The following is a 140,600-nucleotide window of genomic DNA, read 5'->3' as shown; positions in this document are numbered from 1 at the left end:
AGTCACTCTGAAGACCACAAAGGTGTTTCTTCAAAATGCTACGATGGTGAGGATGGCTGTGTAAGTATTTATAAGGTGCTTTGGTACCTGCCACATCAGAGAAGCAGCTGAATTCTGGCTGAGCAGCACCAGGTTTTCTCTGTGTCCCCACTTACACTGAAAGAAGGCTGTAATCAGTGGTGCTTAGACTTTGATGCTGTGACTTTTGCAACTCTGCTCAACAACACCTAGGTTGAAAATTTGCACAAAGTTCAAACATTTATTCTTGTGCTAGGAAGATGGTAGAAAAAACCCTCACTATGACACAGATTTTCTATTTCCTGCTGTTCAGTTAATTTCTGAGTAAGTTTTTCTGTTTGCTTTTATGAAAGAGCCCTTTTTCCCTACCCCTAAATCCAAGTTTCACTGACACTACTGAAATCCTTCTGTGTAAGGATTTGGATCCTCCAAGTAAGGATTCAAGTAAGTTTGGATCCTCCAAGTAAGTTATGAATGAGATGAACCCTTTACTTCAGTGGCCGTGTGCTGCTCTGTCTGTGTGCGTGCAACTCCCGTTGGTGTCCGTGGGAGGTCCTCCAGCACACAGTTTATGGCTGTAAGTCAATTCCTCCCACTTAATGGCTCATAACTTTCCAAAACAATTGCCTTATAGGATGACAGGGCTTCTCAGCCCAGAGGTAAAATTTCTGAAAGAATCTGAAGACCATTTCCCCAGCTGCTTCTAATTATTTAACTATGACAATGTTGTCCTTGTTTTGTTTCAGGGCACGAAATAAGGAGTTCAAACATTTTTCCACCATGTGATAACTCAGGCACTCTTTCTGGAAAGACTCCAGATTTGGCACATGCTATATGTTGCCTTTATGGAGCGCTCTGTTTTAGAAAGGGCAAAAACCAGTTTGATTGTGAGGTATAGTTTTAAACAAGTGAGAACAGCTCGTGCTATGCTGCTCACTTCTAAACTTCACAAGATACACATGTGGCTTTCCTACACTGACAAATACATAAAACAAGGGTATATCCCATTCAAGCGAGTGTTGTAAAGGATGGTAGAGTTTGAAAAGTGACAGGCCCGAATGCTGAAGTCTATTCATGTGCTACGTCTAGCAGAGAGAGAGTAAGCTTTCCCAGAAATATGTTGGAGACTCCATCTCAAGCGTGAGTTTGAGGGTAGTTCAAGTGCCATGATGTTTTTGCAGTCACCGAAAATGGGCATCACTGGTGACAGCAGACATCTCCAATGGCTACCCCATCAATTGGTAATGAAAGAGATTTCCAGGAACTCAGTCTGCATACACCAGCAATAGCAAAAAGAGCAACCAATGAAGTGCATACGTGCTACAAGCAGTTACAGTGCAGCTTACTTCCTCGTGTCTGGAGCATCTCCTGACTTTGTAAAACATCAGGCATTTGGAACATAGAAGAAGGTTATCCTGGGCAACAGTTCAGATGGAGTTAAAGTGGGCAGATGCCACACCTGGGGTCCATGACCTTGCACAACAGCAAGTTACCGTGCATCAGCTGGCAAGTGACACACTGGTTCGTGTACCTGTTCTGCTGCAGGCTGACACCTACATCCCAGCTGAGACTGTAGAAGGAAAGTAGGCTTGAAAGGTCAATTCCAAAGATGAGTCTTGGTTTTGGGGTAAAGTTTATAACTTTGTAACTGACCCCGATTATTTGTTTTTTCCTTTAGTTAATTTTCACCTGATTAAATGTTGATTAAGTCCTAATTAGAAACTATCTTGGTTGCAGGTCTCGTGATGGACCCGTTAAAACAAGATAGGTCTCTCCAGGAAAGACTTTGCATATTTCTCATTTGGCTTTTGACCTAAAATTTAAGAAATCTTGTTTCAATTTTTAACTCAGCTCAACTTACATTTATTTACCCTGTTACCATTAGTTGTCACAACTCAGTATCTATCCTCTGTCTTCTTTTTCTGCACAGCCATTCCATTGTCTATCCAACATTGTTCAAGAGTGGAGGTTTTGCACAGGGAAAGAAAATGGGACTTTGCCTTTGTATTTGCTAGGTTGTGTTTTGCTTTAGTTTTCAGATCTTCCTGTTGAAAATTGAAGAGTATTTTAAAAGTGAATTTTGATGTTCTAAACTTTCTTTTGAAATTATATCTATGTAGCAAGATAATTACTGGGTGATCCATATGTCCAGCACACAGGGCTGCATAATGTTGAGTGCTTTTTTCTCATGAAGAGGTCCTTCTGAATCTATTTAAATAAAAAATAGTATCTCAGAAAAAACAGATTTTGTTCTTTGCTTGTCTCAAAGAGCCATGACAAGTGTTCCAGCTACACCACAGGCACGAGTCTCAAACATTTTGTGTTCATGTAGGTATAAGTCGTGGCACATATTTAATGGAAAGAATAATAAAAAGAACTGGCAGATGCATAGCTGAGTACTCCAAACTTTCTGTACAGAAATGGGGGGAGCTGCTGCAGCACTGAACGAGACCAAGAGCAACAGGTCTTCTGCTTGTGCACTGTGACCACTCAGTGGGCTAAACCAAATAAAGTGAGAGCAAGTGCATGTTGCCCAAACCTTGCTGGTTTGTAAAAGCTACAGTCCTTGTTGCTTAATTGGAGAGATATGGGTTTGATGGATGGACTATTTGATGGATATGGAATTTGCTGGATGGCTGGAATCCAGAGAGTTGCAGTCAATGGCTAAGTGTCCAAATGGAGATCAGTAACAAGTGCTGTCCCTCAGGGGTCCGTATTTGGGCCGATACTGTTCAATATCTTTATCAATGACATAGACACTGGGATCGAGTGCACCCTCAGCAAGTTTGCAGGTGACACCAAGCTGAGTGGTGTAGTTAATACACTTGAGGGAAGGGATGCCATCCAGAGGGACCCTGACATACTTGATGAGTGGGCCTATGTGAACCTCATTAAGTTCAACATGGCCAAGTGCAAGGTCCTGCAATCCCCAATATCAGTACAGACTAGGGAACACATGGATAGAGAGCCGCCCTGCAGAGAAGGATTTGAGAATACTGGTAGATGAAAACTTAGATATGAGACAGCAATGTGCGTTTGCAGCCTAGAAAGCCAACCGTATCCCAGGCTACATCAAAAGAAGTGTGGCCAGCAGGTCGAGGGAGGTGATTCTCCCCCTCTACTCCGCTCTGGTGAGACCTCACCTGGGGTACTGTGTCCAGCTCTGGGGTCCCCAGCACAAGACAAACATGAACCTGTTAGAGCAGGTCCACAGGAGGGTCACAGAAATGACCAGAGGGCTGGAGCACCTCTGCTGTGAAGAAAGGCTGAAAGAGTTGGAGTTGTTCAGCGTGGAGAAGAGAAGGCTCTGGGGAGACCTTATTGTGGCCTTTCAATACTTAAAGGAGGCTTATAAGACAGATAGAGAGAGACTATTCACCAGGGCCTGTAGTGACAGGACAAGGGACAACTGTTTTAAACTGAAAGAGGGGAGGTTTAGACTGGACATAAGGAAAACATTTTTTATGGTGAGGGTGGTGAGACACTGAAGAGGTTGCCCAGAGAAGTTGTGGATGTGCCCCCCTGGAAGTGTTCAAGGCCAGGTTGGATGGGGCTTTGAGCAGCCTGGTCTAGTGGAAGATGCCCCTGCACATGGCAGGGGGGTTGGAACTACATGATCTTTAAGGTCCCTTCCAACCCAAACCATTCTGTGATTCTGTGGTTCTGTGACTCTAACTGAGGGGTAGTACACAAAGTGGGAGCCACAACTAAACAACTGGCATATACTATGCTCTGCAAACATTTTTTTCTCCTATATTCGAGTGGTTTGGGTCTGTGGCTCCCAGGTTTTTTTAACATCGTGACTGGAACACCTTTTGGTATACTGAATTCATGATTTACTGCCACAGTGTACCATAGGATGCACATATCCTCACTAATATTTCCTCCAGCTAAGGTGCCAGGATTCCTAAACCACAAATGAAGACAGAACTCTAAATCATCATTTCTTTCAACACTTAGAGCTTTACTTATCTTAAAAAAAAAGTGTTTGGGGAAAATAGCTTTTTAAATGTATTGTTCAAAGAAAAGATTTCTTAATATGCCAAGATTAAACGGGGATTTTGTTCTGTGTAAGCTCTTTTCAGATCATTCTAAAGGTATTAGATTTTTCACAATTGTAGTAAGGAAAAAAATTAGTAGAAGTTGCATTAACTGCAAAGCTCCGACACTGAAAAAGGCATTGGAAGGAGCTTTGTGAGTCAGGGCTATTCAGACACAATTCCCTGTCTTTTATTCTAAGATCCATGTGACCAAATACTGTCTTTGTGGGTTTGACTGGAGAGGGGGTGGAAGAAGGAAGGATGAGGAATGAATTGGATAGCCTCACTCTAATCACTATTTTTTCTTGAGAGGACAAAATATAATCTAATTATTCCAAAATGGAATATGATGATGCTTCAATAATATCTTTATAGCAGGCACAACTGTTTTAAGGAATATATTTGGGAAGTGGGTCTGTCTTTCTGTGCGTTTTCCTTTGTCACTTATCTACATGTAGTTGCCAGCTGTACTGGAAGGGTCTTTATCGAAGTCCACACTGTAAGGAAATTATTCAAAGAACTAATGGAGATGGAAAAGCAGTGAATAAGAATTCAACCATATATAATTGTCTCTTCCATCCCCTCATCACATGAAGAATGAGTTACAGGCCATAAGCCACGGAAACCTTTATATGCAGAGCCAGTGCAAGCTTAAGGACCCACATTCATCCCTGCTCTAACAGGCAACGAAATCAATGGGAGACACTTTAGCTAATGGCTGGGGTGAATGTGTGCTGAGCTTTTTGCTGTCCTGTGCCTGTATTTCAAGTACCTTTTGTGGAGGCACTGGTGGTTACAGCATACCCTGCACTTAGTGCTGCTACCAGTTGATAGCAGGGTGTGGGGGACAATTTGGCACTCTGTTTCCACTTCAGCCATTCCCTCCAAGTCCTATAACTTTGATGCAAAGATCACCATGTTTCTAATAAACCAGAAATTCACTAACTAAATTACTGGCAAGGATAGACTGTGGAATCCGTCACTGTCGATTATCTTGGGATTTCATTAATTGAGAATTGAGCAAGGACTAATTAAAACTGTTATCTGCATTGTGATTAGTTGATTGAAAGATCTAAAAAAAAAAGGTAAGGATTTTGTCCTTGAATTTTACTCATTCAAAAGTAGTATCATGCTTTAGGGCATTCACAATCATTTTTATGGTTCTGAAATAAACTGGGGACTTACACGTCCTGCATGCTGCCTTTCCAGGCCTTGAAACACGATTCCCACAGTGAAACATAAAACTTATCGAACAGAGTACAAGTAATAGTTCTGAATAGTCAGAAGCATTGGTTATTCTCTGAGAAATCCCAGGTAGTGGTAATTTAATGAAAATGTTACCAAGAATATAGCTCCTTCCTTATTTTAAATTTCTACCTACAAAGCAATTAAGAGGGTAAAAAAGATTTGGGTTTTTCTTGAAATAATAAATTGTTCCAACATCTTGCATTTGTGTGACCCTACCTTACAAATCTCTTTTAAGGGGGGGGGCTTCATAAAACATCGTAGACTTTAAGCCTAAAGATTAACCATTAGAGGGCACTCTTTTCTGCTCTGAGGAACTCATCTTGCTTTTCTTGCCTATTTTGAGAACTTACCTAACAGCTAATAAAAACAACACCCCTGAAGAGGTATCACCGTTGATGATCCATAGCCATATTCTTGAGGTGCTTAGTGTCTTGGCTGAATTGCAGACTAATTTATATATGAATATAAACAATATAAATATTAAATATAAGTATGAAATATAAACATTAAATATGGAATTGAAATATGAATCTTCCTCCCAGAGTTTGAACTGTAGAGGGATGAGTGTCTTTGCTTGCCATAAACTGCACTTCCACGGTACAGCACTTTAGCTGAGAAGTGGCTATTTCAAGTTGCAAATGAGCGTTTTCCTACGCACAGACAGTGTGTAACATCGTGTACATTACATAAAGATTGAAAATTGTTGTAGGAAAGATTGCTAATTACTATGACACAGTGACTTACCTTTCTTGACCATAGGCATAAATTGTAGTCATTAATCCCTGTGACTAAAAGAGTGCAAGCAAATGTACAACGCTTTACCAGTAACTAATTTCTAAACTTCAAAGGCTGCAGTGCAAAGCAGAATTGTTAAATATTACGGATGCATATTGCAAAATGCTAAACTCCGTGAAAGGAGTTTGAAAAAGAAATATTCGTAAATTGTTGTTGCTTAAAAGGCATGCACGTTATGGTTAATAGAGCCCAGATGCTGACTGGTTTTGAAAATTTGAGCAAACTAAAACAAAATAGTGTTTTGGTGTCTGTCAGCCTGAAATGTGAGCTCTTTTAAAAGGATGTTTTTGCTGTATCAACCTAGCATTAAAGTACTTTACAAATTTTAGAACTGTCTCAAATGACATTTTTATAATTCGGCTTTGAAATGTAGCCATGGCTAAATATTCATAAGGAAAGTCTTGGACTTGCCCTGTGGTCTGGTGGGCAGTGCCAAATTAAAATCAGAATCCTGCATGGTTCACACTGAAAACGCGACCGCTGAAGAAGCATATCCTCAGGCAGTGCTGTTTTCAACTCCCTGGGAGATGGAAGAGGAGAAAAGAGGTAGAAGGTAGACAGCCTGACCTTGGATGCACCATCAGCAGGAGTCCAAACACTCCTCCAAAGGTGTAAAGAAAATGCCCAAGCCTTTCAGGTCATCTTATTTTATATTTCCCCTTGGGGATATTGCCGGATTCCTGTTGGACTAGCTCGCCTGTATGGGCTGCTGAACTCAAGCACCTTATCCTCTGTGAAGTTTTTGTTGTAAGAATTTCTTTTTTTTAGCCACAAAGAAATCAGTTCTCATCCTGGGCACCAAGCAACCTCTTCTGGTAGAGGAAATGGGAAAGAAGGAATGGGTATTATACTTAATGGGGGGAAAAATAAGGTAGTACTGAAACACAGGGAGAAGAGGCAGCTCTGTATGTGATAAAAAAGGGACCTGATGGGATGTTTGGTGGGAAAATTGCCACAGAAGTAATGGGAGTGCTAGTTTTTGCTGTGGTTTGACAGATGGTGGGGGGAACCCTGCAGACAGTAACCACAAAGACAAATGAGGTTTCATGGCCTGGAGAAAATTTCTGGACTAGAGACATGACTAGCAGTCCAAGGAAATCTGCTCGTAAGCTGCCTATGTCCTGTTGAAAAGGTGCAGTTCATACAGTATGGGAGTAAAAGTAAGAGAAAAAATACGTCTGCTTCTTATTGAACTTTAAGAAGGAATGGAGGATGTTGTACTCTTTTCATTGAAGGAGGAACACCGTGGTGAACCCATTGCACTCTTGGAACAGGATAAACCTCGTCAGGCATATCTATCACATTTATTATTGCTGACCTTGTTTTGGGGAAGAGTCGGATGAAGCATTTTTCTTTACAAATATAAACTGTATGACCTAGGCAAAGTGGCAAGGTGATGATGCCACAAGTCAGGGTGTCCTATTTTATCTGTGAAATGGTTGTAACAGGCATCATTGGTGAAGTCATCACTACCTCATGTCCCATTTCCTAAGCTACGGTGCTGCAAACTTTGCTGCTGGGGGCAAGAGAGGACTTGAGCTAGAGTTTCAGTATGAAACCTTGGCCCTTTTGAAGTCGGTGAGAGTTTTGCCATTGACTTCAGAGGGACCAGGATTTCACCACGCCATGCCCATTAATTCTTGTTGAGACATTTAGCAAGAGAGCTAATTATGATAGTGGTTTCTGTGATGTGGGCAGCCACAAATTCGTTTGCTGAGCAGTCATCTTCTCCTAACAGCTTTTGCTCATTAGGGACTTCGGTCCCAGTCCTACAAAAGATCCCATTGACTCCACTGGAACTCAGGGCACAGTTCAAAGATAGAGTGACTTTGGCAGTCACTGCTGTCCCTCATTCTCCTGTGTGCTGACACAACTGCTTGTGAGGCTGGGCCACCAACCGAACCAGGGAACTAACCCAAGTATTAAAAAAAAAAAACCCCTTTTGAAAGCTCTTGTATCATTGAGCCACCATCTAAGTCTGGAGGTAAAAGTAAGGCTGTGCAGGCTTCTCAGCAGTTGGAGCCTCAGGCTGGATTTGAGCTGGCAAACCGACCTTTCTCTTTCTAAGGTTAATGAAAATAACTGTATCCAACAAGGGGAGCTTCTTACTAAAATAAAAGAGACATTCTCTCTCCACTCCCATTTACTTTAAGCTCAAATAAAGGAACATAATAATCTCAGAGAAACCTTGCCTGTCGGAGGTTTTTCTGTGTGTGGTAATCTTGCCTTCTATTTTACTTCGTAAAAACCTCTGCCATGGAGTTAATTCTACATGTATGAATTAGAAGTAAAGCTGAGAAACAGTTGCTATATAGGCTTGGTCTTGAATCCTAAGTATTGATGGAAAAATGGGTTCAAAAAAGGCAGCCTGTCCTGGAATATGCTGGCTATGGGGAAAAGGGGCTAGGCTGAAGGGAGGTGAAACCAGTGATCATTAAATGGCTCAGAGGAAATCCCAGCAGGAAAGGAAAGGGCTGGAATTATGCACCAGTGCGAGAGGTGACAGCATATAATGTTCAAAAGCTAAAAATAAAACCAGCCAGCCCGGACAGCAGGGAAGACATCTTTAAGAGTAAGAGCAACCAGGCAGGGGATCAGGCTCCCAAGGGATAAAGTCAAGACACCAGACTCTTTCCAGCAAAACAGATAAGATGTGAGAGGGAACAGCACATAAAAGAAATGTGTTCTGTGATGCAAGGGTTCAGGCTTGAGGTTTTCCTCAGCTGTGCACTGTGCGATTAAGATATGAAGAATTCATTACAGATCTGCCATACTTCATAAGAGATTAATCGCAGATTGTGCAAGATTATGAGTGTACAGTATAAGGCAAATACACCCACAAACCTCTTTTTCTTCTCTGATTCCAATTAAACAGTGAAAATAAATATAACGGTGTGCTCCTTCTGCCGGCTCCTGCAAAATCTAGTGGTGACAACAAGGGTTAGATGCGGGTTATCTACTGCCTAGGTACATTTTTGCATAGGAAGCCCTTCCCCTCCACTATCCATGTGGCTCTCGCTCGAGTTTGCTAATCCTCCCAGCTGACAGCGCAGTAACGGAGGAGGCTACTTCATCCGGCTGAGAGTCAAGGACAACATTTTGTAATGTAGACCTGGCCTTGGGCAGGTATTGCTGTTGAGTTGCATTGTTTACACTTTCAAAATGTTTTTTGCAACCGTGAAGGTTGGAAATACACTTCTTTTCACAAAAAGCTCTGGGGTTTGGGTTTTTTTTTTTGTTTTGTTTTCCCCAGTAAAAGCTGAGAGTCTGATATTATCATATGACTCCAGGAGCCTGATGTTAAGAGTCAGTCAACAATGCCCGGGCCTTTAATCTGGCCCAGATGTTATCCTACTGTAATCACAAGAAAAGCTATGAAAATACATGTTCAACAGATATGAAATTAAAAGTTAAACATTTCCATAAGTTTCTAATAATCCTGAAAATACTACAGACTTCTGAATGCAAGGATCTCAAATTTTGCTGTAAGTTGTTCTGCCTCATATCACTATCCTACTAAACAGCTGCCATACTCTATGAGGGCAGGAGAATGTGATATAGACATTTAGACTTAATGTTCCTTGTAGAAATCCTGAAGTAGTTTTTCTAATCTAGGGGAAATGCAAGAAAGCTGAATTTCGTGTTGTTCATTAGGAATGAACAAAGTAGGTAAAAGGGAAGCTTTTTTTTAAGGGAGGCTGTATTACAAAATCGTAACTTTATAGCTTCTTCAGAAAGAAAAGGGTGTGTTTACATGGATGCAATGGGGGAAAAGAGTAAGTTATGTTTAAACACAGGGCATTAGCTGCTCTTTTTTTTTTTTATTTTTTAATTTGTAACTACTGCTCCAAGCAGCACAAACCCAGCTTACTACATTTAGTTCAGCAAGGGGGGGCAAAACCCCAAACCACCCCCAAAAGCACTGGGAAATAAATCACACACCATTACCTCAGCCAAGCAGCAAGTCCTACTGATAAGGAACACCCGCCAGCTCCGCTCTGGGAAAGATCAAGATTACTGCTCTTGAATCTCCGGACTGGGGCCATTAATTGTAACTTATTGCTTAATTTTTGTTTTCCCCCGAGCGATACTCTAATATTACAGCCCTTTCCCCCTAGTTCTGTTTCTAATTCAATCGGCGGGGCAGGACAGGCCGATAAATATTTAATCGCCGCCGTGACTCCGCGGCTGGCCCGAGCGCCGGGCCCCGGGGACGGGCCGAGTGGCCGCCGCCGCCCGGCCGCCTTCGCCTCGGAGGTGCCCGTGTGCCCCTCCCGGACGGACGGACGGACGGACAACGCTTAAGGCAGGAGGAAGGAACGTGCGGCCCCGAGGGGCCCCGCGCTGCCCGGCCGAGCCGGGGCCTCCTTCACCTGGCGGAGGAGCGGCCGCCGCCTTTGTGCCGCCGCCGCTGCTTCTGCTCTGTGGCAGAAAGTAGTTCCGTCCCGCCCGGCCCGCTGTTGCTCCGCGAACCGCATCGCAGGCGGCGGAGGGAGGGGCGGTGAAGAACAAAAAGTAGTCCCGCTGGAATGCGACAGCGGCGGCCGCCCCCCCCCCCCCCCCGCCGCTGCCTCCCCTCACCCTGCCCGCGGGCGGGCACCTCGGGGGGGCGCCGCGCCTCCGCCTGCCAGCGGCCCGACCCGGCCCCACCGGGGTGCGGACCCCGCCGGACTTTTGCCAGCCGCGGGGCGGCCCGGGCGCCTCTGTGAGACTTTGTGCGTGCGTGTGCGTGAGAGAGAGGCTGCGCGCGCGCGCCCGCCCGCCCGCGGCCGCCCCCGCCCCGCCGCCCGCCCGCTCCCTCCCTGACGGGAGAGGTGCCGGGGGGGGGGGGGGCGGGCGCTGCGCCGGGAGCCGTCCGGGCGCGGCGCGGGGAGGCGGAGGCGAGGCCGGGCCGGGGGAGGAGGAGGAGGAGGAGGAGGACTGTATCCCTGCGCCTGTGCGCGCCCGGCGGAGGCGGAGGCCGGGCGAGCGAGCGAGCGGAGGAGGAGGGGTGGATGGGGGAACGGCCGCGGCGGTTGCGGTGAGGCGGCGGCGGCCGGCATGGAGGGCAGCGCCCGCTCCCGCGGCGGCGCGGCGGGGCAAGTGGCCTGCTAGGGACCGGCGAGGGGGGGGGAAATCTCCGCGGCCGCTCTTCCCCGCCTTCCCCCGCCTTCCCCGCCACCTCCCCCGCCCGCCTGGAAGCATGAACTGGCAGCGGAGGTGCTGCTCCTCGCCGCCGCCTCCCCGCCGGTGAGAGCGAGGAGGGAAGGAAGATGGGGGCCGTCCTGCGCAGCCTACTTGCCTGCAGTTTTTGTTCCCTGATGAGAGGTGAGCGGAGCGGCGGCGGCGGCGGCGGGGGGCGGGGGGTGGGCAGGGGGAAAAGTTGCAGGGTTGGTGGCGAGGGGCCATGTTTGGGCGTGCGGGAGGGGAGAGGCCTGGCTGCCGGCGGGGCGCGGGGCCCGGCGCGGGGGCAGCGCTCTCGCCCAGCCGCCGCCGCGGCCTCCCCGGCTTCCCCAGCAACTTCCCCGCCGGCCCGCCCCGGCCCGGCGCCCCGAGCCGCGCCTGGGAGCAGCCCGCCCTGCCAGCCGCCGCGCCGGCCGCTTCGCTCGCCGCCCCATTGTTGTTTTCAAGTTTGTTTTTTTTAAAAAAAAAAACCCAAAACTACAAGCCCCCCCTTAACCCGGCATACCCCCCCCCGTCTCTCTCCGCACCCCGCGGCTGGCCGTGAGCAGCTCTCGGGGCAGGCGCTCGGCCACGCCAGTGTCAGGCTGATACCGCTGTTACTATCGCCGGGATCCCCTCGTTTCCCCCCCCCCCCCCTTCCGAAAATGGGGTTTTCTCCTACCGGGTGTAGGGGGGAGCGCGGAGCCTCACGTATTGAGCGTGTGTGTGGGGGGGGTGGGGGTTGGAAAGTGCCCGGGAACTGGTGTTTCGCTGAAAGCCTCCTCGCAGCGAAGTGCGGAGTTGGCGAGGAGAGGAATGAATGCTCCTCTCAGCTGTGCTGGCTCTGCGCTGGGACGTGAGAGAAGTTTGTGTTCCACTGGTGAACTGCCACGGGTGTTCATGCAGCTTTAAATCAGCAGTCGAGTGCCTTACGAGGGGGTGTCAAAGTAGCTGAGAATTTTTATTCCACTTCCCCTCTCCAACAAAATTTCTTCTCTTACAGAGTACAATTGGTGAGAAAACCGAGGATTTTTTTTTTTTTTTTTTTTTTAAAATGCTGTAAACTTAGCTACAGTAACTATTTCTCTGTGTTCAGTCTTTCCGGGACGAAATCACCTGTGATGTTTGTGTCCATCATTTTGCAGTTTACTTGTATTTTTTCATACTAGATGGGGGAAGAGGTTAATTGCTAACAGTTAATCAACCGCACTTTGATTTAGAAAATTCATCAACACTAGCATGTTCCGATGAAAGCTAGAGTAAAGGTGGTTTACACTGAAGTAATTGCTCGGTCTCCAGTTGCTCAGTACTTTGGAAAACAAAAATTTTCCGCTCCTCCATAACCCCCCCCCCCCCCTTTTTTTTTTCCTATGCATCTGTTTGCCATATTGTATCCTGTTTGCAAAGATACAAGTATAATTATTTAAATGGACTGTGTAACATTTCGTACTCCTATTGTGGCGGTTAAGCCCCAGTTTTCAAAAGTGAAGTTGGGTCTGGAGTATAGAAAGAAACTGTTTCCCGATTAGTTGATTTTATTAAGTAACAATCATACCCATTCTTGATAAACCATTTGTTTGGCTCTAACTTGCAGTTCAGCCTAGTTCAAATGATAGCACAGAAACCACTGACATATGTAACATCACATAATATTGTCACTGTAATTTCTTCAAATTAATCTCAAAATACTGACATGTTCTTTTTCAAATTTTTGTGTACTTGATGCTTAGCAAGACACTTTGAAGAAATATTCAGTTTATAAACTATCCAGACTATCATTTCTTTTCTCGTCTCTCGTCTATTGCCAAGGACATTTGTATCCGAACAGCATTTTTGTTTCTTCTGTGTTCATGGTCTCCTGCTGTTTGATCACCTACCTGAAGTCGTAATCTTCTGTTTGTGACACGATAGTAATTTTCCTACTGGCTAATTGTTGCCTTCGATAGAGATAAACAGCAGGAACAGCTGAACTCTGAAGAAGCAAAAATCAAATTTTAATGCATGCATCCTCCCTAATAAACAACATCTATGCAAGTAGAATTGGTTTGAATAAGATGTGTTGAGTTCAGAAGAGGTGTCAGCAGTTCCTTAATGAGGCAGAGGCAGTGCCAGCATGAGTATGAATAAGTTTATACATGAAAGTAGAGATGAAGTTATGAAGTTCGCTATTTGGTTTGTGAATTCAGTGCTGTGAAGGATGCCAAGCCAACAGTGCTGGAGACTGAAACTCAGAAAATGTAATAGTGCATATATTTGTGGACTGCAGCATCCTCTCTGCTTACAGAACTAGCCTCCCTGTTCTCGTTGACTTAAAAAAAGCAAATGGTCAGAGGTTTACAACAACTGAACTGTGATCGTTAGTCTGAGGAAACTACGGTAGACTCGTTTACCGATCTAGAAAGGAATAAAATTGGTAAGCTGGAAGTGCAGTGCCCTGTAAACTAATAAGGAGGTGCAGAAGTACCAGGCCGTTACTAGCCAGAAATAGATGTGCAGGGCAAGGCACCTGTCTTTCAAAGTCTTCCAAACAGTGCAATAAACCAGATCCTGCTGATGTTTTCAGGGCAGGTATATTTGGGTTTCTAAGAAGCAGGAGGTTACTGTCATGACAGCTTGCTGTAGAGGTTCTGTCGTTTGTGCTTGGGTTGGGTTTGGGTTTTGGTGGGTGGTTTTTTTTTTTAAATATTCTGGCTTGTGGAAGAAAGGATTCACTTTCCTGGAACCTCTTGACCCTTGTCACAGTCCGATCTCTGCTCTCCCCTCTCAGCCCCTGGTTTGATTTGGGGGATTGGGCTTCCTCTTCCCTGACAGTTAACAGTACTTCTTGAAGCTGCTCCCTGAGGGTATGTATGGAGGAGTGAGTTAGAGCTGCTTCATGGCAGCTTTGCTGTATTCTTCATGACAGCTGTGAAACCAATCAGGATCTTGTTAGATAATTGGCAGTTGCAAAGAGGCAATAGCAGTGGCATCACATCTGTCAGGGAGCTACAGATAAGTGAGAAACTGAGGTTTCAACTTTTTAATAAGTGATAGAGTTCTTCCTCCGCAAGTATTCATGGCTTAATTTTCTTCCAGAAATAACTCTCCAGTCAGCATGCAATTGCTCTTTTGTTTTGGTTTTAAACCCTGATCATGCAGACAGTGCCTAAAGCTCTTGTTTGAATAGGAATCTTATAAATGATGTTGGTGCAGACATACTGAACGTTGCAGACCTCTGTATTTAAGGTCAGTTAGTGAAGAAACGAAAATGCCTGTTTGGTAATGGGCATTTTAAAACTACTGCTTCCCTCTTACACCTTCAGAAGAGGGTTTGTTTTAACCTGTTGCAACTGTTTTAATATTGTTACTGTTTTAGTTGGTTTTATTCTGTTGTTACTTGCTTTTGATAAACAGATCATCTTTGCTTTTTTGTATCTTTTTTAGATAGACCTGTTTGCATGTAGTTTAGAAGAGCTTAACATTCAAGACTTGCTAAGCTGTGACTGGAGGTTTTTGCACACATTTTTCTACTAGAGGTCAGAGAAGGGGACAAGGAGTAGGCTTTTTACTACTGAAGCACTTGGGCTGGAGATGAAGTGTGGCGTTTCCAGCTGGAGCTATGTTTTTGCCTTCAGGCAAAGGGTCTCTAAACCTAGGACTGTACAATACTTAAGTTTTGACAACGAGACTTGGAAATATCTTTTTTTTTTTTTTTTTTAATCATCATGGTCTATTTCTTCACCCAAGCTTGAATCAACTGTATTCTAGTCATGTGTTTTCATTGTATGATTCCTCAGAAACTGGTGCGCCTTTGTCTGCCGTGATTTCCAATGCATTTTCCTCTTTCATCTCTCCATAGAACAATCTAAAATTAGCGTGATCTAAGGTGTTACAAAATCCACCATTACTTTAATAGTTTTTGCAATTGCATCTCTGTGATATAGTTCACTTATCGTCAGATTGCTTTAGCTTTTCTTTAAAACTGAAAAATGAGGACTTAGAAAGTCTGATGGAGTTTTTTGCTATGTCTTGGAGGTAAGGTGAAGTAGTGTTTTTGGTGAGGTGTATTGAAGATAGGGGGAAATTCTGGGTATAGGAGTGAAGCTGTGTATATGTGGTCAGAGGTGTATGCAGATGACGGGCTTCTGGTATCCTTTGGTGAGAGTTATATAGTCAGGTGAAAAGCTTTGTTCATGTTTCACACCAGTACTGGTTAGAGGGGCATTAACCATATTCATGTTTCCTTTTTCCCTAGTGAGTTGATTACATCTGCATTCCCTGAGTTCTAGGTAAGGAATTTGGCTACAAGGTGTAGAATGTGTAGAGGTTATTTTTGCAAGAAGACAGGTCAGGATCTGGAGCATAGGAACCTTTTAAACTCTCTGTCTTTGGGAGCTGGAGAAACCTGATTCCTTTGGACATCTGTAATCCACCTTTATGATGATGTCGCATCTCAAAAATGCCAGCTTCAAAAATATCTGCTGCAGTGCACGTAATATGGGATTTACTTTTTAGTTCAAATCAAGTAGAGCAAAGATGATACTTTTTTTTTTTTTCCTTCTGAGGGAGTGGGGTAGAAAACAGGGAGAAGCAGGTCTCAGTTTCTGATCTGTCACCATTCATCTCCTCTGGCAGCCAGTCTGCAGACTTAAACACTATATTCTTTGTCCCCAGCATATTTAACCTCATTAATTTCCTATGAAATGCTAAATACTTGGTTTGCTTTGCTGGTGGCTTCTTCAAAAGAGTCCGCTTCCTTGTACTATAGGGAGGGGTACATGTTATTGTTGAGTGGCACCAGAAATACGGTCGTTACTAAAGCTTTGTTGCATGCTCCTGCTTCTGGCTGAGCCAGTGGCTCTGCCGTGCCTGGGAGCATGCTCAGCCCCTCTCCCAGTTCTCCTGCTGGGGAGCCCTGATGCTTCAGCCAGCTCACCCGAGAGAGATTTGGTTACTAAACTACATGTGGCTGGTGAAATTCTTTCCTGCTGCCCACTTCTTTGATGGCACGTGAGGGCCGTTTGTATTTTGAAGGCAGTTGTTGCCAGCAAAGCAGAATTTACGTTGGTAAGGAATTTCTCACAGATGGACTTTTACCGGCGATATAAGTTGCTTAGAAAGACACGGGGGGAGGCAACTGCCTGGCAGACTTCAGGCATGGTCTGTTCACGTTCATATAAAGCAGTTGTCATTGTTTCCTTAGAAGTTGAGCCCTTGAACCGAAATGCTGTTGCTCACCAAGGGTGACTGTTGGTGTGTGGACATGAGGGTTTAGGATGAGCATGCAGTGAGTACTTCCACTTCTTCTGTGCCAAGCGCTTTGTAGTGATGGCTCTTCTAGAGGGTAATTGCTGTTCGGTGAAAGAAATACAGTCTCTAATAATAACCTTTATTTTTTCAACTTACACCTCACTCGTGTAGCTTCAGAGTATACCACTTGCAGAGTTACAGAATATGCAGCACTCTAAACAAAGAAGCTGTGTCATTCTTTTGTGGTAGTTGTCCAAGCCTTGGAAGGGGAAAGCATTGCACTTCTAATGGATCGTACATAAATGCTGGGTATTGACACCCTAAATATTACATAACTTCTTCCTATTTATATATTTGGCAGGCATAGAGACATAGAGAGCCTTCATTAAGCTCTTGAGATATTCTCGTAGTTAATAAATATTTATGGCAAGAGATTAACAGCGTGAACAGGCTTGATATTTGCTCCATGTGGACAGAACTTGGTCTGAACAGTGATGGTGTTTGCAAGTAGAAATGAGCTGCTTGTTGTTTCTCCTTTTCCTTATGTTCTCCTGTGAGACAGTTATGAAAATAGGGTGGGTTTTTTGTCTCCTGGTGATTATCTTGCTACAGACCTTTTTATTTCAATGTAAATGGCACAGTCCCCCACCAGTTTTGAAATGAAGTCAAACCTGCCAGTCCATAATAGAATGGGAATACTGTAATACCTTTTCCCATTTGATTTATAATAAGAACATACCATTCAAAGTGAAGGTTAAAAGAAGCTATGGTTTAGCTAGTAATGCTTTGTTTCCTTTGCAAAGTGTTATAAACTATTTGGAGAAAGAAGCATGTCAGTTTAAAAGATGGAATGCTTTCTGAGCTTCATTATTTATACAGAGAGAACAATAAGAAAATGTTTTTAATATAAACAGACATGGAAAATGGCAACATTCGTACAGATTTTTTTTGTATCTTGTTACAGGATCACATTACCTAAATAGAATTACTCCCTCGTGATATAATCAATGTGGCAGAAATGGGATTATAGTTTTAATTCTGTTTATGAGGGCCATGTGTGAGCTCTTGATGTCAGATTTGAAAAGTAATCATATTTGAGACAGAAAATCTTAATCAACTAGCTATATAATTTTGCTTAATCAAAAATCGTTTGTTTTCCTTCTCTATGATACTGAAATGTAATTTTCTCCTTTATATTTTTCCCTTTACTCCCCTCCCGCCCTATCTGCTCCCAGAGGAAAAACATAGTTCGTATGTTTTGGGTTTTTGTTTTGTTTTAAAAAAAATGCTTATGCCTCCAGAACTCCTCAATAATAAGCATTCTCTCCTGTCCATTGTCAAAGAGTTCAGTCTTCTGTGTTTGCTTGAATTCTGGAAGTTAAGAGTATGTGGAAGGTAACAGAAATGGCAGGCATTTCAGATGTTTTTCCTTTTGTTGTTCTGTCAAAGCAGTGAATAAAACTGTTGCTTGTACTCATAGTATTAGTGTTAATTAAAACGTTAGCACTTTGGAAATCCAAGAATCCTCTTGTCCACACGTGGATTAATAGAATAAGAATATTAAGAATAATAGAAGAGTAGGAATTTGTAAACCTTGTAGTGACTCTTACTGTGTCTATTTGGAAAATGCACTGGTGATCTAACAACTCAGAAACTTAACTGAGGCTCAACAGTTAGCCTTTACCCCATAGGTAATGGTAAAATTCATAAGTAAAATAATTCCAAGTTGGGTGGTTTTGTGTTTATGGTTTGTTTGTTTTTCTTTTGGATTACTAGAAATGAGTCATGCTCAGTACAAAAAAGACCAGATTGTTCACCTTTTTAACGGACCCTGCATGTGTGTTTGTTTTGGTTTGTTTTTTTTGCTTTTGGTTTGTTTTTTCTTTTCTACTACATCTAATGTAATCCTGTTGAAGATTTGACATTAATAGTGCTGGGATGTGAGTGTTTTTGAGAGTTAATAAGAATAAAATAAATCATGTAGGTCCAACCGTGTTTCCAAAAAAAATCAAATGTGCAATAACTTTCAAAATTCTTGAAGTTTGTGCACATCTTTCCTTAACCTTTAAAAACAGTCCCTAAGTGTTTATTTGAACTGGAATTGTTATTTACTATATTAGTCTGTAGTAAACTTAATAGTCTTAAGAATTTGACTCTTTAAAGTGTAATTTTGGTTTGAGTGTAATTTTCCTTTGGCTGTTGTTGAAAGTTGTTTTAAACTTGCACTGTGAGTATTTTCTTTCAGTTTTCTTAAAAAATTATTTTCTAGTTCAGTGTGAATCTTTCATATTTTTGCAAAATTGTCGATACTGTCTTATCTTGAAGGAAGTATTCTGCCTGCATGAGAAACAAAATCTGTGAAGTTGTTTTACTACTTGGAGGTATGGCTTATTTTATCCTTAATATTTGTTATGATGGATGAACTGACAAAGATGCTATTCACCAAGCTTGATTTGGAAAGTATGCCATAAAGGAATCACTGGATAGCTGATACGTTCTTTGTTGAAAAATTGCAGAGAAGTGGGGATGAAAATGTGATAAACCTTCGAGGCAGTACTGCCGCTCCCCCACCCCCTCCACCCCAAATCTGTTCCACTATGATGTTCCAGCTGAGGGCTGTCACTTACTTTTGTGGTGTAGTCATCAGTGCTGGCAAGTTTTTCTGTTTTACGGGTCATTCTGTCCTCCAGTTGGAGTCTTTTGTGCTAAATTCTATGTTCATTCTTTACAGCAACTTCCTGATGGTGCTTCAAAAATCTAAACAAACAAAAAAAACCCAACCACAAAATAGGTAAAAAACAAAACAACTTTTATTTATTCTGATGAGACAAACTGAAAGACTTAAGAAATATTTTTTAAGTACTAGGCATGCCAGCTCAGATAAATTGCTGAAAGTCATCTATCTAAGGGTAGCTTGGTGCCTCTGAACTTCTTGTCAATGCGGAAAAAGGTTTTGTTAGTTTGAAGGCAAACCAGTGTGCTGCTGCTCAGGGTGTGCATTTTTTTGGTCCATGTGGAACTATTAGCAATCTGGGTGAAACCCCTTGGCTGGGACTATTCGCTCATGGTGTCTGCCAGTATAACTAGGGTCCTCCAGCTATGGACGCAAGTGGTGATTGAGGGCAAACGTTCCCAGGCCGCTCTTGACTGGATGTGCACCCACAAACACGCATGCTATCCAGGCTGGAGCAGCTCATGAACTGTGATCTCTCCAGTGTAGCAACAAACTTTGGAGCATTCTCGTCTCAGCTTGCCAGGGTGTACAAGATGTATCTTGCAGCCTTTAGCCTTCCTAGGAGTTGGGAAATGGGCTGCCTCTGTCACAGCATCACAACATTGTGTCCTGGTGCTCTAATTCAGTGGAGGGACTTAAGCAATGCAGTCTTTCAACAGCTTCATGAGGGATATGGTAGAGGCTTTTGGTTTGTTTTCTTACTGTTAGAAGCTGTGTAGGAAATGATGGTGCCAGAAGGTGTGAAGGTTAGTGTTTTCTTTCAGTGTGACCAGGTTGTCTTATCTGTCATCATATGGCTTCAAGTCTGGATTGCAAAATATCATCCCTGTTCAGATGTGGGACTCTTAATTGCAGTATAGCAAAACAAGATTTCTTTTTCTGCATGAGCAAAGGTGCATGCTTGGGAGAACTGTCAGAAACATACCTTGCAGACAGGAGATGCTTTGCAGCGGTCTACATGCATACTAACTTTTTCATTAAGCAGATTGTGTCTATTTAAGCATGGGTGTTTCCAGTAGAACTAGGGAAGTATTGCCAATGTGCATGGAACTGGTATGACTTCATCTGTAGCGCTGTGTGTTACTCTGACAACTGTTTGAGAAACTGGGAGAGTGTTGAAGAAGGGTTAGGAGGACACCTGAGGAAATGGGGAGTGTAATGTTGAGGTTCTGCAGACATTAATATGGATTGTGGTGCTACTTGGTCACACATCCCTTTGAGCCTTCCTGCTTTCCTGAGTCTGCTTGCTGGCCCAGGAAAGTGTGCTGTGCTGCTGCCAGGTCACCTTTATTTTCTTGTCTTTTTGTGGCTCCCTCTTGTAAGCAGCAGGGTGATGGAAGAAGGTGGTAGTGCTATATGGCAATGCAGCTGCAAGCAGATGCCTGACCAGGGAGCATAGCTCTCTGATCATCCTAGGCTGCTGTCAGCAAGGTAGATTCAGCATATTAAGTTATAAAGATGTCAACTGCCAGTCAAAGTGGTGTGTTTTATCCCCATGAGAGTGCAATGGAAAGAACTTCCGAGTAGGAAAGTCAATGTTACAGAAAGATGAGCTGAGTCACCTCTCCCTTGCTAAGACGGGGGGGATCAGTGTGAGTATGCTACCTAACACTGAGAAGAGACGTGCTGTGATAATTTGGAAATCATCGGCTGCTGGTTCTATAGCTCTGTTGCAAACATGATAATTTGATGGGCAGTGTCTGCCATTCAGAAAGTTATTTGCCTGTGATGTGCTGGATTATTTGGTGTACTTCAGTCCTGTGTGCTTTTGCTATACTCTACCAGGTCTGTTGACTTTTTATGCCTGGACTTGGTATTTCTATCCTTCCCTGTACTAATTTTTTTTCCCTCCTTGTTCTCTTGTCTCCATCTGCCTAGCTCTTTAGTAAGAGAATTCTTTTCCTGTTATTCAGCAGGCTAAAGGATGACTTACTGCCTTTGTACCAGCTAGTCTTGCAGGATGTCTTGGTCTTCACAGCTCCTATCTGGCCAAAGGCCTGCAAAACTAACAGTAGAGGCTTGGCGCAGAATCCAAGTGTCGTTGTTGCTGCTTGGTGTCTTTGCTTTTGCACTGATGTTTTTACTCATCTTGTTCACTGGCAAGCCTGACTGTTCCTGTGACCTTTTTAGTTGCCATCTGAACAGCCCTTGGGTGGCTTTAGCATGCGGAATATGCTTTATGTTAGCTGAAAAGAGGAGAAAAGGTCCTCTGACAAGCTTGGGTTACCTCGTGATTGTTTACTAAAGTTCTGGTTGCCTGCTGTGTCCTGCAGGTATGTTTGTGAGAACAAGGAGGTTCAGAGAGAAGAGAGCTCTTCTGTTCACTGTGAAGGTGGAATGGGGGCTACTGGTATGCTGGTTCATTCGTTTGCATAAAAACAACTGTGTAGAATAAATCAGGAAAGGTGCTGTGATGGAGCACTTGGTGCAAAATCCTGGCCTGCTGCTTGCTGTGCTGAAACTTTTCTGTATTTCCTGGTGGTTTTTTTGTTTGATTGTTTGAAAATGTAAACCAGCTCTGTATAAGTTTATTGAGGCTGGGTCCCTGCTTTTTGGGAAAGTTTATTTTCATTTGCAACTTGCCTCTCTCTGATTTGATACAAGTCTCCCAGACTTTTACTCCCAATGCTACCTCAACTGTCCATGACAACACTAATTCACTACAAACGTGCCATTCATTTACATTTTTCCAAAGACTGACAAAGTCCAAGTTCTTACTGCAGCTCTACCTCTGCTCCCACGTGGTGGGCAGGAACGAAAACTCAAAACTGTTGACAAATCTTTTCCTTCTTGCTCCTCCAAACTGAGCAATGAAAAATACAGATATACATAATGTCTTGTAAGCATAAGCAGAGGTGAAGAAGTCTGAAACCTGGGGGGTAAAGGGAGAGTTCTCACAACTGACAGTACCATGACCCTTGTGTCTGTCAAGAAGAGTTTTTCTTATGTTGTGTTGGCTCTCTGTGGGACATCTTGCGAGTGGGGAAGATTGTATTACATACAAGGAGTTTTGTGTATAGAATGGTTTTGAGGAGGTTGCAATTAATGCTCTTTGCTGGTTATCTATGCCCATTTCATAGAATCATTTAGGTTGGAAAAGACCATTAAGATCATCGAGTCCAACTGTAACCTAGCATTGCCAAGTTCACCAGTAAACCACGTCCCTAAGCACCATGCCTACACATATTTTAAATACCTCCAGGGATGGTGATTCAACCACTTTCCTGGGCAGCCTGTTCCAATGCTTGACAACCCTTTCCATGAAGAAATTTTTCCTAGTATCCAATCTAAACCTCCCCTGGTGCAACTTGAGGCTGTTTTGTCTTGTCCTGTCGCTTGCTACTTGGGAGAAGAGACCAGCACCCACCTTGCTACAACCTCCTTTCAGGTAGTTGCAGAGAGCGCTAAGGTCTCCCCTCAGCCTCCTCTTCTCCAGACTAAACCACCCCAGTTCCCTCAGCTGCTCCTCATAAGGCCTGTAGTCCAGACCCTTCACCAGCTTTGTTGCCCTTCTCTGGACACACTCCAGCACCTCAATGTCCTTCTTGTAGTGAGGGGCCCAAAACTGGACACAGTATTCTAGGTGCGGCCTTACCAGTGCCAAGTACAGGGGGACAATCACTTCCCTAGTCCTGCTGGCCACATTATTCCTGATACAAGCCAGGATGCTATTGGTCTTCTCGACCACCTGGGCACACTGCTGGCTCATATTCATCCAGCTGTCGACCAACACCCCCAGGTCCTTTTCGGCCAGGCAGCTTTCCAGCCACTCTTCCCCAAGCCTGTAGCGTTGCATGGGGTTGTTGTGACCCAAGTGCAGGACCTGGGACTTGGCCTTGTTGAACCTCATACAGTTGGCCACGGCCCATCAATCCAGCCTGTCCACATCCCTTTGTAGAGCCTTCCTGCTCTCAAGTAGGTCAACCCTCCTGCCCAACTTGGTGTGGCCTACAAACTTACTGAGGGTGCATTTGATCCCCTCGTCCAGGTCACTGATAAAGATATTAAACAGAACTGGCCTCAATATCTGCTTTTCCTTCTCTGGTGGGTAGAATGTGGGTGCATGTTATTCTGTCAAGGTATCCGGCAAATCCTTCATGCTTACTGTGCCTCATCCAGGACAGTGTGTATTTGCTTGGCTCATCTCATCACTGCATGCTGTCTTTTCCAGTGCTCATGTTTGCCATCCTTGTGGCAGTGTGCTTGGCAGTACCAATTCACCTTTAGATGCTCAGTGTTCTTCAGCAAGACTTTTAGAAGATGGGGAGTTTTCCCAGCTCGATGACGTCTTCTTCGAATGTAACAATCCATGCGTTTCTTACCAGTGGACTCCCGCATGGGTATTTCTTTCCACAATGTGAGTGGTTGCCTGGTATCACTGGCTAGACCACAGTGGGATTCTGGGGCAGATTGCCACAACTTATGGTGGCCACCTCTAGTGTGGCAGATCCTGTTCCTAAATTGGAGGTTCATAAGCAACTGGTTCAACTAATTTGTTGAAGCTGATGCAGTCCTCCCATTCCCTACTGCGCTAGTACTTATGTCTATCTGATTTTGTTCTGAACTGGTTCTGGATGATGGCTGGCTAAAAACTCCTTTTTTGGCAGGTGGGGGGAGGGCACGGTAGCCTTCTGCTGGTTTAGCTCCCTGCATTGTCTCGCTGTGGTATGGGATGAGTGCTAGTGCCAACGCAAAAGAGAGGTTGGGAACCGATGGCTGAAAGTGGAGCCGGGGAGAAAGCATGTGGCTACAGTCGCATCTTGAGCAGATCTAGCAGGCTGCCAGTGAAAGGGGGGAGAGCTGCTCCCCCTTCCAACTCCCTGCTGCTTGCCTTATGTTAGTTTTGGAGTTTGCTGGACCACTTCTTTAGTTGATTCAATTCGCTAACCCAGTCAAACCCTTCACTGACGTAATGATTTGAATCAGCTTGGGAAGGGGCCCTTAATTGAGGGGGTAGAACAGCATTGCTGGGGGTTGGGAATGAGAAAAAAGAGTCTGGGGAAAATGAGACGATGCTAATTGCTTTAACCAGGCTAAATTCCACGTCAGTGAAAGAGAATGAGCATGTTGAAGGTAACACTGACCTCGCGGCACACAGAGGTCTCATGGATCATTGAAAGTGGAAAGGGAGCAAGCGGGAACTTGTGGAAAAGGCCTCTGGACTAATTAAAGAAAAGTGGGACAAATTCTGACAGCTTCAAGTAGCCACTTAAACACCAAAAAAATTGAAAAACTTTTTTAGTTGGTTAAGTGATTGTTTTATGTTGGTTCATCACTTGCATCCTGTGGGCTGCAGCATTTTAAGGCAGTATCAGATCCTCACAAATCAGATGTACAAAGCAAGACTTAAGTAAACAAGTGTTAGGGAAACAGACATAAGTATCTTGGGGATTAGCAACTTCCAGTATGCTAGGGAGAGAGACAAAGAGTTGTAGCCAAGAGAAGTACTTGGTACAAGAACTGAAGTTTGGTTGTGGTGAGAAGGATGCTAATGTACAATTCTAGTTGTAAAGGTAGGGCAAAAAAGGCAGTGGCTGGATTTTAATATTGAATGTGGTAAGCTTAGGGAAAGTGTTATGTGAATATCAGAGTTAAGAAGCAGTTACCCTCAGTGACCCACTATTGGCAGGAGTTTCTTATGATTTAAATTATTTTTGTTGCAGTTCAAATGTGTTAAACTTTAGTTTTTGTAACTTTTGTGTTGTCTAAGCAAAAGTTTGTTCCTGCTGACAGATACAAAAAGAGCTTATTTTATAACTAAGCATAGCTTTTACTCTGTATTGGGTACTTTAATTAGAAGAATATACTACACGTAGACCTCTCAGGTGATAGAGGACATGGTAATATTCACTACTGTTTCAGCTGTTGATTTCTAAGATGGCTGTTTTTTACTTTTAAAAACGTGTATTTCTCTTCAACGTACTATAGTTTGTTGCAGTTAAAATATGTATTTTTATGATATCTATAGAAAGGGGAATAGAAACATATGTAAAGCTTTGACTACTTAAAAAATCCGAGTTGTATCTCTTTGCCCCGTTATAACTTAAACTGTGAAATAGTTGCCTAGCTTTGAAAGGAGTTTCTCTTGGACTTCTTCCCTTAGGCTATTAGTGTAGTTCATAATTGCATTATTCAAGGAAGCCATCTTTTCAGTGTCCTGTGCTTCTTTTAAAGTGAGTTATATGGAGCAGGATGGGATCTTCTGCCACAATTTTCCTTTTAGCATTGCTGTTTGAGTCAAGTAAATGGCAATAGATGATCCTAGGTACTAATGCTGCCAACTTCAGTAATTGGGTTTTATAGGATATTGAAGCCTTCGTGTTTTCTGGGAAGGGTTGGAGGGGGTGGGGGAACAAACCTGGTTTTTATTATTTTGGTGATGCATACTTCGTTCCTGAATGTCGCAACAAATTGGAAAGCTTAATATCCTCATCTGCCAGCCCTGCAGAATGCGTTACAAGTTGCGGCTTTGAATCAATCTGCATGAAAGTGCACATTGCAAGTGTAGCTGTGTTTCTTCTGAGCCGTCATTCAAGTAAGTTGTATCATTCATGAAAAGGACGCAGTCCTTCCTCAGCCAGATCTGAGCTCCAGCAAGGAGTAAATAACCTATGCAATGCGGTTGTGTTAGGCTCAGCAGTGCCTTCAGGCCTCAGTGATAACACTTGACATGCCTGGTGTTCCAATTCAGTGCATGCTGTGTGCATGGGTACTCTTGCTCCGTGTTGCACATAATAATGGAACCTGTACTCATTTGTGCATGGATTTACCTTTTTTTCAAATGCTGGGCATGCTGTCTTATTAGAGAGAGCTCTGCCAGTTGGCTGCACACTTTCCTGTGGTGCACTAGATGACATTGAGCTGGCTATTAACTAGATTTTTCAGGTTACAATTGTATGCAGGCTTCAAAAAGTAGAGGGGTTTATTGCATATCTACTTTTTTTACCACTTTCAGTTTATCGAATACTTTTTTCTGAAAAATGCAGTCATCATAAGCAACCTGCATTTCAAGAAACTCTACTGTAATTAATTTTAAATCTTTAGAGGGTGGGAAATTATGCAAGGAAGGGGAGGGGATAGCAAAATAAGGTAATAAACCTACTTAATATAAGGATTCTGCTTTCTAATTTAAAGAAGTCTACCCCTTCTCCATTGAAATATAATCTCTAAACTGAATGTTTTGCTGCACAATGAAAACTTGCTTTCTGGAGGGGGGGAATACAAATCTAGCATTATTAAAAACAACAAAGCTTCTCTCCTCCCCCCATTTCGTTAACTTTCTATCTAAAGATTGTCATAAATCAATTTATATTCAGTGTTTCTAAAGTTAGGATGACAGCTTAATTTAGTTTTTTTGTTTGTTTTTTTAAAAAGGAAGAAAACAAAAAGCTTCCAAACATACATAGCAGAACTGGTTTATCTGGAGGTAGATTAAGGAACTTCTTAGTTCCTTCAGTTTCTCCCAATACATTGTGTGGCAGTGTCTTTAATAAACAGTTTTGTGGTAATGAGGGGAGTAGTCTGATCTTGGAAACTAGCTTTTGAATTTTCTGAAGTGTGTGTTAGTATTTCTAATTTCAGTCTGAGTTTCTCATACAAGGAACTGTATCTTTTCTGGCAGTATAGCCCTTGACATTATTCAACCATGCACACCTTTGGTTCTATAAATGTAAGCCTTTTGGTTAGGACATATATCCTGCCAGAAGTTTAAAATGCCCACCTATGCTGATGAATAAATCTGCAAGGTTTTTGTTAAATTTGTGTGGTGACATGTAGAGGAGCATTTAGTATGCCAATCATAGTATGTATCTAAATGCTGCTGTACAGCTCTGTTGCTACAGTGCCTGGATAAACACAGGGAAAGGTAGAAATGTATTTCTGGTAGTGGGTTTAAAAGGATGTGATTGTCTGCTTTATACAATTGTAGTATTTTTCTTAACCTTTTGTTGAAGTAGGAATGAGGCTGGAATTTTCATAATGTTATATATAGCTTGTGGTTAAGGACAATTAAACAGCCATATTACATTTAAGAAACTATCTGTTTTCATGGTTACTGCTTTTTATTAGTCATCTTGGCTGTTGTGTATGAAAAATACACAGACTGTGCAAACCAATAGAGCAAGCAAATAAAGCATATAAAATAAAGGCTTTGTGTTAGACAACTACGCAGGAGTGGTAGAGCTGAGTTTGAAAGAACTCAGTGTTGTCCATTCCTGTACATTTATTTTTCTCCCTAACTCCTCATACCAATGTCAACACTCTGAAACAACATTCATCTCATGCTGTGCAATGAATTTTGTATTTTTATGTATTATATGTAAAATGTCCGAGATGTATAATTTTGGAGAGTATCAACACACAGGTGGCTTTGATCACTTGACATGAATTATGCTTTTATAGAGGTGGGGTGTATATTACTAAATTCTAGCAAAAAAAAAAAAAAAAAAAGAATCTTTGCTCAGGTGGGCCAGCACGGAGTGCTTAGAAAACTGCTTTACGCTTGTCTTTCAGATTCTTATTTAAGCATCCTTCTCTACAGAACAGTGTCATTTGGGCACTTCAAAACTCCTTTTTCTCTGTTCTCTCCCTTCTTCTTTAATCTTGTTTTAATAATGCACAGCCCAGCATATTGAGTTGCCCATTATGAAGTCACCATCTTGAGTTGTAGCACTGTTGAAAGGCTTTGAGTTGGTGCTTTTTAGTCAAACTTCAAAATGTTCCCCCCACCATTTTTTTTTTTATTTTTTGAAAATTTCTTAAACTAGTAGTTACGGCCTGATGCACCATCATAGTGCAAGTTATACTTAATGTGAGTGGTGTTAATGCATCTGTCTGTCCCCCCACCCCTTATTTCTCCCATTTAAAGCTGCCCCACTGTTGCTGTACGCGAACCGACGTGATCTGCGACTGGTGGATGCTGCAAACGGGAAGGAGAATGCCACGGTGATTGTGGGTGGCTTAGAGGACGCAGCAGCAGTGGACTTCGTGTTTGTAAAGGGGTTGATATACTGGAGTGATGTAAGTGAAGAAGCCATTAAACGAACAGAATTCAATAAATCTGGGAGTGTACAAAATGTGGTCATTTCTGGACTTCTGTCACCTGATGGGCTGGCATGTGACTGGCTGGGAGAGAAATTATACTGGACAGATTCTGAAACAAATCGGATTGAAGTTTCTAATTTAGACGGATCACTGAGAAAAGTTTTGTTTTGGCAAGAATTGGATCAACCCAGAGCAATTGCTTTAGATCCTGCAAGAGGGTAAGTCTTTGTTAAAACAAAATAATTACAACTATTAAAATTTCTGCTACTTCTTGTTTGTTGAATGATTTTAAATAAGCGATGATACTGTTATCAAAGTTATCGTAAGTCATTTTGTATTATTTGCTTCTCTTTCTGTTAGTGTGATTTGAAAACAATTTGCACTTCTGAAACTGCATTCATATTGGTTTGTGAACAACTAGGAATCATCAGACATTTCAAAAAGTACTAGAAACTTATTTTGGCAGTAGTGCAGAAGATGAACAGAAATGAATCTTAGAACCATAGAATGCTTTGGGTTGGAAGGGACCTTTAAAGATCATCTAGCCCAAGCCCCTGCAGTGAGCAGGGACATCATTAACTAGTTAATCAGGTTACTCAGAGCCCCGTCCAACCTGACCTGGAGTGTTTCTAGGGATGGGGCCTCCACTACCACTCTCAGCAACCTGTTCCAGTGCTTCACCACCTTCTTTTTAAATTTTTTTTTTTTTTTTTGAAAAGAAACAAACACTGGAGAAGTTCAAACAAATGGAGGAGGTCTAATGTACAATCTGATATAATCTGCTTGAAAGGCCATCAGCTGCCTGTGGACAGGCTTGTGCCTCTCTGCAGTGTCAGGTAGTGGAGTTTTTTGGAGCTTTGTTCATTGTTGATATTTATGCTTTATTGAAATAGCAGAAGAAAGGAGAGAAGTCAATACACCATATTAATAACAATTTTAAATATGTTTTAGCACTTAACCAGAAAATTTACAGAAGGGTTCCTCTCCCCACCCCTTCAGGGAACTTTTGTTTCAAAAAGTCCTGTGTTTTGGCTTAGCCCATTCTAGAACAGGTTTAATTCTTCTCAGCTCTCATTTCAGTCCATGGATGTGACTTACAGTATAATCTTTTTGTTCTGTTCTTGGGACAAAGCTGTGGTTGCCAGAAGTGCTAAATTCAGTGGTGTTTTTGGTGATGTTATGTAAATGGTTAACTTGAGATTACCCCATAGGTAGTAATCTGTGATAAAGAGACTGGTCTCCCAAAGTGGAAGACTAATGGAATATCCTTGATGCTGTGTAATCTTTCAGTAGGTTTTTTTTATCTGTAGTATAGATCTTATTTATACTATCTTTTTTTCCTGAACAAGCAAGAAACTGAATCTGTTATGCTGCCATTTCACATATTTTTTTCAGTCAAATTTTTGGGAGGAGAAATCAATCCATTGTTTCTTTGGAAAGATGAGGGCTGTTCTAGCTGCTTGCAGCTTCTTTACATGATAATTTGTTGAACTTGCGTGTTTGGGTCTTTTCCTCCAAAAGAAGAAAGTCTCTTTGTAAAACATGGCTTCTTTCATGAACTTCAGCGAAATACCATATCTTGAATGTTCTCTTCCACAGTTTCAATAGGCCTTTGACAATATATAAACAGGAAAGATGTTTCTTTTGCATTACTTGTATTTCCAGCTTTGGAAATAACAAAAGGATTTATGCTTTTCCTATCTCTTTACAACTTATAAATTTGAGTCAATGATAGCATTAGTTTTATCTTACTAGATTCTAAAACCATTGAAGAATGCAATAAAAGATGTAACACTCGTGCCCTTTCCACCCACCATCCCAAAACTGAGAGAAAAGGGAGGAAAAACACAATCAAAGTAGTTTTGATTTGGCTTGTAGCCAGAGAGACAGAGATTCTTGTTAGTTAGGAATAATGCGCTGTTGTCAAGCCAGTTGGTCTTTTTTAGAAGAATATTTGTATTTTCTGAATATGCACAGTAATATGCTCAGTGATCAAAACTAGATGATTGCGTACTCTTGCACTCTTTCATAATAATTTAACAAAGAGGAAACTACAAGAAGAAAAATGAAATAGATCAAAGGTAAAGTCAAGTCATAACTTTTTCCATACTGATGATCTGTTAAAGCAGTAGGAGTAAACACTTCAATATGCCTAGATTTAAAATAAAACAACTCAAAAAACCCAAACACAACCCCCCCTTCCCCAAAACAAACAAAAAACCCCAACCAAAACAAAAAAAACCCTCCAACAACTGTAACTGAAGGACAAATTTTTTTTTTTTTTCCTTCTAAATCTTTGTAGAGGTCACTTTCTAAGTTGCTATATGAAGGGTATGTTTTAGGAAGGTAACACAGTACCCACTTTCTGTCTTAATGTATTGCAGTTGCAAAAATTGCAGTTCTCTTATGCAGTTTTATGACAGAAAACCTCTCAGCTTTTAATAAATATGGTTACATTTCAGAACTTCCTCTAAAGCTTGAAATATAGGTGGAAGGGTGGCATCAGCACAGGGATATTTAAAAAAAAAAAAAATCCCTGAACTGTTCTTGTATGCATGCTTCTTTCACTAATATTTACATTCTTTTAGCCCTGTAAATGTCTTTTGGTTTCACACTGTTGCATGGCAGACAGTGGTAGGAATAAGCCATAAAAGGATCTTAAGAACAGTTAATAAAATCCAAAACTTGGAAAAGCAAAACCCCTGTCGTTTTCCTCCAGTCTAATCCGTCTCCTGTTATGCTCAGTTGATGGTTATTCCAGATACAGTTTTATAAACTCTTGCAATTCATGAAAAGAAATTATTTAGCAGCAAAATTTACACTAAGGTCATCATTACCCACAAGTTCAATTTTTCATTAAAGTTTACTTGTCAGATGTAATTGATCTAAAGTAGGATACATCAAGTATTTCACGATCAAGTTGCTTTAAGTACCAAACTACTCGACTGTTCTGTGCTTGTGTGTACACGTATATTTATTATATGTATCTATCTTACTGAAAACATGAGAATGCCTACTTTGAAATGAAATGTTAAGAACAGTATAAGCACGAGTATCTAGTCATGAATAATGCATTTTCTTGGCAGTGTCCCATATAGAAAAAATTAAATGGTTCATCAATGCTCTGGTCTTTTTAGTGACCTGGCTGTTGTAGGATACTCAGTGGTTGTTCTCTGAAGGTCACTAATTCAGTGCTGTTGTGATAGTTCAGAGGAATGTGATTGGACTCTTTCAGAGTGTGTTACGGCAACAGTAGTGGTGATTAAAGAATAACTGGTTCGGGCAGCCTTTGCTACCACTGCCAAACCTATCTGTTAATTGTGTGTGAGGTTATATGTATAACTGAAATACTGGACTAGAAGTTAGACTTTGTTCCCATGTCTGTTATCAATAATGAGAGATGCAGTACATTTACTAATGGAAAATACTTCTCAGTTGGTAACTGAAACACAGCGGCCAAGTCTAATTTTACTCTGGTACTTTTGTCTAGGAAGCCATCAGAATCTAAAATGTCTGGACTCCTCTTACTGGCCATCTCCTACTGGCCATTTTGAGATTTGAGCTTCTCATTTCTTATGTTCATACACTACAACTTACTTTGCTTTTTTCTATTTTAGTTGTCTTGATACTCAATAAAATATTGTATGTGTGTACACCAGGAGAGAGGAGAAGGGACCTCAAATGAAGAGGAAGGGAATGGGGTGCTTGTTCAGCCTTCTTTTGAAGTGAGCTGGGGGGGTACAGGGAGTTTCAGGAACACTTCTTGGTCCTAGTCATCCTTTCTGAAACTGCTTATTCCTGACCTGTGTTAAACATAAGACCCTCTTAATAAGATCAGCAGCTGGGAATAACACATACTCTGACACTTTAATGCTGACTTTTTGCCAGGGGAGGACCAGGTGTTAGACCACCAAGTGCAGGAGAGCACCAGACTTACGAACTGCTCACATGAAAATTGAGCACGCGGAAAAGAGATTTTTCTGCTTCAGCGCTCAAGATGAAAAAAAAAAAAACAAACGCATATCTATTCAGATTCTTGAGCAAGTACTGCTTGAAAATGCAGTATTGTATATTTGTATTGCTCTTTCCTTAGTATTTTTTTAATTTCTACAGCCCTTTTGTCCTCAGGGAAAAGACTTCATTATCATTGTTACAGTTGCCCAAAATTTACCCTTTAGGCAACTTGATCAGTTTTCTTCATAAGAAGCACTATCAAAATGAACTGGCTTTTCTTAATTCTAGACGTATTGTTCACCACAAAGGGAATTTTAAGTGCCTCCTGGAAGTGCTGACTAATTGCTTACTTTTCAGGACATGTTTTAAATCAAGTGACTCGATAGAGTTACCTTAATTGTTAAATTCTTGTAAAGCTTTTGGGTTGTAAAGGTTTTCAGTTAATGAATGGAATTACAAAGAACTGCAACACTTTTTATGACAACTGAAGTTGATTTCTGAATGAAGTACTTTGCATGTTGGGGAAGATCTTCAGATTTAACGCATACTCCTCCCCCAGCAGACTTTTCTCTTTTTTTTTTCATGCAAAACCTCTGCAGAGAATACATATACTTACTTTCTTTATGGACCTACTTTTGTTTCTTTGAAAGTTGGAAACTTGTGTCTGAGCATGTTAAGCACAAAAGCAATTGTAGTTCAGGCCTTACATCTGCACATCATAACAAATGATTCATGGGAACTGGTAGTATTTGTTGCTGAGTGGTAGATGTTATGTAACAATATAAGGAAAAGAAAATGGACAGTTCTAATAACAGTTACAGTATCTTTGATTTGGGGGAAAACCATCTTAAAAATGAAAAAATTCAGAATTTCTTTGTAAATTCACCTGTTCAGTGAAGGGTTTTGTGTTTGCATGCAAGTTAGTATTATATAAAATGGCACCTTACATGTAAACTCCCAAAATAATGCAAATAACTGAAGGCTTTATAGATTCTCTTGCTTGATGCCACCTCTCCCTTGAGCAGATTGCTTCTGGCTGAAAATCTTTCTTCTGCTCCTGTGCTGATACTAACGTATTTCACAGGCAGCAGATCAGTGCACTCAGCTAATCGTTTGCCGTATAGCCTGGCCTGTGCAGTAAGGAGTTTATTTTGAGGTTTTATAGGTGACTTATATGCAAGTGTTAAGCTGATACAAAATCTGCAGACTGCTGTGGTGTTGGCACATAGATTTGTAAGGTGTATTTAATCTTTTTTCACCTAAGGAGGCTCTGTTGATCAGAAGATGCTGTTGGTTGCAAATACATCACTAAATTCTGGTAACAGCTAGGATATTGAACAAACCAAAAGGTATTTTTTGGTGACTTAAAGATAATGAAGCTAACACAAAAGACTGCAGTAGTACTGCGCAGGTTGTCCTGATGACACTGCATCAGGAGTAGCCTGCCTTTGCTCTGGAGCTGCATGTAACTCTTGGAAGATGTAGCACTGGTGTCACTAGTAGCTGAATGATCTTGGCACAGGGACTGTTGGGTGACCTGAATCTCTAGGCATGGGAGACTACAAATCAGAGAAGATTGTCTAGGCCAGGATTATAGTGCATGATTCAAAATTCAACTGCATGCAAAGCAGCACTTCATCCTGCAAGAGGCTAGCATGGCATCTGAAATGTCCTTGCCATCTCCTGCCCCAGAACTACTCTGCTTCTGAAGTATAAGGTGTTCGGGGTTTGGCTTTTGGTCCTATGAAGATCTTTGTGGCTTCTGGGAACAAGATCAGACACTATTCACTTACTGTAATAGCGCTGAATATTAGCTCTAGGTTTTGGTGGTTTTTTGTTTTGTTTTAATCTCATTGACAGTCTGTTCATCTTGAAAGGTTCTTTCCCAAAACTTTGCAAGGTTTGTTTGAGATTTGTCATGTATGGTTCATGTGATGCTGGTTTCCACTCTAATGCTAGGATATTTCCATGTGGCTAGATGCTAAAATTGTAAAGCTGTCATTTCATTGCACAGCTCAAAATGTTAATTTCTTTCTCCTCCTCCCTGTTTGCCTCATCTGAAGGGGGAGGTGAAGGAAGGTAACCAGAAAGTAACCAGAAACCCACATATTTAAAACAGAGTGAAGGCTTGGAGAGGTGACCTCTCTTGTAAATCTTGCTGTGCTGGTTTTCGATGTTACTGCCATTGACTGCCTATCCTCACCCTGCTGCCAGAGGTTGCCAGGAACTCAGAGGAACATATATTCACTAATATATTTTCTTCAATTACCAGGCATTTTACCTTGTTTTCTCTTTGTGGAAGGAGATGGGAGAGATTTGGCTTGTTAGAAATCAAACTAGAGTGCACAGAATTGATTTGTGCAGGACAAACATTTTTCTAATAGACTCAGGTATCTTAAAATTATAGATGCTTTTAGCTGTAGGCAAGTTTGAAAATAGCCTTTCATCCCTACCTCCTTTGTTCAGTGTTTGGGCTAGAAAACAAGACTGTGGACTGGATCAGTTGAGGGCTGCGCTTTCCCTTCTGCCAACTTTCCTGTGAATAAGGTAGTAGCATCTTGAAACGCTGTAGAGTTTGTCAAAACACTAAATTAATTGTCTCTTTTTCACTTTGTGTCTTCAGTTTTGGACCTGTTCTGGTGAGGCATGTGAATATGGTAGGATAAATGATAATCTGTTGACAATTTAAGGTAACATTCAAGGGTATGATTTGGCCTGTCCCTTAGTGCGTACCTCAGTGCAGTAGTGATAAGAGTGATAAGAATTAGTAAACTTTATGCAACTTGCTGTAAAGTATCAATGTATACTTCAGATATTTGCATGCAGTGTTTGTTTAATAAGTTAGAACCAAGTATTTAAACTGAGGTAGTAATTTCTGGTCTGTGTGAATAACCTCTGGTGATGAGTCTTTGGGCATGTTTCTGTTTATCTGCATTTTCAGTCCCTGCAATTATAACTTACCATCTAAGTCTAGACTATGCAGACCTGTTGTATTTAAGAAAATAAATTGTGAACAAACAAGTTTTCACTAACAGTATTTTGAATGAAACTTTATGCAGAGTGAACACAAGGAAAATGATTTTTAAAATCATGATTTTAGACTCCTGGTAAGCATTACTAGCTAGATGTTAATTAAAAAACGTTTGTTCACACACTTTTAAAAATTAAAATAATCCTAAGACAACTTTTAATAACTATTAACAGGAACAAAAGGGGCCATATTAATTTACAGTAGAGAGTTATAATCTGATATATTGTTCATTCTGCATTCTTGTTTGAGAAGTTCAGAGTAGCATTGCTGTTAAGGAATCAGAGTGGCTTCAGAGGAATATCCATGCTATTTCTGAGGAAGGGGCCAGAGTCACAAAAAAACCAAATAATCCCCTCTCCCCCCAAATATAACTTACATAACTTGGCGGTGTTTGTCAGGAAATTGTTACTTCAGAATTCATGACATCTAATAAGACTTGTAGGAGAGACCTTTCAATTGCTCACTAAAACCATTGCAGCTGACTCAGCTTAATAATTGCAAACTGCTGCAAGAAATTATTTTTATACTTCATCTTAGGGTAAAGTTTTGTTTGTAATCTCTTTACTATTTCAAGGCAGGATATTTTAGAGGAGATTTTTTTTGGAAATGATGATGAGCCTTACAGACAACGTGTGTTAAAGCTGATCTGCATGAGAAGAAATTTATTGTCAAAATTAGCCTTTAGCAAATACAGCTTATTGCAGTGTGGTTTACTTTGTTCATCCTGCAACCATCTTCTTCCCTTTCTAAATAAGCTTCACTATCAAAAACACACTTTCTGCCATAAGATGAGATTATACTCACAATTTTTGCTGCAATGTATTGGCCAACACATTGTACACCTGACAAGTGCATTTGCAGCAGAAACGTGTAATGTAGACTCAGTGTGAGTTGCAGTGCATGAGAAGAGCATGGTAGTGTCTGGCCTTACTGTTAATGAGTCTGCTTGTTCATGGGCTTGTGGAGTGTGCAGATGGAAGGAGGAATGCTGGAGGAAAAAAAAAATCTGATGTTTTCTTCATTTAAAATCAAGATAGGATTGGTTGATTGTGGTTTGGGTTCCTCCCTGCGCACGCCCCCTGCCCCGGCCCTCAGTGTTTTGGGGAGTGACTGAAATGTGTCCATTTTAGAGTTTAAAGTTCAGTTCAAACTTTAGACCAAAGGTTTTGATCTGTGTTGTAGAAAATGGAGCAGAAAGTGGCCTTTGTTCCTCTGGAGGAAGTTGATAGTTGGATTTATGTTGTTGACAAAAAAGATTGATTTGTGGCTCATTTCTTGAAGAAAGCTGATAAATCCACTTGCTAGCATAATTTGAAACTGACCGATAATATTCTTTAAATAAACTATGGATTAAGTTTGATTAAAAAATGAAAATCATAGCACTCCGCTGTATGAAAGTTTGGCATGATTAACAAAGGAAAAAGTCTATGGAAGAACCATCTTTATTTGGCTGCGTTCCTGGATAAAATAGGACTATCCCTGTGGAGAATGAGTGTATTTTGGTACTGTCTTCTCTGTAGAATGGTCAGATAAAATGTCACGGGATAGTACATCGTACAGAGGACATCAAGCAAATGCAGCTTTTACAGTGCAGCTAGTAAGAACAGAGGACATACCAGGGACATAAATTGCGAGGTGGCCTAATAAAATACCTAAATAAGTGTTTCTGGAACTTGCGCGGTGACCCCAGGACAGGAGAAGACTGTTCACGTTACAGTGAGCATGCCAGGGTTGTTAGTTGGGCCTGTATCTGAAGCAGTACAATTCTACTGTTTCAGGATCTGTATATAAAAGACGTGAAAATGAGCTGAGCCAAGCAAAAGTTAGTGCTTTGGATTTCTGCTTGATGCTTGGAGAATTACTCCATTTAACTCTTCATTGTATTACTGTAGCCTCTCTGAGTTTCTGGTCTGTCCATTTCTTCGGTATGGGATGCCCCCTTCCAGGCTGTTTTGAAAACATCTGGCCCAGTTGTGGTTGTTTCCTAATAAAAGAAAGCAGTAGAAAAACCTGAGCCTTGTCTGTGGGAACAGTCACTTCAGATGGGCCAGTGATGCTGCTCCACAGTAATAGTCTTTATTTTAAATTGTGTGCTTTAAATGCATATGTGTGGGTGAGAATGTATATGCAATATGTATTTGCGGTGTCTGTGTCTAGTTAGTTGTATCTCATACTTGAGTCATGCTAATTGTGTTGTACCTTAAAACCTAAAAACCAAACCAACCCCCAAAACAAACCAACTCCCCCCCAAAAAAACCAAATAAACAAAACAAACCCAACCAACAACCCAAACCCCCATAAATGTGGAAATCTTTTTTCCCTTGGACTAATGAGTAGTAATATAAAGAATAGTAACACATTTTCTGGACCTTCATGCTTTAACTAGAATCCTTCTTACACCACTCTCTCTCTTTTTTTTTTTTTTTTTTTTTTAAAATTAAAAAAAAAGCATCCATTCTGGGTCTCTTCCCGCCCCCCCTTCTTTCCCCAGGGTTGTTTAACACATGCTTTACATTTTCATTTCTCATGGGAACCTTGTCATTTCTCACTTTTACATCTTAATTCCATGTTTTGGTGTGAAGTATTACTTGTATTAAGTTTTCTCTGTCACTTCAAGCAAGAAGCGGTAAAGATAGGAGATTATGCAACTAAGAGCACTGTTAAGTCAGAGAGTTTTTTCTCTAAATAAATCTATGTAAGTGTGAAATTTATTTTTCTTATTTAAAGAGTAAGCATTATCTCTGCTGTAGCAGGTTGTTAAAAATTATCCTAAAATTAAAGCAAGCTGTCTTGCAAATTAAGCTTGTGTGATTCTTTTGCTGTGTATTTTAGTGATGCATAGAAATATCTCCAATTCTTGAGCAGAAGGTTCTTTTACTAAAAATGCATTTATTTGTTTTAGAATAAAACTGTATCTTATTTATTGTCTAAATTTTAAGTTAAACTCTGGCAAACATCTGAGTAAGCTGAAATAAAAGATGCTATTTTGATATTTCTTTTTTATTTTCAGCATGCATTTTTCTTGTGTACATTAAAAAAATCTTTCTGTGAAGCACATGTTTAGATCTAGATATAAGCATGGTTAGTCTGAGGTAAAAATTAAGGGGGGGGGGAAATTGCTGCAGAGGTACATGTGGTTTGTAAAGTAGTGGGCTCCAGTAGGTCTCGAACTGTAAGAAGATCCTGGAAGAATGCTTTCAGATGTGTAAAACAGAACTTGCCTATTTCTTACTGTAAACACTTGAAATATGATGGAGCTTGAGCAGTTGGTAACAATCCAGAGTTGTCTGGTTTTATTGTGCGTATGTTGGTAAACTGGTGCTTCACCTGATCATGAAATCTCACACAAATGTTCTGTTAACTGTATAAAGTATGGGTTGTGCATTGATTTTACCGTGCTTTCCTGATTAAACAATTTGTTGTTTCATTGTGATAGCCTGACACGCTATTTTAAACAGCATTTAATAATGTGCTTATTGTGGCCAGAACTGATGGCTAGACATTCTGACTGAGAATTTCTGTTGGCCCCTAGACATGCATAAAAAGTAGTCGCTTGACTGAGGAGAAGGATTGCTGGATGTGGTGTTCAAGCCAGCACTCGTCGTTGAGCTGGCAGGCACAGAACGGCTTGGCTAAGTAGTCAATAGCAAAACCAGAGATTTATTTTAGTAAAGGTCTGATCACTGCTCCTATGACTGGAGTGTTGGAATGGAAGGATACAGGCTCTTTAAGAAGGATAGGCAGGGAATACAAGGAGGGGGTGTTGCCCTCTTATGTCAATGACCAGCTGGAGTGCATGGAGCTCTGGGATGGATGAGGAGCTGACCAAGAGCTTACGGGTCAGGATTAAAGGGAGGGCAGGGACAGGTGACATTATAGTGGGGGTCTGCTACAGGCCACCCAACCAGGGAGACTGAGGAGATGAGGCCTTCTATAGACAGATAGGAGCAGCCTCACATTCACAAGCCCTGGTCCTCATGGGGGACTTCAACCACCCCAATATCTGTTGGAGGGACAACACAGCAGGGCATAAGCAATCTGGGAGGTTCCTGGAATGCATTGATAATAACTTCCTTCTCCAAGTCATTGAGGAGCCAATGAGGAGAGGTGCTGTGCTGGACCTGGTTCTCACCAACAAGGAGGGGCTGGTGGGGAATGTGAAGCTCAAGGGCAGCGTTGGCTGCAGTGACCATGAAATGGTAGAGTTCAAGATCCTTAGGGTACTGAGGAGGGCACACAGCAAGCTCACTACCCTGGACCTTCCGGAGAGCAGACTTTGGCCTCTTCAGGGATCTGCTTGGTAAAGTACCATAGGATAAAGCCCTCCAGGAAAGAGGGGCCCAAGAAAGCTGGTTAATATTCAAAGATCACCTCCTGCAAGCTCAGGGGCGATGCATCCCAACAAAGAAGTCAGGCAAAAACGCCAGGAGGCCTGCATGGATGAACAAGTTGCTTCTGGACAAACTCAAACACAAAAAGAAAGCCTACAGAGGGTAGAAGCAAGATCAGGTAGCCTGGGAGGAATATAGGGAAATTGGCCAAGTAGCCAGGCATCAGGTTAGGAAAGCTAAAGCCCTGATAGAACTAAATCTGGCCAGGGACATCAAGGGCAACAAGAAAAGCTCCTATAGGTATGTCAATGATAAAAGGAAGGCTAGGGAAAATGTGGGCCCTTTCCAGAGGGAAATGGAAGACCTGGTTACCCAGTATATGGCGAAGGCTGAGGTACTCAACAACTTTTTTGCCTTGGTCTTCACTGGCAAGTGCTCAAGCCACACCACCCAAGTTGCAGAACGCAAAGGCAGCGACTGGGAGAATGAAGAACTGCCCGCTGTAGCAGATCAGGTGCACAAGTCCATGGGACCTGATGAGATGCATCCATGGGTCCTGAGGGAACTGGCGGATGAAGTTGCTAAGCCACTATTCATCATGTTAGAGAAGTCATGGCAGTCCAGTGAAGTTCCCACTGACTGGAAAAGTGGAAACATAAACACCACTTTTAAAAAGGGAAAAAAGGAAGATCCGGGGAACTACAGGCCAGTCAGTCTCACCTCTGTGCCTGGCAAGATCATGGAGCAGATCCTCCTGGAAACTATGCTAGGGCACATGGAAGATAAGGAGGTGATTGGTGACAGCCAACAGGGCTTCACTAAGGGCAAATTGTGCCTGACAAATTTGGTGACCTTTTACGATGGGGTTACAGTGTTGGTGAATAAGGGAAGAGCAACTAATGTCATCTACCTGGAATTGTGCAAAGTATTTGACACTGTCCTTCATGACATCCTTGTCTCTAAATTGGAGAGACATAGATTTGATGGATGGACCACTCTGTGGATAAGGAATTGGCTGGATGGTCACACTCAAAGAGTTGTGGTCAACGGCTCAATCTCCAAGTGGAGACCAGTGACAAGTGGCATTCCTCAGGGGTTGGTACTGGGACTGGAGCTGTTTAACATCTTTGTCAGCAACATGGGCAGTGGGATTGAGTGCACCGTCAGCAAATTTGCTGACGACACCAAGCTGTGTGGTGCAGTTGACACACTGGAGGGAAAGGATGCCATCCACAGGGACCTTGACAGGCTTGAGAGGTTGGCCCATGTGAACTTCATGAAGTTCAACACGGCCAAGTGCAAGGTCCTGCACGTGGGTCGGGGCAATCACAAGCGCAAATACAGGCTGGGCAGAGAATGGATTGAGAGCAGCCCTGAGGAGAAGGACTTGGGGGTGTTGGTTGGTGAGAAGCTCGACGTGACCTAGCAACATGTGCTTGCAGCCCAGAAAGCCAACCGTATCCCAGGCTGCATCAAAAGAAGCATAACCAGCAGGTCAAAGGAGGTGATTCTCCCCCTCTACTCTGCTCTGGTGAGACCCACACCTGGAGTACTGTGTTCAGCTCTGGGGCCCCCAACATAATGAGGACATGGACCTGTTGGAGCGAGCCTAGAGGAAGGCCATGAAGATGATCAGAGGGCTGGAGCACCTCTCCTATGAAGACAGGCTGAGAGCTGGAGTTGTTGAGGCTGGAGAAGAGAAGGCTCTGGGGAGACTTTATAGCAGCCTTCCAGTACCTGAAGGGGGCCTACAAGAAAGCTTGAGATGGACTTTTTACAAGGGCATGTAGTGATAGGACAAGGGGTAATGGCTTTAAACTGAAAGAGGGAAGATATAGACTAGATATAAAGAAGTTGTTTGTCACTTTGAGGGTGCTGAGGCACTGGAACAGGTTGCCCAGAGAAGTTGTGGATGCCCCATCCATGGAAGTGTTCAAGGCCAGGTTGGATGGTGCTTTGAGCAGCCTGGTCTAGTGGAAGGTGTCCCTGCCCATGGCAGGGGGGTTGGAACTAGATGATCTTTAAGGTCCCTTTCCAACCCAAACCATTCTATGATTCTATGATTCATAACCACTAAAAGCTTTAGCATTAAATAAATTACATAGTCCTAATCAATGTTTTATAGCTGCAAACCAAATTTGGATTTGAAGAGATGGATACTATGAAAGCATGAAAGTACAAAGTGTTCTTGAGGTTTGACAGAAATTTGTTACTTAACTAGACAGGAATTGTCTACTTGCATAAAAATGTTCTTCTATTTCAAGGCAGAAATGAGACTCAGAAAACCGTGAGTTCCGAAACAGAGTTCTTTTTGTTAATATTTGTTTTAGCCTCATAAAAATCAGTGAAATCTCATCAGCTTATGTAACCAGAGCCTTTTGCCCATTGTTCAGTAAGTAGCCAAAGGGCAGTCTTATTGATAACTGAAACATAAAGATGGGCTCTTTGCTCCCAGTCCCAAGTTCCCCTGTCTGGACCAGATTCCCTATAAACTGTGGCCTACAGCCCTATTGTTGCAAGTTCTGTCTTCTCTGTATCCTCTTTCATATAAAATGGATGCTATCAGCTGGTCTTACACAGATAATTAGCTAAATGAAGGTTAAAAAAGGAAAATCCAGGGCAGAATGTAGAGCATTTCTATGCATCAGCTTTTAAATATCTAGCAGGACATACCTGAAATGGAGCCAAGCAATGACTGGGAGAAAGGCTCAGTGATTTGGGGGTTTTCATAGACTTTGTGGTTATCTGGGGTCTGTACAGATACAGAGACAGAAAGAAGTCTTCCCATTTTTTTTAGTGAAAATAGGATTATAGATGCCAAAGGGCCACCCGTGCAACAGGCTGGGAAGATTAAGATTTTTGAGTTCTGGTTCCTATTTAAGTTCTTTGTCTCTGTCACTCTTCTTTTGAAGCCTGGCCCTCTGCAAACAACTGCTAGTAATCTGAAGTTGAAATCTTATGAACTGAATTTCTCATGTGTGGCTGTGAAAGTATTAGTTGTCTTCCATGATTCTCCAAAACACACAAGATGAGACAGGCTATGGATTTGCGTAGTTTGGGACTCTTCTCCCCACCCACCTGCATGGTTTGTAAAATCTCCCACAGCATCTTGCCAGTTCCCTTCATCCTCCTTATCATGTATTAAAAGCTCCCTTAGAGAATTTGACATGTGGCACCCTAGAAATACATAACCCCAGCCAAAACTTTGAATAAAGAGATGTGACTTTGTAAAGATGGTGGACTACGTTATGTTTGCCCACGTGTGCATGCACATGGCTGTTGACATATGGAAGTGTGTGTATGCATATTTTATCTTTAGAGTTCACTAGTTTAAATATTAACAGTACATACACCAAATGATATACAAATAAGAAGTGCCTGAAATCTGTTACAGAAGTCAACCCATTAAAAACTGAATGGAGTTACAGAAAAACTCTGTTTGGGTATAGGTCTTTCGGAGGCTAAAGCCTTCGGACTTTTACCTGGTGACCCTCATAAGCATGTGTTACTTGTGACTGCTCTGTTGATCTTGATAGGACTTGAATGTTTTGCAGGACCCAGGCTGAATACTTACTTAGCAGTTTGTGGTCCTGGAGCTAAGAGATTGAAGTAGCTATCAATATTTTTGGAAGGATGAAAAGATGGAGGAAACTTCTTAACATACTCTAAAAGTAACTTTATTAAAATGAGAAGTGAAATTCATCATATTGGGGAAAGCTACCTGACAGCTCTTTTGTTGACTAGCAGAAGTCCTATATTTAAAACTAGACAAAAGGAAAGAAAGCGACCCTGAAAAATTAAATAGGCTTAAGGAGAACGCTCTTGAAATCAAGTAGAAGGTCATCTATGGTAGTTACTTGATACTTAAACCTTGACGTGAGTGCTGCCTGTCGTATTACAGATTAAGAAGTCTAATCTTAGGCCTCCTGCTCATGAATGATTTGGCGTAAGACTCTTCTATTGTTGATTTCCAAGGCTGAGTTTGTTTGGGGATTGTCATTCCTGAATTCACAATTACCTACTCAAGTAAGAAAAAAAATTTCTCTGTGCCAATGAAAGAATCTGCAGAGCCAGTTAGCGATAAAGTAAATTTATGAAGTGACTATATTTAAAAAAGAATAATCATTTTTTACTAATGGAAAAGTCAGTAATATTCTGAAAATAGTTGTACTCAGTAAAGTTCTTGCATTAGAAAGGATAGTTAGAAGCAAATATTTGCATTTTGAAGTGGAGGAAGATGAGACTTTATAAAAAACTTATATTTATCATGATATCTAATTGTGTCTTTCTTATCTCTCTCTCCTTCCCTCCGTCTCCTCACTATTTGCCCCCACCATGTACACCATCCACTTCTCCAACTTTCAATTTTCGAAGTATGCGTTACATTCAACTTTTTGAGGGAACGTATATAATGTGTACGTATATAATGTATAAGTTTTTTATAAAGTCTCATCTTCCTCCACTTCAAAATGCAAATATTTGCTTCTAACTATCCTTTCTAATGCAAAAACTTTACTGAGTACAACTATTTTCAGAATATTACTGACTTTTCCATTAGTAAAAAATGATTTTTCTTTTTTAAATATAGTCACTTCATAAATTTACTTTATTGCTAACTGGCTCTGCAGATTCTTTCATTGGCACAAAGAAATTTTTTTTCTTATAATAATAAGAAAAAATAATAATTTCTTTTCTTTTTTCTTCTTCTTTCTTTCTTTTCAAAAAAACTTATATTTATCATGATATCTAATTGTGTCTTTCTTATCTCTCTCTCCTTCCCTCCGTCTCCTCACTATTTGCCCCCACCATGTACACCATCCACTTCTCCAACTTTCAATTTTCGAAGTATGCGTTACATTCAACTTTTTGAGGGAACGTATATAATGTAAACATTAAGTGTATCCTCTGGGGCTGTGGCTTTTAAGTGTTTTCTTTCTGAAGTTCTGTTTTCCAAAGTGTCTTAAAGATGGTTCTTGGAATCTGTCTTGTGAACTGTCTGTTTTTTCAGGCTGGCTTGTGGTGGTAGACCGTGAAGCTTGGACAGATAAAATCACAGCATTGATAGTTACTCTGCCATAGCAGTGTTGAGTATGCCGCTTAGGTAGCCAACAGTGGTTTTGCACAAAGAGAGTTTGTGGCATTCCAGTGTCCAGATTTAAATGATTGTTTTCTTAGTGCAGGACCTAGATGCTATATAAAACTTCTTTTCAGGAACTACTGAATATTAACTTCAAATGTTTTCCCTTGAAATGGCAAAGGATATGAGTAAGCTAAATCTATGTATTTTTTCTGTTAAATAAGGAAAGACCAAAATCACATTTAAAACAGTGTAAGGGAAGACTGCTCTCCCCTATGTAACTAAATGACAAATCTGGTTAATCAAATGGAGTTTTGCTGAGAATTTGAAAAAATGTACAAGCTAGGTAGTGAGAACAGGTATCAGGTTAATTCTATGCTTGGTAATTTTTCTTATTTTTAGTGAAAAGAATGGCTACCTTTTTCTCTTGCATGTGCATCTTCTTGGCAAATATATTGTTCTGGTGAATCGTGAAACTTGCCATTTTCATCATTCTCTGTTGCTTCTAGATAAGTTTCCTTTGGTGTGACTATGGTCAAGAAGTTCACATGTACATAAGATGCAGCTTGTCAAACATATGTTCAGTGAGTGTTTGACTAATGTTTTTCTGATGGAAAAGTTCTGGCTCCTTTTTTAGCTACAATAAGAAAAATCTATGGGAACAGTTAGCCTTTTTATGACTGACTTTGAAGACGTTGCATGACTTGTTTCTTCATTTCAGCCTGTCCCTCTGGAATCATGAAGTCACTAAGTTCTGGCATCTATTTTCTCAGTACTGTCAAGAGCTGTGTATTAATCTTCAGAGAGATAGTTCGGTGTTTTCTTTGTGTGGCTAACTGTAGAGTTGTCAGTCTTTAAAAAAACAAAAAAAAATTTAACACTCCAAAATCATAAAATGATATGAACAATTGCTGTATCCAGGGAGTCAACAAAAAGGTTGTAGGCAAACTGTGTACAGAACAAACCGTTTGACCTTAAGTCATTTTATTTCACCTAGAATTACCCTGGTTTGCATAACTGAAGACAACACTGTTTTAAGGCAGTTGTGTTTCTATGCAAGACAAGAAATCATGTAAGTTTAATAAAGTGGTAATATGGCCTGGTGCAATCTCCACCTAGACATTTGTAGGCTGAGTTATGCAATTCGCATGCCCTGTTATATAGTTAATTTGATTACAACACCTTAGTGTTTCAGCAATAGGAACTGTTGACAAGAATGGCCATGCCCAGTTTTATTTCGGAGTTTGTGTCTTACTTATCCAAGACCTTTTTTCATGGATAGATTTGTTACCCTCTTTACGATTCAAGGTGCTTGAAGTTCTTCTCAAAAGCCTAAATTCTCTGTGGTCAGCCAGGGAATTCAGAGAGAGTAGTGGGCATGGGCAGCATTCTGGCTTGGGGCATAGAGTTGCAATAGTGGAAGAGTTCTATGGGTTCTTTCAGAATTCAGTTTTATTTTAGTCCTTGTCTCTTTTTCACAGGTTTGACTGAATTTTGTGTCTACCACTACACTAACTGTTGAAGTGGGAAGGTATGATAGTGGAGTGGAAAATAGGGGGTTCTAACTTAAATAAAAATGACTGGTAGTGAGGACAACGTGGCTTGATAAAGAGTCTTCCACAAACACACATCAACACCAGGCTTTGTTTTTCTCCTTTCTACCACTTCTTTGCAACCAAAATGTTTTACTACTGTTGCTCTTATCAGAAGCAGAGTTGGTTTCACGTATCATAAAAGGAAGCAAACTTTTTTCTTTTGCCAGTCACTTTTTTAAGAGTTCCTCTGCTTTTTCAGCCTTTAATCTGCATTGTAGTGTTGTGTCTGTGTCACTCTTGACATGTTTCAGAGTGCATTGGATGTTTTTGTTTAGAGAAGCAGTTCTTTTATTTTCCTTTGTGTCTCTTCAGAAGCACAAGAGTGGGCAAAATGTGTCAGCAGAAATAAGCTGAATGATCCCACAGACAAACTCTTGTCGCTGCCAGAAGAAAAATACCATTCAATTGAATTGGCATTTTAATGGTAACACTGTGTGTATTCAGTTATAAAATTGTCTTCCCCAGTCTGTGACAATTTCCAGGGTGACTGTGAGTGGGGTAGATATACTGTGCTGGGATATTTGTTCATAGATAGAGGGTTAGGTGCTTTTTTCTTTTTTTTTTTTTTATAATTAGCTGCTTTCTGCATAGAAACACTTAAGTAGAATAGAGTGTGATTTGTGGAATGATCATGTGAATGATGTGTACACCAACACATGGAAATGGTAGCTGCTAGGTTGGAACCCAAGTCCACTTGGAGGCATCTGTTGTCTTGTGCACTTGGTTGGTCAGTCGGTGTGTAGAGGTTGTGTGTGCGCCCATGGCACAGAACTGCTCGACTGACTCTTTCTAGCTGTGTAGAACGGACTGAACAGCTTCGCATATGAGATGACTAGATCTGGTCCCTATAGCATAGGCTATAGGGAGCCTGTTTAAAATGCTTATGCCCACAGGCTCAGGTTGAAGCCAGAGCGGTTTGAAGATGGTGACTTTAAGGAGTGCAAAGTGTCTCCCCTTTCATCTGGGTCTTGTGTGTTCTGATTCTTGGAGATGGCAAAAACTATTTCAGCTAAGCGGCTGGTATTTTGGTCTTGTCACCTTGTAGTGCTAAGACAACTCCCCAGGCACTGCAGGTGAGCAAGCAATGGTAGTTCGCACGAGGTCTGCGGTGGCATGGCAGTGCTGCAAGTCATATGGCTGGGTTGTGTTACGTAGCTGTGGATGTTTTCTGAACTAGACCATAGTGAGAGCCATATGGTGAGAAGATACTTACTCTGCAGAAGGCTATTGATGTTGTAGGATATAAAGGTGGTTGTTGTGGAGTATGTGTGGCCTTGTTTATAGGGGAAATATTTCTCCTCTGTTTTTAAGCGTATAGATGATCATTTAAAAATCACAACACTGCACAAAGCCTGAAATAGGCAATCGCTTAGGAGAGTGTTAAATTGATGGTTTGTCATCTGTAAGGGCATGAGCTGTGATTTCTCAGTATAGTAAAGGTCTAAACGTAGCCTGGGGAATGGTGGTAGTATGAAGTCAGGAAGCCTAGCAACTGGACATTTTAGCTGAGGGTCAGATGCTATTTAAAGTTAAAAGCTGTCCAACCACTTGCATAGATAAATAGGCGATCTCTCAAAGGGAAGTGTGTAACCCTTAGTATAATGAAAGTTTAACTCCTGTGTTTAGAAGCAAATCAGGCCATGATATAAAGTAACAGGTGTCCAGACGGTGGGGTCATGCTTCTTAAAATGTCGACAGATATTTTACACAAGTAAAATCAGTGTGTAGAAAATAATAACAGTATGGTTGGGTTGCATCACCTGAGCTTCCAGAGCTTACTTCTTCAGGTAAGGAATGTTTATGTACAGATTTAGTTGAAGACTCTATGCCATGGGTTGGCAATAGTTACAAGCATGTAACTTTACAAATGTGTCTAAAAAGACAAGAGTTTTGGTAGCAGTGTGGTGACTTAATCACTATAATTGGGTGGAATGGATGATTTGTGTATCACTGAGCAAATACACTGCTTACTGCAAGATTTTTCAAGGGGTGAATGAGGATTTTTGGTTTTGATTCTTCTTTGTGTGGTGTGTTGTGGTTTTGGTTTCTGTTTGTTTTCATGAGAAATCTTGGGCAAATCACTATTCCTGCCATAGCTTTCTTTTTCAAGACATTTGATGTTATTTAGCTGGTTTGTGAGCACAGCACAGTTCTCTGCTTTTCCTTTTCTCTCCTCCCACTCCTGCAGATGCCTTCTGGAAGTGGTACTGAAATTCTGTCTGCCCAAATGGTGTAGGCCTGGACCAATGCTGTGCCAGACTTTTGTGACTGTCTTTTAAAACATATGAAGCAGCAGCTGTGCTGTTGCTCATTTATTATAGCAGCATTGCTGGTCAAACAGTTTAGATGAACTAGAAGGGGAAAAGAAAAAATGTGTTTCAAAACTTAGAGTAAGTATAAACACTTTGGGGAACACTTTGGGGGATGCTGAGACAGACTCAAAGATTGTTAGTGACAAAAGCACTCCTTTCCATTGCTGCATCCCCAAATGCAAAGACCATGGTGCTAATGTGCCACTGAGCTGTTTATAAAGAAACAGACGTGCTGACCTGCCTTCTTAAATTGAGCAGATGAATTATATAAACTATATTAAATGGTGAAGTAAGAGCTTTTATGAAAGGATTTTCAGTTAGTTGGTGTGGAATTAGCTGACAGTTTATTTTTGTAGAAAATGCTGATTCATCAAAATGGAAATGTTTTGTGGAAACATTTGTTTTGACAACTTTGCATTAGATTGTCAGCCTGGTTCGCACGGTTGGAGCCTTGAGCTTCCAGCTCTGTTGCAGTCATTACACAGTAGCTAGCTGTACGCTGGTAAAATGGTTGAGGATTTTCAGCTGTGGTAGTGTTGTGATCTTCTCACTGTTCTTAGGTGTTTCTATCCAGATAGATCTTTCCGTTTCAAATGTTACTGTCAAGTGTTACTCCACTTCAGTGATAACTTGTAAACTTTGGTTTTGTTTCATTGATTACAGCAAAACTTAGATGAGAGTGAAACACTTCCTGCTAAAAGAAGCAGTACTGCCCTTTCCACATCCCCAGTTCTCATTCCTTTGCCAGCTCTTCTTCATCCTGGCACTGTGATTCATGCTACACTGGGTATTGCCTACATGGAAGGTAGAAGTAATGCTTGTCTGGGTCATCAGAATTTTAATACCTGTCTTGCAGACCCTAGAAGGCAAGAGGATGGTAAGAATATAGAGAAGGGAAAAAATGGATTAATTTTTTTTTTTTTTTTCAGGAGACAGGAACAGAGCAGCTGAGGAGAGAGTTGGGATTTCTTCCCCTTCTCAGAAATTTTAGTTTTCTGTGCTGGTTGACCTGTATAGCCTTGGTTGTAGATTCTGATTATCATATAGGAGTGCTAATTGTCCATTAATTGGTTTTGGAGGCAATCTTTTTTTAAGAGTTACTAAACCGTCTATCAGTTTTCTAATTTTTGCTCACTGGTGTTTGTTCTCTAAGGTTATTAGGAATTTTAAGACACTTTTCAAGTTCTGTGTCACCCCTATTAAAGGTCTGATTTTCATGGTGACATATCAGGTCCACACTATGAAATGCAGAAGGATTTTTCTTTGTTACTTGTCAAAAGCAATGTCATTAAATTGCAACCAGCAGCCTTCTAATTCACCCTGTGATTTGTCCGTCTTTTGTCTGAATACTAAGCAGCTTTGTGAAAGTCTTATTGATTTCATATGAGCAGATGCAAAAGAGGAAATACACACAGTTGCTTAACAGATCCTTGCTATCATTTAGTAGATATTCTTGCTCCAGCACCTTCCAGCACAGGATGCATTGCTTCTGCAGGTGGGGTTGGAGGGATAGAAAAGAAGTAGCATCAACATACTGCCAAAATAAATAGTTCGTGGGCCTCATCTACCACTCCAATCTCATCAAGATGGTTGTTAACCAAATGTTTGACCTGCTTAATGGTGTGGGGATTGGATACTATTTTGGTGGGGCAGCATAATTAGTGGCAGGTGGTGCTGCAAACTAATACCTGTTTTCTCTGATAATTTTGGCTTAAATATGCACAGTTCAAAACCAGTCCTGGTACTGATTAGTGCTTCCAGTGGAGGGTTTAACCAAAAAAGCAGTAAGCCATTCCCTTCAGTGGCACTACAAGAGCTAATATTTCTCTGTACAAGAAGCTCTATCAAGAGCTCTGTTAGCTGTCTAGCTTTCCACATATTTCATGCCATGGATATTTGGCGTCTCTTGCTACCTCTGCGATTAAAAGCCAAAATGTGTTACAAGTATGGGAGAGGTGGTGATGGTGGCAATTTCCACTTCTGACCTTGGGTCACATGTACGAAAAGGGTTGCTGCAGAATTTTGCTGTACTTCTAATTAGCTCCTGTGAGGTTACAGGTTTATGCATCTGAGGTTTGTGTAGCTGAGAAGAGCAATGTTCACAGCTCTTTACACCGAGCGTATGAGATTGGGTTATGTTAAGCTAGCAATGAGCACACACACACAGAAAAAATTGATGGCTCTAGGAGCTGAGAGCCTAAAAATAGCGACAGGCACCATTTGTAGCTAATATATAAGGTGCATGTGAGAATACTGTAGATATCTGAGCCTAAGTCAGAAAGTAAGTCCCAATTAGAATCATCTAGGTTGGAAAAGACCTTTAAGATCATCCAGTCCAACCATTAACCTACACTACCAAGCCCACTCTAGACTAATCAAGGGTAGACCAGACTAAACCATATCCCGAAGTGCCACATCTACCCGTTTTTTAAACGCCTCCAGGGATGGTGACTCCACCACCTCTCTGGGCAGCCTGTTCCAATGCCTGACCACCCTTTCCGTAAAGAAATTTTTCCTAATTTCCAGTCTAAACCTCCCCTGGCGCAGCTTAAGCCCATTTCCTCTTGTCCTATCGCTAGCTACTTGGGAGAAGAGACCAACACCCACCTCACTACAACCTCCTTTCAGGTAGTTGTAGAGAGCGATAAGGTCTCCTCTCAGCCTCCTCTTTTCCAGGCTAAACAACCCCAGTTCCCTCAGCCGCTCCTCATAAGACTTGTTCTCCAGACCCTTCACCAGCTTCGTTGCCCGCCTCTGAACACGCTCCAGCACCTCAATGTCTTTCTTGTAGTGAGGGGCCCAAAACTGGACACAGTATTCCAGGTGCGGCCTCACCAGCGCCAAGTACAGGGGGACAATCACCTCCCTGCTCCTGCTGGCCACATTATTCCTGATACAAGCCAGGATACTGTTGGCCTTCTTGGCCACCTGGGCACACTGCTGGCTCATGTTCAGCCGGCTATCTACTAACACCCCCAGGTCCTTTTCGGCCAGGCAGCTTTCCAGCCACTCCTCCCCAAGCCTGTAGCGTTGCATGGGGTTGTTGTGACCGAAGTGCAGGACCCGGCACTTGGCCTTGTTGAACCTCATACAGTTGGCCACGGCCCATCGATCCAGCCTGTCCAGGTCCCTCTGCAGGGCCATCCTACCCTCGAGCAGATCGACACTCCCACCCAGTTTGGTGTCGTCTGCAAACTTACTGAGGGTGCACTCGATCCCCTCATCCAGATCATTGATAAAGATATTGAACAAGACTGGCCCTAAAACAGAGCCCTGGGGAACACCGCTCGTGACCGGCCGCCAACTGGACTTAACACCATTTATCACTACTCTCTGGGCTCGGCCACCCAACCAGTTCTTTACCCAGCGAAGAGTATGCCTGTCTAAGCCGTGAGCTGCCAGCTTCCCGAGGAGGATATTATGCGAGACGGTGTCAAAAGCTTTGCTAAAGTCGAGGTAGATGACATCCACAGCCTTTCCATCATCTACCAGGCGGGTCACCAGGTCATAGAAGGAGATCAGGTTGGTCAAGCAGGACCTGCCTTTTGTGAACCCATGCTGGCTGGGCCTGATCCCCTGGTTGACCTGTACTTGCCTGTGGAGTTCGCTCAAGATGAACCTCTCCATAATCTTCCCCGGCACCGAGGTCAGGCTGACAGGCCTGTAGTTCCCCGGGTCCTCCTTCCGGCCCTTCTTGTAGATGGGCGTCACATTGGCAAGCCTCCAGTCATCAGGGACCTCCCCTGTTAACCAGGACTGTTGATAGATGATGGAAAGTGGCTTGGCAAGCTCCTCTGCCAGCTCCCTCAGTACTCTCGGGTGGATCCCATCCGGCCCCATAGACTTGTGAGCGTCCAGGTGGCATAGCAGGTCATTAACTGCTTCCTCCTGGACTATGAGGGCTCCATTCTGGTCCCTATCCCTATCCTCTTGCTCAGGGGCCTGAGTACCCTGGGGATGACCGGTCTGGCTGTTGAACACAGAGGCAAAGAAGGCGTTAAGTACCTCAGCCTTTTCCTTGTCCTCGGTGACAATGTTCCCCCCCACATCCAGCAAAGAATGGAGATCCTCCTTGGCTCTCCTTTTATTGCTGATGTACTTATAAAAGCATTTTTTATTGTCTTTTACAGCACTGGCCAGATTGAGTTCTAGCTGGGCTTTTGCCTTTCTAATTTCCTCCCTGCAGGACCTAACAAGATCCCTGTACTCCTCCTGAGCTGCCCGCCCCTTCTGCCAAAGGCGGTAGACTCTCCTTTTTTCCCTGAGTCCCCGCAAAAGCTCCCTATTCAGCCAGGCCGGTCGATTTCCCCTCCGGTTGGTCTTACGACACACGGGGACAGCCCGCTCCTGTGCCCTTAAGACTTCCTTCTTGAAGAGGGCCCAGCCTTCCTGGACCCCTTTGCCCTTCAGGACCGCCTCCCAAGGGACTTTCCCAACCAGGGTCCTGAAGAGGGCAAAGTCTGCCCTCCGGAAGTCCATGGTAATAGTTTTGGTGCCCCTCCGCTTAGCATCACCCAAAATTGAGAACTTTATCATGTCGTGGTCGCTAAGCCCAAGACGGCCTCCGACCTCGACATTTCCCACAAGCCCTTCTCTGTTGGTAAACAGCAGGTCAAGCGGGGCACCTCCCCTGGTAGGCTCACTTACCAGCTGCATTAGAAAGTTATCCCCCACATGTTCTAGGAACTTCCAAGACTGCTGCCTCTCTGCTGTGTGGTATTTCCAGCAGATGTCTGGCAAGTTGAAGTCCCCCATGAGAACAAGGGCTAGCGATTGCGACACTTCTGCCAGCCGCTTATAGAATGCCTCATCTACCTCTACCTCCTGGTTGGGTGGTCTATAGCAGACTCCCAACAGGACATCCGCCTTTCCAGCCTTCCCCCTCATCCTTACCCATAAGCATTCCACCTTGTCATCACCACTGTCAAGCTCTATGCAATCGAAACACTCCCTAACATACAGAGCCACCCCACCGCCTTTCCTACCCTGCCTATCCCTTCTGAAGAGCTTATAGCCCTCCAGTGCAGCACTCCAGTCATGAGAGTCGTCCCACCACGTTTCCGTGATGGCGACTATGTCATAGCCATCCTGCTGCACAAGGGCCTCCAGCTCCTCCTGTTTGTTGCCCATGCTACGTGCATTGCTGTACATGCACTTAAGCTGGGCTGTCGATTTTGCCCCCAATGTTGCCATGCCGCCCCTGGGCTCCTTACTAGCGGGCCTGTTTATATCCCCTTCCCCCTTCAAACCTAGTTTAAAGCCCTCTCAATGAGTCCCGCCAACTCTTGGGCAAGAATTTGATCTTTGTGATTTGTTGCTCAATTTCAGTCAAGTCTGGCCCCAGCTTCACCTTCCCATAGGAGCCTGGTAGCATCAGGCAGGTCTTAACAGGGCACCCACATGGGACAGACCTGCTCCAAATGCTGTAGCTGCTGGACGTGCTTCATCCATTGCCTCTGTTTTCATTAGATGTCAAGGAATCCAGCCATGACACGCCTCTCTCTAGAAGACCAAATTTTCTTAATTCCAGTGTTCACAGAGAAACTTGCATTGTTTAGTTTTTTTTTTTTTCCCCCAGAGGTTTTGCCTATTAGTCAATATTAGTGTGGTTGTGTCTTGCCCTAGAATTATGGCTCATGGAGAGGGCCCAGGCAGATGCCAGTTCATTGCAGGGGATGCACAACAGAAGCAGCAGCACATAGATCTCTGGTACTATTTTTTTGGTAACACAGTCAATGTGTGTAAAGTTTATTTAAATGATCTAGAAAAAGCTTGCTTGTTCTTTGTGCTGGAAAAAAAAAAATGCCAGTCTCTGCTTTGACAGAAGTTTCACATCTCTTCAGGAGGAGCTACCTACAAAGGAGGAGATGATGCCCCTGCTTAAATAGCAGAAGTTGGTGCCTTTGCTTAGTCCCAGATATAACTGCCTTATTGACATCAGTTTGGATTGGTGACTCTCTGCCTCTGAAAAGAACAAAAAACCACATAGTAACCTCTCTTTATAGGATTTAAGTGACAGCTGAGTTCTTGTCAAGCTAAGCAAGCCTTATTTCTTTCACTGTTATCTTGGACCCCAAAAAAGAAAGAGAGTTTGTGCATTTCTGTTTGAAAGTTAGCCAGAAAATGATCTTTGAGGGGAGATATTCCCATGCCATACTTAGGTACCCAACTGCCTGACTTGAGCTAGCCAGCTCAACTCCCTTTACAGTCTCTGGAGAAGTGTGGCTTCCTCTTTGGGCTGAGTCCGAGCAGTACTGTAACCTCTGCAGGAAGCTGCTACTTCTCTTCACCTCTCTTGTTTGAGGAGCCTAGCTGGCGAGCTCACCCTTTGGAATTGGGTTCTAAAATTGGACCTTGTGTTTAATGCCACTTCCTCTCAGAAGACACTGATTATTTAGAAATGATAATGATTTGTTTCAGTACCAAACTTGGTGAGCGCAATTGCTTTTATGGACCATAAAAAGGAAGGAGGCAAAAATGTATGTTCTTGTTTTGAAAAATTACTATAGTTTAACAGTTGAGTTTAAAAACAAAAATGCCCCCCAAAAATAAAACACCGTAGATGTGAGTTTATTGGATAATTTCTTAATGTGGTGCAAAAGACTGAGCAAAAGGGTCATCTCACTCTGCTATTCCAGTTCAAGAAACTAGAGCTTCATAAAACTTCCTGCACTGGAGGCTCTCTAGTAGACATCAACCTTGATTCAGTAACACGAGACTGACTTGCATATATTCTAGACTCTCATGGTCATTAAAGAACTGTTCCTGATAAAATTGTGATGAAGGCAAGTATCTTTGTATTTCATCTCCATTAAAAGAATTGTTTTATCTGCAGCAAATTGCAGCTGCTGCCTTTTTTTCTCCTTCTCCTCCTTTTTTTTTCTCCTCCTCCTTCTTTTTTTTTCCTCCTCCTCCTCCTCCTTTTTTCTTTTAATAGAAGTCCTTATGATTGTTATAGCATTCATTTCCAATGAAATTCAGAAAATCTTCTATTAGGCTTTGCAACCCAACATAGAGGAGCACGGAAGGGTTCTGAGTAGAGAAGGTTTTCGTACTGAGAATCTTAAGGCGATAATAAAGCCATCAATATGTACGATCCTGTAATTTTATGTATTACTTGGAACTTCAGCTTCTTTGCTTCTCTGAGTACAGAGCATGATATTGAATATGGTTCAAGTTCCTATCCTAGAAAAGGACTAATTTACAGCATGAATTCTTGCTGGCCTGGAAAAGCCCTTTCTCAAGTAGTTATGTCAACTCGTTCAGTTGATCCTGAAGACATTAGACATTTAGACGTAAGGTGGAAAAAATATCTCAAGGCCCCCACCCCTTTTCTTCAAATTTATGAGTTGTGACTTGGGGATCGGCATTGTTATTGATTTAGGAAGGGAGTTGGTTAGAAGAAGCTTTCGGCAGCTAGGGCTAGCCCTACTGCCATCAGTAAGTCCATTTCTTTCCCCATGCTGTGAAAAAGCTGCAGTGCCTCTGTTCTTGGATTTTTAATTAGTCAAGGTAAATAAGCATTGTTTCCCTTCTTAAGTAACAGAGTATATCCTTCTGGTCTAGCTATTCCTTTTGTGCAATTGGCCTGTCAGTGTCAGGTGCCATTGCATCATGGTCTTCCCTGGTCTGTGTGTGTCCTCTGCCTCCTCACTATGTGTCAGTGTGCAAAATCAACCTATTCTGGCGGCTTCACAGTGCAGTCCATGAAAAACCACAGGAGCAAGGCTATGAAGAGTTAAGACTCTCCTGAATAAATTCGCTGTGTGTATTTCTTACACACTTGGGAGAAAGTCTTACTGTTGCCACCACTTCTGTGTATTGTCAGAATAACTCTGTCCTCTTATTTCAATTTCTTGATATAGTTCTTTTTCAAACATAGTTTTGTCCTCAGTGGTAATCCCAAACTTTTTTTTTTTTTGTTCATTTATAGAACTGGAGATCCATTCTATTACAATTAAATTCAGTTCAGAGAAGAGTAGTTAAACAGTAATTGTCAATAAAGCAGATAAAAGCCTTTGGTAAAATTGGATAACAAGCATGAAGGGATTACTGTTCGTGACTTATAACAAAAGAAAGTATTGTTATCTGAAGCAGACCACGGAATGGACATGCTAAATTGGACCTGATATGAAAGGAATAAATTCAATTTAGAGCAAAATACAATTTTTTTGAAAGTGTACACAGTTTTCAGAAACTGTTGCACTTGAGATCTGAGTGCATCCCTGATGTACATAAACTCAGCTCTTGGGGAAAAGAATATCCATACGTATGCATACATAATTGGGATTTTACTTTCTTATATTTTGTTACGAGTGCTGGCTGATGCAAAACTTTGAGCGGTTGGGTTGTATGAGCATGTTACTGCATTTCCATGGAAAATGTAAGTTTAAAGGAAAACCCAGAACCTAGATGGACTAATCTTACTTTGCCTTGGGACAGAAATCATATACAGCAAAACCTGTAAATTATGCATGGCTTGGACACAAGTCTCAAGCTGTCAGCAGTCATGCTTAGTGCTGCCATTATTAATGAAGCTATCTTTCAGCCCCAATCTTTTTCATCCTTAAGACTGTAATTGTGACTCTTAGAAGAGTTTTGGAGTAGAAATGCTTTGTCCTCTTGAAAAAAGGGGTACTAATGCTGTCCTGCTTCAGAGTTTATTAGAGCGATACACAGTTGCTTGGCAGACTTGGGTTGATGGCGAATGGATGCAGCATTCAGTCAACTTAAGAAATTCTTAACTGAAGTTATAGTTAAGTAATAGTGGAGAGGAATACTGTTATACCAAGAACTAAAACCTCTGCTTTTGGGTGTTACAGGGATATAGTGAGGACAGTGGGAGAGCACTACTAATTAAAGTGTAGTTTGAGTGGCAAGAAATTTGACAGACAATTTGTATGCTTTAAGTCTTCCCACTAGAGCAATTCCTGTAGTGGAAAAAGGCCTAAACCCACTGTGTTGCATGCCAGTGGTCAGAAAGAACAGAGTAGTGTGGCAGCTGAAAACACTAATATCTCTCACGTATTGCATTCCCACCCCTGGAAATTAACAGTTGTACTTTGGAGAATAGTTGATCTTGCCTAGGTTAATGACTAGGGGTCAGAATGTGACCTGAGTTTACATGTTGGTAAACTATTAAAAATGCAATTTTTGTGTGAATTTTATTAGTAATCATTAAGGTGGTGTTGCTTCTGCTTAGCTGTAGCTTGCTGTGGAAATGCAGTTGTGCTGTGGGGGTGTATCAGGATACTTTAACTTCTTGAGTTTGCTAGCAAATCTACAGATTTCTGCTCATAGTTCCTGACTTCTTTCATATAAATTATTTAGGCAATTTTGGCAAGACTGGAGTGTTATTCTGCATTATATCTTCAAGACTCAACCTCCTCCATATCTGGATTCCCAGCTGGTAATGTTTCTTCATCATGTTGGTCTTAGGTGTAAGACAAGATCGTCATCAGCCCCTGGCTTTTCTTCATGTGTGCTTTTCTACACATAATGTTTCCATATTCCCATGAGCTCCTCTGTGCTTTTGCTCCCTTGAAGCTTTTATATCTAGTGCAAACTCCTAAAGTGTCAGTAAGTGCTGTCATAGTTGTATTCAGTTCTGGGTGAAGCTTACCTAAGGCTGGCAACATCACAAGGAATGATCTAAACTTTTTGTGTACCCCTGTCTCTGGGATTGCTCCCTTCCCTTGTTACCTTGTATTTTTTTTCTTGTGGCCTCAACTTTTGCTTTCACTCACCTGTTGGCCATGGGCAAGAATTCAGAAGATTACCTGATGGGGAGAGACAGGTCCTTTATCAGTACCATGTTATTTGTTATGTCCTCTAGTACAGTGGTTTGCACTTGCAAAGTAAATTTACTTGTGTGGAGTTATTCACATAAAAACTCAGATACAAAACAAAATTGGTCAGCAGACTGTAATGTTTAAAATGTGCGTGTCATGTTTTCAGTGGCATATTTATAATTCAGAAGAGAGCATGCTCTCCACTTACCGTGGTCAGTGTCCAGTCTGTTAGGTTCTCACAAATTCGCCTGCTCTGTCCTGCATTTTGTAGGGGGAGCTCAAAAGGCACCCGCAGAATGGCACAGTGGACTGTGGGTTTCTCCCTATTAAAACAAGTCTGGTAAGGAAGTATTATGAAAGAAACATAAAGGTAAGGGAACATCACAATACCAAGTTTAAAAGACAGAAACAGCCAGCAGCTTTGGGATGTGATAGAAGTGGAGTTCCCGGCTGTATATCAACACGGGCATCACTTGCTCTTTTGTGGCATTGTGCGTTGCAGGTTTTAAGCATTCCAGGCCTGAACTTCTCAGTTTTCCCTCTGTATGTTCTTGCATTTTAAATTATTCTTCCAAATATTTCTTCTTGAGTTAGCTGGATATGTTCGATCCCTGTTAAATGAAACAGTAAGTTTGGCTCTAGAGCAAGATCAAAACTAAAAATCAGTTTGCAACAGTAAGTATCTATGTATGGGCAGAAATGCCTTTTCATGTATTGTGCTGGCTTAGATCCTGCTGCATGTGTGAGAGTGACCGTTCCCCTTTCATAATGACCGATAGTGGTGATGTCTCCAACCGGCTGTTCTGAAGGGTAAATTACAGTCTGTATATATTATGCTTGTAAAATGAATTACCCATCATTGTGCTGAATATCCACAAAATTACTAAAATCACAAATATAGCAGGCACTAATTTTTTTTTAACAAGCCGTAACTTGGTGGGTTTTCTTTTTTGGTTGGTTTCCACCCCCCTGCCTTCTCCCCGCTCCCTGCCCCCGTCTTCCTGTGAAAGTCTTATAGGGTAGGGAAGGAGTGGAGTAAAAGAGGCACTTTTAAAACTTACTTCCTTCCCTCTTTCAACCTGCTCAAACAGGGTTAGTGCCTGAGCTCCTTCTGTGCTCCTGGGTTCAATACACAGATTTCTCCCACTGGTTCAGAGCAATGTGAAATTTCCCCACCTGTGCGTGTTGGCTTTTGCTATGCTCAAGTTTAATGTTGCCAGGTCTTTACATTCTCTGTGCCTTTATTCTGCAGATTTTTAACAGATGAACTGTAATGAGTGAAAACACAGCAACAAATACTGTAACAGATTAAATTGCATGTTTAAAGTTGCCATTTTCTACTCCTGCATGGAAGATTGGGGAGCATTTTATAGCTGATAAGAGAGACTGCTGGCTTTCTAATATAATGCAGTTGTATACTAGAAGGATTTCTCATACCTGACAGTGAGTCTGTAAAATACTGGACTGTAAATTCACAATATATTTAGACATAGAAAAGATGTCTATTTGTGTTTGAGGTTTTTTCCTATGCTTGTTTTACATGTATTAGCATATAATTTACTTCGTATGTGGTTATGTTTTGTTTACCGTGACAGCTGGTTTTGCAAGTTAAATGCAAACAACAATTCCATTGTTTTGTTAAAATACTCCAAAATAGTTGTATGAGTTTTTCTGTAAAACCACTCAAATTATTATCTTCTGCAGGAAAAGCTTTGAATCAGACAGATTTTGTTATGTTTGTGTGGTTTCTCACTGCTTAATACCCTCTAGTGTTGCATTCTTCTGAATTGTGCCATGTAATGTTGGGTTTGGCTGGTTTTTTGGAATCAGAGGTAAACCCTAAGTAAAACATCTAGTTTTGAAAACAGAAGCTAATAGGATTTGTTTAGGTGGGCTCCTTCGGTATCAGCACTATACTTGGGACTTGTCCATGTATCTACATTTTTCTCCTGTTGTCTTGTCACTGACACCTCTTTTTCACCTCTCCAGAGGGTTTCTGAGTGGAAGAAGAACAAACAGGCCCTGCTTGCACTGCCTTCACCCCCTTGGTTTGGCATAGCGCAAGAAGATCCTCCGTACTTCGCAAAACCAGGGCCAGATGATGTCTTCTAGTCTGAGGGGTGCTAATCTTTTCTGCCTGGGCTGGCAATAGGTAGCTTGCATGAGATGCTTGGAGACTCTGTGTGTGAGATATAAGGGAAGGAAAAGGGACATATTCTACACAGAGGATCTGAAGTACATTTATTAGTGCAGAGGAAGGTAGCCAGCCAGTAGATGTAAGGAGAGGAGGAGTTGGTCCCTTCTGCATCAGTGACTCAAGTCTCCGCTTTCTGCATTGATGCAGGAGAGGTGGAAAAGTGGCAGCCCTGAGGTGTTGGGCCTCTGGCAAAAGCAACTGCAAACAGCTGGATCAGTTTTACCCATATAGTATTTATTGGGCAGGAAAGCAATGTTATTTAAATAAGCAAAATATTGCTTGAATCTTATTTTCTGCTTTTGTGAACGTCAGAGTTTCACACTAAGAAAAGTGAGGGTTTGCTGATTTTGAAAATCTGTGTTTTTTTAAATAAGATGTGCAATTGCTATAGGCCGCTTCTGTATGCAGTGGTTCCCCATACTGTTGCTAAATTAATGTAGCTTTCCCTTCCCCAAAACGTTTATCAGTATATCCTTGTATCATTTCTGTAGTGCCCATTTCCTAGTCCCCCTCCCAAGCACCAGCTGAGTTTCAATACTTGTGGTTTTATCTAGTTAAGTTGTTCAAAAGGTGATCCTTTTTTTTCTTTTTCCCCGATGCTGTGGTGAAAACAGGGAAGAGCACTTCTCTGCTTGTTTGTAAACAGCCTGTATTTTTTTTTTTTAAATTTTTTAATGGTATTCAGTATAATTACTTTAAATTCTGTGAGCTGGTGGTAAATGATCAGCACTTTTTCTTTTTTTGTTTCTTTTTTTCTTTTTTTTTCCAGAGCAATTCAGGGTTGAGCTGAAAGCTCTAAATTGACACTTCTGACTGATTAGAAGCATACATGAGTTTTCCCCCTTTAGTGTAATAGTTTGGTGGGCATTTTCTTTGTGCCTTGTTAGAAAATGTCTTGTGAGTGAGGCCTGTGCTTGGGGTGGATTTTGGATTTTTTACACCCCTTTAGATGCATCTCTGTGCCAGAAGTGATTTGTATGCAGTGTACATGGGTAATGTTGGCTCTTACCAGAAGAGCAGGTGAGTGACCTGCAAAAGAAGCTTGTAGGGAGAAATGCTAATGACTTGGATTTAAAGCTGTTTTAATTGATTTTTAACTTCAGAATTCCAGGTGCATAAATACTAACAGTGTTGTTGCTGTAGAAGGCATAGCCACTTTTTCCATAAAAATTGAATCTGAGTACTTGATATTGAGCTGTTTAAACTAGGAATGGAAAAGTAAAAGTGGTCTTACTTCCTTTATTGCAAATTCTAACTCAGAAAAAGATTGAGTGAAGTGTCAGACATCTCAGTTATTTGACAATAATGTTTTCAATAGAAAAATGAAGGGATATTTGTTTCATCTGACTCTGAAGCCTTTGGCTGGTATTCAGATCGCATTTCATGGGCCTTTCTAAATGCTCTGTGAAAACATTCTTCCTCCTCAATAAAAGCCAAGCCCACCTAAGTTTGTATCTCCAGAATTAGGGTTCTAACCAAATCTCAGGTGTAATGTACTCTGTCTCATTATGCATTAATTACACTGTGTCCCTTTATTTCTACTCTTTTTATCCTCCACAGAGCAATCTCTCCTCTTTCCCTTTTTTTTTGGTTAATTTTGTAGTGAACATCATGTAACTTTTGATGGGTTAAAAATAAGGCCTTACTTTTGGTAATTTTTAGTATGAAAAGACTAATTGGTGCATGGTGCTTTCTTACAGGAGAGTGAGCGATAGTGAGTCTAGTGAATGATCAAAGTACAGAAGAAAAAAAAAACAGTCAAGGCAAATAAAGCCATTTCAGAAAAGCTGAAATGAATGAATTGCTTGCCTATGTGTTCCTTACTGAGGGCATCGTGTTGGTTTCCATATCAACAAACTGATAAACAAACCACAAGGACAGGAACTGCACTGAAAATGTACTGAAGTCCTGAATGACATTATGATTTCATTTAATAATAATTAAAAAAAAAAAGCATAAGGAATGATGGTTATATATAAGTAAACCTGATTTACATCCCAAACAATAGGATGGAAACTATGAAAAAAGAATTAGCAGAGTGCTGGAAATGTGATATGAAGGGTATCAGCCAGCTTGGTTTGGCAGAGCATTAAAGTTCATTAGGGTTCCTCAGAGGAGTCAGGAATCAAGAACATAAAAATGATCCAGTTGGTAATAGTGTACTTAGAGATGGACGGAATAACAAGGGGATGTTTTACTGATGAAAGACTTACTTGGAATGATAAAAAAACAAAATCTCATCGAGGAAAATTTGCAGAAGGATCTCAGGATACTGAACATGCTGTTCCCTAGTTTCAGTTGATGCAAGATAGGGCATCTCCCTGATAGTTTTTTCAGCTAATTTAATCCCTTTTCTCCTCTTGTTCCTGGCAGTGCCATCCTGCCTTCTCATGTTTTAGCACAGGTACCCACTTGATAGTATGGTGAGCTGCTTCAGGGATTGATTGGTCCCCAAATTATTCCAGTAAAACAGAGAATAAAATTGAGTGAGTAGGTCTTGGATAAAAACTTTTACTGTTGTAAGCTGCGTCTGCATTAAGGATTGCTAGGATAGTTATACCAGCAAATTCTGTTTAATGTGAGTGTAGTTGATGTATCTGTGTAGTACCCTGTGTGCAGTTCATAACTCAAAATTTTGCACAGTGAGGTATAGTGGGATGACTAGATTTTTGCTTGTAAGAAACAGCCCAGAATGCCAAATGGCAGATTTCTCCCTCTCGCCCTCATGCACTGAGTGACACCATTGGGATGTATGACCGTGCTCTCCTGCTGTGGAGAAGTGGGTGTGTTCCTTCAATTTAAGATACAAGTATAGGGAAAATCTTTCTCCGCTTCCTGATTCAGGATGTGTAAGGAGATAAGGAGAAGAATTCTGCCAGTTTTTTATTGAAAGATAAGAAGCAAGTTTGATTATGACTGTACTGAAAAGATTCTTGTGTGTCAAAGCAGGGAGTGAAAAATTCATGGTAGCAGCTGACTTGTCTAGTTTCAGCCCAAGGCTCTTTGAAATTACCAAGTTCTAAATTCTCATTTACAAACTAAATATTTACAGTGCAAATGTTTGTATTTATAGTGCAAGTCCCTGTAAAGAAACAGATTATTTTTTATTTTACAAAAAAAATATTATCTGGGAAAGATGGCGAAGAGTGATCCCACCGTTTTCTCACTGCTCTCTACCACTTGTAGTTTTAATGTAGCTAAATATTCTTTCATACTTGCTTTCATTATTTTGTTCAGTTCACAGGTGTGTAGACCTGCACCTTTTAATAAGATCTCAAAGAGCTGTTTGAAACAGGTAGTTCTGTGTCTGCGGGCTCCTCTGGGGCAATGGTGAGCGCCTACAGCTGAAGGCACTGCCAGGGCAGACCTCTGTGAGACTCCTCAGCCCTGAAGGGCTACCCAGTGGCAGCATGCGGTCCTGGCTCTGCTTCTTTCCTGGCCTCTCCAGAGACTGTGGAACAATTGTTGGGCTTTTCTCTGTTCGTGTGTCTGTTTTTTGAAAGTCTGTCAAAACTGCCAGCTGGTTTGCTTTCCTCTGGTATTTTCTTGTTATAGTTGAAGAACCAAGGTAGGTTGGAAGGCAAGAATTTTCCTTTTGTTATTGTCCATCTCCTGTTACATTAACCTTACCGTTTTAGTTTTCTGTTGGCTTATCTGCCGCTAAAAGGCTGGCTGAACTTTGCAGGGTCTGGTGTATTACATCTGGAATGATTCCTGTGCAAAGGGCTGGCTGAGGCCTTCCAAAGCACATCTGCATCTTGTTACCATCTTGCAGTCAGCTGGGGTCTAGGGATGGTGCTAAATAGGTAACAGAGAGGGAAAATTGTTTCTTTCTATATTTATTTGGCTTAAACCAGGAAAACTGTTGTTTCACATACTGTTTTTAAATGCTGCTAAGTTCTGACAAGCTTTATTTCCTGCTTGCTCTAGGATAAACCAGAAAATGGCTTCTGTTTCATAACTGTGGAAGGCATGTTGTTAGACCTTTTGTGTCTGGAGATAGGAAAGGTTAATTTACAAGTTCAAGGAGCAAGAGACCTTTCCACCTGCTGAAACAATAAATTCTGCCTTTGTGAGCATTCAGCAAAAATATCTTCTTCTTGTTTTTTAATGAACCTCTTTCTCTTTTTCCTTGGGATCTGTGACCAAAAGGACAACCATATGCATGTGACTCTGCAGTGCATCAGCACGTGTTTGACAGCTAAGTCAAATCTTACTTCCCACAGACTCTCAGAAATGTCCGGGTGAAAATGAAAAACAATCTCTCATCTATGTTTTTCTTGTCAGATTGCCCAGCATATTCTTTAAACTAGAATACCTGCAAACAGACGGCATGATGGCTGAGAGATACTTTTGTGTACTGAGTTGTTTCTTTCTGTTTATGAAATGAGAATATCATGTAGGTTTGTGCTTCCATGTTGATTTCTTATGAATGACCCTCAGTGTTTTTGCTGAGGTATTCTTTTCAGGGCTTGTGAAAACCATCTCCCAAATCTGATTCTACTTTTATACTGTGTTGTTGATACTGAGCTAGAAACAAAGCATCAGCTTCTGATCACTTCATCACAGATTTTCTTCTTTCCAAAACTGGAGTATTTGCATTTATCCCTTATTTTAGAAATGAATTCCAAGAAAAGGGAGGGTCTGGTGATAATTTTCTTTCTCTTGCTAGATAATGTCTGAATAGGAGACTAAAGCCAGCTCTAAAGTGGAAATCCTCATATTGCCATACTGGTTCCAGGTGGGTCTTTGCCTAATTAATATACTGCCTGATGTCCTAGGATAAATGCAGTCATTTGCATAGAAGTACTATCACCAGGATAACTTCTTCCTCCTGAGGGAACCAGTATAGAGCATACTGGGAAAAATATTTGTATGCCTTATAAAATATGTGTTCCAGTAGACCTTTTTCTAGTGTATGAGATGCATATATTTCTAGACATACATAGATGTGGAATTTTGCACATTGATTTCTCCCTCTTGTCAGTTGAGTCTTTTAGCATCCCTGACAGATCAGCCGTGGAGGCTGCAGTAGTTCTTTGTCACTGACCTGTTTCTGCACAAGGCTACTGCTTTGTTAGCAGCAGCGGCAGCATGAGATGCCTCTGTTATGGGTCATTGTGTTAAAATCACTGGACGGACTCATGTCTAGTTTTGATGGTCTGAGCACTAGTAATCTGGGCTGTGAAATGGAATAGCTGAGGTGCAAGCACCTGTGGAGTTCTGGCAGGCCTCCAGCCTTTACTAGGATGCAGGGGATGGGGATGGCGGGACAGGGTGGGAGGAGTTAAAAAGGTGTGGCTTGGTCCGCTGGTGCTTGCTTGTCAAACATTTTGAGCCCATTTGGGTTGTTCAGTCATTTGCTAGGCATACTGATGCTTTTGAGGAGAGTAAAATAAAACCAGCTTGGTTTCCAGTGAAATAAATCTTGTTTTGTTTTTGTCCAGTGTATGTAGCAATGCTTAAGTCAGGTGGTTCTGAGCCAGCTGTGCCTAGCTGAAATGAGAAACTCCAGCTTTGTTTACAGCCTGTGGGCTCCTAAAACCAGTTAAGTTTGAGGCAAGGAAATCCAGTGTGTTAGGATGTTAACAGCTTACTACTTTCTTCACACCCATTCCCCACATAGCTGCTCTTAAGTATGTGCAAGAGTGATGTTGTACAGGCAGCTGAAAAGCTGCACAGGGTAAGTTCATTTGCACAAAAAATGGTCTTGAGTGCATTGAATGTTAACATAAGAAACTATTGTAGAGCAACTCTGAAAATGACATTCAACTAATGTCCACACTTATTCACAGAGACAAGTTATTGTAAAAAAGTACAGTTCTCAGCTAGCTAAGAACATCTTTTCTCTCATGTTTATCTTGATTGTATTCCAAAGGGATATTTCTTCATCCTTCCTTTTATGAAGAATTATCTCCATATTTAATTTGCTACGTACATTTTTTGCTTCTCTTGGAGGACTGAAAATATGTCCTGAATTTTGCAATCAGTTGAGAAACCTTCCTGTGGTGCTTCTAGTCCCCTTGTTTGAAAATCCATTTTCTGTTTAATTCAATACTTATTATGTACTTCTGGATTGCAATTTCCATTCTTCTGTCAACCTGCCTCAAGAAGTTTCTGTTAAGGACACCTGAAGGGTCACTTGATTCAAATGTCTTTTCTTAAACTCCTGAAGGGCCGTGAACATTTCTTCTTCTTAAGTCAAGAGCTATTTTCGATAGCCAAACACGTATTTATTGTGCGTAAGTTTCCTGAACTACTCCAACGCCTATCATTTAACTTTGTTTTCTTTGTTAGATAAGTGCCAGTCCTGCTAGTGCTGGAGCCGGAGCAGGCTGCGTTTCACAAGGACCACTGCAGAGCTGATGAGCTCCGCAGGGGTTGCTGCACTTCTGAAACCTTTGCGGGCTCTGAAGTTTGGCGGCTGTTTGGGTCCCTGTAGAGCTCAGAGGTTCTTAGGGGCTGAAACGAGCATAATTGCAAAGTTGGAGCATTCACTGTGAAGGGCCTCACCAAATAATTGGCTGTCCCAATTAAGCAGCTGCTCTTCCCACTGAATAATGTTCAGGAAGGTAAACGTTTGCCTGCCCTGTAAGGTGTCCCAATTAACTGCCTTAAAATCAGCTAAGTGTCGCGTGGGGTATCTCTCTTCAGTGAGCGAAACAGTTGCATGCATCTCGATGGGGGCTGGTGTTTTAATGACGCTCCTAGCAGGAGCCTAGTTTCATGCGGGATAGTAGGGCTGAAAGGATCTGCATCGGTGTTGGGGAGCGGTGCAGATCAGAAAGTTGCAAAGCTGATGGGTGCTGGCGATGAATTTCTCTCCCTCTGAGCATACTGTCGGAAATCACTGCTAAATTATAGCATTTAATCTTGGCATTTGTACTCTGCAAGCTTTTTTCTATGTATGTGGGATATTCTGTCGTCAGTGTGCCTACACTTTATGAGCTTTTTAGAAAAGAGGCTCTGTTATTTATTATATTTGTTCGTTGCACAGAATGGAACCAAGAAACACTGTTTCCTCTTCTTCTTTCCCGTGGCAAAATCTTTTAATTTGGGGCAAATCAAAACTCTGAAGTTACAGCTGTACAGTGCATAGTGATTTCTGACGCTTTTTAAGAGGAAGTTTTATTGCCTGGGTTCATCTTACCTACCCAAGAAACAAAAATTAAAAAATGCTGAATCTGAAGATGCATAGAAAAAAGTTTGTAGAGAAAAAACATCAAAGCTCTTCCTCTATTTGTTCATAATTTTTATAGATGGTATAAACTTATAAGATAAACCAACATTCTGGGCCACAGTCAAACAAAATACCAGCTAAGTACTGCAGTCTAACAACCTTCCTCTTTTCTGTAAGTATATGTCAAATACTTGATGTGCCTTAATTCCTTAAGGGCGGGGAGGCCTGTATCATTTCCTGACATGAGTCCCTAATACTAAAATTACAGGCGTAGATAAATAGAAATACACTTTGTTGTTGATGTTCTGTTAGATTTTTATAACAGCTTGCAGCCATTTCCAAGGTCTGCTAGTAAAGTCTGACAAACATAACATTTAGCAGTATGGAGAAAATACAACAGGTGAAAAATAATGAATCAGTTCAAAATATTAAGGTTATTTGATTAAAACCAAAGTTTTTTAAAATAAAGTTGTTAATTATTTCAATAGGAAAAAGAAGATTAGATTAATGGGATTGGTTTTAATCAGCGGTGGTATATTTCTTATTAGGTTGAAGAGAGATTTGGCTCTATATGGATTGATTTGATAGTAAAAAAGCTCTTCCTGCTAAGTCTGGTACTCCTTAGTTAAGAAAGTATGCTGTGTATGTTTAAAAATCCCTAGGCATAGGGGTACGTGAATTCAGTTTTGCAGTTTTTACATTTGATTGTGTTGCTGCACTACAGGTTCTCCCTACTAGTTTTAAACTCGTTGCAAAGATGAGTTTGGATGAAGTAGCTGGTATGTAAAGCACAGCAGCGAGGTCTGGGCTCGCAGTCCCCAGTTGTTGACCTTGGTGGGGGGATGACCTTCAGCAAGGAGGCAGTTAACAAGCAGCTGGACAGGTCCAGAGCTCTATTACCAGCCTGTCCTGGCTGTAACTGCCTGGAATAACAGTGCTATCAGCCAAAGTTAAGAAGCATGCGAAAGTATTCCTGTTTCTGAACCCAAGCAGGCTTGCTGAAGTCAGTTACAGCGTGCCTGTATATTGCCTTCTGGATCTTCTGGATTTAGGATTGCCCAGTGTGGAGGCCAATTCTGTGCCTGCACCACTGTACAGTAAACATGCTACATACCTATGGGTTTTTTCCTTAAAATTGAAAGGTTAGTATAGGTTTTAACTTTAAATTTTTATTTTCTCCTCTTCTGGGCTAGAATTAAAATCTTGATTCCTGGAGTTAAATTTTATAACAAGGTATAACTAGGTGAGAAGAGAGGCAAACAGAACAGTAGTCTTCTGGTGGTATCTGAATGCCATAACTCAGCACAAGACATTACTTTTCAGTTAATATTTTGCTCTGTCCTGTGGGCTGGTGGTGGCTGGCTGTGTGTGTTTGTTTTAAAATGGAAATAATTAAACATGTTTGAAGAGGATGGAGAGGAGGGAGTATGACTGGCTTACCATCGTTACAGTAAGTCTGTATGTCGTAACATCTTCCTTTCTGTACGGTCTCTGTATGGATTACTTACCAACCATTATATAATGAAACAAGAATTTGTAAGACTTCCAGAAAGGAGGAACCAGCACACACATGTGAACAGCTTGATACTACCTGGAAGAGGGATCCGAGATCTCTGTAGGAAAATCTGTAGAAAGACCTCTGCAGTAATGGGAATTTGCAGTTGTGTCCGTCTGTCTGCCCCTGCTCTCCACCCCCCTTGGGTGTTAGCTAGGTCTCCCTTGCCTCTTAGATGTTGCAGTTAACTTAAAGCATGGTTATGATGGGGGCATTTTTACCAGCTGGTTTACACAGTTCGTCCCATCCCCTCCTGCGCCTATACCCTGTGCCTATACCCTGTGCTTGCTCAGCTGTTGCAGAAAAGGGCGTAAGTACACTTTGTGAGTAAGAAAGTGACTGTTGTTGGCACCCGTGCTGGTTGAGGCCGCTACAGAAAACTACTGCGTGCAAGTGGAAGCGTTCATGGAGCGGTTTGCTGGAATGCATTCAGACTGATGACTGATTTTTAGCCCAGACCTGTTCCTTGAATCCAGTTTCCTCCGTGGCCATATAACCCCTGTACGGGAAGCAAAGATGATCTGCAAAAAGTTGCTTAAAAGCAACTTACCGAAAGAAATGGTTGTCAAGCTATAACCTGCATTACTTTTGCAGTGATGAAAAGCCTGCTTCTAAAGTGAATCACAGCCCTTGATGCCATTGGCTGGAGCATGGCTGGTTCCAAAGACTTTTAATGGAGACATTAAAACCCATAGGCTTTCAAGCAAGGTGGAGGAAAACAAACAGGTGATAGTGAAAAAAAACTGTTGGAGAAACTGAGCAGAGGTCACCGGAGCTGATTGGAAATGTTACTGAATCTTGAAGCCAGTTCTGCGTGCATGTGTGCTCCTCTGACAAATGAAATAGGGCTGGTTTTGTGAAGTCTGGGAAGGCTTTTCTTTGTTTCCAAACTACCCTTACCTGTTTTTGCTTGAGTAATTGCAGCATTCACAAGAGGTGAGAGGGAGATGGGGAAGAAGATGAGGCTATACAGCGACTAATGAGCTGTTTCAGCCTGAAAAATTGGTCTAGCAGGGTGGCCAGAGCCTTGGAACCTGTTAACCTTGATGAAGTATTTGGAAGTCTAGGACTTGACAGCTGGGGCAAAGAATGGTCTTTTTAAAGAAGTTTAAATAAATCTCTATTTTTCTGTCTTCTTTCTCACATGTGCTCACTGGTGAAATGCTGCCTGACTTTTTAAAACTTTTTTCAAGTATATATTTCTCTTATTGCGTAGCTTGAGCAGGTGACTTGCTACTGTGCTACCTGTCTGAAAATTATTTGCTTTTTTTCCCTCCTTCCTGGTGGAAAACCTTTTTCTCTGTAGCACTTGTTCATGCCTACAGAAAACTCACATGTTCTCTTCAGATATTTGTTCTCTGTGTTTAAGACAGGCACGTTGCTCCATAAAGAATGACTCACTTGGGATCGAATAGGGCAATATTTGTGTTAATCAGCTGCATTTCTGTCCGCAGATATAGCTGTGCATTAAAACAAACACGCTGTAGACATGAATTAAGGGGAAAAATATGACATGGAATTTCCTGACTTTTTAAAATAAAAAAATAAGTCTTTGCCAAGAATAACTTCATCTGCAAATGTTTCTTAAATGTGTTGCACATTTGTTTTTTTTTAAAGGATGGGTGGCCAGGCCTCTTCACATGTGGGCACCATATAGTGACATATTGTGGTTGTGTGATGATCTGGGTTAGTTTAAAGGCTTCAGATCTTTCCTAATCTGGATTGTTTTGACTGAGCCAGGTTAGGGAGCACAGATACAAGCAGGTATGCTGGCAGATGTCATGGGGTTATGAGAAGCAATTTAGGACAGTAGTCTTCTTGTCTGTCCCAGCTGCAACAACAAAACGGATCAAGCTTCTCTGACACACTTTGTCTAATCTGTTTATATTATATGTTACTTCTGTTTAGTTATGCATTCTGTTAACAACCCACAAAAGTAAATCCCTTTTCTACCACCTGCAGAAAAAGGACAAATATTCTTAACCCCCACTAGTCTCCAGCCATAATAAAGTGGTTTCCCCTGCTTCACCTCAGCCTTAAATATAACTAGGTAACTTCCCTCCCACCACTACTTGTTAAATAATGTTTAAATGTGCCAGTATATGCTAACATGCTTTAAAACTTGCTTCCCTAGTCTTAAAGGATTTTTACAGAGTGTTTTCCCTGGTCAGCGGGTGCAAACTGTGCTTTTAAACATGTTGACTTAGCTGCCTGTCTCTGAATTTCTTGGGGAAAAAAAAGGCATGAATTGGTCTTCCATCAAGTCCGCTTCAGTGCTTCGCATGCAACTGCTGTGTCCACAATAAGTCTGCACACCTTCTTTTTCCATTTCCCCTTTTATGATGGTCTGTAATACCTGTCTTTGCTGTTTAATGTTGAATTCTGAGATTATTGTCAAGATCCGTTGGCTATCCCCAACTTTCTTACTTGACCCAAGGAAAGAAAGAAACATATGGAAGTATAACATGACATAGTACTGTGGGTTTGTCTTAAGTTTTTTCTTCAGCTTTTTGTAAAGTAACTTTGTTGTGTTTCACAGGACGCATGTACCTTACCCAGTAGAACAGAGCTCCCCAGACACTGTCTCTGCAGAACAAAAAGTGTCTTTGCCTTTACTGAAAGTTGTATCCAATGTTCCAGTTGTAGATTTATACATGATTGCTTTCTTTTTTTGTCTTTTCTCTTTTTAAAATAATTGTAGGTTCATGTATTGGACAGACTGGGGAGAAGTGCCAAAGATAGAACGTGCTGGAATGGATGGTTCAAGCCGCTCCATTATAGTGAACACTGACATATATTGGCCAAATGGACTGACGTTGGATTATGAGGAACAGAAACTTTATTGGGCAGATGCTAAACTGAATTTCATCCACAAATCAAATCTGGATGGAAGTCATAGGTAAGATGTTTTTGTTTGATGTATATAATGTGGTGCTTTCCTTAGAAGATGTTGCTTAAGCAACGTCATAAGTTGTGTTGCAGGGAATTGTCATGTTAGCCCTTGCAAAATTTTAAGCAAACTAGAAATTTTTACCCTTCCCCATCCTCCCCTTTCCAACACTGAAGTTGAACGTGTGCTCCTCTTTGGGGTATCCTGTAACTCTAAGTCTTTTCTCAGAACCAGTCCCATAAAGAAACCCTTAGATCCTGTTCTTAATTGTGTAAGACTATGTAGCAAAATTGTCCCTTTTCAATAGGTCTTCTGTGCTCTGTTGCTGTGATATTCAGAAATGTGGAAAATAATCTGAAAAAATGGATCATCATATACTAGTATTTCAGTTTCTTTAATCCTAGGGGTTGGGAAATTAGTGGAAAACAGTCTTTACAGAGAACTATGCTAAAATGACTGTTTTCCTCTAACAGTTTTATAGCAATGATGTAATTCTTTTTGACCCAGTCACTGCTACTTCTTAATTAAGGGTATAATTGTTACTTTGGATATATGCGTTTATCCGTCATTTGGGTGATGACCCTCTTTGTTAAATGAGATAGCTTTGACAAGTACTGTTTGCACACACAAATGAATCACAGTTAGCTTGTGCCCAAGGTATTATATAGAGATATGATTTTTTTGAGGTTATCCTTTGCCAATTTTTGTGATGCTTCAGGTGGTTCATCTAGGCAGGAAATACCCTTTCTTATGCTCTTTGTTCTGACCTTTTAGGGACTCGGCCCTTCTTTCACCACAAATGTTAATGTGGCATAAAGAAATCAGTTGTATTGACAAGATAGGTGCTTTGTGTGGACTTGTGAGTAGGAACATAGGCAGCACGCATGAAACATATCCACTGTCTTCCTGTGGTACTTATTTTGAACTCCATAGTTTCTTGTAACACTGGTTTGAAAGGTTATGTCATTTTCTTCTTAAATTCTGCCTGTTAAAAGACCAAAACTTCATCCAGTATTTTTGTAACAGTGTTTATAGAAGGTAACAGGAGTTGGATGCAGTTTTAAATTTGTCTCTTTGGATATGAATAGTATAACTAGCTTTGTTAATTCAAAACATGGAGATATCGATATCTATTTTGAAGTAGTCCTTCATTTGCTGTTTATTTCACAAGAAAGAAAGCTTAATAGTACCAAAAAAAGGAAGATTTCATAGCGTTACTTTCTTTAAAAAAGGAAGACTGTCACATAAGTTTTCAAGTAATGGAGAGAAAGGAATTGTCATGTACAATAATAACTTGAGTTTGTTTTTTTTTTTTTAAACTGGTGTTGGTTAACTGGAGTACCCTAAAATCTCTTTGTCTCTTAAAAATGATTTATAATGTTGTATATATCCTGTGATAAGAATAGAGAGATCATGAAACCAGATGCATAACAGAACTTTAAAGAGAGTCATCTTGACTGAAAGCAATCACATGTGAGGCTCAATGTGACAGCTTGCCACCTGAAAAATCTCAGTCCAAATGTAGGTTTCTCACACAAATATGAAATGCTCACAGTTGCTGTAGGAGTAACAGAAACAACCAAACCCAAAACAACCCTGCCCTCCAAACAATAACACCAGCCAGAAGAAAGTACCACTCCAAAATGACTACTGATACAATCACACCTAAAACCCGCTTTGATGGCTTTGTCCGACATGATAATTTGGTGGCTCGTCTTATTCTTGAGTCACCCCTTTTTGTGCTCTTCTATTTATATGAGAGGGAAAGGACCTCCTTAGTATAAGGACACGCTACTGCAGCCTGGCTGATGCCTTTCTAGGAAGAGAACGTGTATCAGGTGCTGCATTAAATGGTACTGCTTTCGATAGCACCCCCTGGAAAATGATGCAGGATGTAGAGATGATTTTTGTAATGTTAATTGCTTGAAAAGTGTCCACCGATCAAAAATTGACACCATCACCATCCAAATCTATGTTTCTGTTTTTCCCATGGAGCACAAACCTCCCTGCCTTACCTAGCGTCTCCAGTCTTTCCGGCTCCAGAGCTACTTCGGTGTTTCCTGCTGGCACTACTGCGTTTTCAATCTTCTTTTGCTACAGACTTCTTTGCAATTTTTCCCTTACTGGTGGTCTGTTGTGCAGCAGTGTAAATATACTTGGTTTTGGTATTTTGTTTTTATTTTAATGGTGTTTATTCTCTGGCCTGCCTTTGGTAACCTGGAAGTGATTCATTCTAGAGATGAGGCTGTGGAGGTGCTGGTCTTTCGTGGTGTGAGGGGCTGACCAACCTTGTCTGTCTGCAGAGAGCTGTGTCTAACAGCTGTCTCATGACATAGAATTGAAGTCCCCTGAGTCCCAGCAGTTACCTCATTCCAGAGTAAATTCTCTGGAATTGGTGAAACCTGTAATAAAGACCTGTGTAGACAAGCAATTTAGATTTTTAGATCTACTAATTCTTTCTTACATATTCATTAAAACCAAAGCAATTAGTCTAATACTTTAAAGTTGGTTTTATTTTTTTAAACTGATACTGAAATGTATCAGGAATATTTCATGGCAGTATGCTAATATATTACCGTTTGAGCGGGAGAAAGGGAAATAGTCTTTAGAGGGGAAAACGCGTTTGACTTCCCTTTAAGCGCTCAGAAGTGCACATCACTTCTAACAGCACCTGGTTTTCCCTAGGCATGTGAGAAAGTTCTGAAGATTGAGAAAATAGTCAACATCTGTATCCAGGCATTTTTGTTTTGTTTTTTATTCTTTGCAATTACGTCATCAGGAGGGGGGGAAAAGGAAAGAATTGCAGAAGTTAAGCTGTTCTACAATGGGGTTTTATGTATTTTTTTTTCCTCTGCTATGACCTCTTAGCCTTTGCCTGTCTGAAGAAAAAAGATCTTCTGGGGCTCTCTAAAATGATTCTTTTTTGTGAAATACTGTCTTTCAGTTATTCAGCAAATTCACCTTTCTCAATATGATATTTTACAGCTGTAATTATGTATTTTGGCTCTTAATTATTTTATTCATCTTTTCCAATAACTGAATTTCTAATGCTAAAAAAGAAAAGACCATTTCTAATTCTGCAGACAAAACAAAAAACCTTTGAGATCTTCCTTTTCAGTGGAAAAAAACCCCCAGAACCCACAAAGGCTTCAGTCTTTTCTCCTAGTCATCCCCACCCCCCAAAAAAGAAAAAATAACCAGATTTTTCTGTGAACAGTAGAACTAATAACATCTGAGGTTAGAAGGATTTCTACTTAGCCATCCACCCCAGCAGCAGTACCTCTGGCTTCTTCTCTGTATGTTCCTGTGCCCTGTGCGCACATGTGCACCCACCCCCGCCAACCCCCCCACTTTTTTCTCTCTCCTTCTTGCCATCCCTCAAATGCACCCATGGCTTCTTGTATTCCTTCACCCAGCATTATCCCTTGCTCCTGTCTGTGTCCCCTGTGCACTCTGGGTCTGACAGCTTGACAAAGTTTTCCTGCGCAGCTTATTTCAGCTGCTTCTCTTGTCAGTTGGGTCAAATACAGGGGTTTTAGGGTCACTTGCATCTTCACAGCCATCCATTTGTTAAGGGAAACTTGTAAAAAGTAAAAACAAAAATCTTTTTGTAATCCCTGCTTTCCTGTATGTTTGGCCAAGAGATACAAGGTGCATTGGGTATGGAGTTGGAGGAGATGAATACTGCACAGACACAGCTAGAATGATCAAATACCCTTGTTTTCATGTGAAAAGATGATATTGTGTGATTAGGCCAACTTTTTTCCACCACCACTTTTAAAATCCCCTTTTAAGAGGGCTGCCTTTTTAGAGTAGTTTTCCTTAAGAGTTAAGAATGGGGGAGGACAAGGTCATTATCGAGTGCATCATCTAACTTAAAACATACATTTTGGCTTATTTAGAAACTGCTAGTTTTAGTGATTTGTTCTTGATATTTAGACCATTCTTCAAACTGCTGTGTTATATTTAGAAAACAAGTTTAATTTTTTTGTTGCTATTTGAATTTCTCTTGATTAAAACCGATTTTTTTGTTCTGTCGTTGTGAAGTGTTACTAGTTTTTCCTGCTGCTTTATCTACTGTCACCATGTCTGGGAAAGTATTTATGCTTCTGGAAGCCGGAACTATTGAAGAAATGGAAAAGGCAATTGAGTTATTGAAAGACATAACTTCATAAAAATAGGGTGTTCTAGTTTTGAATAGTTTTTAGCAAAGGAAGCAGATGAGTTAAGATTTGATCTGTCAAGTTTTTTAGTGTTGCATAACATGAGGTGGGAAAGAGTCTGTAGCAGATAAATGGTTGTAAAAGCTTCGTGTAAAGCAGGATGACATGAATTTTAATTGCTTTGGGGGAAATGAGAAATATTTAGCAGGAACTAACATCATTATATCAAAAAAGAATTTCAAATAGTTCAAAGAAAAGTGCTTTTGTGGTTTGGATGGTGAGACAGAATACAATTTAAATAGGAAAAGATTTTAATAAGTGTCACCAATAGTATTAAAGTGTTGTGGTTCAGACCTCAGTCGTCTAAAATTTGGAATGAGTGAAAGGGAAACATTCTTAGCATATTTGTAAGAAAACCATAACTATTTTTGTCTTTTTATTCCTGTAGTCTGACTATCACGTGTCTATACCTGGCAGTGCACAAGAATTAAAATTTAAAGATTTATGTGTCCAAGAAGGACATTGATATGCATGGATGCTTCACTTCTTGCTTGCAGGGGTCTGGATAGTAGAAGAGTACAGTGCAGTAGGCAGGTGGGAGGAATATGCAGGGGGAGAAACAAAGGAAGCCTTGATTTTTTTTTTTTTTTTTTTTTTTTGGTCACCTCTTCAGACAGGACCTAGATAAGCTCCCTTTGGAGTCGGCGAGCCTCTGCATCAAAACTAGTAAGCAGCATGACAGCGCAGGCAGTCGCACTCGGTAGATATATGGTAGAGTCATAAATTCATGACAAAACCTCTACAGCAAATTTTACGGGGATGATGTGTCGTTCGTTACCTGCTAGCCCTGGGACTTATTAGCCCTAGCTACTCCAGTGATGGGCTCATTAGAATGAAGAGGAAGAGCGCAGAAGTTGATGACTAATGCCCTTGGTTTGCCAGTGAGAGAAAGGAATGAATAGTTTTTCATGTCAGAATGTAATAATTAAAAAATTAAATTGGTGCATAGAAGAGATGGTTTTGTTTTTTGCAGCTCTCGCCCTGCTCTTATCAGAGCGAACAGTTGCTTTTTGTGGGACTAATTAAACAAAACTGAATTGCAGACAGCTCTCCTGTGAGTAGAGTACCCGAGATAGGTTGGCCTGCTAAGGCAGCTCTTGAATTCATTTTCTCTTCCTTTACCCTGCAGCAGCAGTTCTAATTAATAAGTTAACACATTACTGGCTGAAGGGAAATGCACTTACAAGGTCCCCCAGGAAGTGTTTGTGCTAATGAGATGGGTTTTGAGGCCACTGTAAGAAAACATACTTTCAGCAACTGTCAGAAAGCTGGGAAGCTCTTCCGACGAGGTGAATGTCTTAAGTTTGCACTCAAGTATTGATTTTTCTAGTTTCTGTTTTCAAGCATCAGCTCATGTCTGTCTGCCAGATGATTAGTTGCAGATTTGATGAAACACTAAAAATACTGTGTGACTGCATTTAGAAGAGTTTCTTTTTCATTATTTGCGTATGATGTGTACGATATATGACATTACGTGCAAGGTATAAAATACTGCATTCTGTGTATATCTTTGTGTATATTTCTGTGAGATAAAAACGCGTAATACCCTTAAGCAGTGAAGAGGAACCAGTCTGTGGTGAAAACCCTGTTTCAATACCTCACCAACACATTACAGGCCAGTGCAGAAGATGAATAGTGCCCTAATTAAAACAGCTGGAGAAGCCTGCATAAGCAGAATTAATTAGATTATTTGGACACAGAGCTAGGGTGAATTTCTTGGTTCTTCCCCAAGGTGCTTCTGAAATAAAATGCTGGAAAGGTGGAGCTCCAAAACATCTGTGGCTGACTGCGTGTGATACATGTACACTGTGTATATATCTAGAGTCACTAGGTCACAGGTCTCTGCATATTTGTAGACTTTAAATAAAAATATGGAGTACAGGGTGATTAGTCCAGGTGGATCAATGGAGCAGCTCATCCATACTGCTTCCAAGACGTGGGATGGCAAATGCAGAATTAGTTCAGCATCACAGCCCTGCTGAAAGCAAAGGAAGAGCAGCTTCGGGTTAGGAAGCACATAGACCACTCTGCAGTCAGTGAATCTACTGGTGCACCTTCCTTCTAAACTCCATCATCTCCTCCTGCTGGCTTCCCAGTCTCCTCCCCTCTTGCCAGAGGCCTTTCATTTACATTGCATGTCATGATGGTGTTTGCCTGAAAAATGACCTGCAGAATGACTTCATCTCTCAACCATGGTTTTACTTCTGATTGACTTTTTCAGACTTTCATTGAAGGTGGGATTTGAAATGTCATTGCTAGACCTGTTATTTGTTACATATACTTTCTGGAAACACATGGCAATTGTGGCTTAAAGAAGTGGTAAAAGAGAAAATATTTTGGTTTTAAAAGACAGTATTATATCCCACAAGCCACATTTCCTGTTTACTTCGTCAGGCAATTAGAACCAGGCTTGTATTCTGATAGGTATACTTGAACAAGCATTCATGGTAAAATTCCAGCTTAGTTTTCCAAGTTTGCTTTGCAAATGTTTTCGTTAGGTTGTCAGGAGAGGAAATCTTGAAAGCTTCTGAGGGAACTGGAGCTCCCTGCCCTGCTTGTGGCATTCTTGATGTGGTGTTACACGGTTGTCTTCTGGTCTTTTCATCCTGCTTCATCTGATGGTGTGCGGGATTCATGCTGTGCGTGCTTCGGCCATTTGCTAATATTTCCAATTGTCACAAGTCGAAGCTGTGTTAATTCTTGCAATTTCCTGAATGCTCAGGCATTAAGCAATCTGTAGAGAGAGGGAAAAACATTTTGTGTGAAATATTATGATTTGTTTCATGCAAGCCTGTCTGTTATATGCTGTCTTTAACATGATGAGCACTAAAAGCAAGGTTCAGAAGATGGGTCTTTACATTTTTAATCCTTCATGAAAGAAGACGTGATGCTAATTGCAGCATAACAACTTCCTGTTTTGTTTTTCTTATACCAAGGGTGGGGGGGGGGGCCTAATAAGAATGTAGCCCCCAGGTATCTTTAACTGAAAATTGATCTGGTATAGCATAAGAAGGAAAATAAATTAAAATTCAGTAAATGCAGATATGAGCATCCCTTGAAGACTTTTTCAACAGTATATAGACTACTCAGAAAGCCTATACCTCTAGTTGGTATGAATTTCCAGCTCTTAATATTGTATTGTCATTGGATGCCAATATGGTAAATTTTGCCATAGTATTAAGTATGAAGTATTAAGATGAATTACCTTCATTTTTTTCCCAGTCTTCACAGTTGTATTTGAAATGGATTGCAAATGGATACAACACTAGATTTTTTTTTTTTTTTTTTTTCCCTCCCCCTTTCAGATAGCCTAGGAGATGGTAATAGGTACAGGATCCTCCAGACGGACATGGGAGAAATGGATTGAAACAGAGATGTGAAAATTCTTGCGCCCTGCCCTGGAGATTGAGTACAGGCAGCCTCAGAGGTCACCTGAAAGGAGTTTCACTACTGTGAAGCTGGAATGTTAATGGCTTAGAGAAGTACAGGCCAGGATGTCTAAAGTACCCCAGGTTTTCTGCAGGTGTTCTGAACAGGTTTTGAAATTGGAGAGCTGTAATGCATCCAGAATAGAAGGAATTTAGTTGATAGAAAGTGTTTGCTTGTTTATTTTTATGGAGAAATGCTATTATGCTTGGATGTAAAGCATTATCTGTAAAAATTCTAGGGGGAAAAAAATAATTCTGATATTTTAAATTTATATTGTCTTGATATTTGGTGGCTTGCTTTTGGTGTGAAGAATTCTTAAATTTCATAGCTGTAATCTAGCTTTGGATTTGAATGCTAGTATTAGTTGAAAAAGAAATAAAGGCAGACTGAGGAAATCCTGCTTGTGATAAAGGATATGAATTTAAAGTGAATCTTTTTTCATTTTACTGTTAATTTTTATTTCAAGTGAGTTTAGTTCTTGTCTGAAATGCATATTATCCTGAAGCAGGTGCTTTTTTGTCATTGTTAGTATAAAACTGGATAGATCATCTATGAATTTTCATGTATGTATTCCATTTCAGTGTTCAGTAGCCCCTTTTGTAATGCCTGCTTTAACTTGTTTATTATTTGTTTCCTTTATCTTCACAGAGTATTTCACAGGCCTCTCTAGCAGAATAAGAATAGAACAAAGGTGAATGTATTTAAATTGGATCTACATTTTCTTCAGGCAGTAGAAAACTCTTTACTATAACAAGTTTTTCTTGTAATTGCGCCTCTGATTACCATGATGATACTATAAATAGTTGTATTTAGGAAATCATGATACACAGCACAGATGGAATTTAATTCTGTGGAAACTGCTTGTTTTCTTTCTCTTTTTCTCTTCCCACCTTCCTTCTCTGCTGTCCCCTTCTACATTTCCTTCCCAGCCAACTAAACAGGGTAGAGATGGTGATGCTTTAAATGTCAATCGCCATCGAGATTTTTAAGGCAAATTTGTCTGATTATATGCCTGGCGCAGGGAAGATTATTAAAGTTAGTGTGTGCTTAGTGCCATCTAATATGTAGCCAATTTACATGTTGCTGAAGCCCTAGAGATGTCTCCTGAACGAATAACATTACTCCTTATCCTCATCTCTCACTTTCTCATCATCTCTGGTGTCTCTTTTTAACGAGACTAATGATACGAGTACAGCAGTTTGAAGGAACTGAAGACCTTAGTGAAGGATAATAGGATGTAGTGCTTTTTGCTGTCATATCGCTTGTTCCCATCAAGCCTGGGCTGATAGCATAGAGGCTGAAGGTAGTCGCCACCAAAGAGCTGTCAGGTCGTGTCAGTCCAATTACACTTGCAGTGCTGTACCTGGTACCCGGGTCAGCGGCTTTATTAGCAACGCCAGAAACATGGAGACCAGGCTGCTCCCCGACCCCACGTGGGTGCTCGTAAAACGCGCGTATGTGGGAAGTGCCTGCTCCTGTCAACCATGCGCAGCAGTTGAGTACTATGGGTAATGTTCTGGTCCCCTTCATTCACCCAGGTGTATTTAATAAATAACCAAATCAAGGCAGAAGTCGGGAACCCCTCGTCTCACCAGAACTCTGCAGTTCCTAACGCAAATCACGCTAAAGCATAACTGCTTCACGGCAGCCATCAGAAGGACATTTCTTGCTCCCTCTCCCCTTCCTATTCCTTTTTTTTTTTTTTTTTTAGCAGCACCTTGGCTCTCCAGCCCTTTCCCCCTCCTCCTCATTAGGCTGCGGAGGCTCATTTAGTGCAGCTCAGCCACTGCTTCTGTGCTGACACGCATCGTGTGGCTGCCGTTCAGCAAGGCTGACAGCGCGGCCTGTGGAGTATGTTCAGAGGGGAAAAAAGCCCTGCTGGTTTTGCTGATTGGAAGTGAGCTATCATCTTGTAATGGCTTGCTGGAAACAAGGGATATGGAATACGTGTTACTGGTGATACTCATCTTAATGAGATGCAAGACATACATGCTGCTGTATTTGGGCCCAAAGCCATTTTCATGTGACGGTACCTTATATCTGCTGAGAAAACACAAGTTTTAAGAGTAATCACTTCAAGGCTGTGGCTGACAATGCAGTGGTGGTTTAAATAGGGGTCACAGTTCACCTTATGCATTGTCATATGAATAGATGGTTGTCCAAAAGTTGGGCACGTCTAACAGTGTCTATTGTACTCAAAGATTTATTCCCACCAGGAATGGTGGGTACTAATGGCATTTAAAAATCCTCTGGTTTTTTGGTTTGGTTTTTTTTTTAAGTGAATTGCAAGTCAGAATAGTCAGAATGCTTCAGAAAAATGCAGCTTCCCTTGTGCATGGGAGTGCTGTCTTTGGTGCAGGTTTAGTTGCAGTGAGAGCTTTGGACTTCTGTTGCTTCTGTCCCATATGACGAATGTCATAAATTTGTCATAAAGATTTAGATACAGTCTCCAAGCCTTCTCTAAACTAAAATTATTCAAATCTGAAGGCATTTAGGGTTTGGGGGTGGGGTTGGTAAAAATGTTTACAGAATTAGAATGCCTTTATTCTTGGTACAGGAGTGCGTTGTGTCATTCTGGCTTCACTGTTTGGCTGGTAGGTTTCAGCTGTAAATTATATTACAGTTGTCTTTTGCAAGGTGCTTAGTTGGTGCATTTAATTAGAAGCAAATATATATCTGACTCCAGACAGAGATAAGAAAGAAAAGATAGTATGTCCTACTTTTGAGTGCAAAATTCCAAGAAATAGAAAATTTTGTTTAGTGTAGAACTGGAACACTAGAGTGACAAGTAAGGGAATGTATGTGTTTTTCTCGGGAGCCAAAAAAACCAGAAGCTTTAAAGATAATGCATCTTTTTCCAGAAGCTAAGGTGAAAGAGCGGTAATGACTGCAGCCTCTTTGTATTCAGAATCATTGGCAGAAGACACCTTCACGTTTCTTGCTTTAATATACTCTTCTGTTATATTTTAACAGAAAATATTTGGAAAATAAGAGTATTTTTGTCCTCTACTAAACAACCTAAGTTACTGACTTCTTTGCAAAAGTGATGCATAGAGTATGGGGGTGTTTTCTCAATAAATGTACAGATAATTACTCTCTTCCCTGCAAGAAGAAAATTGGGAGGCTGGTGTTCACAGTGTACTCTATACTTGAAGGAGTAGTAGAGCTGTGTGTCAATCCCTTACACTTTCAGTCCGGGAGAGGGATGGCGATCTCCAGTGTTCAGTGGGAGCTTGTATACATGGGAATGCATGTGCACCCACGCAGTTAAGAAGAAAGAAGGTGGGAAGAAGTGCTTGTGTAAATAGTATTTGTGTGGCCCTGCTTTGAGCAGGGTGTTGGTCCAGATGACCTCCAGCGTTCTCTCCATCCTAAGGTTTTGTACGACTCTGAATAAAATATCTGTAAGAACTGAGCTACTTAATTTCAGTTCTGAGGAACCAGGGTACAGATAATTAGTTTCAACATCACAAGAACCTGGAAAAACTGTCTTCAGTAATGTTTGTGCTGCATTTTTGTGATGGCTAATGAGCATGTGTTTGTATATATACATAAAATATATGGGTATACTCTTTAATTTTGTTTATGAACCTGGAAACAGGCGGTGACCCAGTTTGCTCAGAAATGATACCATTACCATGGCAGAAGATCAGTAGAACTCTGTTTAATGGCACTGCTTATAATAAAAACAATAGCTTAATAATTATCATAATAATGAATCATGAAAAGTAACTTCAAGGATTTCTTTATAGTGAAACTATTTGCCATAAGACTATTTTTCTGATGGTTCAAAAGAGCGAAACTGAAGAGATGGGTGGACTGCTAATTAATCAAATGCTGTCTCAGTTTGAAATCTGCTGAGGCTGAAAATGATGGAGATTGTAAATCAGCAGGTAGCAGTCGGACTTGTGTAAAATCAGCTGGCATTCTCCCCACTTGCACATGGTGACATAGAGCCCCACAGGTATTGAGTGTTAAAAGTGTGCTAAGAAATAGGCACAGACCTAAGTAAAGATTTCAGTTGGCATCTCTTGGCCATCTCGGCATCAGTAGGCAGCCTGGAAATAGGACTCCTGTGTTGTTCCCCCGTATCATTCCCCAAACTGCGTGCACTATATTTGTTCCCCATAAATAAATAGAAAGTTTTAATAAACAGTACTACTTGCACTGTAAAGCTTCTTTTCACAAAGGCTATGTTCAAGCAAAACCGTAGCATGAATTGTATTTGAGTATTCATTTTCTTCTTTTCTTCCCTGTACTCTATTAGGCAGGCAGTGGTTAAAGGCTCCCTTCCACATCCTTTTGCTTTGACGCTGTTTGGGGACACGTTGTACTGGACTGACTGGAACACGCATTCGATCTTGGCCTGCAGCAAGTACTCTGGGGAGGACCTGCGTGAAATACATTCCAACATCTTCTCTCCCATGGATATCCATGCTTTCAGCCAAAAGAGGCAGCCAAATGGTAAGCTGTCTTGCTTTCTTTTTTTAACTGCAAGTTGGAACTGATTTGCAAAAATCTTAATTAGTCTTTCTGTAGGGCGGTGGGTGGCTTTACTCACGTCATGGTGCAGTTTTTCCAATGCAGAGATTGGGAAAAGACCTAAAGAGAAACCAAATATTCTCCACATTGTTTGTTTGGGTTGGTTTTTTTTTTTAAGTGCAAAAAACCATCTCTTGCCTTTTTTCTGCCTGCCACATTTACCCTGTTGTCATACTGCTTTTTCTGTTTCATGTGCCATAAGTTTAGGCAACATGGTATTTTTATTTTTTCCAAGTAGTAGTCCCCAAATGGAAAGTAGTGTTAGTTTGGCAGATGATATTAAGCAAGACTAGCTCTGTGTAATAACCACTGTCTTAACCATTGCCTTAATTTACTGTGTTTGCATTCATTTACTGTGTTTGCATTTTGTTTTTATATATAACAACCTACTATACATTCAGCACTGACATGTTGAATAGTTTGTGAAAACAAGAAGGGCAGAGCTGAAACAAGGCTCTTGTTTAGAGCTAAGTGCTACTTCCCCAAGAAAGGAAACATTCAACATCCATGCATTTTGGTACCATAAATACCCCACTACTCAACACTTGGAATTAATTTTTCCTTGTTCTGTGTTTATCATTTCCTTCTTTAATATGTGTTGCTGCCACCGATTCAACCACTCAGATGCCGTATATGTCTTAACACATGAGATGAGGTCATTCATTATCAGAAGCATTAATCTGTGTGATTTATGTTTAACAGCTACAAACCCATGTGGAATTAATAATGGTGGCTGCTCCCACTTGTGTTTGATGTCTCCTACCAAGCCCTCTTATCAGTGTGCATGTCCCACTGGTGTGAAACTTCTTGAGAATGGAAAGACCTGCAAAGATGGTAGGCTTTGTTTTTAAAAATCCTTTTAGATTAAGCACAAAGTAGTTTTTGGAGGGAAGGGGGTTCTTCCAGCTTCACTATATTAGAGGTGGCTAATTGTGAAATCATGCATGCTTTTGCAGTACAGATAAAAGTGATAGAAAAATGCCCTTTACTTTTCAAAAAAGAAAGAGGCTTATGGCTGGAAAGCAGGTTACCTCCAGTTACAAAATTTAGGTTGCAATTCTGTCTCTGTCACTAATTCCCTGCAAGTTTTTGGGGGGCTTTGTTGTTCCCATTGCTTAGAGAAAATGATACCTACCTCTTCTGTTGTCTCTAAAATGTTTCTAACGTTTTTTATGAATATTTGGCTAATAGGATTGTACAATGAAAACTTTTTTTTTTTTTTTTTTTTTTTAAGCTCTGATGTCTGTTTATTATACACACATACACCTGGAATCTCTTCTGGTTCACATGCATAAAGTTAGGCACCTACATCTGTATACAGGAACTGGAAAGAATGGCATGGTTTTTAGAGGTGTTGAAAATGTTTCAGCCTTAAAACCTAAGATGTGATCGAGCCATAGGGCTGCTAGCGCTCACCCCAAACTGCTTTTAATAAGTGTCTCATTGTGGGCTAATGTATATGATTTTAAGTTGTTATATTTTGTAAGTATGTCTTGTGATGTTGTGCTGTGGCTGCTGTAGTACATTAACAGGATCAAAATAAACATTGGGAGAGGATTAGTTCGCTCATAAATAACCATCTTTTATGCAGATCATCTCTCTATGACAAAGGTAAATGGAGGAAGAAACAGAAAGATACAGCAGAATTTACTGTAAATAGGCTAAATAAAGTGTATACAGAAATACTTTTTGTTAAATTGCCATTTTATATTTTAAAAATTCTTCTAGGCTTGTCAGCTACTGTTCGGTGTTTTCTTTAATTTCATGCTATTTCATGCTCTCTGCTGATTATTTTTGTGTGACTATTTCTGTCTGTGTGAACCTTGTTAAAGTAAATAGCTGCTTTTATGTGAAAAACTCAAAAGCAGCTCCCAAGTTAGCCTTGCAGGATTTGTTTGTAAGAACTTACCAATACAGCACAAGCTGTTTTTCTTCCATTCCTGCCAGTACAAGGGACAAGCTTTAATAATACTGCTCCGGGTTGGTCATATTTAGTCAGAATGTGACAGAAATTCACATGCTTTTTAAAAAATACTTGATACGCACGGATAAATTCCTTTGTGGCAGCAGATAGCTAAAGCAGTTGTTACCTAGTACAGGCATGTTTCCAAAAGCAGACCTGCACAAAAAGTCCATGTTGGGGACAGGGAGTGGTGAAGGTTTGGTCACTTGCCAAGCAGAGGTAGAGAGGTAAGGCAGCAGAGGCCGAAGTACTCAGGACAACAGTTGGAACAAGCCCTGGAGAGATCAAGAGAGAGAAATTGCTTCCCTTTGACTTACTGCTGATAGGAAAAGGGCCAGGGACTTAAGGTAAGAGGGGCTGTATCTTCTTGCTCCTCATGTGCTGTGTTCCGAGGAACAGGTCATGGTATCACAGAAGCACCGGCTTCCCTGCTCAGGTTCGGCCCCATGTCCGCATGGAGGCAACCTACCACACAGGTTAACTGCCCTGTGCTAAAGTGCCGAATGGCACCTTTCTAGTGTATCAAAGTAAATTACCAAAGGCACGTAGAGGAATAGTATTTAAAAAAAAACAAACCAAAAAAACAACAAAAAAAACCCCACAAACCTTTTTAAAAGGACTTTAACTTCTCATGCAGAGATACTCAAAATCATCAGTTGACTTTTTTGGCCATTCCTTATGTCTCAGAATTTATAGCTGTTGCTCTTTTCTCCCACTCCCTGAACACACGAGAAGCCAAATTGTATATTCCCACTCAGCCATAAACTATATTTGGCTCACAAAATATAGCTCCCATTTTATCAGAAATGTTGTTAGCCAATTTACTACAGCATGTTGACCATCTGTATGCAAATATACAAGAACATTTATTTACCTTATGTTTGTTAATATTTAATGTTGCATTTTTAACCACCATTCTGCTATTGCATCTTTCCAAAACACTGCCCCTCCCTTGTCTAGAACAAAAGGATGGGGGGATAGGGAAAGAAAATTGAGCCTGTGTTTATTTAGCTCAGCGAGTCTTGCATACCACTGCTTCTTGGACTTAGAAACGAGTTAGCACATAACCCAACTGAAACAACCTACTCAAACTATGCATCAGATCCATTGGTTTCACTTAACTTCGATGATACCGTGCAGAACTAACTTCTGGGGAGGAGTGTGAGGAAGCTTCAGGGTCAGTGTTTAGAGCTGAGCTTACCACTAAATAATGAAATATTTTTGAGTGTTTTTTCACTCCTCTCACTGAAGAGAGATGCAGGTGGTAGGCTTAGGGCTTTTGCAAGTGACCTACAACTTCCCAGAGCTCTTCAAGGCAGAGATTCACTGGAATTTTGTCTCGTAGTTGCAAAGGCTGCAATTATTGATTCAGGGAAGGGAGGAGAGTGTGGCAGTTGACCAGAGCCAGACTAGCCACCGACCAGATTTTGAGATGTAAATCTGTATGTGTTTGTGTGTTGACTTCCTTTCTTAGGCTGCTCAGTGACCCTGGGGAAGTAAACTTACTTTCTCTTTTTCAGGTGTGCAGGGTGGGGGGGTTGGTTGTGTTTTCTTGGGTTGTTTTCTTCTCTTTGTACTTGCCTGTTTACTATATCTGCTGTGAAAATAGAGCTGAACCCTGAGAACTGAACCTTTTTACCCTGGATTGTTTCAGTATATATCTATTATGCTGCAACAGGCTGAAACACCGAGTCATTAAATCTCTGTTTGCAATTAGAACATGTATATGACTTTTGGGAAAGGAAAGAGGGGGAATGACTTACAGGTGAAGAAAGGTGAAAAATGAGGCTAAGAGTTTCTCTTCTTTAAGACTGTTTTGTCTTCCAGCAGTAGACTAAAATCAGACTCCTCCCTAAACTGAATTGTTTCATGCTGAATGGAGCCTCTTTGAGGAGAGAACTTCATTTCACGCTGTGCTGATGAGAGCACCGGCCTGGACTGGAAAGATTTTGACGGGTGAATTTCGAGTGTGTGTTTGTGGTGTTTGCAGTGCTTTGGCATTGACAGATGATCCTTGCAGCCAAAGGTGAGGCTGGCTGACCCTCCCTGAGCAGTTTCCATGACAACCTAGCATTTTTGAATAATCTTGGTTTATAGGAAATCTCTTCTTCCCTCCCCTTTCTCCCAGTGTTAGTTTCTCTGGTTTTCTAGGGTTTTTTTCATCACACCTTAGAGGAGTTCTACCATTTCTTGTGAGAACTATGAATATAATATACCCCCCTACCCCACCCCACCCCCATTTAGAAGTACTTCTGCATAGTGTTTCAGGAAAGGGTGATAACTTGGAATAAAATGAGCTATTTTTCTAATAACTGATAATACTGGCTGGTTGTTCATGTCTTAATTTGTATTCTTCTTACAAAACAGAACAGCTATTTAACTGAGATGTGGGCTTGTAGCAAGCTCTTAGTGCCCCCATTGTCTAGGTGAAAGTTTGTAAATCCCTGTCCCTCAAAAAGAAGAGAGGCAGAATAAGGAGTTTTGATGGCAAGCTATTCCTCAGTCAGTAATGTCCGAAGTGAAGAGGCCTGCCTGAGCACCCAGGCATTTCTATCAGGGAGCTTTTACCTACTGCTGTTGTGTTCTTGGTAATTTATTGTCGTCTTCTGCAGGACATAATGGGATTTCTCTTTTTCAGTATTACAGGCACTGCTGTTCTGAGTTTGGCAGTGCTATGTTTAAATGACCCATTTGATAGTAGTTTTTACAAGAAAATTTAGGTTTGTCTTACAAGTTTGTCATTGGAGTTTCATTCTTACTAGTGCTTGAAGCTCTCTCTGTCCATTTGCTCAGCTTCTGTCTTTGCCTGTAGTGAATTTTACTTATTTCCTTGCATTTCCTACTACCAATACAGATGTGTGGTTTGTACTGAGAAAACCAGTGGTGACTTTAGCTGAGCAAGGAGATGTGAGTTTCTTCATGAAGAAAAAACACTGCTTCAGACTTCCATTTCAGCCTTGCTTTGGCCATTCTGTTCTCTTCCAGGAAGAGAGTCTTTATTTTGCCCATGGATGCTCACATCCTATTTCCTTTGTAGGCCTGGAGGCAGTAATCAGAAATTTGCACTTCCTTTTGCAATTTAGGGCTGCCCAATGGGAAATTTGCTTTGTCGGGAATAGCCAGAATCCTGATTTGACTGCACAGATCAAGATGTTAATTTAACTCCCTAATTCTTTCACTTATTTTAAAAGGGGGGGGGAAGATGAATTTCTGCTACATGTCCTTTTGCCTTTGTAGTTTTAAGGTTGAGGTTGTCTAGATGAAAAAAATCTTGTTTGTATTGCAGTATCAAGGGGTCTCTGACAATAGCAACTTTACAACTGGGGAAAGACATTTAGGAAAGAAATATTTTAGTCAAGTGTGTGGTAATTCTATTGAGGATGTATTAATAATCTCGATTTCTCAGATACAGAGAATGCATTATACATGTCCTAGGTCTAGCACTTCTCATGTATGAATTCCTGAGCCTGTGTCTGTGTAGCTGTACTAGCCTCAGCAACCACTGATGGTTTTTAAGTTCAGTAACTTGCAAATGACTGAGGCCTGTATATCATTGAGAAGATGTAATTAGTTGTAAAGGTTAGCAGGGCATTAGACATTGGACTTTAAAGCTACGCTGTTGCATGTATTTGCATGCTTGCTCTGTTTCCCCTTTTCTCCCCCTTCCCTTAACTTCAGCTAGCACATAGATTTAAATTATTTTGATTTTTAATAGCGACTTTTTGAGGAAAGTATTAGTTCCAGAACTAATGTAATGCACCATCCGTGAGCTTGTAATCCCAGCTTTCAAAGTGCTTAGTGAAAGTAGGCTAAAGCTCTCAAAAATAAGAGTCTGGAGTAAAGCTTTTATGTCCATATTTAGACATCTTAAGTAAGGGACTTGATTTTAGAAAAATTGCTAACTATCCTGAATACCCCATAACTTGAGGCACTGCTAAAAAGAATCTTGAACTTGGTCTCCAATTTGAATAGTTTGGGAGGGTTGGGTTTTTTTTTAAAAATAAGTTATGGGTTGCTAAGATCACTTCGGATCGTGTGGGAGATTAGCAGAGGGGGTAAGCAGAAGGACCTGACTTTAAATATGGGACAGCCGTGTGCATACTTTGCCTGCAAGCATTTGCATGGGAACTTTGTGTGCCGTGGTTTGAAGGCTATGAGCACACACCCCGGCATACCTCGTGGTCTGTGCCCTCAAACCCAACACTGTGTTCAAGATGCACTTGTGTCTATAGGCATGCTTTTGTTGGGTGCAGCAGAGATTGCCAGTAGTTAGAAGATGGCAGTGTGGGCAGTAAACTCTGCTTCAAGTCCCCTGTGTGTTTGTCTAGGCCACTTCATCCTTGTATATGCAGTCCAACGTTGTCTAGAGGAAAAACTGCCTCAGGTGTGCATATGCATGCTGAGGTTAGAGCTCTGGTTGCAGCCTTGATGCACCTTCTGAAAGCGTTTGAGCCAGTTGAGGTTTGAGGCATTTTATATGTTCATGGCTTATTCCAGTGTCCCGGTAAGTGCTGATAAATTGGAAAAAAAAAAAAAAAAGTTATGCTGGCATGCAGCCTGCATTGTCTTTTCCTGTCTTTTCATTCTTTTTTTGAAATATGATTCCATACCCATGATGTTCTCCTTCATGCTTATCATTAGAGACAGGGTTTCTCTTGGAGAGGCAGAGTGAAGAAGTGTGGAGATCCTGCTGTCACATTTAGCTTTTGCATCATAATTGATCGTTGGAATAGAATTGAATAAAATTGATTGATTCTGCTACGTCCTGGCAACCTTGAGTACCTTGAGCAGTCTTCTGAGTGAGTGGTGATCAGTGCCTAGCCAGGTAAACTTTGTACAGCTGGTGTTTGCCACAAGTGCAAATTGTTTTAGTTTTGAGACCACCTTTTTTTCTTGACTGCTATCAAGATGGTAATGGGATCAGTCCATAAATGTGCCCAGCTATTGCATTTGCTATTTTTGCTATTGTCAGGACAAGCCTTCTGAAGGCAGAGTGATCTTTCCCTCCACCTACCTTGAGGCAAGATGCTTCTCTGCTACTCAGTTTCTTTTTCCGGAACAGAATGGGGATCTAACTAAGCAGCTGAGGTGTCAGTTTGCAAATGAGTGGGTAATAGCTCTAAAGTAAGCTTTAAACTTTTTATTGCTTGATTGGAGGGGTGGGGGATGGTGTTTTAGTGGGGTCTGGAATGTTAGCCAAGCCCCCAGAATAAAGACCATGAAATTCTTAGCTTGGGGATCCAGAGTGCAACACGGGTTAGCTGAAAGCCAGTCATTTCCCAAAGCTGAATTAAAGCTCAGACACAGTGGGTTGTTTGACTAAACAACAGTGTTGCAACCTGAAAGCAGAATACTGAAGCTGTTGAAATAAGTCCTCTTTGAGAAGAATTGGAAGGTCAATTGGTCAATTTTAAGGGTGAGTTTCAGCAAAGGCATGGTTGTACTCAACTGAGTCTTTCTGGGGACCTGGCATTGGTTCTTCAAAATGACTGTCAACTTCAGCTAGAGCACACAAGTTATTTTTAAATTATACCTTATGCTTTTTCTATATATGGTAGACTATATATAGCTTTCTATCTGTTTAGAAATCTGAGATTAGTGCATTTGCTCAACCTTAATTTTACTAGATAATGCAAAAAAGGTATTATTGTTTCAGTTGTTTTAATGTGATTTTCATAGGTTTTTTTGAAAGGTAAGGTGGATAGATGACCGTGAAGTTAGTAAGAAAAGAAAATACTAGAGATTTCTTTCTTACTTGAACCTAAATAGCTGGAATTAGTTATGTATTAATACTTTATATGACCATAATGCAGCTGAATGCTTGGATCTTTGATTGTTTGATATATTTAGTAGCAACAAATAGAGATGTACATATAGACTGCTGTGACAAGATTAGTTGCTTCTGTAATTACAAAAAAATCTTACTAACATGCCTGTTTTCCATTTCCTATGTCACATGCTTTACATTATTTTGAAGGATGCATGGACATGTAATTACAGGTTCCCCCTTCCTGGTATTAATGCATAAGAGTTATTCACAAGAAGAACAATTGAGTGGTGTATACATGTGTTTCTGAACACAAAGTGTTTTAGGACAGAGGATCGCAAAGCTGATCTTAATCCATTCTGGACTACCAGTCAGGAACACTTGTAATAATATTCTCAACTTCAGCTGTTGAAAGGTGCCATTTCTTGCAGCACTGTGAAAGTGTCTTAGATGTTTTTAATGTGTTAAACTTGCTGTAAATGAAGCAATGGCTGCTTTGGCATCTCTCCAAAGTTTGGCATGCAGTGAGGTTTCATCTAGCACCAACCCAACAACAATTACTGACTTTTTTAAAAAGAATTTTGGCATCAGACACCAAAATTCTTTTTTCCTGAGCAGCCTACTTTAGTTGTTGCTCTTTTAGTCTTCTAGCCCTTATTTATACCTCTATAAGATCAAGATCAAGACATGGACAGAGTGTGGCTTGGTGATGGCTCTTTTTCACTGCAATCTTGATGCATTTATTTTCTTAAACCTTCCCCGCCCCCTCCTTCCCCCCACCTCCTGTCCCCACACCTACATCAGTCCCTGCCAAACCCTTTGCTCTCACTGTTTGAGGAGAGCCATTGCAACACACTTTCCCTGCATTTAGGATGCGCACATTTTTCACCTTAGCTCAGGCTTCCCTGAGGCCTGAGCTGCTCTTATCTCCCCGAGACTCCAAACTGATAAGCCAATTTAATTGGAATGGGGTGTGATGGTTGTTTATCCTTCATTACACTGAAATCTAGTGACATAGAATAGAAAATGAAATATGAATTAATTAGAATAGACAATAAGTACATCTGTCATTGATCAGATGCCCAGCACGTGTATCGTTAAACAGCTTGTGTTGCCCTATGTGAAAACACCTTCCACAGTGCAAGCTGATCTTAGTTATTTATTGTGATTCTGACTTTTGACCTAAAAGCCAGCAAGGCTTTTGTACACTTCAGCTCAAAATGCCTTTATAAGACACACTGTTATTTGTCTTCATGTATTCAATAAGCTTGTTCCCAACAAATATGGGAGAAGCTGACAGCCCTCCTGCTTTGTGTGGTCACTGGACAGTTGTCAGTTCCCAAATCTGATTCTTCTGATAGGAGTTTCTCAAAGGAGATATACTTGTGGCATTCTGTGTTAACATTTTTCCCCTTCTAAGTGTGTTGTTGAAACATGCAGCTTGTTTGTCATGGTTGTCCCCTACACCAACAACAGCAAACAGTCAGTAAATTATTTATATAATTAATTTTTCATCTAAGAGACTGCAGGCCATCTGTCAATTTGCATAAAATAGCAGCACGGTCACTGCATATCTATTTCAGTACCTTTGGAGGTAATCACGTGGATAGAAAACATGTTCAACATAATACATTTTGGACAAGGAAATGACCACTGAATTTTCTCTATAAACACATCTGTCTTGTTCTGCAGAAGAATAACCTCACATTTGAAGCCTTTGAGTGGAACTCTGTGCTGGTGCCCATCAGTTTGGTTAGGTCCTGTGAAATCAAGACAGCTAAACTAGCTTGTACCAAATGGTGCAGAATCAGGTTCGCTATTTACAGGCTCACTGTACAGTGTTTGTAAGATGGTTGTGGTTTTGCCTTGTTCATGTAGGTGCCACTGAACTGCTGCTTCTAGCCCGACGGACAGATTTGAGGCGAATTTCCTTAGACACCCCAGATTTTACAGACATTGTTTTGCCGCTGGAGGACATCCGTCATGCCATCGCCATTGACTTTGATCCTCTGGAAGGGTACATCTATTGGACTGATGATGAAGTTAGGGCCATCCGCCGCTCGTTCATCGATGGGTCAGGTAGTCAGTTTGTTGTCACAGCACAGATCGCACATCCTGATGGCATTGCTGTGGACTGGGTTGCCCGAAATCTGTATTGGACTGACACTGGCACAGACCGTATTGAAGTTACAAGGCTTAATGGGACCATGAGAAAAATCTTGATATCAGAAGACCTAGAAGAACCCAGAGCTATTGTGCTGGATCCCATGGTTGGGTAAGCAGCTGTTCATGAGCTTTTTTTTTTTATATTAGTCATGTAAAGAAGTTACCTCTGTCTACCTGTATGCAGATGCAATGATAAACTTCTGAGTCTTCAAAATGAAAATACTGGGATTCTTTGAAAGTTAAGGCTCTGAGGCACAGGGACTACTGCTTTCCTTTGTCTGGCTAGTCATCTTATGTGTCTTTAGATTTTATTCTCCTGTTTAAAAATATTTTTGGGGACTGTGTTAACCTGTTTGTTTATTGTAGCTAGTAGCACTGGTTATGTTGTCTTGCTGAGCAGACTGGTATAGGAGTTTTGTGTAAAGGGATAGTGTGTTTACATGTCAATGCTTTCTGAATGGTTTGGGCATCCTTACTTAGGTAAGGAAATGTATTTGGCTTAGAAATGTACTTTTCTGTGTGCAGTGTGGTTTCGGGGAACAGTCATCTGGAAGAAGCTGTGTGAATATTGAAAGTTTGGATTAATAAGAGTTCTTAAGAATTTGTTTCCTTTGCAGGTACATGTACTGGACTGACTGGGGAGAAATCCCAAAGATCGAGAGGGCAGCATTAGATGGCTCAGACAGAATTGTGCTAGTGAATACCTCGCTTGGCTGGCCAAATGGACTGGCATTGGATTATGCAGAAAGCAAAATATACTGGGGAGATGCCAAAACCGACAAAATAGAGGTTTGTAATTGCACCTGCGTTTTTAATTCCACAGAGTTACAGAATGTAGTTACTCTACTTTTCTAGGTGTTTAAATTCTGATATAGCCCAAAAGGGCAATGGGATAATGGTTGATTTGTGCTTTAAGAAACAGTTCAGTTTCTTCTCTGTCCTTGGGCAAGTTACTCGCTATTCTTCCTCCATTTTTCTGTGTGTAAAATGGAAATGATATCCATGTAGTAGATCCCTCTTTTTAAGAATGTATGATAAAGATTTGTTAAATAATTCAATTATTAGGTCATCAGGAAAAAAAGCTTTTTACTGGGAGTAATGTTTATGGGAATAGGTTAAAAAAGGTATCTTTCATTCTTTGCGCTGCTCAGATGCTAGTAGAACATATTTTAAAGAAATAAATCTAATTTCACATACAGTTATTTGTACTCCCACAAATCCTGTCTACTTTGCTTCTCCCTTGTTTTATTAGGGTTCCAGCAAGGAGATAGATTTTCCTTCCTTTCTGGTATGTTCTGCTGAAACTTTTAATTGAAAACAAAAATGCCTTTTTTCTTCTCTCCCACATTGTAAATCTTGTGTTTGTTTTGTTATATAACATTTATGGAACCAATTTGACATTTATTATCTCGTTGTCAGTGTTTGAGAAAACAGTATTGTTTAGTATTTGTTCAGTTTACTATCAAAAGACAGAAGTTTATCTGGGAGTAGGAGACTTGGTAGGAGACTTGGATACTACCTGGTGCATAGTAGCACCATCGGCCTTTGCTATATCCTGGTAGATTTACATTTCTTTTGATGAATTATAGCTTTCCTTAGTGAATCCTTACCATTGCAAATAATTTTCAGCACCTATAATATTAGGGACAATATCTTCTTCAGCCTTATGAAACAGGGATTTTTATTTACAACTTCAGATAAGTCAATGTGAAGTCATAGTCTTGCACTGGAAGGTCACATAACTGTTTGTTCTCCTTCAGAATCAAACTCCAGTCCTGCAAGGTGAGTTGATTTGAAGCACTCCTTGGGAGAGCCTCAGGGAGCATGGTTTTCTCTGTCCTGAAAACAAGATTTATAGTCTTATAATTCACCTAACGTTATACCAGCTCTGAGAAAAGAGTGGAAAAAGAGTCTTAGATATGCTTAGAGATTTATTTATAACAGATTGAGCACTTCAGCCCTGATACTGTCTTGGACTTGAATGTATTTTGCAAAAGGAAAGTTAGGCATTCTCCACTCTCATGCTTTCCAAAACATTGAGATTTTTTTCATGCGCTTCAGTCTTACTTAGACCACGGTTCCATATTCATTAATAATGATTCTGTTCAATGTTGGATGAGTTTGTGGTAGAAATTTTCATCTAGATTGGGCATGAGCTCACTGCTGCAATTCTGTCAAACTGGCTAGAACACATGATATAATGTTTATGCCAACATTACAATGTCTGTGGCAGGACAGAAGATATCTGATCTGGCATGGTCTGCTAGGACAATTTCCATTTTATTGTTTTTAAACCAATGTGAGCCAGCAGAATGAGTTTGTTCCAGGTTGTCCTGTAACATCTATGCAGGGCATCGGAGAAGATTTATCATCTTAAGGTTTCAAAATTACTAGTTATTTTTTTCCTCTGAGACTCCCAAGTGTTAAGAGTGATGATTTTACTGCCACTGCTTTTTATAAAGAGTTAACATTTGTTAACTCTTAATCAATGTGCAGAAAATCTTGAAAAAGCCTGCCTAAAACCTTTAAAGCAACAGAGAAGAAATTCTTCCACAGTTTTTCTCTGGTGTTTTTGGATTTTAGGATTTTTGAGGATTTGGGTTTTGGATTTTTTTTGTTTATTACAGAAGGTGTTAATTTAGGCGTATGTGACAGAGATCTATAAGATCAAGAGAATTATGTATAAGGTGACCAGGACTTCCCCATCCACACCTTTTTTGATAGAAAAAATTGACATTTGTAAATGATACTGGCAGGTGATGGGTGCAGAACAGACAAAACCAGATGGTTCTTCAAACAGTGTGTGGTAAGTTGTGGAAATGGCTGTGGATATTAAAAGTCTGCATGTGTTACTGGGAAGTCTGTGGAAGGGAATTCCACTGTAGTTTACTAGAAAATAGAATTGCCTTCTGAACCACAAATCACTGAACTGTAAATTGCTGTAGAATGAAAAAGACTTCTTGAAAAGTTTGAGTATGTATTTGCTTTATTATGCTGCTCTGTAAGCGTAGGTTTTGATTATTCTCTGAGACAGGATACTGGGATGAGTGGACCTTTGGACTGAACCCATACAGCCTCTCTCTCTTCCTGTGTTGAGGCCATTCTATTCCTTGAAGGTTTGGGGAGTCTTTATTCTGTTAGCTTGTTGCATTAGCTTTAGAAAACTTCATGTTCTTCCTTAGATATAATATTGCTGCTTGCTAACTGTACTTCAGAGGGGCAGAAATGGGTTGAAAATCCATGACCTCTCATAGTGGTAGCTCAGAGTTCGAGTTCAGTACAACTTCTGTAATTAGTAAAGCATGGAAAGGATGCTTTAGGATGAAGAGGGGGTGTTCATCGAAGAGAATGGTTCAGTCTACAGTAGACACACACACACACACCCCCCGCCCCCTCTAATGTGCTAAGTAATGCAAATGCAGTGGTGAGTTTCTTTACTGATGAATCTTAGTGAATTTTCCCCAGGATCTTGGTGGCCTTTCTGTAATCTTTTATACGAAATTGACTTTGTTGTGGTAGGCAACAGAAATCTCAGGCTGCAATGGCACTATCTAAATCTATGACAGCTAAAATATAACTAACATTTCAAGTCTTCCCTTTTCCTCGCACTGCTTTTCTCTCCTATGGCAACTATGAATCCTGAGGAGATTTGTAACACTTTCCCTGCACTTCCCATCCATTTTTTATATCAGTTTAGTAGAAGATGCTTTGACCTTCAGTAAATGTTTTAAACTTACATTTGGAGAAAGGACACTGGAGGATATTTGTGACAGGATCAAAAGATGAAACTTGGAATTGGACATGAAGACATCGGAATACATGCCTGGTTCCTGCTTTGCTTGTATGTGTTTGTATGTATTTGGCAGGAGGGGTAAAAGCAGGAGAAACACGTTTGTGTACTTGCACTCTATTGCCTTTAAGTAGTTTTTCAAGCTTTATTTTACGTATGTTGTGCTTTTTTCCTTCCTTTTTTTTTTTTTTTTCTGGTGTGTGGAATTCCTCAGAACCATTATTTAATTGCAGCACTACCAAAATGAATGTTTCTTGCAAGCTGTGTTTCTGGTTTGTTTGTGCTATATATGAGCTTTTATTATTTTTTTTTTACGCACTGATTCATGCTATGCTGTTCTGGAGCCCCCAGAGGATAATAAAGCATCAGCAGGGGTTAATGGAGACTGGTAGGGGGTACAGCAGGGAGCTTTTGTTCCCATTTTATCTGGCAGCCTGCAGCAGGCAGAAGCAGGCTGTGGCTCAACAGCTTCGTCATTTATCTCGGTCAGGTTTCACTGCTGATAAACTTCTATTGAAATGGATGGCTGCTATTGTGCTTACCAGTAGGGAAGATTTCTCATTGACTTGCTACAGGTTTAAAGCATTTTCCTGCCGTGCTATGAGGTTAAAAATGTATGATCTGCTCTGTTGAATTGGTCTTATGTTTTTCTGCTCAAGTGAGTATTTGTCTTCTGAGCACGTACACTACCTGTTTTAAGGCATAGGTTGGATTTAAAATGGTCAGCAAAGCTCGTATGGATAAAGCAATTATAAATGGCTGCATGTGTGTGTGTGGATGCGTGCGCGTTAAGAGGAAATAATGATGCCATGGCTGATTTCTCACAATTTTTCAGTCTTTGCTTCATTTTTCTTTATTCATCTTCCTTCCTATTCTCCATTCTCAGAGCCAGACGTGACACCCACTTAAACACCTACTAGTGGTGAGTTTAAAGAAAGGACTCTACCTCCTATACAGATCCAACCATTACCTAGTGATTTTTGAGTGCAGCTCTAACTTGAAGTGTTTCTGCATTCCCAAATCTATTAGCTGTGCCTAGCATTACTGTGTCTAATCCTCATGATTAATATGGAAAGTCTTATATCCTGCTGGTTTTCAGCATAAGTACACAGAAGTCTTCAGTACCCAGCCTTGTCGGACAACTGAAAGCGGATGCTGCTAAGACTTTTTTGAGCACAAAAATGTTGAACAGAGAGGACCTTTTTGTGTTTGACCCAGGAGCTAATAGCTTGGCATCTAGAGAATGCTCTAATTCATATTCTAATCCTGAAATTGCAGGGCTACATTTTCCTCCGATGACAACTCCCTCAATTTTACCACCACCCTAATAAGGAAATGTTGTTTTCTAAGCGTTCACCATTTATTTTCCGACTGAGAAATTTTGTCACATAGCATTAGTCTTTGTATTGTGAAATGCTGGTGACTTGTAAGCCTGATTACTGATCCTACCTCATCCACCTTTAGTTTGAAGCAGAGGTTTGAAAATTCCGAAGCAGAAACCATTGAATTCCTTGCTGTTGAACACAGCTGCTTTTGTGTACTTCCATTAAGCTTTTGCAGGTATGAGAAGTAAGGTAGTTGAGACAAATATTTTAAGTTCCTTTACTGTTTAATTTTGGCCATAATTCATTATCCACCTGGTTTGGATAGTTGTGGCACTTGGGAACTTCATTCAGCAAAGAATAGGTATGTGCTGCAGAGCGTAGGGGCAGATCCCTCTCCTCCATCGCAGTTTCAGAAATTTAAAGCTTACTTTGTCAGAGAATTTCCAGCTATTTCTTAACGCCTGCTAGGCCTGCATTAAGAGAAATTATACATTTTTGAAATTAGTAGTAGAGCAAGGGCTTATTTAAAAAAAAAAAAAACCCAAACCAAGCACCCAATTAGTTTATACTTTGTATAATTTCCATTTGGGAGGTTTCTTTTGAACTTCTGAATGAGCTTAGGGAAGAATTAAATTTCATGATGCAGACCAAGATAGGAAAAATATATTACAAACAAGCAAATTACAGCCATAGACCACGTATTAGTAAAGTCGCCTGAGCGTCAAAGAGCTGGATAGAAGAATTTGAGTGGCCTCTTATCTGTGGACCCCAAATGTTGAGCCAGGACCTCCTGGCATTGTAAGCTTGTTATTATTAAAAAAAGTTAAATTCCTTTTTTGCTTTGGCTTTTGAGGATGGTGCTACAGAATTGATTGTCACTTAGGCATGTATGTTTTGCAGCTGTTCAAAGCGTTTTAATATAAAAGTAAAAAAGAAGAAACATGTTTAAAACATCCATGCCAGTTTCAATCCAGGAACATTAAAAAGTCAACTTTTTATTGCCTTTGATAAATTGAGAATATTTAAATAAAACTGAAATGTGAAAAGTTTGATTATTGAGACACCCGTTACAAACCACTTGGGCTGACAAGTTCTCAGAGAAGTCCTGAGGGATCTGCTGAGGGATCCTCCCTAATGGAACAGGAGGAGGTTCCCAGCACCTTGCAACAGAAGGAGGATACCGAGGGAAGGTTTTGGGTAGATACAGCCAGAACTCTTGTCCAAGACTAACCTGACTCTGTGATCTGGGTACTAAGCATGGTATTTTTCTCAGTGGTGAAATTAGTGCCCTAAAAATCATGTGCTATTACAGAAGACTTGGTCTGTCAGTTTTAAAATGGTTCTTGTGTCATAGATCTGCATTTCTCCCTGAAATCTGTGGGTGGTTTTCATCTAATGAGATGTAGAGATCTTCAGCTCAGTAAGTTGCCTGATGTTGCCTTTATAGAGAATGTCAGAAATCAGCACTTCTGCGATGTGGCTTGGTTTACCCTAAAGAAAATGTTTAGAATAGATTGGGTGAGTCCTACTCTAAAAGCACCTGTTCTTTTCTATTAAGTCTAAGGAGAGCCTGGAGTGGCCATGTCAGAGGCAGATGCCCCCACGCAAGACGCGTTAGAGCTGGCTTCTACAACCTTTTTGCACATTATTGTTAATAGTAAAAGTGTACCTTTCTCAGACTTGGTTGTTGCTTACATCTGTGCAGTTTGACTGAGACTCTCCCTGTTGGAAATTCAGAGATGTTTCTTACAAGCTTTGCTTACAGATGAGCAGTCCCATTTTGCTCATGATAGCTCTGTAAACCTCATGGCTCCCAACAGCCTAGCATGGAGCTGATTGAAGTACAACTTTTGGATCCCACTAATGTGTTATACATGCTTCCTAGATTTTTCCCATTGGAGCTAGGAAATTGCATTTTAGTTTATGCTGTTGTCTCATCTAGAAAGTAACAAGCCTCTACTGGCAGTCAGTATTCACTACCTAAGGGAAAACACAAAAATCCCTCAAACTAAAACAACTAGAGCCATCATCTGACCTCGTTGAGTCTGACATACTTAATATTTGAAGGCAAGCTGGGGAGTGATGTGAAGAGCTATTGAGCTATTTTCTGTATTTCTGATTCATCTGAGTGCTGTTTGTCAGTCTGCTATTATGCCTTACTCTCCAATATTCTGGATTTTTTTTTTTTCTTTCTCCCAAGCTTAGTTGCATTACCGTACAAAAAAGATTGTACTGTTCTTGGACCTGGGCTTCTTCAGAAGCATTCACAGGACCTTGTGGTCCCTTTCAATAATTATTCAGCTTTCTTCACACACGCTTTTTATTTCACTCTGAGATTTTGTAGTCCTAACCTAAACTTTTTTTTCTGATACCATTCATGATGTCATAACTTTGCAAAGGTCTGTGAGAAAAGGATTGTAGGAAAGTTAATACCTTTTATTAGGCAGGTAAATACATATGGTGGAAAAACAAGCTTTTGGACATGCAGAGACCCTTGGAATTGAAGTGATTTAGCAAAGGGAGCAGTTGAATCAACTTAATGGCTTACTGCCACCAAAAGTGGAAAGTATCCCAGAGCAATCCCTCCAGATTTGCACTGGCTGACTCAGTCATTCGACTGTTCCACTTAATCTTCTGAAACTGTCCCCCAAACCACTGGGGGGGTTCAGGCTGGTTTTGGCTAGTCTCCTTTGCTTCCTGCGAAGCATGTGTATGGTTGCTCATAGGACTTAGCTGACAAATGACAATTTGCAAAATCACAGTAATTAGCTTCCTTTGTATCCCTGTAGCCTGTGCCCACGTAACAGAACACCCTGTGGCTGTTGCCACTCCACCTTATATATTAATGTACAAAAATTAATTTCCATAGCCAAGCATCTTTATTCACCTGTTTTACCACTGAATCTTCTGAGTAGCCTCTTTTTTTTTCCTGTGAAAAACCTCTCTTCTCATCCTGTTCATCACTTCAGCTCAATTTTTTGTCTTAGCCTGTTCTTTATAAATGCAGGGTTTTTTTGTATTGCATGAGATTGCCTAGGAGATGTCATATTTGATTATCACAACGGTTATGAACTCCTTTCCCTGCCTGCTTGTCACTTCACCTGATTTGAGCCATTTAATTGAAAACCCAACCAATTGTTTCTAAAATTAAATTCCATTGCTGAGAAAACAATTCTGTTGTTGGCACTGATTGATCAGCGAGCTAGGAAAGTTGTCCTGTTGTGAAAGAAATGAGCTTATAACAGTGTCTGTAGCATGATAGAAAGGGCTATTTATGAAGTTAATCTCTATTCTGTTTTTATGTATTTATCTTCACTGCAGTCCTATTAGGCATATTATCCATGCTCAGGAAAAATATATCTTGAATTCTTTGGAAAAATGATTAGAGCTCAAAAGGAAATTGAGGGTGCTGGGGAACTGTTAAATTAGAAATTGGTAATGGCTATTATAAAACAATTAACAGTAAGACATTTTAGAGATGGCTGGAGGCATTTCGTCTCTGAAGCAAATATAAAGGGTTCCAGGTATCCCTTCTGCTGATTTCTCAGGATTTCAATGGAGTGAAGAGATGGCTTCCCATTTCATATCTAAAACATTCCTTAACATTTTGGAATTGAGGGAAAATACTGTTAACAATAAGTTAATGGTGCTGACAGAATAATTGTCTCAGGTTGAGTTTAAAGTTTTGATTGCTCAGTCAAAGAGGGTATAGTTGGTCAGGACTTTCTTTTTTTTAGAGGGGAAGACTAATAGAACTGGAAATTTAGACAAGATGTCCTTTTTTTCTCTGTTGGAGCTGCTGTTTTGTAGTAGATAAATGTGTTAATTGTATGATATTACTGCAGCTATAACAGTAAAATCATTCCGGTCTGTCTGTTTATGTTGCTTAAAGAAGCAAGTTGAAAATACAAAGTTCTCACACCCAGTCTGAAAAAATGCTAAAGTAATGTTCAGAAGGCATTCTGCCTATCTTGTAGAGTTTTTTTGAGACAGATGCTGCCCTGGTTTTCTTTTTTTCCTTAACCAAATAAATTTAATGAGTTAGTGTTGTTTTTCACTTCTCTGATGTAGTAAGATTCATGTACATTTAGGTGGAAGATGAACAGTCATATCCTTGATTAGCAGTGTCATGAACTGAGTCAATACGTGTTTTGTCAAACAAACAGCACATGTAGGTATTTGTCATTGGATAATCAGGGCTGAAATAACTAAGCCTAAACCTTGCATATTCCTAAACTATTTCAGGTATAATACAGGCCTTGTTCAAGATATTTTTCCATGGTATGTTGAAATATCTTGGATATATGTATTGAATTCAGTATTTCACAGCTGTCTTACAGTAATACTTGTTTGCAATCATCTTATGCACATCAGTGTTGATCAAATTCATGAGAAATTCACTTTCTCACCTGATTGGTTTTTAGTTGTATCTATTCGTAGAGTGCATTAGCATGACCCATGTTGTAACTGTGAAGGTGGTAATACCTTCTGATGTTTTTCTGCTGTCTTTCACACTATTGCAAGAAACCCAGCTTGTCATTAGAATGACTCAGGAGTTTAAGGTCTGCTCAGGAAGAGTTTACCTTTCTTTCTGTGACATTTCTGTGCCAAATGGCTGGGGTTTTTTTCATGCTGCAAAGTAAACCATAACTATATATCTGAGAGTATATTTCAACAAGTACCAAGGAAACAACAAGCTAGTGTGTTCTGCATTTGTGGGACACATGCCACGCAAAGCATTGCCACAGAATCAGAACACTCTCTTACTTCTTATCCTTTGAGAAGGAAGATAAATGCTACAATTGCATCCTTCCTTTGAGTCAGTGGGAAGAGATGGTTTCCAGCTGTGGTCCCTGCTAGAAATTTTGTAGAGCTGGTGCAGTGATGGCAGTAGTACTTGAGCAGGGCAATTGAGGTCCTGTATATTAAGTGGTGTCTCCTGGCCTCTCTGAGGATCGGGAAGCTGGTACTGGTAAAGATGCTGAAGTTCAGGAATCAATAGATGGCTAAGCTCTCTGTCATTTGTCCAAAAACTGGCTGTCAATTTTTGAAGTCAGGGCTGATGTTCAAGGTATTCTTCATCTTTTTTTTATAAGATGTTTGTAGCTGAAATTAGAGCAGTTTATGGATTTTACCAGATGAAGTTGTTTGGGGTTTTTTGGGTTTTGTTTTACTGTGATGTGTGTGTTTGGTAGCATCTTGTAGCATAGCTGGGGGCTTTCAGTCCATCACAGAGGCCTGTTCCATTCTTGTAAGTAATCTCTAATTTTTTGAAGATACAGAGTTAGTAGCTGTTGTTTATGAATTTTCGATTATTGACTTCCTCTGTTCCAGTCATCCTGAGAGAGCTTAGCATGCATGACACTTACGTGCTCCCTGATTATTTATAACTACATCCAAAAGAGGAGGCACAAAAGAGGACCTAGGAAACCAGAGGCCCGTTAATCTTACTTCAGTCACTGGGAAAGTAAGGGAATGAGTCCTTCTAGAAACTCACGAGCCAAATGAAGCAAGTAATTGGGAAAAGCCAACACAGACTCACCAAGGGCAGATCACCCCTGACCAACATGATCACCTTCTGCAACAAAATAACACTTTCTGTCAACATGGGGAGAGCAATGGATGTTGTTTACCTGGACTTCAGCCACAGCATTTGACACTGTACTGTCCTTCCAACCTGGACTGGTCTATGACTCTCTGGTTCTACATCCAAAATTAAACTGTGCTCATGAGTTAAGATGAAAGGTAATGGTTTGCACATTATCACCCTGCTTATGGCACTAGGTTAATTATGAGTAAATCGTATCAGCTTTGTCTGACAGTCTCCCAGATTTGCACTGGAAAGGGTATTCTTTCCAGCACCTGTGTGCTGTCTTCTCCGGAAGCTGTCAGTACTGAGGCTGTTTAGCACGTTGTACAACTGGGCTTTTATGTTTGGTATTAATCTAAGTATGGCACAAGAAGGGACAAACAGTTTCTATTACTAGCATCTCCTCAGTGCTGTGGATATAAGCTAGTGTGCATCTGCCTAGCCTCTATTGACACTGGCCTTGGTCTGCTAGACCTGAGCAAACTGCTAGTCCTGTTTGGGGCCCTGCGTAGGTTTGCCAGGGCTGCTGCATGAGTTCTAACCAGAGCTGAACATAACTTTCACAGATTGGGTAGGTATAATGATTGAGCTCTAGACTTAAACCAACCAAGTGAGAAGTGTAAACTACCATACATTCGAATCACAGTTTTATCAGAAAGGTAAATTCACTGTATTAGCCTTTTTATCACAGTTATTGCTGGTATTCAAGAGTAAAGAGTCCAGGGTATCTGACAGCAAGACAGACCCTTAGAACATATCACTGTGCAATCCAGCCTGTAATTTTAAATAGGAGTGATACTTCAAAGTTTGTTTGTTGTTTTATTGTTCCTGCTGACCATTAAGTACAGCATCTTAAAATGCGACCATATTTTCAGCATTAATTCTTTTTTTTTTTTAATAAGCTGTATGTTCATGAGGCCATAGGTTTGCATTCATTATTGTTCTAGGATAAGCAAAGCCATTATCCTACAGGCAGGATATCTGGTATTTTTTCTGAGGCCATTTAATTTTTGTACTTTGTTTTATTTTTTTTTTTCATGGAACTACTCACTCTTTCAGTAAAGGTAGTGTTTGTGGTTGCACCACATCTGTTTCCTGTTGTAGTCTATATTCTCGCTGTGGTTTGCAGTATTCAGAATGGCCTCAGAATGTGAAACCCACACCACATTGTGGTTAAAGCAGCATAAACCGCTGGAGACACTGCCTCACAGCAGCAGAAGGTGGGTTTCTCGTATGGGGGATTCTGTGGGCCTAGACTTCACTGTGATGAGCTGATCCATCTGGGGCTGGGGAATGATATGCATAAAGCATATCATGCAAGCTTCATGTGCGTAAAGCAGTACGGCTAGGACTCAGTTGTCACCTGAATTTCAGTATGTGAAAAGATGGGGCTGAAATCCTTTGAAATTGGTTGATCAGTGATTGTTTCTTTTTCCTTGCGCTTATTATATGTATCATCCCTATATCCCTTGCCACTTTCCTTATGCGTTCCACCAGACTGTTTGGTCCTGTAGCCTATTGATGAAATTCTATTCAAATCTCCTAAAATGCAGCTAAATTGAGTGCAGACAACGTGGTGCCGTGGAACTATTCATATGGTAGTACCCAGCTGCTAATGGGCAGATGTTTATATTAAGTAATATTGCACAGATGGGCTCAGGTAAGATTGCAGTGGGAGGGTGGCAGGTATCTGTAAGTAATTTCAGATAGGCGTCTGTTTTGTCTAAGTGGCATAAAGCTGTCTTTCAAACGAACCTGTATGTGGCAAAACAAAAATTAACTAAAAGCAGATACTTAATACTGAAGTCCTCCCTTCTCTTTTCCTGATTTTCTTTCAGAATAAGAGGAAGCTTATTTGAATAGCTCCCCATTTAAAGTTTGCTAAAGAAAGTTCACCTCACACCATACACCTTCCAACTAATTCTCTTTGCCAGTATTTAAGCACCTCCTTAAATATAGAAGTTTCTTCCTTTTGTAAGTACAAGGCAAAAAGTGTAGTATCTAAAGATACTGCTTTGTGACAGTGATGTTTTAGTGGTTATTACTGTGTGGTTTTAGTCGATTCACTTTGCGACATCTGTCCATTCTGTATGTCTATTTGGTCTGCTTAGCAAGCACTAATTGCCATATATTAATTAGTTGCAAGCAAATGGCTCATCTCTGTAGTTTAAGGGGGAGGGGGAAACAAGTCATCACAGAAATGCAAGATGACTGTGTTATGGTTAGAAAAGGGTGGTAGGCAAAAGGGGATGACCAGTCTTGCTTGGTGGTGGTGATGGTTTCTTGAAGGGATGGTGGGCTTTAGGACTATAACTCACAGTTTATCTTACAGATGTTAAATCTGTGTCCCTGGTTCTAAAGTTGACTATTAGTCTGTTGTTTAGCAACCTCGTTTGCCAGAACAGAGTGTAGGAGGCATGCTGCTAGGAATTGAGAGAGCCAGCAGATGCTGAAATTTTCTGAAGTAGAATAAATGGAATAGCAGAGCTTGTTTTCAAAAGGAAGTCCAGAAATTAGGCAATTATGCTGGGCTCTGAGCCCAGCTAAACAATCTGTGATAGGAAAAGCTATGTTTGGACTTGGTTATCAGTATAAAGGACCTAAGTTACAGCTTTAAGATGGTAAATGCGCCATAATAAAAAGTGAAGCTGCAAGTACCATGCTTGTCTTTCTAAAGGATCTTAGTGAGAATGCAGGAAAAAAAACATTTCAAGTAATGCTCATCTTATTTTTGTCATGCATGTGCATTAGTGCATGTGTAGAAGCGTGATGTAGACTACTAGACTGAAGATATTTTGGTAAGCCAATTCCACAGAGTAATTACGAGCTTTCTTTACAAAAGTAAATGTGAATGTTATTCCTACAAACCAGCAAGTATGCAGAGCCCCTTTCATTTTTCTGTAGGAAATGTGCACATAAAGATTCAATTCCCATTATAACATACTAAGGGCAGTAATGTCAGGAAGTTTATGACAGGGAACAGTGTTAAGGAGAAATTGAATTGTTGTGAAGATTATAACATTTTCTTCTACTTCTTTAGTGAACTTAAAAATATTTTATTAAGGTGCACATTGTACTGTATGCTGAGAAAGGTATGGGTTTCAGTGCTGTTTCTCTATTCCTTTCCTCCCTTCCCATCTGTGCTTGGGTGAGCAAAACGTAGGAGTCGCTCCAAACTAACCTTATTTCTCAAATTCTTCTGACCACAAAATGTCATCCATCTAGCCGGAGTTATTAAATCAATTGATCCTCAAGGTTGTCATTGCACAAGTCTTTGGGTTGGAGCCATGGGAAGAATGAGAAATCATACAGACTTGTCTATGGCTATCTTAATTCCACCAAGGCAAGTGAGAGAGATTTGAAAACAGTAATTTAGTAAGTTACCCTTTTTCCAGTCCTTAACTTGGAACATCCTTAGGTAGCGGGAAGGATGTTTTAATGTTTCAGGGATTAGTATGCTACCTTGAATTTTGTGAATCACGTTGTTTTGGGAAGTTTTTTATATTAAGGTTGGAGGTTTTTTCCTTTTTTGGAAGGGTAGTATACATGCCATAAACTTAAACTGTAAACTTGAAACAAGCAGAAATATTTCAGAAGGAACTTCTCTATAAAATTGCAGTGCTGAGTAATTTTTAAGCTTCTCTTAAAACACAGGACTCTCTTCACTCCTGTCACTATGGTACTTTTTATAATAATACTTGGCATTCATAAGGTACTTGATCACTTGAACATGCATACATATGTTTAATTAATCCTTTCAGTGCCTCTTTGAGGAAGTTAGGTATTACTTCTTTTTAGCAGTAGAGAAAAATGACACAGTAAATTCAAGTGTCTTGATCAAAGGCATGCAATTATTTACAGACTATTACTGTTCCTTCTAGTACAAATAATACTGAACTTGATTTTGAAGAATGTGAAGCTGGCTTTTTATTCAGGTTTGGGAATATAGACATATTCTGTAGATATTCTTGACTGTTTGCCTCCCAGAATTTATGTGGGGCCTCCTCTTACAGCTATCTGTAACCTGGGCAAAGCTCACTTGGGAGAGACTGTGGACTACAAATGCTGAGCCAGGACTCCTTGACATTGCAAGCTTGTCTTCATTCATGTAAAACACAGTCTCTCCCATTTAAAACTGGATCAAGAGACATAAGTCAGAGATGAGAGAGAGAGGCAACCTCTAACAGGCACACGTAATACTAGTTCATAAAGCAAATACAAGGAATGTTGTGGTAGACTTGGTAGTGTAGGTTAATGGTTGGACTGGATGATCTTAAAGGTCTTTTCCAACCTAAATGATTCTATTATATAATTTCACGTTATGATCTGCTTATGAGAACAGCTTTATATATAAGCAATCCTTCATGGCTTTTAGAATAAGTACCTGTTGAAATATAGTCTTGTTTTATTAGACTACTGTGTACCATTGATGGCATTTTAATGGCTAGCAGATTATTTTTTAATTTAAAGTTTAAGTGTGGAGCAGCTGGTTAATTAATCTCTCATAAATAGTGGCAGGATTATTCTGTATACATAACAAGTTTGTGTTCGTGTTTATCCGTAGGTCATGAACGCTGATGGAACTGGGAGAAGAGTTCTGGTGGAGGACAAGCTGCCTCATATCTTTGGATTCACGTTGTTGGGAGACTATGTTTATTGGACAGACTGGCAAAGACGCAGTATTGAACGCGTGCATAAGCGCACAGCAGAAAGAGAGATCATCATAGATCAGCTGCCTGATCTAATGGGCCTGAAAGCTACAAATGTCCGCCAGATAATTGGTGAGTGAGACTGCTAATTAGGCAAGTAACATGAAATAGAAAATTTCAGCAGTGCTGTTCTGCAGGTATTGCCTTGCACCAGGTCAGATTTTTAGAAATAGGCAGAATCCAGTTTTATTGCCTGATAACTGCAGCCTGCAGTTTGATGGGATGGGGTACGGCTTTTGTGAGGTGCTTCAGTTCTCTAACTTGGAAGAGTATCAGCTGGAAAACAACCAGGCACCCCCCAAAATGGATAATTTTCTGCTGCTTAGGGAATTGGAGTAGCTCATGGGTCTGAACAACCCTGGATCCAGTAAGGGGAGAAGAAGGATCATGGAAAATGAGAACTTCTCTTTGTAACAGCCAGCTATTAGATTAACCCAGCTGTTTATGAAACTGCAGCTGTAGCAGCTTTTCATCTTGCAATCTGAACATGTGCTCCCAGTATGCAAAAGCTAAGAATGAGCCAGTTTTAGTCTGTTCAGTGCTTTTCATGTTAATACTGCAAAATACTTCACTGGTTTTCATCATCTTTAAAAATAACTAGAAGTACTTTCTGCCCTGTAGTGTCTGTGGTTTAAAAACGTGGGATCTAGCTTTAAATTGGGTATGGTTGGCTATCCAAACATTGGTAAGAGTGTAACTGTAGCACCACAGAACTCATCACATTCCCTGAATATCCTGCTGTGTGGATAGGGCTTGCAGCTTCTTGCTGCCATGTCTGGATTGCACCCCAGGGAATTAGTGAAATGTAGTTGAGGTGTATCTTTGTGTTACTGCTACCGCATTAACAAGGTGCCTAAGTAAGGTGTGTGTGTTTTAAATGTAGGTCTCTTTCCAACTGTTTGGCTAATTGAGTTTGGTAGTGCTGGGCCTCTCTTAGTAGGTGGATTTCCAGCACGTGCAGGTACACAAGTTACTATTGCAAAAAGCTGCTTTACTAGCATCCTGGAGAGATGAGGCCATTGAATGGATGTGAAAATAGATTTGTAAATTTTTCATCTCTAGGAACACAACTGGGGTATGTAACTGGACCAGTGTACTGTAAAAGGCAGCAGAACATGCGCTTGCTTACTTACACACTTACTGTCCATTCAGTGCTTGTGCTGTGAATTGGGAACAGCAGTAGCTGTCGGAGTCTAGATCCCATTCCCTAATGCTGGGTTTGTTTCATGGGGTGAGGAAAACAACCCCTGGCTTTCCAGCTAAGTAGAGTAACATCTGTCTAAAGGATTATAGGAAACAAACAAAAATTAATTAATTCAGAGGATAAAAGGTGAAAAACTATATGTATTTTTTAAAGGACTCATAGTGCCATTGATGCACGTGAGGACTGGCTTCATCTTCCAACTGAAGTCAGTTTGCAATGATTGCTTTTGCTTTTGTTGCATGCTTAGGTACAAATCCTTGCGCAGAGGATAACGGCGGCTGCAGCCATCTTTGTCTGTACAGACCACAAGGCCTTCGCTGCGCTTGCCCCATAGGCTTAGAGCTCATCAATGATATGAAGACCTGCATTGTCCCAGAAGCTTTCCTGCTGTTTTCTCGGAGAGCAGATATCAGACGAATCTCTTTAGAAACGAACAATAACAACGTTGCTATTCCACTCACTGGAGTCAAGGAAGCTTCTGCTCTGGATTTTGATGTGACAGACAATCGGATTTACTGGACTGACATTTCACTGAAGGTAGAGATGGAAGATACTTCCATTTATTCCATATTGGCTATTAATTTGTTGCAAGGTTCTTGAGATACTTAAGAATCGATTGACAAATGCTATTTACAAGATTGGAGGGATAGGGAAAAGAGCTTGTTCAAACTAAGAATGGCATACATTTTCATTATGCTAGCAGCGTTCTCTCCTATAAATCATTTAAAGTTAATGTATACATTTTCACATAAAGGATAAGTTTACAAAAATAAAGATTTTTGGCAGAAAGCTGAGAAGAGTGCCACATGGCAGGAGGTTTCAGTGATCACAGATGTTTTGTCAGTTGTGTTTAATGGGGGGGAAGCCTTGTCTTGGGTCAGGAAGTGAAAATGGGTCTATTCATTAACTTATTAGCTACTCTATGTGAGACATACTATGAATCACAGGCTTCGTAAAACAGGTCTAGGGTCTAGACTGACATATTGGAAAAGCTTGAGGGTAGGTGTTTAAATGTGGTGGTTAATGAAGTGACAGAAATCTGTGTATTGTCCGTTATCTCTGTTATCAGTAAGTCTAGTTATTCCCTTTGTTTTTCATGGTTTGTAGATGTAGTCAGAATTGTAAGCACCAAAAATTAGTTTTTAATAAAAGGAAGTTTTCTGCAGTTGGGTTGAGACCTGTGCCAACAATAACTCATGGACCTTTGCAACTGAAGAATCATAAAAGTTAAAAACACAGAGTTTAAGTGAATTTGAGAGAGGTGATTTGGCTGAACTCTTTAGGTATGGTATTCATTTGAGCTGTGTTTGAAATAAAAATAAAGCAATGATCTGATCAATTTTTAAAGGTGATACAGATGAAGACTGAGATACAAACTTACCTGCAGTGTACTGTCACAAACTGGCATAATTAGCAGGCAGCATCCACACTGGGAAGTAAATAAAAAAACCCAATCTTTGTGTTAACTTCTGATGTGTATGAGAAGTGTGTGTGGAGGGGAACATTAAGGACACAGAAAGGAAGCCCATGTTTGCCAAAAAGAATGTACCATCCTAATGTTATTCCTTTACTTTCAGGCTTATAAGTGGTCATAGTAAACCAGGGAATGCCTAAACTCTAATATATCATTAAAATATAATTCTGTATCTGCTATCACAGGTTTATCCATGATGGCAAGACTTAAAAGAAGTCTTTTGAATAAAAGACCAAGAAGAAATTAAGCTTAGTGAAATTAAATTAAACCATCAGTACTGAAGCACTTGCACTAGTGAGCTGATTGGCCATTAGGTTGTTTTCTTCTATTTGCTGTTCTGTCCTGAACTTTTTTGTTAGGCTGCTTTAAACATTGTTCCGTGCTATAACATCGATGCTTTTGTGTAGTCCTGGGAGAGCCAAAATATTTCCCCCTCGAAGCTGGCACTGAGTTATTAAGGTCACTTTGGCATGTAGACTGCTTAATTGAACCAGACTAGTTATCCCATTTATTTCCCCAGTGAAGCGCTATTGTAATTGACACAGAATACATTCATAGAGTACAGTAAATTATTGCTTCTGAATAGCAGCATTGTTCGTCTTGTAAATAAGTAGCATATTGTAAGATCCTCTTTCCTATGAGATGCCTAAAATCTGAAAGTGTTTAAAATGCAACAAAGAAAACAACCAGCCCAATGACAGACTGGTAAAATTTCTAATTTGCCTGTGTATCTTTGTATCCCTGCAGACCATCAGCAGAGCTTTTATGAATGGCAGCGCACTGGAACACATTGTGGAGTTTGGCTTGGATTACCCAGAAGGCATGGCTGTAGATTGGCTAGGGAAGAACTTGTATTGGGCCGATACTGGAACAAATCGTATAGAAGTGTCAAAGCTGGATGGACAGCATCGCCAAGTGCTGGTGTGGAAAGATCTCGACAGTCCCCGGGCATTGGCATTGGACCCTGCTGAGGGGTAACTTGCTGATTTAATTTTATGTTTATGAATGGTGAAAACATTGTAATGCTTCCTCTAGGGCATGTTAGTTAGGCACTGCATGTAAATCCCGAGAGAACTGAGCTGGGGAATACAACCTGGTAATTTCGAGTATGAGGGCTGGAGGAATACGCTCTTAATGTCCTGAATAATCATTAAGTATACTACAAAAAAAAAAAAAAATCAGAGCAGCTCGTTAAAAAGGGATTTATATTTAGTTTTTTAATTAACCACTGATTCAAAGTAGTTTTAGGTTTATGGAATTCATTAATTAGAAAAGGACTACAGCGTTGAAAAGAAAATACTTGTTCTTTTAAAAGTGAGGATCCTTTTTATCACAAGTTAGGGTCCAATAAAGGTATTAAATGATTTACCTTGAGAGTGGGGGAGTGAAGCGTATTGTCTGAGAACAAGGAAGGTGTTTGTTTTTTCAGGTAAGGGACCCTTTTTAGTTGGTAAGGACAAGGAAAGCAAGGACAGAGGAAAAAATGGAAACAATTATACCCACCGGTCCCCAAAATGAAAGATTTCCTGAGAAGAAACTGCTCAGCTGGATTCAAATGTAATAGCAAAAGTAGGGCAATAACCAGGGGGAGGGAGGAAGGAGCGGGGCAAGGCAAACTATTTAGCCTCTGAAATAGCTCTTCTATGATGAAATGCTCATTTGACATTAACTAATTACTGCAAAACCTTTTTGAAATTATACCAATGTTGTATTATTCTTATTTTACAAATGAGGGAGCTTCATTTTCAAGTGTTATGAAATTATCGGTTTCCAGTTACACTGCAAGAGTTAGCAATGCAGAGAACTCAGCACCACTCGAACACATTCCTCCTGCTTCATTTCAACAAGGTGGTGGCAACTGTCACAGTCCTTAGTTGAAAGGAGTTCTGCACTGCCCCCAGTGGGACACGTAGATGGGGTTCAGCTCTGACGTGCCAGGGGTTGCCTGGACAAGTACATCAGAGGGCATCCAAGACCAGATTGTTAGATCCAATTACTCATTTGTAACAAAAGGTTGCTACAGATGGTTCTAGTTTTACACTGGGAATAGTTTTTTCCAAGGATTATTACAATTCAATGCTTTGTCTCTTCACCACAGACCAGAAAAAAGATTACTTTAGTTTTGAACCTGAATGCCTGTTTTTCCTTTTTTCTTACAGCTGAGCTGTATCGTTGTACTTTATATGGAAGTTTTCATGGCATTGCCACCATGGGGGCGATTCTAACACTTAGGTCCATGCCTGTGCAGAACTTGCAAAATTTATGCACGAAATACTTGCAAATTTTTCTTAAAAATTTTGCAAGTATTCCTGGTGTCTAAAGAATAGCTTCCCCTTGAATCATCAGTTTCTGAAGCAACCTGTGCTGCTGTGTGGTTGGTTGAAATTAAAAGCATTTCACAGGTGTTTGTTGCTAAAGGTATTAAAGGATAAAGGTGTAAACATTGGCTAGCTATGTGTCACTCATTTTTAAAATGGTATTGGCTTTACATTTTGGGAGAAGCGACTGACTACTTGATACCAAATGTCAAATATACAGCCCTCTGCTGTACAGTGCCAAATGGGGCATAAACTGGCATGTGAGTATGTGATAGTTTGTACTTTTGCTCCAGTGGAAATGCCATACAGTTTTGTGTCATTCTACCCGCAGCTGAAATGTAACACACTGTTACATGGCTGATTGACTTAGTTGTGTGGAGATGAGCAGTGGCACCTATTAACAAAAGCACCTACCTTTCTGTGTTCCTTCCTTTGATGGACAATTGAATAGAAACAGAAGCTAAATGCCGTGGAAAATAACTTGCTAAATAAACAGGTATAAATGAAAGTGCCCAACTGCCAACCTTTTGCCTCTTAACCAATATGCATTGGATTAGTTAAGACTGAAGTGCTTTCATATGGAACTTGTTGGTGAAAATCCAGGTCCCAGTGGAAAAAGTAATGTTGGAAGCATTTTGAGGAAACCTGACTCACTTCCTTGCTTGTATTTTGAAAAAACATTTAGTGTAATGGGGCTTAATAAATGCTCAAATTTACAGTTCTTGTTTTTCTCTTGTTCTTTGTAAGGATTTTTGTTTTGTTTTGTTTCTCCTCTTGAGTTCTCTTTTGGATAAATGTGGTTATTGTTTTTCTTTTTTCTTTTAATCAGGTTTATGTACTGGACTGAATGGGGTGGTAAGCCAAAGATTGATAGAGCTGCTATGGACGGCACTGAGCGGACTACTTTGGTACCAAATGTGGGACGTGCTAATGGCCTAACTATTGATTATGCTAAAAGACGACTGTACTGGACCGACCTCGATACCAACCTGATAGAATCCTCCAACATGCTAGGTGAGCCCCAGACCCCTGGGCAGCGTCATGGGTATGCTGCTGCTTTTTCGTGGTTCCCTGTGGCAAATTATTGCTTAAATAATGCAGATACACATCTTAAGACAAAAATAGATTTTTCCAAACTCACATACCTTTAACATTTGCTTCTATAATTGATGTTTATGCAACACAGCATTTAACGAGACCTCAATTTTCTTGTAGGTAATCTAGTTGCTCACAAAGTTAAAATTATACAAGCTGTGCATGTTCTCAGTTATATGTAGGACAAAGCTGTCAACTTGCAGTGTTTTGGAGAGTCTTGTTTTGCTGCTCTGAAGATTGCTGGCAAATACATAACAAACACTTCATCATCTGTAGAAAGGTAGAGAGAAAGCCAAGATAACAACAGCTTATTGGACAGTTTTCACAATGTAATTTAAAACACTTTGGGTTTGAATCTTTGGTATCCTCAGGGTTCAGGCATTTTTTTTTTCCCAGTATATCCTGCACATTAAAGAGCTTTTCCTGGCTAGTACTGGTCACCAGGGGGGCTCTCTCTCACACTGGCGTCTGTCTGATTGTTTTATAAACTGGTAATTACAGCTAAATGAAGGTGGACTATTTTATTCTTTCACTGTCCCAGGGGTAGTGTACTGAGGACCCAAGCCCCCTCAGGTTTGCACAATATCATGTTTTTAACATCTCAGCACCCACAGGAGTGGACTGCCTTGTTGTGTGCCAGGTTACTCAGATTAGCATTATCACTAGCCAATATTTAAAGCTAAAGGAGTTAGTCTACTTTAAACAGTACATTTGCAATAGTGGAACAAAGCTAGAAAAAGATCAAAACAGGAAAATGCATTACTAGGCATTATGTGTAATAAAAAAAGCTTTTCTTCAGCTTCTCATGTATTTTGGTATGCTGTTGGGGCTGGCTCAGTGCTCTGCTGTGTACTCTGGAACTGGACACACCATTAGAATTTCATCTTCCCTGTGCCTGTGGCTAGTGATGGCAGAGTGCAGGGCTGTGCATCCTCCTCTGCGCAATGATGGAATGACTTCTTGCTTCATAATCTGCCATTCATTTTCTGTGACTAGACAGCAGGACATCCCATGGTGATGAAGTGATAGAAATAATGTGGCTGAAATCAATTCCCCCCCACCATGCCCTGCACCTTAAGATCTTTTAATATTTCCACAGTACACACAATTAACCATTTCCTACCTTGACTTTCTGACTGCTCCTTCCTGTTACAGCATTCCAGAGACAGATGAGTTTAACCTTGTGCATTTAATTTTTCTGGTAACACAGCGTAGAATCTTATTAAGCTCATAACAATTCTGTCTCTGTAAGCAGTGGGCAGAGACCCAAACGTAGTATGAGAGATGCTGAACTGGGAGTACAGTATCAGGATCCTGCCTCCTTCAGTTGGATCCTCTTTGTTTCTGGGAGGAGGGAAAGGACAGAATCTTTTTGAGGACCCTTGATTATTTTAAAAACTGAGGCTTTTTTCTTTAGTAAAATACATTCTGTTCTGTGAGTCAGAAGCAGGATTAGTATGTTTCTGTGATAGGCTCCGAGACTTCAGACTTACACATTACTTGATAATTTACTTTTATAGTAATGAAATAGTAACTGTAAAGTAACTATATTTTAACCTTTCTGTGCAGGGGACATGTCTAACACCATTAACCAGCATCTCTTTTGTCCCCAAATAATTCTGCTTTTTTTCTCCCTTCCTTTTTGCAAACAGGCCTTGACCGTGAGATTATAGCTGATGACTTGCCTCACCCATTCGGCTTGACTCAGTATCAGGATTACATTTACTGGACAGACTGGAGCCGGCGTAGCATTGAACGAGCCAACAAGACCAGTGGCCAGAACCGAACTATCATCCAAGGGCATTTGGATTATGTTATGGACATCTTGGTCTTCCATTCCTCCAGGCAGGCAGGCTGGAATGAGTGTGCCTCTAGCAACGGTCACTGCTCTCACCTGTGCTTAGCAGTCCCTGTTGGTGGTTTTGTCTGTGGCTGTCCAGCTCACTATTCCTTGAACTCTGACAACAGGACTTGTAGTGGTAAGCCGTAACAAATGGACATAAAACAGAGAGGCAGATGTGTTTTGTAACAGGTGCAAGCATTGTACTTGGAGGAAAGAATAGTTATTTTCATAAGATGGTGAAGCTTGCTTTGCCAATAGGCCAAGTTAACGCTAGTTGCTATTTTTAATACTGAATGTGTATTTGAAAATTTTCTGGTTCCCCAGCCTCCCTTCCTCCATAGGAAGCAGGGTATATTTGAATATAATTTTCTAATACTAAAATCCTACTCACTTTTCAGAGAAGACAGGATATTGAAAGACCAAAAAAAAAAAATATCTTGCAACAGACCGGTATCACAGTAAAATAAGAAGAGTGGCTGTAGTGAATCTTTTTAGTGACTCAGCTAAATCTGTGTAAGGGGAAAGCTCAAAATGCTTCTGGGTTTGTCTCTGTCTGTCAACCCTTCTCAAGTGCTTGCTTGCTTATTTATCTGCTTATTTATTTTTAATCTTGCATGACATAAAGGATATGTGATAGTTTGGTGTGTACTCTGGAGTTTGCATAGCCTTTAGGTGATCAAGATTTAATTCTATAGTAGCTGTGTTTGCTGGCTGATGAGATGGTGGGCCACTCTCATACCCCCAAAAATGTTTCCTCCTCAATGAGGAGAGGCTTGGCTCCACGGCCTCCCCAGCACTTCAGATTTCTGATCTCAGTGCAGCCAAGCCCCATTTTTCTTTATTGTTGTGCAGAATACGAACTGCAAGCCCCCTCAGGCTGTGTGTAATTAGTTTCTAACCAAATAATTTATCCATCTCTCAATAACTGGCTGCCACTGAAGCTCTCATAATTTTGGCAGCTACACTGGATGGCTGATTTCCACTGGTGTCATTCAGATTAGTCAATGGGTGAAGAGATTCATGGTACCGAGAGACAGATTGTATCTCATCTGCATTATGCATGAGTAAAGAGATCCCACTGTTGTTTTAAAGCCAAAAGCAGGGCAGCTTGTTCCATGAATGCCACCTCATGGCATTTTTTTAAAATCATGCTCTTCAGAAAACTCTGCTTTTTCACCTCCCCATGTGTCCTGTACTACTCCTTTCCCTTTTTATTACAACGGGTGCTTGCATGACCACTGCATTTTTGTACTCTTTAACACTCTCACTCACACCTTCCTGGAAGTTAAGAAGTATGGCTGGCACCTCTCTGGTGATAACTGTGATTTTGGAGGTAGAGGAATTTGACTTCCAGCAGAGAATAAGTAGAAAAATGATCAAAGGTCATGTTTTCTTGTGAAAATGCTCTTGGAAACAAAGGAAGGAGAAAAATACAGGAAATACGTTGTGAGCAAATAGAACCATTTCCCTGTGGTACGGTTCAGGGCTGTTCATGAGGCTTTAGGAGTTTTCCTGCTGCCATGTTCAAACCTGGGAACTTTCCAACTTCTCATTTGTAGGTAATTGAAGACTTAGGCTTCTATGTGCATAATTTAATTTTTCTCTTGGCCACTATAATTGGAGCATGAATCGTTTTAACTTTCTCTTGCCTGTTTTACTTGCTTATGTACTCCTGAACACTATTATTAGTCCAAGCCCTGTCTAGAGGCCAGTTCCTCCCTTCTGGATCACCCTGCTCATGCTTGCATAGATTCTTTTAATTATGGGAAGGACACACTGCTCTGCTGAGATCTGGTATCTCGTCAGATCTACCATGTGTCATGAAGTTTGAAGGCAGTGTTACACAGGGGACATGCTTGTTGCACTCCATTTGCCTGCCAAAAATATAGTTAAAATATGTGACTATTGGGAGGGACAATGATGAAAACTGGGAAGGGATTTCTGAAATTGGGGCTATTTCAGAGATGTAGGGGCTCAAGGGCGGAAACTCTGCTGTTACTTTTTAAAATGAGCCATCAATTCAAAGTTGGAAGACACGTAATCTTAGACAGTAAGAGGGTGTCTTTGGGAAAAAGTGGAAAGGATTTTAGGTGCTTATGATGGTATGTTTACCTGCACTGTTTTATCTTAAGCTTTTTTCCCTTTCGATTACTCTCTTAACTGCTTGGTAAGAATACTGACACTTTCTGAATCTATTATTTTGCTGTACACATTCAGTATAAACTTTGCTTTGCTTTTTTTTTGTGCTTTCTTCTGCAGTTTAGAGCTAAGCAGAAGGCAGCTTAAATTACTGGAGAAATGCTTGGAGGGGAAATAAAGGTTTTCCAGAAAGCAAAAATACCTTGCAATTAGGCCTGATTGTTATAGAATTTTAAGATTGAGTGTTAGTTACCAAGGAAACTACCCCCCCCCCCCCGCAGGCAGAATAAATGTTCAAAGCGTATGCCTAAAATAACAAAACAAGGTGATGATGTTCTCTGGAAGACTTTTGCTACCTCCCCTTTCCAAGGTGCTGCCTTACCTGTTTTACAGGCTGGATTGAATGAGTGCAGTATCCCACTGCTAATCTCTCCAGACTTGTGCTATAGAGAATTGATTGTACAAACTTCAGGGAGACTGCAAGCTGCATTTCTGGCTGCTGGCTCTTGTGCCGTCTTGCACAGCAGTGGCTCCAGGTAGACCATTATTGAAAAGAATGCTGTGAAAAGGAAAAATGCTTTAACTACCTCCTCTGATTTCTGACCCAATTATGTAATACAGGGATAATTTCTTTTTAACGATGTACTAAATTCCACTTACTGTAAGATACAGCCAGTACACTACAGCCATACGGGGTGGGGAAGTCTTATTTTCTGATGTTTGTTGGTATTTATAAGAAAAAAGTCACCTGTCCAGGAAATTTTTGCTGGGCATCTGGAAAGCTGGAGCAGAGCATCAGATATTTTTTCTGATTACAGGTTAGCATTCCCAGATGAGCACATGAGAAATAAGCAAGATATATAAATTTGAGAAGAGTGAATAGATTTTTCTCCAAAAACGCAGCCTGCACACACCTAAGAGATTTTCCTGTGAATTGTTTCATTGTGGTGCAGGCAGAAAGAGGGTTTGTGGGAACAGGACTAAACCACTCTGATGGCAATCTCTGTTCCCTGGGATGCCTAAATAAGGAACTAGTGCTGGCTTTTGCTCAGCTTCCTCTGCAAGTAGAAGTATACCTAGCAGAACATTCAACTTCAAAATAGTGGAGCTACATTTCCCTGGGACCCCTTTAGAAAGAAAATTCACAGTTCCTTGAGAGGCATGGCTGACCGTTCTTCTTTGAGGTGATTTTGACAGAAGTCTTCATGTTCATTAGTCCTGTGACTTACAAAATTATCTTTGCCTGTCACATCCATGTTCAGTCATTTATAATAAAAAGAGGTAATTTGAAAGGCTTTCCAAACTGATCAGAGATTGGGATTTTTTTGTTATGTTTTGATGGTTTGGGTTTTTTGTTTGTTTGTTTTGTTTTTGTTTGGGGTTGGGTTTTTTTTTTGGCAAAGGAAGAGGGAGAAGGGTAATGAAATAATAGATACTGTCTGGTTATATATAGTAGTTGTCATTATTGAACATACAAATACCCAATGTTATTGCTATATGTAACCCTTTCACCCTCCTTTTTTTTTTTTTTAACCCATCAAGCTCCTACAACCTTTTTGTTGTTCAGTCAGAAGAATGCAATTAATCGCATGGTGATAGATGAGCAGCAGAGTCCAGATATCATACTCCCTATCCATAGTCTGAGGAATGTTCGAGCCATTGATTATGACCCGCTGGATAAGCAGCTGTACTGGATTGATTCTCGGCAGAACATCATCCGGAAGGCACAGGAAGACGGCAGCCAGGTATTCTGCGGGTGATGGGATTACTAAAAGATGGGGAAGACATGCCTTACACCCACAATGAATGATTGTACATGAATAATTTAGATAGATGGACTTCCTGTACATTACTGGCTGTCACTTGGCAAAACAAGTGGCATCTGGAGTTTCTGGAGTCCTCAGACAGCAATCTGGTATGTGCAGCAGGAAATAAAACATGGAAAACTAAGGCAACAACAGTTGTTCACAGTGCGTTATTTGCTTAATGCTGTCTTTTGGCTGGGAGCTGTTGGAAATGTGTATTTGAGAGAAATAAAACATGGATGGGAAGAGTTTTCTCTTGGGAGAAATGGAGTGTGTCAGAGAGAAGGAAGAGTTGCAAATGAGCTGGGTGCAGGAGCATTGACTCTGAAATGAAGAGGGTGGAACTTTGTGAGCACGCAGCTGTGTCTGAAGCCTCCCAGTTCTGGTGGGGACAGGAAGACAGTTGTCAACCACTGAGGCACTGAGCGAGGAGGTTGAAGCTAGTGACCTGTAAGAGATGTAGCAAGCTTGGGAAGATGTATTTGACTGGGGAATACAGAAAAAGTAGTGTAGGGTAGAAGGCAAAAGGTGATGCAGGTTTAGTGAGGTTAGCTGTGAGCAATGACTGCTTATTCATTTTCACATTTTAAAATAGGTTTTTTTCTTCTTGTTTTTTTTGAATGGGGGAGGAGCGGGAGACGAAGATGAACAACACGGAGGTGCTGTATTCAGTTTAATTTGTAAGGCAGTGTGGTTTCTGGTGGTGGGTGTGGTAGGAGTTGGATCCTGCTGAAACACCCTTCAGCCTTAACTCTTAATTTAGCCATGGTTTTAATTTTGGAATATCTAAATAATTTAACACCCAAAACTAGTCAAAGGCACCAGGTTTTTGCCAGCTTCAGCAGAATAAACAAATACAAGACTTCTAGGCACACCCTTTCATAGAGGTGACAAGCCAAATAAAGGTAGGCAAATTTTATGGTGAAGTTTAATTTGGGGGTGAGAAGGTGGAAGCTGCTCATCTCAAAAGCATGAAGTTTTTCAAAAAGATTATATAAGGCTGTGTTTTGTGCATTACCAATCCTCTTAAGATTTTTTGAAAAGGTCAGTAAAGATGTCAGTTAGATTCACCTTTCACTGTAGGGTTACCGTGCAATTTCTTTCTAAAAAAAATAAAAAAAAAAGAAAGGCATGTGAACTCCAGAGGTCTGGACCAGTAGAAGGCAAGAACTTTGAAGCAAAAAGATGTTAGCTGGAAATGCTCTAAAGTCACTGTTGTATGCTAGATGATGTCCTTTCTGTCTGTTGGCAGAGTTGCCTTCCCATTTATTATTCATCTTTATGTTATGTTCCCCAAGTGTGATGGCAGCGATGGTGGAGAAGAATGAGGCAAGAATTCCAAGTGCTGTCTGGCCTCGCTTTGCCTGTGTTTTTATCCATTCAGCTGCACCTTTGGGAATTAGTGGTGATGTGTTTCTGTTGTAGAGTGCTAAATGTGCTGGGTTTGGGTCTATCCAAACTGAACTTAGAGTTTTCAAGAAAGCAGAGGAAACACAGAAGCTGACCCTGAATCTTCAACATAGAGACAATTTGGACTTATTGGTCAAACTTCCTAAGACTTATGAGCTGCAACCAACTTACATGGTTGCCATTACAACAAACCGTCAGGACTAAGTGTCTGTATCTGATCAAAGGTGTTGGTGGGGCAACTGGACCTGGGTGTCTCCTTACTTTATGATAGTATTTTGGCCTCCTCCTTTTGCTGAGCAGTAGTTTGACGTGGTGCATCCATAGCGAATAAAACTGGTCATGTTGGGTAAGATTAAATGCTCTTCTGTGGGTTGTTTTTCTTTCCTTTGCAGAGCCTCACTGTTGTGACAAGTTCAGTTCCCAATCAGAACCTAGATATGCAGCCTTATGACCTGAGCATTGACATCTACAGCCGCTATATCTACTGGACCTGCGAAGCTACCAATGTGATCAATGTGACACGCCTGGATGGGAGACCCATGGGAGTGGTGCTCAAAGGAGATCAAGATAGGCCCAGGGCCATTGTGGTGAATCCAGAGAAAGGGTATGTACCTGAAATAGTGATGTGGGGAAATTCAGGCTGAAGGTCTTGAGAATCAAATTGTTTTCTTGCTGTCAGTTGGTTTCTGTTTGTCAGAATAAACACATCTTTGACATTTGTTGAGATGTCTTGGTCGTATAGCAAAAATACGGAAAGGTCAAATAACCTGTTTTTCCTCTAATCATTCCTGTTGCAGATACATGTATTTCACCAACCTACAGGAAAGGTCTCCTAAAATTGAGAGAGCAGCATTGGATGGAACTGAACGAGAGGTCCTTTTTTTCAGTGGTTTGAGCAAGCCCATAGCCTTAGCTATTGACAGCCAGCTAGGCAAGTTGTTCTGGGCTGATTCAGACCTGCGGAGAATTGAAAGCAGTGACCTTTCAGGTAGAGTAGCACTTTAATTCAGTGATTCATTTGTGTGGTGTGGGTGTGGGTATGGGGGAATGCAGAGAAAGGTGTCGTCTTTTCCTTCCTACTATAAACAGTCTGTACTGTGATTCTAATCGCTCCCTTAAATTCCCAGCCAGGGAATGTGCATGATTCATGCAGCGTGCCTTTACAGTCTCATGCCTCTATCTGTGATTTGCATTATTAATTGCTACACATGCTATTTACTTCAGTTTCTCACTGCAAGACCTTTGTGTGGTTTCCCAAAGCCAGTTCACAAATAAATTGCAGCAGTTTTGGAAAGGGGAAGGAGGGAGTTGTTTTCAAAGGCATTGGTTTTGGTGCAGTACTCTGTCAATCAGAGGAAAGTTTCCCATTAGTGGAAAAATCTTTCCTGCAGAGTTAAAGCAGCAGGTGTGCAGGTCACTTAAGTACCCGTCATTTAGGGTGAAATGATGTGAGAAGGATAGAGCAGATCTAACAACTCTCTGTTCTCAAAAAGCAAAAAAATTCCCTCTTCCAGCTATGGAATTCTCCTTACCTGCTCCCTAAGGTTGGTTATGGTGCTTGTCTGATCTCCTCTATGGGTTGATTCAGCTCACTTAACCACATAAGCAAAACAATAAGCTAACAACAGTATACAGAAAAAGGGAAATAGAGAACAGTGTTCTGTTGTTTTGGAAAGCTGAATTGGTTCAGCAAGAGTCCAGCAAGCAACCAGAACTGGAGCAAGAGAAGAGGCAAAATCATGCAGTCAGGTTGGGTGAGAGAGGCTGAGATGCCTCTCACTAGCCAGATCCAGCAAGCTGGATCAGCTTAGCTGTCTCATGTGGCTTTGGTAGTAATTTGTTGTGATACAAGCTGGGCTGGATGTTGCTGATGGGATTGCCAGGACGTTCTGAGCACATACAGACCCATCTCTGTTAGGTGATGGGGTATATGCCCCCCTCACTCTGCTGCTAGTAGAGGGCAGTGGCAGAGCTTCTCCTTCCTCTGCAGTTAAGTCCATCCCCAGTTTGAATATCCCATGTCCTTGTACTTCAGCTGAGTGTTATTCTGCTATCAGAAGCTTAAGTACACGTGTAAGGAAATAGGGACACACTTTGCAGTCTGTGAGTGGGTTTGAAAACTTAATGAGAGTATGGTAGTTTGTAGTAGTGTCTTTCACCGATGGAGTGATACCTTCATTCAAAGTAGCAGCATGTAATCCCACTGACACCAGTGTGATTTTCAGCTTTTTATTAAGCTGCTAGAATAAGCTTTTATTTTGGAAAACATTTCAGTTTTTCTAGATGATTGGAATTGAGGCTCAGCAAGATAGTAATTTTTTTCAGTGATTAACATGGTGTTTCACTGGAAGATTCAGGGTCACTAACGAACTGCGATAATATCCTGACTGTTTACTACTTTAAAACTCAGGGCACAAGCTGAGTTGAGTTAGTGAATTTTTTTTTTTTTTTTTTTTTTTTTAAAGTGGTACGGTGTATCCTGGTATGTTCTAGGCTATCCCAGATCCAGGGTCTGCATGTAAAGTAATGGGCAGCAGCAGAACATCCTGTGTGCTTTGTCTCTTTTTATGTCTGTTATCTGCCAGAAATTAGGACACCAGAGGAGATGGGTCTAAATTCTAATCTAGTCTGTGTCTGTTTTTAATGATTCTGCTTTTTTTTTCTAAAAGACGTGGCTGTTGGATCACCAATGTTGTGTAGTAAAAGCTCGCCATATTTTCGAAGAACATGAAGAAAAATCATTCCAAAACCTCTCTTGCTTTTTGGCATTTGCACCGCAAATAGATTGCTATAATCACCATGATAAATTGCTAACTGCTGAGATGCATTCCTGTGCTTAGGAATGCTGATTAATAGGCTCTTTTGACCGGCAGAGTAATTTTTCTGCATGTTAGCTTCTTAAAAACATGGACAGTCTCTTGCTCTGTCAACTCTGTAGATGCCAGTACCCATAAAGAGAAGGAGGGCTAGAATGCCTTTTATGTGATGCAGTCCTCCTCTTCCTCCCTGTCCTTCAGGCATGCAGTTAGGACTTGGTTATGCTGCCCAAATGGGAGATCCTATTGAAGCTAACCAGATTCTTAACATGATTAAGGGGTTGTTTATGAAAAGATGACTGGAATTAGCTCCCTACCATGGAAACTATTTGGAAATTAGTTCTTCTATTCCAGAATAATTAGTGTGATTTGGAAATGTCTAATGATTCTGGAATTAAGTAATTTTTATTTGGAAATAGAATGAGCTATGGGTGTGTCCTGATTTTTGTATTTGTTTGTTTGTTTTTAAGTCTTTTTATAAAAGGTATTGCTGGAAAGAGAATGGTGATGCCAGGAGACAAAGCTCCTGTTAATCACATCTCCTTTCATCTGACATTCCCAATGAAGGGGACTAGCACCCTGATGAGCCAGCTTCAGATTTTATTGTTGGTTTAGGAAGGAGGGGATTTCAGTGTCTCAGTTTAGTCAGAAATAGTCAGTTATACTTGGTCACAAATATTAAAAAGAAAGATTAAGACATTAAAGGAGTGAAAATTTTAAGCTTCAGAGCTTTAGGAGCATACTGCAAAATGCCATGGTGATTGACATGGGCATGGCAGAGCAGGGTGTGTACAGACTCCATTTGGGGTAGGTCAAGGTCTTAGTTTTAACTTTATTCCTTCCTGTCGTCTTTGTATTTTCCTCTGTTCCCAGCTTAGCTTTTCTTCTCCTTGAGGTGCAGGTTGCTATTTCTTACCTTTTCCCTATACAATGAGTCATGTTCATGGGGGTTAATAGACGGTTGCAGTTATTTAGTTTGACTTACATCACTCAGTCTATTAATTTCTACATCAGTCTGGGTATAGCCTCCTTCAGAATCCATCAACGCCTTTTCTTAATCAGATCATTGCTGGTGTTGTTCCAAAGTGGTGGGTGAGAGTCCAGTCTACCTGAGGATTAATATTTGAATTTCTGTGTTCTGCTTTAGATGTTACCACTTGCTAAATGTTTGGAAGGTTACTTAACTTCTGAGCTCTGTATGCATTTAGTGAAAAGGAGATAAATATATATATTTTTTTTTTATAGCTGGATTTGTTTGTAAGTCGTCATTGCTGACGTACTGTTGATTAAATTCTCAACAAGCCAAGAAACATTTTGGCTGCTAATCAAAACAGAGGGATAGGACCTGCTCAAATTATAAAATCATAAAATACATGTGTCTTGTCCCATAACATTATCTTGTGTGGGTATGGTAGAGACATAGTAGGATTTTTCTGTGGTATTCAGTTGTACTAGTATATTTTTACAGGACAAAAGATAAAAACTTCTTGGAAATTGTTTTGTGGGTGAACATATGCAAAGCTATTGTCTGCTGTAGTAAAAATGAAAAATAAGCATAGCAGTGAGCCCAGATTTCTGAAATACCAGGATTTATATGTAAATTTTCAAGCTGTGACCTAATTTTAGACTCTGTGATATTGTTTCAGCATTTCAAAATTGAAGCAGATTCCTTATGTTTGTGAGTAATTTTATGCTCAGAATCTGATAAACCTCACTAAATATTTGAGTGTTAATGACCATGTCATGTAAAATAAACAGAGCATGGATTAAACCTCACTCTTGAGCTCTCAGGTTTTGAATAACGTTTTTCTTTTGTATATGAGTTATGAAGTCTTCACTGTCTTTGCCCGTCTTTAATGATACCTTTAAAAGAGCAGCGGACTGTCTTCTGTTTGTGGAGTGTTAACCATGAAGTGTGGCAGTTGCTCTTGACTATATTTAATGCCAGGCAATCTAGCATAAAAGTCAACAAATACTCTTCCAAGGTGTCAGGCTAAAGCCTCTTGGCTGCTACTGATGATTGCTAAAGGAATTGAGGAAAGTAAGTCTTAGCTAGGAAGAAAGGAGCGTTCCCAATTTAGCCTGAAAACCTTAGTGAAGATAATGAAACAAAAGAATATGAGGAAGTCAAAAGTCAAGTGTTTACCTTAATCTCATAATTCATGTGAAAAGTACTAACTACCTTGTCTTCACTTGGATTTTATCTTGTATTAGTTAACTCAAGCTAATAATCCATCTTCTTATTCCCTGTTGTATGCCAAGACAAAGCAGTTAATCTCTCCAAAACAGGATAGAAGAATGAAAAGAATTACCAATTCCCATCATATCAATAAAAGACTGGATAGGCTCATGAGAGCTGAGTCCCCAACTCCAGATGCTTCTTAAATTCAGTAAATGTATTTGAAGCACAAAAACTGTTGTCTTGATGAAAGCAGAAAAAAAAATTTGATCATCTGTCTGCAAAATGCATCAGTCTTGGATCACAGGACCCAGGATTGCTTATGTTTTTATAGTAGGCTTACCTGGTAGTGTAAAAGTATTAGAAAATAGTGGTGTGAGTAGTGTAGAAAATGTTTGTGATAGTATTTCAGTTGATTCTAGTTGAGCTAAACCACTCTTTCCCTTCTGCAGGTGCTAACCGGATTGTTTTGGAAGACTCTAATATCTTGCAGCCTGTGGGACTAACTGTGTTTGAAAACTGGCTATATTGGATTGACAGGCAACAGCAGATGATTGAAAAGATTGACATGACTGGTCGAGAAGGGCGTACAAAGGTCCAAGCTCGTATTGCACAACTCAGTGACATCCATGCTGTGAAAGAGCTCAACATTCAGGAATACAGTAAGTTCTGTGCAGACAGTGCCTATGGGGCTTGAGGCAAGGAGAGATGAGCAGAGGGATGAGCCTGTTTTGCCCTGTCACTGATCAGCATCAGCGCAGATCGAAGGGGCCAGAAGTTGGTAGCGTCTTGTGTCTGTACGTTGCCACGGTGCAATTAAGTTTGGTTCCTTCGGGCAGTTGGCAATGGACTGGAAATCTATCACAAACCCAGCATCACGTTTTGTTGCTGATGACAACTTCATTGGTAGTCCCATACAGACACCTGCCACTTGAGTGTCTGTAGGCACAGTGGAAACATCCTGTTATCCCTAGTAGAGGATTTTCTGGATAACACTAGTGAGTCACTATTAGGTGTTTACTCCGTTTAGGCAAGCACAGCTCTCGGGGCCTTTTACTAGCAGTAAATGTTTCAATGGACTGCCTGCCTTGAAGGCAGAGTGAACAGTTTTTGTTGGTGGCAATTCGTATTGAAAGTAGATGACAGAAGAGCAACATTGCATTGCACAAACGAAGTGTGTTCAACTTGTGTTGAACATGGCTGCACTTTTAAAAGTTTTCTGTTTTCCAGGATATAGCCTTTCCCCACACACAGGCGCTTGAAATGCTGGGAGCTGGATGGTTAAAGCAGTGCAGGAAATAGGCCTGGTTAATAGGCTGTGGTGCGTGCCTTGGAGAAATATGTAGAAAAATGTCTGGGGATGTTTAATTAAAGCATCAGTGCAGACTACTACTAGTTTTGTTTGCTATTAATCTCAGTAAATCTGTCAGGAGTTCCAAGAGAAGTATGTTGTCCATATTAAACATTAAAATGAAGAGACATATTTATCTAGAGCATGTTAATTTGCATTTCGGAGACAGTGTGGAAGCTTCAGAACTCATAAATTAGAAAAGTTTACTTTTTTAATGGTCTTAGCGAAAATGAAGGCATCTTTTGGTATTACTAATGCTACTATTTTTGCTACAGAGCTAATTCTACCTCGCACAAGAAGCAAAATGCTTTGAGTACTGTTTACTGTTTTAGTAGACTGCATGGCATGATTCTTGTAGTGTTTCAGATCATGGACAGTTATCAATGTATGTGATAATTATTGATGTGTGTAAAGGGAAAAGCAAAATACAACTTTTTCAGGGTTGTTTTCAGTAGTGCTTTCCCCAGGGGGATGGAAGTAATGAAGGGAGTCCTGTGAGCCTAAAGAACTGACTGAAAGGTCAGAAAAGAGGTGGGGATTTCTTGACAGTACCTGTCTTTTTTTTATTTTTAAAATCACAGGACAACATCCTTGTTCTCAAGATAATGGTGGCTGCTCACACATTTGCATCGTGAAGGGTGATGGCACCACGCGCTGCTCTTGCCCAGTCCACCTTGTTCTGCTGCAGGATGAGCTGTCCTGTGGAGGTAAGTACTTCCCATGCTCTGTGTCACTGAGCTCTCAGCTTCTGGGTTGGGGAGGGTCTCCATCTTTAGGGGTGGCTTCTGAGCAGAAAGAGTGTGACAGTGCACCAGGTGCTGTTACATGCTTTTACACGCTTACCTCTTTGCCTCCCCCCCTGCTCCCAGCTAAATCGGCAAGTATCGAGAAGGAGTAAGAGAAGAGGAAAAATTCACTAGTTGACTGTTGAATAAGGATTTCTGTTCACCCTTTCTACTTAAGACCACTGAATTATTTCAACTTGTCTTTTTATTTGTATGATTTTTATCATTTTTTTCTATTGCTCTGTATGTTCTCCTTTTTCAGATAGTGGTAGATTCTCATGTTCTGGCATATTGCACAATGTCTATGCTGTTTTATCCTTCTCTGCTCTCCTTCTCAAACTCACCCTGTGCGTGTCTTCCTGAACTGCAGTCGCAGAAGGGCGAGTTGGCGCCTCCATGGTGATATAGCCACTGTAGCCTACACCCTGTGTCTCCAAGGGTGGGGTTGAAATGGGGGATAGAAGAGGCCCTTTGGTGCTTGGGTCTTTTTGCGCCACCATACTGAATGGATTTTATTATGCAATCTTCTCGCCATCAAGGCAACGTGTGGTCTCACAATGGAACAAGAGCTAACATAATCCAGATATTTTCTCAGAGCAAGTTTAATACCAGGCCAAAAAGGGGGGAGGAAAGGGGGATTAAAAAAAAGGAAAAAAATCCACACTTACTTAGTGCATGAGATTAACAGTTACTGTAGTAAATGTTAAATAACAGCTAACAGCTGTGTTGAGATAGCAGGACTTGACTGGATGGAGCAGTTTTTTGTCGTTTTAAAAGAATTTTGATGGAACAGAGCTGTTGAGGGCACATAACTAGACATTGAGTCACAGTGCATCCATCTGCAGCGCATTACATCCTTTTAACATTTTCTATACAATGACTGTCAAACATTAAAAAGTGAGCGAGCCATCGATTGTGTATACAGTGGTGTTGCAGGAAAGGGGGAGTAGAAAAGTGTGTTGACTTTAAATGAAGGCTTTTGAAGACCTACTAAGAGAAGGGTGTAAGAGACTGAAGGGGAAGGGAAGAAAATAGTTGTGTTTTGAGTGCACATGTTTCTCTGTTCCTCTTGTTCTTTGTCTAATGAGGCTCCATCGATGTGAGCCTGCATCAGTCACATGGGGCTCAAGATCTGCGCAAATGACTCTGGAGGCAGTGGGGGTGGAAGTTACCTTATGATGTGGCATGTTTATCAGCTGCTTGATAAATGAAAGCAGCTGAACTCTTTTTGTCCTTACCTGTCCTGATCTGCTGTTTGTTCACCTGGATTTTTAATTTTTGTTTGTTTGCTTGATTTTTAAAGAACCACCAACATGCTCCCCTCAGCAGTTCACCTGTTTCACAGGTGAGATTGACTGCATCCCAGTGGCCTGGCGCTGTGATGGTTTCACTGAATGTGAAGACCACAGTGACGAAAAGAACTGCCCGGTGTGCTCAGACACCCAGTTTCAATGTGAAAGTGGACAGTGCATAGACAGTGCCCTCCGGTGCAATGGAGAAGCAAATTGTCAGGACAACTCTGATGAGAAGAACTGTGAAGGTACAGAAGGTCTTTCAGAGTGTGATGAAAATAAAACTGTCATGGGGACGCTATGGTAGATATCAAAGTTATTGCTGAGTAGGATTTGGAAGGATCTGAGGTTCTGCTAGTTTTTTAACTGATCTGTTGAATGGGAAATTATTTCACAACTCCATACTTCTGTTTCTTCACCTGCAAGATAGAAATAAAACTGATCTCCTGTGCAGTGATCTAAGCTCTGTGTGTGAAAAGTACTATTAAAAAGATGATATATTTTTAAGCATTAAAACTCTGGTACCTGGGAGTGAATTACAAAGCGGAGCAAATCCTTGTCATGGTTTTTTGTGTACCTTGTACCGAGTAAAGGTCTTGGGATTGTTTATTTTATAATGCCTGAACAAAATGAAGTTCAGCTTTTGTGAGTAAGTGGGAGTGAGAGACAGACGAGATTTCTGGAGATCTCTTCTTCCTATAGAGCACAGCAAAAGAGAGTATTTAAGCCATCATTACAGAGGGAAGTGCTATTGCCAACACAATGAGAATTAGGTTCCTTTAATTTTGGAAAGAAATGGTGGAAACTGAACTACCCCACCACTATACAACGTGAAATATGAGCAAACTCACCCTTTCCCCACTGTGCAAGTAGTGAGGAGTTGTGGGGACAACTTGTAAGCTTGAAAGGATGCATCTTCTCTGTATCCATTTTCCTTCTTCGAAGAGACTAAGGGTCTTTGAATCAAGGCTGAATTTCTTTCCAGAAGATGTGCTCCAGTTCAAACAAAAACATACAGACCGATGCAGAAATTCCTGTGTGATGAAAGGTGATTGTTAGCCAGATGAGATGCTGACATCTGAAAACACGTTGTGCAAGTTAGCTTCCCAGTTGCCATCCAGTGACTGGAGATATCAGACCAGGGGCTGTTTATCGCCTTCAAAGTGGCCCTGTTATTCAGAATATTCAAGTTGATTACAGATCAGAAAAGCCTTTAGTTTAACTTCTTAATTCAGCTGAAGTCAGAAAGAATTTCTGGATTTATGAGAAACAGGAGGCAAAAATATGTGTAAACAACAGCAGCCAGCACCTTGCCTGCAGTACCTTTTTTCCCAAAGTGGTAGTTTATTTTTTGAGTATACTGGCAAAGCTCCAGTTTTATCTTCTGTCTTTCATTTCAGTTTAAAAATATAATGTCAAGTGAAATACATTGTCCCATGTTCAAGGAGTTTTCTGGTTCACAGGAAGAGCACAAGGGCATTGAGAAACCACAATATCTTTCTTAAACAATTTCATCTTCATGGTTTGGCAGATTTATTTTTAATAACTTAATTCTTCTCTCTTATATTCAGTAAATGCCTTTAGTAATTTTGCAATAACAATGTCCTGGGATGTGTGCCTGTGTTCTCAGTGGCCTTCTGCTTCTGAGTTACTTTAGTCAACATAACTTCATCTTGTAGTGTGCTTATTGTAAATAGGCAATAAGGACCAGGTACCCACTGTGCAATGTTGTCAACGGGACACTGAATCACTTTCTCTGCATGGTTGGCATGAGGGATTTTGTGCATCATTGGCTACTTCAAGAAATGAAGCTAGCAGCAGGCTAAGCTCTCCCAAAACAGTCCTGATTGTATGCTTTGGTGTCTTGTTTTCTTAATCATTTTAAAGAGTAAAAGTCTTTGATACTGACTCTTGGTGTGTGGGGGGGGTTCTCTTTCCAGTGCTTTGTTTAACCGATCAGTTCCGCTGTGCCAGTGGGCAGTGCATCGGGAAAAGCAAGAAATGTGATCATAACCTGGACTGCAGTGACAGCTCAGATGAACAAGGATGCTGTAAGTGTAAAACCTGAGACTAGAGGCTTGATTGCAGCATCTGAAATTTGTTTCTTGCCTTCTCTATGAATTAGATTTTATTCTGCCAACCAGACTGAATTAATTGTTCCCAAAATGAATGCTCCTGTTCATAACTGCTGTCATGCATTTAATGCACAACATGGTAGAATAGGAATAACAAAAATAACTAGTATTCTGAACGAGTAGTCTCTGAAGCAGAGCAGGCTAGTAATTTTTCCACTGACCTTTCTAAACTTTTAAAAGAAATAAATGGTTTGTTTTAGTATAATCTGTTAGCATGCTGAGTTGGTGCAGTGTTTAAAAAAAAAAAAAAATCTTTCTAGCAGCATGAGGCTTTTATATATAACTGCTCTGCTTCATGGTTTTCTCATCCAGAGAATTAATAGCAGGTGCTTTTAGAATCAGAGGAGCACTCTGTTTACAGAGTAAACCTTCTAAAATTTCTTTTGTATCTTGAAAAGATGTAATTCTGAGCTTGATTTATGATTTGTAACATGTGATATCCCCTTCCTTGAAATCTCCAGGGCTCTGCAAGAAAGCCTCTGCCTTTAAAATTCCAACTTGCAAGTTCATTTTCACTGTTGGTGCTTTAAAAGAAATTGTAGGGACATCTCTTCTTGTGTTAGAGATCTGTATATCACAGTTGACACACACCTAACTTGAAAATGCAAAGCCAGAGTTGGACCCTTGATGTTGAGAAGGATTAATAGGAGATGTTCTGTCATGCTACCAAGTTATTAGTGACATTATCACAGACATATATAGTTATCTTTATTATAGTTCATGTATTTTTCTGGTTTTGTAACAGAGGATGGAAAAATTAGCCCACCCAGAGTAAGACAACTGACTGCAGTTGTCACTGTCCCTCTTCCAGTATGATCAGAAGTCTGTTTACTTATCTCTGTAGACTGTGACAAGCTGGTTAAAGTGTGAGTTTGGTGTTCAGGGAGAAGAAAATGTCTTGAGGAAAAGACTTTCAGTAATGGATAAGATGTAAAACACTGACTAGAACAGGAAAATACTTTAAAGTCTGCTCTTCTTGTCAAATTCATGAAGCACAGGCAGGGGGTTGTCAGTTATTCCCAGAAATGTCATTGCTTAGAATTGATATTGTAGGGAAAGCCACTCATTTTGACTGTTGAATAATCATTTCAGATACATATTCCTCATAAGGATGGCACCTCTAAAGCTGATGCTCAGCTATATCCGTAACCGTCAGTGTGGGTCAGATGTGGAGCAGGTTAGGTAATTTAATAAATAGCAGCAAACCCAAAATTCATCATTGGTGCATCACCTCTACTGCTCAGCATAAGTAAATGTTACACAGTTGAGAAAAATGAGTGATACTCTAGGTGCTTATGTGATGAGGTGCAACATGGAAAGTAGTTATCATAGTCTAATGACAAGAAAAAGCATAACTGGAGTCCCCAGCACAGTGCCATCCAGAGTCATCCTAGTTCATCTTGTTCATCCAGTTCAAAGGATAGCCCTGCCTGTCAGCATGAAGCAAGATCAGGACCTGGTTCATCACCCCCCACCCCCCTGCCCCGCACATGCATGTACTGTTCATTTCCTGGCATTTGTGATTCAAAAACCTCTCTGCATATGTGGATGTCATCTTGTGCACAGGTAGCCCTTTTGGACACTCAGAGTCTTTAAACAGACCTCTCCCAGTGCCTGTTTGTTCCTGCCATATATTAATTTGAAAGCTGTTGTCTGCCTACAGAAGAGGAGACTTTTATTTTTCCTGGGTGGAAAGATGTCAGGAAAACTGATGTTCATACATGAAGCTGTTGGATTAACTTAGACAGTCTGATTTTCCTTTTTCCTTTTAGACACGACGGAGGAGCCTGCGCCACAGCCCAACAACACGATAGGCTCCATCATTGGTGTGATCCTTACAGTTTTTGTGGTTGGAGCAATGTACTTCATCTGCCAGAGGGTGCTGTGCCCACGCATGAAGGGAGATGGGGAAACAATGACCAATGATTACGTGGTGCACGGACCAGCCTCTGTACCTCTTGGTTATGTGCCTCACCCAAGCTCTTTGTCAGGGTCTCTTCCTGGTGAGTAAATGGTGTGATCCTTGTCCTGCTCTTTGGCACCACATAGTTGTAGCTGAGGATACTGTGCACATGTGCACAGGAGATGTCCATTCCAGGCGCATAATTCTTGGAAGCTGTTGGAAGCCAGGACTGTCAAGGCTTGTCGCCATCCTTCTTTATAATAATGAGCTGCTATTTTGCCTGTGCTATTCACGAGCGTTTACATAGTTAGCAGAACCATAAGCTCAAATAGATACACATACTGGGGGAGTTCTCTTCTTTTGCTACTAAAGAAGCCTCTTTTTGGACTATTACAGCATCAGCAAGGTGTCATGACAGTACAGGGTAAAGTTACACAGAGTTATATTCATGGGACTTCAAACATTATGTAATTATTCTTGTTAGATTTGTAAACTGAATTTGTATGCTTGTGAAACTTCTCATAAAGTCCATAATGACCAGCAATAACTGTGGTCTTGGCTTATTTTGTTTGATGATGAAGTTTCCAACACCAATGCAAGTGCATGATGCTACTGCTCTTTAAAAAGTAAGCCTCAAATGCAATGCTGCACTTCATTTATATGCATTGCTTCTGTATATATTGATTAAATATGTACTGTAACTTGTGACTTTGGATCCAGCAGGTTCTGTGAGGCTGTTACAGGGTTAAAATAATGCACCAAATTTCTTTGCATTTTGTAATAACCTGCTTTTATAAGGAGAGTCTTTGAGCAGAATTTTCACCATTATTTAGAGCACAGTGGCATACCTCTTCGTTTCCCGCTTGGACTCTCTGCCAGCGTGCTTCAGTCCGGTAGCAAGAGCTCACTTAACAGTGTGGAAATGAAAGAGCACAAACCCTCTCTTCTCCCGCACAAATTTCAGTTGCTCAGTTGAGGTGGTCAGAGTCAGTTTCATGTTTTATTCTGAGGCATAGAAATAGTGCCTGAATGCCTGTTCTCTCAAGTCTTTTCCAGCTGTTCAAGTGAAAGAAATCTGTTTCTCTTCACACAGTTCAGTATAGCCTAGTGCCAAGTCTGCAGTTGAGTAGCTGATACACAAAACCAACATGTTTATTCCCTGACAGTCTTCATTCCAGTTGTCCATCAAGGAGCACTGAATTTGCTCTTAATAGCAAGAAGATTAATTTTGGTTTTAAGAGTTGTGCCTATACTGCTATTATCCTCTAGATTATTTTTTTTAAGCCGCCTTTTCTCCATTTGCTTCAAAGAATGGAATATTGACATACATCTTTGTTCTTCTTTAGGGATGTCTCGAGGTAAATCTGTGATCAGCTCCCTCAGCATTATGGGAGGGAGTAGCGGGCCACCCTATGACAGAGCCCATGTCACTGGAGCCTCTTCCAGTAGTTCTTCAAGTACCAAAGGCACTTACTTTCCTCCAGTAAGTCAGTTCTACTATTCATAACCTTTAATAACTTTCAGGGAAGTGCCAGTGTCTGAGGATAATTAATTGACAGATGAGTGGTTTGGTTTAGATTTCTAGCCTAATATACTTGTTTAAATATGGAGTAAGTGATTTTGAAAAGGAAGGGAGAGGACATTGTTGTCTTCAAAAACGGTATAGGAATTTTCTCTTAATTTTAAAAATACGTGAGAGCTGAGTGCCAGAAAAAGATGTTAGATTGAATTTCAGGAGAGATGAAAAAATCCCTATAAATGTTGAGCAGCTCTGGCAGAGCAATCTCCTTTCATTACACTCTGCCATGCGCTTCTGGAGGTAAGGCAATGGCTGATTCTGTATAGACCTTGCAAGGATTTAAAATTAAGTTTTGTGTCATGTGTCTTGCAAGTGACAGATAAATAAATAAGCAAGTGTCTTGCAACTCCATTGCATTCCTCTAGCCACAAATGGGTAGTGAGCTGCACTAGATGCTATGTGAAAGTCAGTACCAGCCCTAGAGGGCTCCCTGTCTCTTTACTTCCAGCATCAGTGGTTGTTGTTTTAGCTATTTTTATATGAAGTCTGCCAAGCCACTGTTGAGTATTAAAGAGTTACTTGCTTGGTCAGTCCAGGCTGAAATCTTCAACTGTCTGTTTTCAGTTCCAAGAATCAACCAATCATGTTATATCTTTAAGTTAATCAAAATACTGTTTGTGCAGTAAGAGCATGCCTGTATAGGGAAGAAATGTTTGCCTTGGACAGCATGCTGCAAATATTATAAACAGTGTAATACTTAGGGACTACAGCTAGCAGGAGCAGACATCTGCCAGTTTGCCTAGGGCAGTCATATCCCTAGTGACAATCTAGTATTGAACAGCTAGCTTCAACTTTACTTTTCAGCACTGGGTATGTCAAAATAGCAACAGCAGTCAGCGCTTTTTGAGAAAAGCTTAGTAATCGCTTCTATGGGAATAGTTACAAGCAACGTTTCCAGTGTCTGTTAAAGAACTGGGGAATAAACAGAAGAAAAATCCTGTTTGTTGGGAGGGGCTATGCATGCAGTTCTTAACTTAAGGTTCCTATTAAACAGTACTAAAAGAAATTTAGAAACTGATGGTTTTTTGATTCTCCTTCATCTTTTTGTTGTTGTTGTTTAAACTGTGGCTTTTTTCTTTTTTTTCCCCTTAGATTTTGAACCCACCACCATCACCGGCTACTGAACGTTCACATTATACCATGGAATTCGGTTATTCTTCAAACAGCCCATCCACTCATAGATCCTACAGGTAATTATTATTACAATAGCTTCCATCAGGATCAAAGCAGTTAGTGTAGAAAACGCAGAATAAGGACAGCCTCTGCTCCATAAGAATTACAATCAAAGGCCCTAATTCTGCAAGCACTAAAACAGGTGCTTAAATGAGTTCACATGTATTGTGTCACTGAAGCGTGCATGTAAGCACAGCACTGTTTGAGGTAAATTGTACAGTAAGTGGGTTAGTCATGCACCTTTCAGATATATTGCTTTAGGGGGAACGACAGCACTCATCACAAAATTAGCTAAATGCCAAAAGAAACCTGGAACCACGATAACTTTGAGCCAAAAATACTTACCCTGGAATGAATTCTGCCTTGTTTTAGGCTTCTGTCATAAATAATTTGTTACGTAATTATCAGAAACGATAGGCAAACACCATGGCAGAGGAAAGTTGGCAACATAAAGGTGAGTAGGTCAGAATTAACATTAGTATTATGGCCTAGATAAAGCATAGAAATTCTGATTTGGCATATTAAGGGTTAATATCCGAAAAAGGTTGCTAACCTTTTGATTATTTTCTCTGACAAATATTTATGGGCATACAAGCTTTATCTCTGTTTACTTGAATGTATCTTTCTCACCTTCCCTGTAAGATGCTATTTGGACTTCATTACCATTTTATAGCTAGTTACCAACAATAAAGAAAGAGAGACCTACTACCCAAGGGTGTAAAAGTTCCCCTCCCAAATCACTAGTGGATCTGGTCAATGAGAAGAGGACGCTGTGTTTGTCTATTGAAAGAAATGCCTCCCTAACACAGAGCCTTTGGGGGCTTTTGGATAATGAGGTCTCTGGGGCCGAAAAGACGTCTCTGGGGCCGAAAAGACATCTCTTCTCCATTAGCAGAAAATATGGCCTCTGCTGTGCAGAAGGTCAGACCAGATGATTATAATGGTCCCTTGCAGCCATATGAAAAACCTTTCAAAATGATGAGTAATTTTCTAATGAAATAAACCCAGATTTTGGCACCAGCATGAATCATGCTGATGACTGGTTAGATGATGTGACTTTTAGTATTGTAAATGGTATTAGGGATGTATGTAGGGTTTAATGTTTTCCGAATGCTCCCTCACCCAAAAATAAACCCTGGCCTTGCTGCTTCTGATCTTCCCATCTTTCCTATCATTCTGACTTGAACATTAGAGGACCTGCATCCCCACCCGCCCCCAGTGACTGATTTTGATGCTGGAAATTGTAGCTACCACCCACCTCCCTTTGTTTTCTTTAAACTATCTTGGGCTCATTTTAAAAGATGTTTTGTGGTAGCAGCATTTGGGAATTCCATCCCAGTTACTGCTCTGGTAGGCGATTCTCCTGATTGCTATTTTGCCAGGTGATTTTCAGTCTGCCTGTCTCTCTGGACTTGGAAATTAGCATCCATAAACTGGATAATGGAAATAGAACATCTTCTCCATACAATTGCAACACAGCTATTTTTTTCCTCAGTGCCTTTCCAGCCCCGCTCTCTTAGTAGCAACTTTTTCTACCTCAGCTAAGGCCTTAGGGAGCCTGTTGCCTGTAGATAATTAACAATTAGTATCCCTTTAACTAGTGACTATAATTTGATGCTGTAGCACAAAGGTGGGCCTTCTGCAGGGGAGTTAGTGAGTTTGTGATGTCAGAGAGAGAAGAGTGTGATGCTGCGTATCTCCTGCAGAGAGCTTGACCAGCTTTCCGTTTCCGCCTTGGCTTATCCACCACTTGCTTGTTCGCTGGTGCATTGCCTGCAATGCTCAGTCTTTCTATATTCCGACGCTTTTCCCATAAATCTCCCCACTGCAGCTACAGGCCTTACAGCTACAGGCATTTTGCACCTCCCACGACGCCCTGCAGCACGGATGTCTGTGACAGTGACTATGCTCCCAGCCGAAGGGTCACAGCGACGACAGCCAAGGGCTATACCAGTGACTTGAACTATGATTCAGAGCCCGTCCCCCCACCACCCACTCCACGCAGCCAGTACCTGTCGGCGGAAGAGAACTATGAAAGCTGCCCGCCTTCCCCGTACACGGAGCGAAGCTACTCTCACCATCTCTACCCGCCGCCACCGTCCCCCTGCACGGACTCCTCATGAGGGGTAGCTCCCCCCCCCGTTATCTGCCTCCGCTGTGAAAGTGTAAATACAAAATGTTCTACTGGGGAGGGGGGAGGGAGCTCTCGGCAAGGGATGAGGTAGGACAGTGTACAGTTAAATGTTATTAAATGGGGTGGAGGAATACTGAAGATATTTGTACAGAAGAATAAAAAAGGATATTTATATATTTTCTTAAACAGCAACTGCTGCTTGTGCCATAAGAAGAAAAATTTTTGTATAAAAGAACCCAGACATTTGTACAAAAAGTTTTTATTTTTGCAAATGGAACACAAAAACATGCCTTAATCCAG

General features: G+C 40.7%; 1 protein-coding gene across 6 annotated transcripts; it reads left to right on the top strand.

Moving 5' to 3' along the window:
- The first annotated feature begins 28,431 nt into the window (after positions 1-28,431).
- Positions 28,432-140,342, top strand: LRP6 (LDL receptor related protein 6). 6 transcript variants are annotated; one of them, XM_075727895.1, is made up of 22 exons: positions 28,432-28,466; positions 71,973-72,170; positions 84,081-84,277; positions 85,058-85,189; positions 93,964-94,360; positions 94,869-95,040; positions 109,521-109,737; positions 111,117-111,406; positions 113,091-113,317; positions 115,491-115,675; positions 117,409-117,735; positions 121,281-121,483; positions 123,346-123,557; positions 123,751-123,941; positions 128,401-128,610; positions 129,881-130,006; positions 131,523-131,624; positions 133,317-133,427; positions 135,284-135,514; positions 136,761-136,897; positions 138,086-138,183; positions 139,998-140,342. In XM_075727895.1, the coding sequence occupies exons 2-22, from the start codon at positions 71,977-71,979 to the stop codon at positions 140,287-140,289; spliced, it is 4,251 nt and encodes a 1,416-aa protein (XP_075584010.1). In that variant the 5' UTR covers positions 28,432-28,466; positions 71,973-71,976; the 3' UTR covers positions 140,290-140,342. The 6 variants fall into 6 exon arrangements, with proteins under 6 accessions (XP_075584010.1, XP_075584007.1, XP_075584009.1 ...); XM_075727892.1 differs by having other exon boundaries at positions 131,388-131,624; XM_075727894.1 differs by having other exon boundaries at positions 131,388-131,624; positions 133,317-133,433; positions 140,004-140,342.
- Positions 140,343-140,600: the final 258 nt, after the last annotated feature.

This window comes from Pelecanus crispus, chromosome 1 (assembly GCF_030463565.1).
Source record: "Pelecanus crispus isolate bPelCri1 chromosome 1, bPelCri1.pri, whole genome shotgun sequence".
In the NCBI taxonomy this organism is placed as follows: Eukaryota; Metazoa; Chordata; class Aves; order Pelecaniformes; family Pelecanidae; genus Pelecanus; species Pelecanus crispus.
The sequence above is the reverse complement of the archived record's forward strand: the minus strand, read 5'-3'. Positions and strand labels throughout refer to the sequence as shown.

What these genes read in the sequence shown, in the direction of transcription:
- LRP6 (XM_075727893.1), top strand. Translation starts at nt 71,977, where the DNA reads ATGTATTGGACAGACTGGGGAGAAGTGCCAAAGATAGAACGTGCTGGA. An exon ending in CCAAAAGAGGCAGCCAAATG is followed by an intron (nt 84,278 to 85,057) that starts GTAAGCTGTCTT and finishes TATGTTTAACAG; the next exon opens with CTACAAACCCATGTGGAATT. An exon ending in TCCACTCATAGATCCTACAG is followed by an intron (nt 138,184 to 140,003) that starts GTAATTATTATT and finishes CTGCAGCTACAG; the next exon opens with GCCTTACAGCTACAGGCATT.